Below are 117,478 nucleotides of genomic sequence, written 5' to 3' on the forward strand. Positions count from 1 at the left end.
CCTGCTACCTCTCACTCCTTTTTTCCCTAACTTATTTTTGTCCTCAGGGACTCAGTTCAGATGCCACCTCCATCAGGGAGATATCTCTCACTTTCCAAGTCTGGGCTCAATGTCTCTTCTTACATTTTCCCATGGCAACTTAGTCTTCTCATAGAACTCTAATCCACTGTTACCATACTTATAGGTCCCACCAGATGAAGTGTTGGCAAGCTTTTTCTTTAAAGGGCCAGGTAGTATATATTTTAGGTTTTTTGAGTTTTGTGGGAAATGTCACAACTACTCAACTCTGCTGCTGTAGTGCAAAAGCAACCACAGAGAGTATAATAATGAAAAGCATGGCTGTGTTCCAATAAAACCTTATTTATGGACATTGAAATTTGAATTTCATATAATTTTTATGTGTCACGAAATATTATTCTTCTTCTGATTTTTTTCAACTATCTAAAAATATAAAAACCATTTTCAGCTTGCAGGCTGTACAAAAATAAGCAGGTGGGCCAGATTTTGTAGTTTGCCAATCCCTGTACTCTTCCATGAACTTTTAATAGCTATAGCAGTGTCTATCCAACTTCATATCCACAGTGCTTAGTACAGCATCCAGCTTATAGTGAGTGCTTAATAAATGTTAAATAAGTAAAACTCATATAGCTAGTAGTGAGTGATAGTTTCAGGATTCAAACCTGAGTCAACTTGACCTGGCAGTGTGATGTCACACTGCCCAATCTATGCCTGATGACGTAAGTAATGCAGTACACTCAGAGCAAGATATTCAAGATATTAGCAAAGTAATTCTAGCTAGGAGTGAAACTGCTGGGCCATATGGTAACTCTATATTTTAACTCTAAAAAAATATTTCTTCTAGAATCAGCTTTGGTAAGTTACATTTTCACAAGAGATTTCAATTTTAATTATTTTGTTATTGTCTTTTTGTATGGGGGGTGATATTGCCTGTTTTATTTTAAAAATAAAATCTCATACAGAGTGGCAACATTGCCTAATTGCTAAGTGCACAGCCTTTGAGCCAGACTGCTCCAAAAACTACGTTGAAACTACGCTGTTTATTTGAAGTTCCCAAGAATATTAAAAATGTATATCTAAACAAAAATTTGTACATGAATGTTCATGACATTATTCATAATAGCCAAAAGGGGGAAGCAACCTAACTGCCCATCAACTGATGAATGGATAGTGAAATGTGTTATATCCATACAATGGAATATTATTTGGCAATAAGGAAATAAGTACTAATACATACTACTTCATGGATTAACCTTGAAAACATTATGCTAGGGGCACCTGGGTGGCTCAGTCCGTTAAGTGTCTACCTCTTGGTTTCAGCTCATGTTATGATCTCACAGTTTCATGGATTTGAGCCATGCATTGGTCTCTGTGCTGGCAGCATGGAGCCTGCTTTGGATTCTCTCTCTCTCCCCTATCTCTGCCCTTCCCCACGTGTGCTGTCTCTGTCTCTCTTTAAATAAATAAACTTAAAAAAAAAAAGGAAACATTATGCTAAGTGAAAGGATAGTCACAAAGGGCTACGTATTATATGATTCCATTTATATGAAGTGTCTAGGATAGGAAATCTTTACAGATAAAAAGTAGACCAGTGGTTGCCTAGGGCTGTAGAATGGGAGGGTAGTGGGGAAAAGGCAGTGACTACTAATGGGCAGGGTTTATTGGGGAGGGATGAAAATATTCTAAAATTGTGGTGATGGCTATACAACTCTGTAAACATACTAAAACCCATAGGACTATATACCTTAAATGGGTGAATTGTTAATTATATCTCAATAAAACTTGTATTAAAAAAACAGAGAAAGAAGTAATTTCCAGAAGTACCTTTGCGTCTGGCCCTTGATGATCATTTAAACTGTATTTTTACTGTTATTGGTTGCTGCTCAAGTTAGCCTACCATGTACCCTTCTCGCCACCACCATTTAATTTGGCCTTATTTATTGTGTTTTCAGATGTTTAATACAGTCCAAGTCTTGGCTATTTCATTTTTAAAAAATATAAATCCTCTTCAAACTGTAGCTTTTCAACCAGAGACTCCAAATTTCTTAAGTTACATAAATGCTTAGAGCACCATAGTTTTTTTCCAAAGGATATATATAACAGAAAGAACCCTGAGTATTGTCAGGTAATTCATTCTCTTTCTATACAATCTTTTGCACCGTCGATTATCTTCTTTATTTTCCTTTTACAGTTAGAACAGAGGGATTCCTGGCTCTGGCTCAGTCGGTGGAGCATGTGACTCTTGATCTCCGGGTTATGAGTTCCAGCTCCACGTTGGGTGAAGAGATTACTAAAAAGTAAATAAATAAGAATAAATTTAGAACAGAAAGACCCTAAAGAACACAGAACTCCAGCACATGGACACTCCCTGTGACCTCACCTTTCAATTAGGATTTGGTTACCAGGGTGACCACATTAATTATACATGGAACATCAGAGGCTGACATCAGGTGACAGTGAGGTAGTTTGGACCAAGGAAGGCTGGGAATCCAGGCTGATCCTCCTGTCTGGTAAAGGCCAATAATCCTACAAAAAGCGTAATGTCAGAAGTTAGTCACTAAAGGGGTGGTATATAAGGTCACGAGAAGGGAAACTGGCCTGAAACCAGAAGTCTATTCATAAGAAAAAGAAATTTGTGATTGGTAACTCCAGTAACTGGTAGAACTGTATGGTCTATTATGGTCTTAGTTATTTGAAAGCTTAACTATAAGGCAGTTACAGGAGAGAAAGGCAAACCCATTTAATAGAGAAGAGCAAATCAGAGTAATATTAAGAGAAAGAAAAATGAGGTAAAAATTACTTTGAAATACAATTAGAAGGCATGACTTCCAACTAAAAGACCAGGAGGTTATTTTCATTTTCTGAAATTTGGTTTATTAATCTATAAGTGATTAAGTTGAATTCACTTCTCACTGAATACTGACTTATCCATATATCTAATCCCTTCCAGCTTTAAATATTTAGGAATTCAACACTTAGTGCTGAAATCACAAGTTGTTTGTCTGGTATCCCTGAACAAAGAGTTAGAAAGAATTTACAAATTCAAATTTAGTGGTTTTATAGAGGCAACAAGCCAACCAGCTGATAGGAATCAGCTCTCCTATCTCTGAGAGACTACTGTTTCTTACATTGTGACATAACTGTGATATGACAACTTTTTTTTATTGCTCTTACAAGTTGTGTTGCTTCAACACAGATCAAAGCTTCCTAAACTTCATCAAACATTTTCATTATACTGAGAATACAGGAAACAAATTAAAAAAAAATTTTTTATTGTAGATTTTCAAATCTAACCAATGGGCAGGGCATCACACTTTAAAGCTGTAGAAAAAGGAGAAGTGGGAAAGAGACCATTAGACTTCACCATGCTGGAATAACTTAAAATGCCTGCAAAAACTCATGTAGCATTTCAGCAGTAGCATTATACCCATGCAAGTGTTTGCCCAAGGATTTCATCAGTAAAGGGATTTGTCAAGCAGTCTTTATCTTCTTGCAGTCCAGAGAAAAGCATATTTTGAAAACAAAACACTGATTTGGTTTGCTTTGTGTAAGTTTGGTAGCTATACCAAACCTAGGGTTGGCTGAAGGCCTTTCTATCTAGCAGTGGGGCGTTGTGAGAAACCAGCGAGATGGTCCTAGTTTTTAAGGCTGGATAGAGAAGTCAAGTCCCAGGTCTCACATAGGTTGTCTTTCTCAGCTGTTTCTTAACAACACAGTGAGCTAAACACTGGGTCCTTATGTATGAATTGATTCCTGTTTGGGGTGGGTTCAATCATTCTCCCTCACAATGAATCTGTAGGCATTCCTTGAAGGAATACACAGAAGTCTAGCAATTTCAGCTTCAATGAAGGCACCTCTTACCACACTTTTCAGTTAGGACATCTTTTTCTACCTATTTTACACGTTGCCAAGCTGCTTCGGACGTTCCTTCTTCTGTAGTGCATTGCACAAATGCGTCATCAAATTGTCCGTATACACGTGCCAGATTCGCCTTTAAACTCTCATCTCTTCGGAGTCTTGAATCGTGTACCTTCCATATTAGCAAGCAATACCTGTAATATCAGTTACTCAAGTAATACGTAATGAATAGCTGAAGCTGCAACCTGTTGAATGAAAGAATGAATGAACACTCATTACGCACTCCCGCCTTCCTACATGGCTCCGCTGTGAAAACACTGATTTATCAAAAGCGTTAACATTTTGACCTGTTATAGGGGAACAAACAAACAAAGAAACAAACAAAACACACAGAAAGAGGCGAATAGAAAAAAAAAAAGGAAGGACGGGCTGCCCAAACTCCGACAGTTCTCTCGGCCAGGCCCCGCCTCCGGCCCCGCCCCGCCCCGTCGCGTCTGTGCGCGTGCGCCGGCGGGTGCGCGGCAGCCGGTCTGAGCCCCGGCGCTGGGGGCGCGCAGCCGGGAGAGTGTTTGACGTGGCAGTTCCCAGCCCAGCTGCAACTCTGTGCGCGAGACCAGCCTGTGGGGACACAGGGCCGGGGGAAAGGCGCCGCGGGAGCAGCGGCCGCAGCGGGAGCGGGGTCACCGGGGGCAGCTGGCGCTAGGAGCAGAGCGCAGGCTCTCGGAAGTCCAGACGCGTGCGGGAGCAGAACAGGTAATGCCTCGCCCTGCCTAGCTACGCTCTGGCGGGACAGCCCCTCCCCAGGCACAGCTGGAGCGGGGTGCGGTGCGGGGCCTGGGATGGGGGTTGGCGGGAGGCTGGATGCTAAGCTGTGGCAGGGCAGCGGAGGAGACCTCATACTTAGCTCCTACAGCCCTTTCGTGCAGTTTAATAATAATAGGGGTGGGGTGGGTGGGCGTGGGCATTTTCTTACCCGCCCCCGCCCCCATCTTTTTGTCTTGGGATGCTGGGACTGCGTGCTTAGGGTCCTAACCAGCCCCAAGATTCCAGGGACACTGCCAGTGGTTTTCTTGTCTCCGTATCAACTTAATTTCCTTTTTGGAGGAAGGCAATATTGGAAATATTGATAGTAAAAATGGCAACTGTATCTTCAAGCTTCGGGACATCCTGAGAGTGCAGCCAATTTGTCCAAATCCGAACCTGGTCCAGGGTGAGAGGCACACCTCGGCGATAATTGACCAGTGACAATGGCCTGGGGCTCCCCAGATTTTGATCCTAGGCCTGCTGTTGCCAAGTGGCTTTCTGCCATGTCGCCGCTTGAAGCTGAGTCAGGTTTCTGTAACTTGGTGCTGTGTGAGGAAGTTTGACGTGGCAAACCGGGCTGCGTGAGGAAGCAAATTCCTGTCAGGACCAGTAGAGAGGGACCCGACTGCTTGCTTCCTGCTGTTCGGAGTGAACATCCCGGCCTTGCCTCTCCGTCACTCAGCAACAGGCTGCTACGTAGGTGTGTGCTCCTGCTGACTTCCGAAATGTGCTTGGTTGGATGAGCTTGACCAAAGCTCAGGCTGCCACGTCTCTCTCTGCTGAAGTGGGAGGAGGGAAAAAAGTGTTGTCAGTAACAAAGTGGACCAGCAGGCTTCTTCCTGTCTCTCCTCTCTGCAGTTCTTGCCTTCCAAGAAGAGGAAAGTGATCTTACGATATTTTCGCTTGGTCCTTTTAATTTTGGAAACGCATAGTTTAATAGGAAAATGAAACCGAATGAAGAATGACATTTCCTGAATGTAGGTCTATTTCAAGGCTTAGCAGGTATCACCGAAATTTACCTTAAAAGGTAGTATCGTAAAATAACAACAGGAAGGGTATTTCTATGCCAGGTAAAAGAAACCGGAGAGAAATCGTAGTATCAGTGTTTTATATCTGCCAAATCTTTAGAAACTTTATTTTGTAAGAGGGAGCTGAGGCCCAGAGAGGTTCTTCACCTTATCCCATGTCACACAGCTAAGTATTAGTATATTTATAGTGAAAGCCTACTTCCTTTGCTAGGATTCACAGCCTTTTTTGTTACAAAAGATTTTTTGACAATAGTTCTGTGAAATGTCTCTTGTCTTGTGAAACCTGGAAAAAATGGAAAATTTAAAACAAATTGATGTTTAGCTTCTGAGTAGAATCAAGGTGGGTATGTTACATTTGTGTGTGTGTGTGTGTTGCCTGAACATATATGAAATTGCTTTTTTTCTTTGTTCCTTAAATATATGTGCATATGTTTTCAGAGGTGTGATATTTAAATTAGAAAGAGAGTCTGTCATCTCTGAATGAGAAACCACTGACAACTCCCAAATTGTTGTAGGCTGCAACCTGCCTTAGTCATTTCATGACTCACAGAGTGAGTCCATTATCCGCTCCTTTATCTTCTGCTGTATTTGTTGGACTATTGATCTCTCTTCGTCCTAACTGCCTAACGAAAATTACTAATTAGGATAGCACTGAAATGACACAAGCTAAAAAACATTTGGTTGCAGACCACTGGCAGTTGTGCTGGTCAGTGAATTGAATGACTGTGATTATTGCCAGTGGCATGCTTTGCGCTGAAACAGGGCCATGGAAACCAAAGGCACAAACATAGGAGAGACTATCTGTGAAATAGTTCATTCTTCCAAAGAAAAAGTGATTGGCAAGTTGTTATTCATATTTTGTGCCTGAGAATTTGCCTATAGAAGCGAGTTACTGAGTTCCATAGAGCTATGAATAGAGCCTGTTTAGGGGATAATGGTATATGTTGTGTGATATGCAGACGTCTCGTGCACCTGATATTTTCCTCAAACCATTGTAAATATTTACTAACGGCATTCTTATTTTTAATAGCATTAAGTAACTCAAAAATCTCTTGTTGACTTTTTTTTTTTTCCCTTCTGTTGCAGGCTTCTTTTGTAGAGCTACCCCTTGGAATGATATTTTCATAATGAGTCAACAAGGATATGTGGCTACACCCCCCTATTCTCAGTCCCAGCCTGGAATAGGTCTTTCTCCACCACATTATGGACACTATGTGGACCCCTCTCATGCAGGTTCTCCACCAGGTAAAGTGCATTATTTTGGCTTGTATGTGATTATTGATTCTCAGTACTCGGAGACTTAAGATATTCTGAAAGAGCAGCTTTGGGAGTGTTGAATGGTCATTATATAATGCAGTGGTTTGAGAGTATAGGCTTATTTGGAAAAGTATATTATAGAAGAAGCCTGCATCATCAGTTTGGTTATTGCTTGGAATACAACGAGTTTGGTTTTAAAATATAGATTAAAACAACTGACGAATGGATAAAGAAATTGTGGTTTATATACACAATGGAGTACTACGTGGCAATGAGAAAGAATTAAATATGGCCTTTTGTAGCAACGTGGATGGAACTGGAGAGTGTTATGCTAAGTGAAATAAGTCATACAGAGAAAGACAGATACCATATGTTTTCACTCTTAAGCGGATCCTGAGAAACTTAACAGAAGACCATGGGGGAGGGGAAGAAAAAAAAAAAGATTAGAGAGGGAGGGAGCCAAACCATAAGAGGCTCTTAAAAACTGAGAATAAACTGAGGGTTGATGGGTGGGGGGAGGAAGGGGAAAGGGGGTGATGGGCATTGAGGAGGGCACCTGTTGGGATGAGCACTGAGTGTTGTATGGAAACCAATTTGACAATAAATTTCATATTTAAAAAAAATGAAAAAAATAATTAAAAAAATAAATATGACCTTTGATTATTAAAAAAAAAAAATAGATTAAAACAAAGAAGCTCCTGAATGTTTTGTTTTTACTGTTAGACTTGTTCTTGCTATTAATCAGTTGTGTGGGGTTATTTAAACATTTAATAAAAAACTAAATTAAATATGTACATATATATCATACATACTATATATATTATATATATATATATATATACATACACTAAAGTGCTTTTGGCAATCATAAAAAATCAGGCTTGATATTGGAAAAATATGATTAGATTCGTATGTCAAAGGTTACAAAGTGATAATAACAAAAACATGGCCTTACCTTGAAATAATTAGTGATTGAAATCATTAATGGAGTGGGATTACCATTGCTCTGATGGAAGTTGGCACCATGAAGCCACCTCCCTTTATCAAGAGGCTGCTCTGAGGGACCCAAGTTTCAGGGTCAGGGGTGAGGCTAATAAGAGCTTGTTTCAGGTCTAATGGTCCCAAATTTCCTAAAAATATTTGTTTAAGACAGTTATTAGGAATTCCGAGAGAATGCTGAGGAATTCATCTCAAATTGTTGTGTAAATCAGTGAGTGTCTCTTGGGGATCACTAGGACTGACTCAGATATGTAGAATCTGGGCTCTGCTGGATGGCATGTATGGAGTGCAAATCACTGAGGGCTGGGGAATGCCCTGTAGGGAGGTTTGACTGCAGCCGCCACACAAAGTTTGTTTCAGAAGATGCTCTAAAGACTGTGAATTTCCTGTGGACAGTGACTCTTGTGATTTAGTCTGCCCTCATTTTTAAAAACCTTCAGATGAGGCATCCCCCTCTTGTCCAGAACCAATCTTCCCCATAATATTTATAGATCTGGATCCTGTAGGAACTTTTTCTTGTTTCTCTCTATCAGGTGGTTCATTGCCCCTCTGCATTTGTATATGATGAAGATTATAAACTGCTCTTTTCGAGTGCTTACCATGTATCAAAAACTGGTCCTAAAAGCTTTACGTGCATTATTTTATTTAATCCTCACACAATGCTATGCAATAGATTGTTAGCCCTGTTTTGCAGCTAAGGAAACTGAATGGCTGGTATACTATGATTTATCCAAGGTCACAGAGCTGGTGGGGTAGCCAGGATGCATACCCAAGTATCTCAAGAAAACAAACAACAAACTCTAATACACACCTAAGTAGAACATTCAGTATCATTCACTCTTCCTTCCTCTCTTCAAGACAGCCATGTTTTTAAGAAATTACTTGCTTTCCTCAGTGACTCTCCATCCTTGCCTTTCGATCCCTCCATGGCTCAATGTAGTCTGCTCCATAGCTTGGGCCCCATCCACTCTTCCCCTTCTCCCACCAAGGTCATCAGTGGCCCTACCACCAGATGCAGTAGACAGTATCCTGTCATCTTTTGAATTTGACACTGCTTATGGCTCTTCTTTGTACAAAACTCTTCTCCTTTGGTTCCAGTGACACCATATTTTAATATTTTTCTTGGTGGCTTTTTGGACATCTTTTTCTAAGGAGTCCCCTACCCCTTCTATATGACCATAAGTATTGCTGTTTCTCCTTCTTTGTTCTTCTTAATTTTTTTTTAATTTTAAGCAATCTCCATGCCCAACTTGGGGCTTGAACTCATGACCCTGAGGTCAAGAGTCGCATGCTCTACCAACTGAGCCAGCGAGGTACCCCTCTCCTTCTTTGTTCTGTCATCACCCCTTTTCTCTCACTCTATAGGTATTTCCCTAGGCTGTAACCTTCCATATCAAGTACTAATCTCTCAGATCTATTTCTCCAGCCCATATGTCTCTCTTAAGCTACAGACTCTTATTTTCAATTGCCCACCTGTGTACGTGGGCACATTGAACTCATCATATCCAAAATAATTCAGAATGTTTTTCATAAAACCTACTTTTCCCTGGCATTCCATATCTCACCCAGCATCATCATCATTCACTCAGTTATCCAAATTAGAAACTTTCACTATTAAAAACATTCTCTCCCTTTTACCTTCTTCAATCCAACTGTCCTCCCAATTTCTTTTTTAAAAACAATTTTTTTAATGTTTATTTATTTTTGAGAGAGAGAGAGAAAGAAAGAGGGAGAGAGAGAGAGTGCTGTCAGCACAGAGCCTGATGCAGGGCTCGAATCCACGAGCTGTGAGATCATGAACCAAAGTTGGATGCTTAACTGACTGAGCCACCCAGGCGCCCCCCTCCCTATTTCTTTTGGGGAAATTGTAAACCTCTTTCCTACCTGCTTCCTCCTCTCTATCTTGTCACTCGTCTTGTTCAAGCCATCCATTTCTCATCTGGATTACTAAAATAGTCTCTTAACCATTCTCTATCTTCTGTACTGCCTCCAGTCCTGTGCTAGAGGGATATTTATTTACTTATTTTTTTAAGCTTATTTATTTGTTTTGAGAGAGAGAGAGAACATGCAAATGTGAGCAGGGGAGGGGCAGAGAAAGAGAGAGCGAATCCCAAGCAGGCTCCGCACTGCCAGCACAGAGCCCAAAGTGGGGCTGTGAGGCCGTGTCCTGAGCCAAAATCAAGAGTTGGAAACTCAACCCACTGAGCCACCCAGGTGCCCCTGGAGGGATTTTGCCTTTCTTTTTCTTAAAACCTTTTATAGCTTCCCATTGGCTCTGATTGAATTTTAGGCTCCATAGACCTTCATTAATTTACCCATTTTCTTTTTTTCATCTGCCAAATTATCATACCTGTTATTGCAGTGGTACTAAGCCATTAGTCATTTAGAGTCTGGTTTGTACTGGTGCTCTCATTTGCACTCCACACTACCAGAAGGTGGATCCATGCCTTCATGTTGTCCTCCACACTCCTGCTTTAGACTCACTTCAAGTGCTGTGCCTACAGATGTTTCTGACCACTGTTCTTTCTCAGGCTTGTCTATAAGTCCTTTTTTCCTTTTGTGTTCTTCTAACATTTGTGCAGGCCTCTATACCATTTGCCACACTGTAGTTTAATAGATGTGCCTGGAGCAGGGAAGGTACCCATTAAATGAGTGTGTGAATGACAAGCCGCTCCATTCATCAGCAACTCTCTGGTGTTTACCAGTATTAAAACAATAATAACAAGGAAACTTCCTCTGTTGGATTAAAACCTTCACACTTTAATTTAAGCCTTTTTCTGCTTATTCAATTCTCAGATGGATACCGGGCTATCAGACTCTATAAATATACCTTTTTGTAAAATATGGTGTTTTTGTTGAATTACTTAAGGCTGTTACTACATTACCCTAGCCTTTATTTCTCTGGGCTGAATGACCCTAGATCTCCTAATCTTCAGTCATCAGGTGCCTTCTTTTCTAGTCTTTTGGTGACCCTTTTATTGGTTTTCTGGCAGATACAGGCAATCTAGTTGTGGTTCTTTGAAGTATCTGTTCTACCATAGATATGAGCAGTGCTAACTCTTGTTTTGTGTTTCTCACAGATCATACCTCCATTTGTGCCTATTGTGTGATGCTAGGGCTATGTAGTAAAATTTAACACATTTATTGAGTGAGAAAAATACTTGCGGCAATATAACAATGAATAAAATAAACCTAATCTCAGCCTTTAGAGTACTTACTTACCTAGTGGGACATGTGTCAAGTACCTTGATAGTGGCAATACAGGGGGTGTAGTAGTATGATAAAGGAGGTGGAAGGTGGTATGGAAGCACATGTCAGGGGCACATAACCAAGACTTACGGATAAAGGGAATCCTCCTGGAAGAAATGACCTGGAAGATGAGTAAGAGTTGGCCAGGTAGTGAGGCAGCTTAGTGGGGTCAGGAGGTGGCACTTTTGAGCCATTTGCAAGAGGTTCAGCATGGCTGGGATGTAGAGTGCCAGCAGTGAGGGGTATGCCTGGAGTGGAAAGCAGGGCCATCTTAAGACTTTATTTAGGCTTTATTTTAAGGTCAGTAGGATGCCACTGAGGCATTTTAAGCTAGGAAGGGTCATAATCCCATGTATATTTTAAAAAGAGTTATATTCTACATTAGAAAGGATGGAGAAGGCATCAGACCTGGACACACTGCTTTCTGGAATAGGGTTTCTCATCCTCAGCACTGTTGACACTTGGGGCCAATTAATTCTTTGTCGTGGGAGGTTGTGCTGTGCAGTGTAGGATATTTAATAGCATTCTTGGCCTCTACTCAGTAGATACCAGTACTCCCCCTCCTATCCCCACCTGACCCATCCCCATCCCCACGCCTTGGCAACCAAAAATCTTAGACATTGCCCAAATGTGTCTTCAGATGAAAAATCATCCCTAATTGAGGACCACTGGTCTGGAAGCTGAGAGGCAAGAACTAATATTGATGTCCTGGAACTAAGGGCGATGGAAGTGGTGAGGCTTATAATAAATAGCAAACTTATATACATACACTACCGGGCACAGTGCCTCAGGAAAAGTAGTCATTACATGTCCATGCAATAGGGAATTTATCTTTGTTTTATTTATTTAAAATTATATATGTGTGTGTATGTATGTACATATATATATACACATACACCCACACATATATATATTTAAGCATGATAAGTGCATTCCTTAATCACCATCATCTATTTCACCTGTCCTCCCACACTCATCTCTCTAGTAACCATCAGTTTGTTCTCTATAGTTAAGAGTCTATTTCTTGGTTGGTCTCTCCATCACTCTCTTTTTCCCCATTTGCTCATTTGTTTTGTTTCTTCAATTCCACATATGAGTGATATCATATGGCATTTTTCTTTCTCTAATTTTGCTAGAGCTAATACCTATTCTTCTCAAACCATTCCAAAAAATAAAAGAGGAAGGAGAACTTCCAAATTCATTTTATGAGGCTAGTATCACTTTGATACTAAAACCAGATAAAGGCACCACAAAAAAAAAAAAAAAAAAAGAGAGAGAGCTACAGGCCAATATCTCTCATGAATGTAGATGCAAAAATCCTCAACAAAATATTAGCAAACCAAATCCATCAATACGTGAAAAAAATCATACACTAACGGGAACCCTCTTGCTCTGTTGGTGGGAATACAAACTGGTCCAGCCTCTCTGGAAAACAGTGTGGAGGTTCCTCAAAAAATTAAAAATAGAACTACCCTATGACCCAACAATAGCACTGCTAAGAATTTACCCAAGGGATATAAGAGTGCATAGCAGCGCTTTCAACAATAGCCAAATTATGGAAACAGCCTAAATGTCCATCAGCTGATGAATGGATAAGAAGATGTGGTTTATATATACAATGGAATATTACTTGGCAATGAGAAAGAATAAAATCATGCCATTTGCAGCAATGTGGATGGAACTAGAGGGTATTATGCTAAGTGAAATGTCTGTCAGAGAAAGACAGATATCATGTTTTCACTCATATGTGTATCCTGAGAAACGTAACAGAAGACCATGGGAGAAGGGAAGTAGAAAAAAATAGTTACAGAGAGGGAGGGAGGTAAACCATAAGAAACTCTTAAACATAGAGAACAAACTGAAGGTTGATGGAGGATGGAAGAGAGGAGAAAGTGGGTGATGGGCATTGAGGAGGGCACTTATTGGGATGAATGCTGGGTGTTGTATGTAAGCCAATTTAACAATAAATTATATTAAAAAAATAAAAAAATAAAGTGCAAAAAAAATCATATATCACAATTGAGATTTACTCCCAAGATGCAAGTGTGGTTCACTTTTTGCAAAACAATCGACATGATACATCACGTCAACAAGAGAAAGGATAAAAACCATATGATCATTTCAATAGATGCAGAACAAGCATTTGACAAAGTACAACATCCATTCATGATAAAAACTCTTTGCAAAGTGGGTCTAGAGGGAACATACCTTAATGTAATAAAGGCCTCATAAGAAAAATGCACAGGTTATATCATACTCAACGATGAAGAACTGAGAGCTTTTCCCCTAAGGTCAGGAACAACACAGGAATGTCTATTCTTAACCACTTTTATTCAATACAGTACTAGAAGTCCTAGCCACAGCAATTAGACAACAGAAAACAATAAAAGGGGTAAACTTTTTTTTTCACAAGTGGTTTTTAATTTTGGTTTTAGTTTATCAGATCCAGGGCCAAGTCCAAAATATACTTTTCTGTGATGTTGTTTTGGTCAGGAGTTTTTTTGTTGGTAGCAGAGACTATTATAGTGGAAAGTGATTTGTTAAAGGTATCAGGAAGCTAAGAGAATCTAGAGAAAGCCAGAACCAGCTTGGGAGTCCATGGTCCATAGAAATACACACTCCACACAGGACTATTCCATTAGCAGCCACTGCCTTTCTACCCCAGAACCACCATTTCTGCTTCCTGGCCAGGGTCTCCCAGTGATGTGTTGCTTTGCTGAATTTAGAATACATGGCAATTACATTTGTAAGAGGTTTATGCAATGGATGTTCCGTCTTTCTAGCTCAGGACCATACAGAAGGGCAAGCCAGAAAGGAAAATGGAATTGGTATTGAGTAAGCCAGTCTATATCTGCCATGATATTAAAGACCAGTTTGTGATTTTAGATATTTTTCTTTTGGCATAAGCATAGTTATTAGTTCTTCTGGTAGGTTTTTCTTATTAAAATTCTCGTACTGCTCTATAAAGAATTCAATTTCTTTTTATCTCTGACCACTTTTGAAAATACCTGTAACGTGATCAGGAGAAGACTGTGACTTTGCAGATAAAAGTTATACTGGTTTCCCTTTGCCCTGAGGATAGAGTCCAAATGGCACACAGGACTTTGCAGCCTGACCCGACCAACCTGGACAACCTCTGTTCCAGCCACTTTCCTTCATAATCTCTCTGCACTGAACCTTCTGCCTGTCCCTGATCATGCCATGCTCTCTCATATCTTTGCTGAAGTTTTCCCTTCTGCCTGAAACCCTCTCTCCTGTCTCTACACTAAGAAAACTCTTGCTTGTCTTGCAAGATTCAGCTCAACCAGTCCTTTCTCTTTGAACTTTTCCTTGATTTCTTTAGGAAGAGTTAGCTTGTCTTTCTGCATGTTATAACACTCATCACATGACACTGTCATTATTTGTTTACATGGTTGTGAATTCCATAAGAGCGCTCCGTGTCTCAAAGGCACATTGAATGTATATTGAACAAGAATGAGTTTGAAACGTTGCCATAGAGTTGATTTTCAAAAACAAAAAGGAAAGAACATTTTAGTGAAATTGGTATATAACAATACTGCTTGAATATATTAAGCTGTTTTTTTTTAAATTTTGTTTTTGTAACCAGAAATTTATTAACGCGTGTGTCTCATGGATACATATGGGAATACTCAGCCATAAGTAATGCTGAAAACTGTTTTTTTATTTTCTGGAACTACATATGAGGATTGTTGATGAAATTGGTATTTAGCTATTACTTAAGGAATTCGAATATTTCTGGTTTCTTGTAGTACATATAATTATTATTTTGGCACTAGTGTTGTGGATTTTCTACTTTTGTCCAAAATAATGTTTCAAAAATGAAAATGCAAGTGTACATATAATTATGGTGTATATGTTCTGTTAGAATATAAATCCTTGAAAAAAGGAGGACAGGGGCATATGGTCAGAGGAGAGGAAACCAACATTTGATGATCAATTACCTTATTTATCAGGCATTTCTGGGTGCTATTATACCTATTGTCTTATTCAGTTCTCAGAACAGTCCTTGGAGACAGGGAACATTACTGCCACGACACAGTGTTAAAAGTTGAGGTTTCAAAAGACAGGTATCTTATCAGGGTCACAGCTGTTAACTGATGGGGGAAGGAATTCAAACCCAAGTCTGTGTAACTGCAAATCTCATGTTTTTCTAACTTTGCTGGTTTTGGAGTTTAGAACTTTGTATAAAAATGTGGTGTTATAAGACTATTGGGGTGCCTGAGTGGCTTAGTCAGTTAAGTGTCTGACTCTTGATTTCTGCTTAGGTTCTGATCTTACGGTTCGTGAATTTGAGCTCTGAGTCAGGCTCTGCTCTGTCAGCTGAGGATTCTCTCTTTCCCTCTCTCTCTGACCGTCCCCATGCTTGCACTAGCTCATTCTCTCTCAAAGTAAATAAATAAGCATTAAAAAAATATTTGTTGTTTTTCTTCTTAGTATATAAAAAATTGCTAAGTAAGACTGTGACTGTAAAATTAAAACATTTTTCTTAAGTTTGAGGAATCCTGTTTTAAGAAAATAAAACCTTTTTGAAAGTTTTGATAATAATCATGAATACAGCCATTTCACTGGTTATATTACATTCTGTATTACCCAAGCATCTGAAAGCTTGCTGTCAAAAGTACTATGATGATAATATAAGAAACTTTAATTGGGCAACTACATGGTCATCCAGTTAATTCTCTTGCTATCTGAGAGAATAAGCTCTCTAGAGGAAGATAAAAGAAGAAAGGAGATGTTGGATATGAAATATCATCATGAAATCAAGTGGAGGAGTGCATAGAAGCCATCTAGGAGGTCACTGATAATGGTGCCAGAGAGAAGGGTAGAGTCAAAAGTAAGTTGAACAAGAGGTGCCTGGGTGGCTCAGTCGATTAAGCATTCAACTCTTGGTTTTGGCTCAGGTCATGGTCTTGAGGTTCATGGGTTCCTGCCCTACACTGCGCTGTCAGTGCTGAAGCCTGCTTGAGATTTCTCTCTCCCTCTCTCTTTGCCTCTCTCTCTCTCAAAGTAAATAAATAAACTTAAAAAGAAAAAGTAATTTGAATGAGCTGGTACAAACCAAGCAGGTTGGAAGTGGAGAGAACAAATAAAGACATATGTTGTCACAAATGATCTAATCGAAGCCTTTCATTTTGCAGTGAGGGAAACTGAGGTCCTTAAAGATAAAATTCTTACCCACACCATGCATGTGTTAGTAAATGGCCAGGTGGGGCCTTGAACTCCTCTGACCCACACTCAGTGATTTTTCTTCTGTACCACAATTACTCTAGAAGAGAAAAATGTCTGCAAAAAGTTCTAAAGAGAGACCTTTAAAGATCTATTTGACAAGAGCTGCTTGTAAATGAAAACAGTTACTGCCAGGAGCATTTCGTCATCACAAGGGATCCCACCTTGTGTATGACTGAGTGTGATAACTTCAGCAGTTCACCACCCAGCTATTTGGAATCCTGGAAGAATTATGAACTCTGAAGGCTTGCTTTGCCTTTGTTAGAAAAACAGATGCTACTTCCCTTTTGTTTTCCTCATGCTGTAATTCAAAGACATTTTCTAACTTTTGATTTTGGCTCAGGTCATGATCCCAGGGTCATGGGATTGAGCCCTGTGTCCGGCTCTGCGGAATGTGGAGTCTACTTAAGATTCTCTCTCTCTCTCTCTCTCTCTCTCTCTCTCCCCCCCCCCCCTCTGTACACCTCCTGTGTACGTGCACACACTCTCTCTCTCAAAAATAAAAAAAAAATAATAAAACACAAAGGCATTTTCAGAGAATTTTTTTCCCATAGTTAGAGTTAGGCTTTTTATGATACCTCATATTGTTTTGTTGTTGTTGTTGTTGTTGGAGTTATTTTCTGAAATCCAGAATGGCATTTTTCATTGCATATTCTAGCATTCTTTGTGTGATTGTGTGTTCTATCAAGGTTTTTCTACCAAACGCAAGTTTATTTCTTCTGTTTTAGTTTCTGTTTATTTCATTTTATTTATTTTTTAATGTTTATTTATTTTTGAGACAGAGAGAGACAGAGCATGAGCAGGGGAGGGGCAGAGAGAGAGGGAGGCACAGAAGCTGAAGCAGGCTCTAGGCTCTGAGCTGTCAGCACAGAGCCCGATGCGGGGCTCGAACTCACGAACTGTGAAATCATGACCTGAGCTGAAGTCGGACGCTTAACCGACGGAGCCACCCAGGCGTCCCTTAATTTCTGTTTAGTATTGAGATAATTTTCTTCTTTCTGCTCTCCTATCATTATGATGGTCAAATAACTATGGGAGAACCTGGTGTTGATAGGTCTGTGATGGTTAATGCAAATTTAAAGGAGAACTTGTCTTAACCCATTTTTTCCCCTCCTTCCCCTCCTAGTTTTCATTTTTAACCTAATGGCATGGCATCCTCTCTCTTTGCACATTCATACTCTTCTAAATTCATGCCCTTCTGTTGCAGGTATGATGAAGCCAGCAGGGCCTTTGGGGGCTGCTGTCCCTGGGGGGATGTTGCCTCAGGGCCCTTCACCTCCTGGACCCCATCAGTTTGGCCAGAATGGAGCTCATGCCCAAGGGCATCCTCCCCAAAGGTGAGCTAGGTAGATTTCAACCCTCATTTGTATATTCTACTAAAATGGTCTTACAAGTCCCTTCTAAACTTGCATGTTTATTGATTGAAAGTTTGACCTCTTGATTCTGCCCACACCCTTGAAAGGACTTGCTAGAAGACTGCCCTGGGAGACAAAGCATTTAGAAAAGGTAGGAGGGGGAAGAAAAAAACAATGCTAGTACATACTAAAAAATATATAAAAAATTACTTGTATCAATACCACACATTTTAATTTTGGATTATATTCCTCTTGTTTTAGAGTTCTGTATTAATCTCTAATTCCTTCAGATGTCTATGGCCTATATTCCCCAATAAATTTTAAATTCTCTATCCTCTTGAATCCTTCATAGAACAGATCTCAGTGCCAGTAGGTGCTTCATAAATATTTTAAAAATTAAATCAGATTGTGGCCAATGGTAAAAACTGGATTTGATGTGGAAGGTACACAGATGCCGATGAAGGATTTTTGCAGGACAATAGTAAAAACAACAGAGGAAATAAATCTTCTGTTTGTGTTTTTATAATGAATTCAGGAAGGAAAAGGTGAAAGTTGGAGGCAGGCCTGAAGAAGCCACGATAGGAGATGTAGGAGATATGTAGAGATGTGCACCCCACTGGGGACTGTCACCTGGGAGGGGAGCCAACATCACACCTTCCCTGCTGGAAGTCCCATTATTGTTTGTCCTGTGAGCTGCCACTGTTGAGACTCCTAGTGCCAAGCTGTATGTAGTGTTTACTTTGGAATTTCTCCAAGGGTTACCTGGAGGCTTCATTTCCCAGGTTCCTTTCCCAGGCTGTTAGGCTGTAGGGTTGGGTGGGAGGAGTAACCCCTCAGTGTGAATCTGGACCCTGCTGCTGCTGAAGCCATTTAGTTATCCTTTCAGGGAGCCTGAGAGTAGTCCCTGTTAGTGGGAAAACTCTCTGGAATTTTAAAAATCGGCAAGTTAATTCTCTTAGAGGCCATTGGTGAGGTTCATACTTTCTGGCTCGTTTGTCATGATAACTTCTACCATTGGAACGGTTGCTGTGAGATACAGAGTGAAGGTTAATGCAGGAAACAGGATGAGTGAGTCTAAGTAATTTGGTTTATATGTGGTTTAACAAGGAGCACAAAGTCAATGGACCTGACTCAGGACCTGAGTAGTCTCACTAGCAATGGTGGTGGGGCACAAGGATCAGAGTAGAAAGGCTAAGAACCAAGATGCTTTTTCCGGCTCAAAAAAAACCCAAAAAACAAAAAACAAAAACAAACTAGTTGCGTGATGCTGGTGAAGTTCCTGGGCCTCTAGGCCTCCTCATTTTCTTCACTTGTAAAATGTAGAAATAGAACTCCTAGTCCAGATTACAGAGGAGAAGATCTGGAAAAGTTTATTGTGAACTGCCAGCATTTCAGATTTTTTTTTTTTTTAAGAAGAAATGCAGAAATTAAACATCTGGTTTGAAGCTAAGAAAGCTTTTGGTCACTGATATTAGCCTTGATTGTATTGATCTTTTTGGTTCTTTCCATTTGTTTCACTTGAATTAGGTTCCTTAGAAATAAGTAAACTGTGGATTTTGCCATCAAGACAGACCTTCGCTGTGTGGTTCTGAGCTCAGCACAGAGTCTGGCACAGTGAAGAGTGTAGACTGTGTAGAGTCAGGACATGTTTGCTACTCTTGGCTGAGGCAGCTGTTCCTGAGTTCCCTCATCACAATTTTAACAATAATAATGTAGTTGTAAGGATTTTGATGATTAGTGCTTGCAGAGAATCTTGCATAGTGTGCAATGCCCAGGAAAGACTCAATATGTGTTAGCAGTTATCAGTACCATTTTCAGTGGATATAGAAAGTCTACTGTCTGTAGCTTGTCCTTCCTACTCATTCATTCTAGCTACTCATGACAACTTAGGAATTTGGTTTTATTGTGATTCCCAGGGAAACCTTGACAGATTTTTCCCCCCCTCTCTCTACTATTTGCTTACTTCAACTTGAACTTGAATTAAAGATTGGAAATGGGTTTAAAAATGAAAAAGTCATGGAAAAGTCAAGTGTTCAGACTCAGCGTCCATGTTTTCCATGTTAATTTGCCCTCATGGGACATATTTATGTGTATATAGTTAAATGAAAGGGCAAAGGACACAATGATTATGCAGGTGAATCACACAGGGATGGTCAGAGAGTATAGATGGCTCACGACATCTTCGTGTGACATCACAATTTCTTTGATGATTATAGCACTTCATAGGTGTTGTTTGTACTTAGAGAACCCATCAAAAAAATCTCTTAATTTTTACCATATCTAAACTGTCTACTAAAAACAAGATATAAATCAGTTATTATGTTGATTAAAATTTAAAAATTTATAATTTTTAGTTTTAAATATTGCTCCTTCATAGGCAATGGCTCATAAAATTTAAAAATCATACTTAGTCATTTGTCTTATTGATGTGGCTGAGGCAGAATAAATGTCTTAAACATGTAAATGGTACCAAAGTTATCTTCAAACTGTTACTGCTGGGTGGGATTAACCTAATGAATAAAATCTATAACTAAAAATCCATTTTTTAATTAGAAGAGGAAAAGTCAATTTTAAGTTATCTATTTTGATCAAAAATGATGGATTGGGGTGGAGAGGGTATGAAGAGGAGACTCATCTTCCCCCATTAAAGCTGATAGGGTGAAATCTGCTAAGAACTTGGTTGCAGTGAAAAGGAGGTATCAGGAAAAATAAGAGAAATAGTTGTTTTCTCTTTATTTCTTTTTTGTTTTCTTTTCTTTCTTCTTTGTGTGTGTGTGTGTGTGTGTGTGTGTGTGTGTGTGTGTGTGTGTAAAGCAGTGATGTTTGGTACAGGTTTTGTTTACTCTGTGGGCTGAGTATTTAAAACCCAGGCCATTTTACTTCAGGCCAATCTTGAAAAAATTGTTATCTCCACATTCTAACAAACTTCAGCACAAAACTCACTACTTGAACAATTCATTGCAAACTTAAAAATAAGAAGTATTTGAAGTTGAACAGGCCACAGACAATGCAGTCAACTCTCCAGAGGGTTAGGACTAAACTGAGCCTAAATATTCATGTTTTATTAACCCTCTGATAGTAACTCTTTATTGACTGCTGTTTTTGGGGGCACCTGAGTGGCTCAGTCGGTTGTGTCCAACTTCAGCTCAGGGTATGATCTCACGGTTTGTGGGTTCGAGCCCCATGTCAGGCTCTGTGCTGACAGCTCAGAGCCTGGAGCCTGCTTCAGATTCTGCCTCCCTCTTTCTGCCCTCCCCCACTCACTGTGTTTCTCTCTGTCTCTCAAAAATGAATAAACGTTTAAAAAAATTTTTTTTGACTTTTGTTTTTTATGGTGAATCTGCCCTTTTCTGACATTCATTGAAACAATAAATTAAAATATAGAATTGAATGTTTTCTTAGACCAGAAACCTATTAAATGAAGGAATCAACATGAGAAATATTTAAATCATAGGATTCTTAATTTTAACCACATTATATTTATAGCACAGAAGGGGATCTTTGAATTCTATCTGCTCATTTTTTCAGTTTGAAAGCTGAGAGCTATGGAGATTAAGTGGCTTGCCTGTAGTCACACATCAGGGTCTCCAGGCTGGGAGCCTTAAGACCTGGATTCACACTTAAAACTCTGATACCTCCCTGCTGTGTGACCTTGGATTAACTAAGTTAGTAAAGAAATGAAATTGAAAAATATTAAACCATGTTTAATATTTGTATGTTTAGAGGCTCCTGGGTGGCTCAGTCGGCTGAGCGTCCTACTTCGGCTCAGGTTATGATCTCACAGCTCATGAGTTCGAGCCCCACGTCAGGATCTGGGCTGACAGCTCAGAGCCTGGAGCCTGCTTCAGATTCTGTGTCTCCCTCTCTCTCTGCCCCTCCCCCACTCGTGCCATGTCTCTGTCTCTCAAAAATAAATAAACGTTAAAAAATATATATTTGTATGTTTAAAATGTTCTGTTAATTTCTTTTCCCTTATTTATTTAGCCCTTTAATACTACTTTACTCTTAAGTAGTATTAAAATTGCTTTTAAAATTCAAATATGTTTAAGATTTATAACATTTAAGTTGGTTAGAAAAAAAATTTGTTTCTAAAGCCCCATTCCCAAGACATATATTAAGCAATGAAGGATAAGTGGCATTTATGGGTTAAAAGCATGGCCTAATGGTTGTGTATTCTCTCATTCTTTGTTTTAAATCATCAGCCTTTTGTTAAGTTAAAAAATACTGAAGGTTGCTTGTGTCATAACTTCCATTTGAAACATACTTCATCCTGTTTGTACTATCTATATAATAAATTATTCATATAATTTTATATTTTAAAAATATGATTAACATTTGTGAAATATTTGTGAATATATTTTAGATAATTTTTTTCTTAAGCAATTGAATAATGTCCCGCTGCACCCAATTTAACTGCTAGTTGTCAGTTCCTGCTTATTAGATCCAACTCCTATAACAATATCTCATTCTACATCTACTAATATATTCTTATATAGAATGTACATTCTGCCTGTGTGCAAGTATTTCATGTATGTATCTCTCATAACTTTTTTAAAAAGACAATACCATTTCTTCAAAAAAAGATTTTTAATCAGTGAATTTATAAAACATATTATTAAGACAATTCTTGAAATCATTTCTAAGTGACCAACAATATTTTAAATGTGCCAACACTAGAGTTATGTTTTGCCCTGCCTTTTTTACTCCTAGTGTCATTAATAAATTAGAGAGATAAAGGAAACTTTTATGTGAGAAGTTAACTTTTATATTTTCTATCTTTATTCAGTTTTGTTACACAAATCATTTAAATCAAAAGATGCTTAATGTAACTGCATTGGTCTGGTTTCAGTTTTTGACAGGAGAGGAAATTGACAGCTTTGCTAAGCAATATTGTTTGGGCTAAAGTGTTAATCATTGTAACTTTATAACCCTTTATAACTAAGTATTTGCTATACGATAGCTTGTACTTTTACATAGAAATAGCATTTTGGTCATCATCCATTTAACTCAAAGTATGGGATATCATCATTCTGTAATATACTTAACACCATACAGCATAATGGTCTGAAGGTTAATTGTAAGTTTTGTTATAGTAATTATTCAGTTTAAGATATATGGAAGAAAATGACAGAAGAGAATTAGTGTGATGTTTTGGAAAGTGTGCTTGCTTAAGACCTAGGGAGAGGTTAGTCCTGGTTTCGTCACACACAAATTGTGGGACTTCAGGCAAGCCACTGGCCTCCCTCAGTGGCAGTGAAGGATGGAAGGCAAGAGCGTGGGCCACTAGGGATATAGTTTCCAGTTTATGGAGAAATTGAAATCAGAGTATACTATCTGGGAAATTTTCATTTAACATTTTTATTTAACACTAAAAATTAAAAGGAAGTTATAATGTAATTTGAAGGGAAACCGTTAACTTTATTCAGCAGATGAACTACAATAGGAGCACTGTTCAGATGGAATAAATATACAGTAAGCCCAAACTAAATTAAAGGTTAAAGCATGGTGAAATTTTTAGATGAAAAAGAATGAATGACTTCAAAACTTTTTACTGAGTTGTTCACTTTCAGGTCCTGTTTTGCAGGGAATGTCCTGATTGCTGAAATTAGTGTGCAGTTGACATTTTATTTTAAAAAGCTGGGTAGGGTATAAGGATAATGATCATAAAGATACAACTACAAAGCATTTTATTTTTCTAGTTTCCGTTCTGTTGATCATTAACTCTGGTATAGATAAGGCTGTGGTGGACTCAGCTTCCAACTGCATTTCTAAAGCTGGTCCTCTGTTTACATTAGGAATTTTTTGCTAAGTATCTTGACATGTTGAGCCTGTGAGCATAGATATGAGATGATGTTACATGATTCATTTTAAGTTTACACTCAGATTAATTACAGACTTAGCCTAAAATATCAGTCATTGCCCTAGTGCCCACAAGATGGGCTTATTTAATTTTACAAGTTTTTGACATTTGTTGTTTATCATTTCATATGAAACTATGATACTGTTTAACATTCTTTTTTCTCTCATAGATTTCCAGGTCCTCCACCTGTCAACAGTGCAGCATCCTCCTATGCACCATACTCACCCTCTACACAATCATCTTATCCAAGTCCTGCATCCACTTCATCCATCACCCAGCTGGGCAGTCAGCTCAATGCTATGCACATCAACAGCTATGGTAACAGTTTCATTATTAGTGTTCACTGACTGTCTATTTCATTAGCATTTTTAATGAGGAAGGTTTTCTCCATCTTTAAAACCTACATGACTCTGGCACACCATACTGAAGTAATTTTTTTGACATTTTTATATAAATCATCTATTACATATGGCTATAATTAATTTTTTTCCTGATGATGCTGCCATTTATTTCAAAATAGTTTGAAGACCCTCAGAAAACCTTACGTGCAATATTAGAGTAATAAAAAAAACAAAAAAAAATTCTGACTTTACAAATAAACATAGAACAGTGAAGTTATTTTAAGAAATGTGAGGTTAGGTTTAACCTTGTGTTGTTTATAATGGGGCCCTAAAATGAAAAATATAATACTCCTTGTTTCACAGTGTGTTTTGATTCTGTATTTAAATCATGAAAAGAATGGAAGCTCAGATGTTGTGAGGCAGAAAGGAGAATAATAGGAGAGAAAACAGTTACAGTACTGAGATTTGTATCAATAGAAATGCTGTATATTCCAAGTGTCATAGGAATCTTCACTGTAATAGGAGCATAGTCAGCCATTGATCTTGATGAAGAATGATTCCATTACTTAAAGTTAGTTTTCTGGAAGTATCTGTTAAAAAAACCCCTCTATTTCCTATCTTTTATTGATTTCAAGATGGATAAGTCTCCAGTGAAGCAACTAAATTTCACATAATCAGAAATAGAAAAAATAATCTGGTGTCACATCTATTTCCAATATGATTAGAAAACATGTTAGTGGCCCATCCCTTCTCCCTTGTTATTTCTACCTGATTCTGAAATCTATTTGACCAAGTCAAGCACAGGCCACAAATAATTTATTGAATGTATGAGTTACCTGGATCATGCTTGTTACATGATAAAATTTTCTTCTATATGATTTTCTAGGTTTTGTACCAAAATACAATTCCTTAATTAGTGACATGTATCATGTAAAGTTAATGCAACATAGTTAAAATTCATCCCATTAATTTTCTCACCAAATGCTTTTACTCTTTAAAAATTCTCCAATTGTGTAAAATGCCCCAAATAGCATTTGTATAGCTTTCTGAATGAAAATTCATCTTGTGGCAAAAAAAAAAAAAAAAAAAAAAAGAAATTGGTGTATAAGTGTGCCTTCTTGTTTTATGTCAGAAAAAGAGGTGTCCCTGTTACGTACTTTGTAGAAGTTGGAGAGTTGAGAAATTCAGTGTTCAGTGGTCTGGTCTTCTTTTCTCACACAGGTTCAGGCATGGCTCCCCCTGGTCAGGGGCCCCCCGGCCCTCCACCAGCGCCTTCCTTCCAGGGTCCTCCACGACCTCCGCAACCATCTGTTATGCAGCCTGGATCTCAAGTTCTCCCACCACCACCCACCACACTGAATGGCCCTGGGGCCTCACCCTTGCCTCCGTCAACGCACAGGCAGGACGGGTTCCCCGGGCCTGCTCCTCTGAATACCCAGTACCAGCCCCCGCCTCTTCCAGGACAGAGCCTGGGCACTGGATATCCACCGCAGCAGGGTAAGCAGCTTTGCTCTGTGTTACTAGGCATCCATCACTTACTTTTAAGGAAAGCTAGTTTTCGATTAGTGTGGCAAATGTAGAGAAAAGGGGAACCATAGACATTCACACTTAACTCTCTTCCCCTATAGACATTCACACTTAACTGTCTGCCTTTATATAATAAGATGAAAAAATGCAGCATGCTTGACTGAATAGTGTAATATGGTCAGTGAACACTGCATCTGGGACTTTGGGTTCTTCTAGTCATTTCTTTTTTAAATTTTTTCCAAGCAGCCAACTATGGTCCCCAGATGGCAGGTGGGCAGCTCTCCTACCCAGGAGGCTTCCCTGGAGGTCCTGCACAGATGGCTGGTCCACCACAACTCCAGAAGAAGCTGGATCCTGACTCCATCCCCAGCCCAGTAAGTGCTCTCTCTCACTCCCACCATCTCCCTCACAAAGGACCATTCTTTATTCACTGTCTCGGAAACTCTTCAGTTTGTTAGCATTTATCCTGTCCTTTATTGTTGAAGCACAATACCCGTCACATAGAGGCTTCCTTCTTTATGTATGGGGGTGGGGAAACTGGGTTCTGGCATATCAGGGATCTCCATCACAGAAAGCCTGTGTAGATTTTTGTTGTTGTTGTTATCACATAAACTTAACAATACTATTGATGTTTATATTGGCATATATTAGCAGTGTTTATTGATTATTTAATGAATAATTAGTAGAGTATATGAACATGCTAGTTTAAATAAATAAAGGACCCTTTTCAATAAGGGTAAGATACCCATAGGAAGGGAAAGCACAAGGTATTTTACATTTTGCCTATTGAAAATTGTTCTATATAAAATTAGAGTTATAACTTCATTCTTCTCCATCCAAGTGATTTTCTTTGGAAGATTACTCTTTCGTAATTGTATCAGTCAGCTTTTATTAGGTTATTCTCCATAACACACAATCCCCAGTTTTACTTCCAAACATGAAGATTTATTGATTGCTTAGGTGACTTGTAGGCTGTAGCAGCTGCAGTTTGGCTTTAGGTGCTGCTCTGTGTGTCCTTATCATTCCAGAAACCAGCATGAAGGGGCATCCTGTGTTTGGGACATGTTATTATCACGAGAAAGGGAGAAAAGAAAGAGAACTGGCCAAAAGGTGCAAGAGTTCTTAAAATTTTTGCTTAGATGTGGTACATGTCACAACCACTCACGTGCCTTTGGCCAAAGCAAGTCATAACAAAGCCCTGGGTCAATGGGGCAGGGATGTATACTCCTGCTTCAGGAGAAACTGCAAGTCTGTATCAATGAGCCCACATGTATAGTCCTTTTGGAAGAATAATGAAATTGATACAGTTAACTTGGGTCTTTGAAGTGGTTCTATAAACATGAGTAGAAAAAGTTAGAGATAGCCCAAAGAGTACAAAGAGCTACCGTATTAGCCAACTTTTGCTATGTAATAAACCATCACCAATCTTAGTACCCTACAGCCACTATTTATTAATACTCATGAGTCATGGGTCCTCTGGGCAGTTCTGCTAGTCTGGGCCAAGTTCGATGGATTTGGTCTGAGCTTGCTTGTGCACCTGGGGTCAGCTGGAGGGTTGGCTGGAACCTGAATGGCCCAGGATAGTATATTAACTCTCTGTGGCTGCTGTGCCAAATTACACAAACTGGATGACTTAAAACAATAGAAGTTTATTCTTTTGTGGTTCTGGCGGCCAGAAGTCTGAAATCAATGTGTTGGCAGCGCTGTGCTCCCTTGAAAGGCTCTATAGGAAAACCCATTCCTTGTCTCATCTAGCTTCTGGTGGCTGCAGGCATTTCTTGGCTTATGGCCACATTACTTTTATTTCTGCCTCTGTCATCTTGTCGCCTCCTCCTCTTCTTTGTGTCTTCTCTTGCCATCTCAAAACTCTTTCTTCCTCTCCATGAGGAAGTTATGCATGATTCCTTTCATGGCCCACCCAGATAATTCAGGAGAAGTGCTTGTTTTGAAGACTCTTAATTTAATCAGTTCTTTTACCATGTCACAGGTAATAGTCAAAGGTTTCAAGGATTAGAACATGGACATATCTTTTGGGAGGGCCACCACTGATGGTGTTATTCATGTGCCTGGTACTTGGACCCATTTGTTAGTTGGGAATGCTTGGACTGTGTTACCAAGCAGGCTAGCCTGGGTTTGTTCATGTGACTGTGGGAGAGATCTGAGAGGGAAAGTAGGAATATGCAAGGCCTCTTGAGGCCTTCCTTGGCTTGGAACTAGAACATTGCACTTCTGTGGCATTCTCTTAGCCAGAGCAAGTCATAGGATCACCCCAGAGTCAAGGAGTAGAAAGATAAGACTGCCTTTTGATGGGAGGACCTGAAAAGTCCTTGAAAAAGGCACACAGAGGTAGAGGATTTTGGTTATTTTTGTGGTCTACCCACTTATTCTATGTTTATTTGAATATAAACTTGAAGATTTGTGATAAAGTGTCTGATCCTATAACATGTTAGAAATTAAGGTTTAATGACTCTTAGTGCCTTTATAGATAATTATGTTACCAGCCATTACTTTTATGGCTTAATATTATTTCATTATTCTAGTTAAAGGAATATCCTATATTTACATTGAATTCATCATTTTATCTTAACTTCTTGTTTCTCTGCTTCTATATAACATCTATAGACCCTCTGGCTCATTCCACTTTGTTCTCTGAAGTTTTTAGCTCCAGGTTCACTGTTAATCTCTCCAGTACTATTTTTTGTCACAATTATTGGCAATTTTACTATCCATCTTTAGAAACTTTCATTTCTTGATCTTCTTTGCTCCCAGTGTTCTTTTCATCCATCCACCTCAGTTATCCATAGTCTTACCGTTAATCTTATCATAACCAATTACAGGAAACTTCAACATCTCAGTTGAAACCATCTTATTTTCCAACCACTGCCTCATATATTTTTGGCTCATCCCCTTTAGGACTACTCAAACCTGAATAATGATTCACGCATCAGGACATAACTCACCACCTTTTCTCTTATACCGCCTTCATCTTCTCACTTATCTTATGCAACTTAGATTATTTGATCCATGATTATAGGTCTGTCCCTTATATCCTCTACTCTCAACTCCTTTGCCCCTCTTTCTCCACTGAATTCATCTAGAAAAATCCCATTTGTTAGTAAACCAACTCTCCACCTACTCCATGCCTGCACCCCAGATGCTGCCTGGTACTTGAGAAAAATCACACCGTACTTTTAATTTCTGACCACTGAACTAGCGTGAACCTATAGTTGTGTGATTCTAAAACCTGGCTGCACAAAAGAATTGATGGTGGAGCCATAAAAATATTGATGCCTTGGGGCACCTAAGTGGCTCAAGTTGGTTAAGTGTCTGACTCTTGATTTTGGCTCAGGTTATGATCTCACAGTTTGTGGGGTCGAGCCCCACATTGGGCTTAGCAATGACAGTGCAGAACCTGCTTGGGATTCTTTCTCTGTCTCTCTTTTTCTCTGCCCCTCCCCTGCTGTATCTCTCAAAAATAAATAAGTAAACATTAAACAAAAAGTTCTGGTGCCTTGCTGCCCCCTGCTAACTTGATTTAATTAGACTGGGATATGGACTGGACATGGAGATTTTTTTTTTTTTTTTGAAGCTCTCTTGCTGATTCTAATGTGTAGCAAGTTTGAAGACCATCACTCATTTTCCTGGTGACTATCATTTCTTCTCTCTTCAAACTCCTAACACTTCCTTCCCCTTTCTGACTCTTTACTGATAATCTTGTTTGTTATTTCAGTGAGAGAATAGTAGCAATCCAAAAAGAACCTCTGCATGCTCCGCTGCCACGTCTCCCTGCATCTGTGCCCATTTATCCCCCTCTCCCATTACTGTGAATGAGCTTCTCCTCCCAACCAAGGCTATCACCTCCTAGATTCCTTATGGCCTCTCAAGGATAACTCTTCAGCAAGTATCTCCTATATTAGAGTTCTGCAAAAAACCAGAACCAACAGGATATATTTGTATGTATCTCTATCTACCTACCTACCTACCAACAGGATGTATGTGTGTGTATCTATCTATCTATCTATCTATCTATCTACCTATCTATCTATCTATCTATGTATCATCAACAGGATGTATGTGTCTGTCTATTTTTCTAGCTATCAATCAATCAATCAATCAGTCAATCAACAGGATGTATGTGTCTGTTTATCTATCTACCAACAGGATGTGTATGTATATCTTTATCTATCCATCCATCCGTCTATCCATCTATCCATGTATCTTTCTATTGAGAGAGTTATCTTAAGGAAGTTACCCACTCAGCTGTGGGAACTAGCAAATCTGAAATCTGAAGGGCAGGCCAGCAGACTGGAGACACAGAAAAGAGTTGGTTTTGCAGCTCGAGTCCAAAGACATCTAGAGACAGAATTTCCTCTTTCTTGGGATTCCTCAGTCTTTTTCTCTTAAGGACTTCAAATGATTGGAAGTCCTCACATTATGGAGAGTAATTTGCTTTACTCAGAGTCCACTGATTAAATGTTAAATATATTAAAACATTTTTTTTCTAAGGCACTAAGAGTCATTAAACCTAAATTTCTAACATGTTATAGGATCAGATACTTGATCACAAAACTTCAAGTTTATATTCAAATAAATATAGAATAAGTGGGTAGATCACAAAAATAACCAAAATCTAAATTGGTGTTTGACCAAAACCTGTGCCTAGCCAAGCTGACATATACAATTAACCATCACATTCCTCTTTCCTGCATCATTTATACTTGTTTCACGGTAAGCTTTAATTTTTCACTGTCTAGATCATTTTCAGCAGAATATAAACATCCTGTAATACCTTCATCATTAATAAAAGAAGCCTCCCTTGGCTTTTCTCAAATTCTCTATCTAGTTTCTACTCATTTATTGGTTCTTTTATAGCAAGAAATCTCCAGAAGAATTGATTCTGCTGTATTCAGTTCATCTCCTCCCTTCTTCTCCTGAACCTACACCAGTGTAGATCTCTTTACCACAGCCCCACCAACACTTGGTGCTTGTCGAGGTCACCAGTGACTTCCATTACCAAATCTAATGGTCCATTCTCAGATTGCATCTTTCTCAACATATCAGCGGAAATTTGACACATCTGCTCATTCCATCCTCCTTGAAACACTTTTTTTCATTTGGTTTCTGGGATACCACCACTCATTTACATCTCTGCTTATCTCCCTGGTGGCTCTTTCTTATTTCCTTTGTTGGTCTCACCCTGTCTCTCTGACCTCTTACTATTAGAAGTGTCCCAAGGCTTCGTCATTGGACCTGTCCCTTTCTCTGTCGACATTTACTCTATAGATTGACACTCAAAAGCGTGCTGCTCCCAGGATGGCACCATCAGCATCAGCTGGGAGCTCACTAGAAATTCCTATTCCTAGGCTCTATCCCAGACCTACTGAGTCAGAATCTTTAGGGGTGGGGCCTTGGAATCTGTGTTTAAATAAGCTCTCCAGATGATTCTTAGTTATACTAAGAAGCACTGATGTAGGTGATCTCATCTATTTACATGGCTTTAAATGAGGATTCAGATATTCCTAGTCAAGGTATTTTCTTGAAATCCAGATTCCAATCCCATTCTTCCAGTTCCTCAGGCCCCAGATCCAGGAGTCATCCTTTGTACTTTCTTTCTTGCACATTGTCCTTTACCTAATTCTGTTGGTCCTGGTCCTGGCCCTGCCTTATGTGCCTATCCTCGTTCAAGCCACTATCATCTTTCCATATCAATTATTATAACTCATCTCCCTGATCTTCCAGCCTGCACACAGCATCCAGGTTTATCCATTCAGATTTTGAATCAGATCATGCTGTGACTCAGAACAAAACTCTCCAGTACTCCTCCAGTTAAAAACCAAAGTTCTTACAATGACCCGAGAGACCCTACATTATTTGCCACCTCTGACTCCCTCATGCCTCTCATCACACACACACACACACACACACACACACCCCACCCCTCTGACTTGGTCTCTTACCCCTCTTCTCCATCACTTTGCTTCAACCACACCAGCCTCCTTATTATTCCTTAAGCATACCAAGTGTACTCCTGCCTCAAGATCTTTGCACTTGATATTTCCTCTGCCTAGATATATACAGGACATGGCTCATTTCCTCATTTCCTTCCTGTCCTCATTACTCATCACCAGTGTCCCTTATACTGTTGTACATATCACTCCATATCCACAGTACTTATTATTACTTGACATAGATCCATCTTATTTATATATTTATTTATTGTCTGTCTTCCATACAGTGTTAGTTCCCTGAGGTCAAGAATTTGGTTTTGTTCTCTACTGTGTCTCCAACAGCTAGAACACAGGCTGGTACATAGTATATACATTCATACAGTTGTTGAATGAATGAATGAATGAGTGTTAACAACAAAAGCAATAATAACCAGTAGTGCTGTGATTCATCTGAGACCCTTAAAATATATACATACAGGTCAGTCCAGTGTAATTTTTATCATTAAGGTAATGAAATAACAATATCAGATAGAGCCTGTTTATTTTCCTATTCCCAAAGTTACCTGCTTCAACTGACTAAATAATCTCTTCCTCCTGGAAAGAAAATGTAAAATCATGTTTACTAAATTCCTGTTACATGCTAGTCCTGAGCTAAGTGCTCACTCTAATCCTTTTGGGTAGTGCTATTATCCACCTTTTGAGAGTGAGATCACTGGTATCACCATTGAAACTCTTCCTCACTCCCTTTCTGTATCTGCAGGAGGATCACTGAGAAGTGGGGCTCTTCCTATTCCCCTCTTTCTCACCACCCTGAAGCTTACATAATTCTGCTTTGAGCAACCTGCCTTAAGTGTGCACACATCTCCTACCTGGCTTCTCCCTTATTGTTCATTTATCTCAAGAGAACCACTCTTTTTTTCTTTCCCAATTCTGTGATCCCAGAATACTCTATTCATAGAAGATAAGTATAAAAGTAACTCTAGTGGCAGATCTTCTGAAGGAAAAGAAATCTATACATTTTGAGTTATCTTTGACATTATCAAAAGTCACTGTCATCAAATCAAAATCCTTTAAGTACCAAGTCATAGTAAAATATCTCTATTGAAATTTCCAGGCCTGTTTTTCGAGAACGTGCATTTGAGGTAAAATTAAAAACCTATAGTATATTTTTAAAAATTACTAGAAGTGGTTTTTAAAAAAATTTTTTTTTAATGTTTATTTTTGAAGGAGAGAGAGAGAGAGACAGCATGAGCAGGAGAAGGTCAGAGAGAGATGAAGACACAGAATCCAAAGCAGGCTTCAGGCTCTGAGCTGTCAGCACAAAGTCTGACACAGGGCTCAAACTCACAAACTGTGAGATCATGACCTGAGCCAAAGTCAGATGCCTAACCAACTTAGCCACCTAGACACCCTCAAAATTACTAGAAGTGTTTTAATATTTCTTACTCCCTTTATAATATTCTAGCCAAGATGTGAATTAGTTTAGAAATATAATTACCACATATGACATTGTTTCTTTGGAGCCTGTGCTTTATAAGTTGCAGACAACTAATTTAAAAACAAATTTTTTTTGGAAATATAGTCTATTTTAAGGTTGGAAACTGTTCAATATGTAGATTATTATGCCTTTTAATTTGCTTTCATATTTGACACTTCATTGGTTGAAGTGATTACCATAAATTTTGATTATATAAAAAGTACTCCAATTTTGAAGGAACCGGGTTAACCTTAGGGTGGAAATATAGGATGTAATAGTGTTTTGATTTTTCTGTTGCTTCTTGTCTCTGTCCATGGTAGCTTTTGGTCTCTTCTTATGGTAGTTCTGTTTGGAGCATATTCTTTCTATATCATTAATAAGAACTCAAATCCTGTGAAATTAGAAAAACAGAAATGTGTGGATTTAAGGCAGTTTAAATTTATTTTTGATATGCCATAAAACCAATGATATCAGTGCCAGCTAGGGCCTGGATTGGATGAGATGGGAGGGGAAAATGGAGAAGGTAACATTTCAGAGTTTGGGGAAGACAATTTTCATATTAATAGTTTCTTTAGGAATATTAAAAACTATATATCCTCCAAAGCTGTGTAGTACAGTCTGGGCACTTGTCACATTTTTCTGTTTTTTCCCTCTTTACTTTTTAACCCCTTGTCTCTTGTCAGAAAAGAAGTGAGGGCAGGGAGAAGATAAAGAGGTAGAGGAAGGTAATTATTAGGATGCCTTCTTGTTTTCTTCTTAACTCCAATTACTAGATTTTGCTTATTATTTTCATCCCTAGACAACTACAACAGAAAGACAAATTTTTATCTCTACATTATTCATCAATATTTATTTTAGAGACATGTGTCCAAATTAGATGACAAAACCTAAGGACTTTCGTGTCTTCTCGTATCTGTACAATAGGCAACTTCCATGTGGAAACACTATGTTGTTCGTTTTTTACAGTCTCAAGGTGGGGGTGGAAGAACTTGAATGGTAAATTGAGGATCAAGAGGAACTTAAAGTAAAAAGGTGTTTTAGGTTATATTGTAAATCATTTATTCTGCATTTAATGATTTTAGCCTTGTATATTTTCCTTTAACTACAAAAGTTATTTTCTTTATAAACTATTTTCAATTTCTTTTTGTACCAGAATATATATATTTATATATATTAATGCTTATCTAAGGTCCCAGTGACCAAATTGAGTAAAAGTTCTCTGAAAAGTCAGAGCTCAGAGTATCACAGAACAGAATTTAGCAGCTACTGCTCTAAAATTATGAAAGTAAACAAAGGTGGATCTGAAGGCCTGGTAGGCTCTCAGTGAGAATTTGATCTGAACTGAACTGAAAGGATTTAGAAAATACTTATTTGTATGTGTGTGACTAATGGAAAGGAGGGAGAGAGAGGAAATGTTTGGAAGAGTCTTAACTAACTTGCTCTTGATATCATATCAGATTCAAGTGATCGAGAATGACAGAGCCACCAGAGGAGGACAAGTTTATGCCACCAATACCAGAGGCCAAGTCCCTCCCCTGGTCACTACAGATTGTGTGATACAAGACCAAGGTATTTATTTTCAAAAATGTTTTTCATTGAGGTTTAAAAATTTTTCACCGTTAAAAAAAAAGTTTTTAGCGTTTATTTATTTTTTGAGAGACAGAAACAGAGCATGAGCTGGGGAGGGGCAGAGAGAGGAGGAGACCCAGAATCTGAAGCAGGCTTCAGGCTCTGAGCTGTCAGCACAGAGCCCCATGCGGGGCTCAAGCTCACTGACCATGAGATCTTGACCTGAGCCAAAGTTGGATGCTCAACCAACTGAGCCAGCCAGGCACCCCAAAAGTTTTCACCATTTTAAAAAAGTGGATGTGGGGCTCGAACTCACTGACCATGAGACTGTGACCTGAGCCGAAGCCAGACGTTCAACCGATTGAGCCAGCCAGGCGCCCCAAAATTTTTCACCATTTTAAAAAAGCAGATACACTGACACCCTGCAGTAATCCTATCATTGACAGGGAACCTCTTTATAGCTGATAATGGGGACCAATTTTGCCATCAATTGCTCAAGTTCTGAGAATGTATTATCAACTTAATTCTATTTTCTGCTTATAGAAGTCTAAAGAGTGTCTGGTGAGATACAGTTCAATGTACTAATTTAAGAATATTATTTTAAGTTATGAGCTCAAAGTAGTACATACTGTACTTTGGCTTAATTTGTTTACTACCTTAGAAACATGGCAAAGATAGCATGAGTAGAGCAGTAGGGGATTGAACATGAGAAATCAGCATACCTGATTCTAGCCCCAGTGATATTTTTTTTTTTCATTAGGTTCTTTAACATGGGTGCTCTGTTTTTCCAATTTTGAATTGGAATGAGTAAAGGCTGAGCTCTATCCCTACCTAGATGTCCTCTGTGTGTGCCGCCAGTTTAATGTATCTGCCCTTGTACAGGTTTGTTCTTTCCAGGAATATATTATTTTTCTACCGCTTGTGGCAAGTTAAAACACAGCCTGATGACATCATTATTTATGTATTTCCAGAACGTGTTTTTATCATCCTACACTCAAACTCTATACCCGTTAAACAATAACTCCCCGTTCCTACATTCCCTGCAGCCCCTGGTCTCCTTTATTTTATTTACTGTCTCTATGAGTTTGCCTCTTCTAGGTACCTCGTGTAAGTGGAATCATACAATGCTTATCCTTTTGTGTCTGGCTAATTTCACTTGGCATAATATTTTCAAGGTTCATCCATGGTATAGAATGTATCAGAATTACATTCTTTTTTAAGGCTGAATAATATTCACTTTTATGTAAATACATTATGTTTATCCATCCATCTGTTGTTGGACATTTTGCTATTGTGAATAGCCATAGCAGCCATATGTCTGCTGTGAACATTGGTGTACATGTATGTGTTTGAGTCCCTGTTTTCAATTATTTGGGGTGTATCTCGAGACATGGAATTGAGATCATACAGACATAAGGAAGATGTAAGGAAGAGTACGAGGAAGGCTAGGAAGAGAAGGAAGGACTGGTGAGGTGGCAAGGTGCAGGTCTTCATCATGTCTCTTGTAGCCCTGCCCACGGTGGGGAGACACAGCTGCCTGCCTTGGAGCCCTGAAGTTGGTCCCAGCCACACCCCTTTGCTGTGACGACCCTTTGTCCAGCCTGGTTTATTAGCCGATACTTACTAGTGCATTTTTCAGGATAGAGCCCAAATCTCAGACATGTGCAGAAAGTCACAGACACACGTAGGATATAGAGGCAGAAGGAACCTTGGCCTCCATTTGCTCAGCTCTTCCACTTTACAGGTGTGAGGGCACTAAGGGCCAAGGAGCTTAAGCGACTTGCCAAAACTCCACAACTATTTAGGAGTGGCACCTATAAAGAAAAGCATCTACTTAAAAAACACTGTTTTCTTTGCCTACAAAAAATGTAGATAATGTTTCTTTGGCTATGGTATCGAATGTAAGACCCAACTTGTCCCTTGATTCTGTGCTTCTGCCTATCCTATGAGACCCTGTTCAGGTACCACATACTTTGTATAGTCACCTCTGATCCACATGGCGGCTCGTTGCCTCCCTGGGCCACTTCTTAATGAATTTGCTCTTCTATGATACTTACTATGCTGTATTACAGTTACCTGTTTTTGTTATCACTCTCTCCTACCAGACTTTGAATTAGCAATAATCGCATCACTGATAAACCTCTTTGGCTACAATACTGCCACTGCACAAAGCTGTCTCCTACCAGACTTTGAAACCAAAGGCTTCATTAGCTCTGTCCCTAAGCCTCTAGCAGGGGGCTTAGCTTCATAAATATTTATTGAATGATTAATCTGTTGAATGTTTTCCAGTCAGATTATCCCATAATGCTCTTTATTAAGCATCTCAAAGAGTTTTGAATCTTAATTACTGAACTTGCAAAATTATCTACTGTAGCCATATCTTTCATGCACCACTTTTGCATACCAATTTATGAAAACAAATGCTCAGTGGCTTTTTTAAAAATTATCTTTGTGCACATTATCTTCCTGAAACAAAAATTTGTTTAGTCCCTGTTAGGAGCTCGTTTGTGTGTATATTGCACTGTGAAGAACTAACCTTTTCAAAGAACAAATACTCAATTTCAATATGTTAGTGGTAATTTTGGCTAGTAAAAATTGAGTACAATGAAAAATTAAAATACACTTTCAAAAATCTTAATTTCACAGTCTGTAAAATCGTGTGATGAGGAAGATCTTCTCTAAGTTGGGTTTTTTTTTTTTTTTTTTTTTTTTTGGTTTGAGTTATGTGAAATGTGTAAAATAATAGGGTTTGGGCTCGATCATATTTACATTTATTGCTAATATTTCTTTTTCTTTTATTACTGCTGCCAAAACTCTTGTTTTACTCCATGTTGGTATTTATCTGGACTCTTAACAGTAATGACCAGCCCACCTGTCTCCAATGTTTTCCTGCCTCCAGAAGCTGCCTGGCTAGTTTAGTTTTTTTTTCAAGTATTACCTTACCTGCACTAAAAAAAAAAAAAAAAAGAAAAGGTCCCATCTTTGCCTGTGGGCAGAAGGATTGATCTTAATTCTTCATCCAGAATTCAAGGCCTTCGTAACCTGGAAGCAACCTACTTGGGATATAGTAAAGAGTTGTGATAGGTTCTAATACCACTTTTGTCATTTACTGACTCCTTAATCTTTGGCAAGTTACTTAACCTCCTCATGCCTTAGTTTTCTCCTCTGTAAAATGGGTATCAATCTCATAGGGCAGTTGTGAGACTAAAATGGTTCACATGTAACCATCCTAGAATGATGCTTAATATACTGGCAATTACTGTCATAATTATGAGTCCCGTTTTGGGCTCTGCTACAGAGGATCTGAGAGACAACAGAAACATGGTACCAACAACAGCTGGATTCAGCCTGCACTCATGTTAATTTGTCATGCACAGTATTTTGTCTTATTTCTATTTGAAGTCATTGCCATTATGTAAAATCAGAATATTTTATGTAAAATCCAGATTTCTAGCTAGTCCTAAAAAGTAAAATTTGGCAATAATAGTTTAAAGCTAAATAGAAGAAACTCAGCTTTCTTATGTCCAACCTTTCACTCATTCCAGGCCCACCTGTGCCACAAAACCTGGCCAGGGAAAGGCTCCCAGCCCTGCCACAGTACCCAGTCAACCATGCAAACTCAGGACCATGTACTTCCCGGCACACTGTACTTGCCAAGTCCTTTCACTTTTCCACTCTCCTGTTTCACACTCCTTCCTGAAACCTGCAACTCCTCCTCTCCCAACCTTTCTTTTACCTGCTCATACGACCTCCTTTGTGAGAGAACTGCACAATCATGAGTACCCTTCCATGAATTTTCACCATCATATCAGCCCCTGCTGAAATGTGCACCTGTGCTCTGCCTTTCTGGTTTTGGCTGAAAAGGAATGATCTGTGCTCCAGTCAGAAGCCAGCCTCTCTTGCTGTGCAGTACTCAAGTATATTGCTGCAATAAGTCTCCCTTCTTTCTTTTATGCCATCAGTATCTCTCTTTTTACACGATTATCCCATTGTGTTACACTCTCCCCTCTTAAATAATAAAAATGTTTTCATGACCTGTTTCCCTTATAGCTACCCTTCTTTTCTTTCCTACCCTACACAACAAAACTTGGAAGGATTATTGCCAATTCCTCTCCTTAAAAGTTAGGAGTCTCTCAAGCTCACTATAGTCAGGTTTCCCACCCTACCCTCATTCTGCCAAAACTCTCTTCTGGATCTCTAGCAACTTCCATGTTGTTAAATCCAGTGGTCTTTTTTTTTTTTTTTTAAGTTTATATTTAAATTCCAGTTAGTTAACATACAGTGTTATATTAGTTTCAGGTGTACAATATAGTGATTCAACAATTCTATGGGTTACTTAGTGCTCACCACAACGAGTGCCCTCCTTGAATGCCCATCACCTATTTCACCCATCCCCACAACTACCTCCCCTCTGGTAACCATCAGCTTGTTCTCTGTAGTTAAGAGTCTGTTTCTTGGTTTTCCTCTTTCTCTTTTTTTTTCCCCTTTGCTCATTTGTTTTGTTTCTTAAATTCCACATTTGGGGGGGCTCCTGGGTGGCTCAGTTGGTTGAGCATCTGACTTCGGCTCAAGTCATGATCTTGCATTCATGGGTCTGAGCCCCACGTCGGGCTCTGTGCTGACAGCTCAGAGCCTGGAGCCTGCTTCAGATTATGTGTCTCCCTCTCTCCCTGCCCCTCCCCTGTTTGCACCCTATCTCTCTCTGCCTCAAAAGTAAATAAACATTAAAAAAAATTCCACATTTGGGTGAAATCATATGGTATTTGTCTTTCTCTTTCTGACTTATTTCGCTTGGCATAATACTCTGTAGCTCCATCCACGTCATTTCAAATGACAAGTAAATCCAGTGGTTTTATTGATCCAGCAGCACCACCATGAACAGATAATCATGCTTTTCCTTGATGTACTTTCTTCACCTCTGGGACACCAGATAGTCCTTGTTTTTATCCTTCTCAATCCTTTAACTGGTTTCTCCTTTTTCTCTGGCTTCTTTATGTTAGAGGACCCAGGGCTTAGTTCTTGGCCATCCTCTCTTCTCTGGCCACACTTATTCCCTTCGTGGTTTAACCTAGTTTCATGGCTTCAAATACCATCTATATGCTGAAAACTCCCAAGTGTATATCTTCATCCCAGTGCCCAGACTCACATATCTAGTTGTTTACTCAGCTTCACTGTGGGATTGCTTAATAGAGTTTCCAAAGTGGACATGTCCAAAGCCAGATCCCTGATCTCCGCCTACATACCCATTAGCACACTCCTTCCCTTCCTGCTTTTCTTCTGTCAGTTGGTGCAACTTCATGCTTCTGGTTCCTCAACCCAAAAACTTTGGACTCATTCCTGATCTCTTTCTATCTCACCTCCCATCTTCACACACACCTTAGACATCACTCCTATCAACAATCAGTGGACTTTTAAAATGTGTGCAGATTCTGGCCATTTGTTAGTACCTCTACTGCTATCAGGCTGGTCCCTACCACCACCATTCCACCACCAGTCCTGTACAAATTTTGTTACTTCTCTGAACTCCTTAACAGCTGCTGTGCCCAACACATGCTCCATGCCGGCCACACAGGCCTCCCTGATACTCGTCTTCCATCAGGCCAGACAAGCCCTGCCCCCAGGCACCTCCTTGGGTAAATCCCTTGCTTCCTTGGAGTCTTTACTCAAATGTTACCTTTTAAATAAGGCCTACTCTATAACTACTTAAAGTTGCAATCTGCCTCCCGCCAAAGTTCACCTTAACCAGATATGCTTTTTTCATAGCATTTATCATTTTCTAATGACCTATGTAATTTACTCATTTACTAGGTTTTATAGTTATTGTCTGTATCTTCTGTAAGAACATAAGCTCTACAAGGAAGCAATTAGACAATGTCTAAAACTTAGTAGACATTCAATAAATATAAATATGAGCATAGGTTGTAGAATTGCATAATACTACTTATTTTTAGAAATCATGAAGAAAGTTATATAAATAAGGCAATGTGTTATCTAGAATTACCTTGATAATATTTAAACATTATAGGGCAGATTTTTTTTCTCTGCAAATTTTAAGTGTGTTCCTTTGACCTTTTCAGGCAATGCTAGTCCTCGATACATTCGTTGCACAACTTACTGTTTCCCATGCACGTCAGATATGGCCAAGCAAGCTCAGATTCCATTAGCTGCTGTCATCAAACCTTTTGCCACAGTTCCTTCAAATGAGGTAAGAATGATGAAAATAGTAATTCGAGGAACGCCTGGCTGGCTCAGTTGGTGGAACATGCGACTCTTGATCCTGGGATTGTGAGTTCAAGCCCCATGTTGGGTGTAGAGATTCCTTAAAATAAAATCTTAAAAAAAAAAAAGCAATTCAACAATTTACCAATTCAAAATCCTTCTTTCATCATTGTTTTTTTATTCTGTATTATAAACAGAAAATTGGAGAATATTTATATAGTGCAAAAATATCTAAATAGATGAATATTCAATAGAATAACTATTCAATTCACTAAGGAAGACAAAAATCTGATAAGCTATCTTTTTTGGCAACCTGTGTACCAAATACTAATGGACTGGATCACTTGTGGCTCTGTTGTAACAATGTGAATACTCAGAAAATATGGAATGTCATATACTCAGACCTCTCATGTGGCCCTTATACCCTAGTTCGAAGCCCCGGCATCTAGGTGTTCTGGTGAAGGAAGTTAACAGAGCCCAAGGTTCATGGTCTTATTAAGCTGCTTTAATAGTCATGGGGCCAAGCTGTTCATAAACTCCTGCTTAAAAAGTCGGTATGGTTAGAAAGCGTATGTCTTGAGTTGGAAAGATGTACCCAATATATAATTCATTTGGGTGTTTATTTTAAATTTCTGATGTTAGGATGGAGTTAATGGATGTTGTGATTAAAACATCCCCCCACACTGCTGTGATTCCTTCTTTTCATGTCCTGAATGGTGGATACCCACATATACACAGAGACATAAGGTACTATAGTAGAGCTAGTAAAATAGGTTAGGAAAAGCTTTAATTCTGGCTGGAGCTTTGGCCATAACCCTATTGCACTAGTCCAGTCAGCTACATTGAACCCTGGATTCCTTTTGCTGCACCCAGATTCTCTTCCCAACTGAACCCTCAGCTTCCCTTTAATGGTTCTTTGAGCTTGGCTGATCTAGTGAACACCTAACAGCATCTGAGCAAAAGGCAGACCATCTGCACAGGAGAACAGATTTGTCCCCTTTCGTGGTCTGGCCGTGCCAGCTGCTATGGGCAGCATGGTGGCATGGGGAAGGGGAAGAGGGGTCTGCTTTACATCACCTCAGGGATGGAGGAAACGGGAGAGAGAATGCGTCCGTGTGGACACTGGCTTTCATGCCCTTTGAGATGTCCACTCATTCTCCTTGTAGTATGGCAGAATGCTGCCCTCTCTTTGGGAGTGGAGTGAACTGGCTTAGAGCGGAGCATAGAAGGGGCTATTCCTGGAAGCCAATATTACATGCATTATGGTCTCATATTTGTAAATCAAGAAGTACATTCAGTATTTACTATACTTATTTTAAGTGTGGTCTCTTATATGATGGACCCAGAAATTTAATATAATGTCTATAAAGTCCTCTTTGAATCCCTATGCTTAATAAGGATAAGGTAGACCAATATGTAATGGCAAAGAGATCCATGTGTAAATATGATATGTGTTTCAAATAATAGCTAGAAATAATTTTTTAGCTATTTTCACATTTCATTATGAAAATTTTCAAGCGTACAGAAAATTTGAAAGAATTTTATGGTGAACACCTATATATATCTGCCACCTAGATTCCACCATTAATATTTAACTATTCTTGGCTTTGTCACGTTTTGAGTCATCTGTCCATCAATCCGCCTTTTTTAAATGCATTTCAGAGTAAATTGCAGACATTAATTAGTACACTTCCCCCTAAATACTCCAGCATTCATGGCATTAATGAGAGTTCAATATTTTCTTACAGATTGTTTTTCCTTTTGAGGTAAAATTGATTTACAGTAAAATGCACATATCTTAAATACGATTCACTGAATTTTGACAAATGGATATATCTGTGCAACTCAAACCCCTCTGAAGATGAAAAACATTACTGTCATTCTTAGAAGTGTCTCCTGCCCCTTCCACCAGCCTCCCCTAACAACCTTTCTTCCTTGGCAACCATCGTTCTGATTTTTTTTCCACCATAGATTTGTTTTGCCTCTTCTAGGTGCTCATGTAAACAGACTTCTAGGGTATGCACTCTTCTGTGTTAGGCTTCTGCCAGCAGCTTAATGTTTAGAGCACCATAAACATGCTATTGCCTGTATTAGTAATGTGTTCTTTTTTTTAGTGCTGAATAGTATTTTACTGTATGGGCATACCAGTTTGTTTAGCTAGTCTTTTATGATGAACATCTGGGCTGTTTCCAGTGTCTGGCTGTTGTGAGTGAAAATTCCATGAATATTCTCGTACAAGTCTTTCTGTGGACATATAGTCATTTCTCTTGGATTAATACCTATAAGTAGTTTGCTGGCTCATGAGGTACATGTTTATTTAATTTTATAAGAAACTGCCAGGGGCACCTGGGTGGCTCAGTCAGTTGAGCATCTGACTCTTGGTTTCAGCTCAGGTCATGATCTCACAGTTTGTGAGTTCAGTCCCCAAGTCAGGCTCCACACTGACGGCACGGAGCCTGCTTGGGATTCTCTCTCCCTCTCTCTTTGCTCCTCCCTTGTGCATTCTCTCTGTCTCTCTCTCTCAAAATAAATAAATAAACTTAAAAAAAAGAAAAGAAAAATAAACCGCCACATCATTTTCTAAAATGGGTGTACCGCTTTACAGTCTTTCTAACATTGTATCAGAGAGCCTCTCTGTTTGCTGTTGTCGTCTTTTTAATTTTAGGAAGTTCTGATGGCTCTGTAGTAGTAACTGTGAGATGTATTTTTAATTTCACGTTTTATACTTTGAACAAATTTAAATTAAAAGAGGACTAGTGAATAATATCACACTCACATACCTACTACCCATCATTAACAAATATTAATATTTTGTGATATTTTCTTAAAATAATTTTGTGGGAATTAAAGCTTCCTAGCTATATAGGGTATTTCCTTTATCAGGCCATTCCTCTCCTCCCTCCCCTTTAGGGGCAGATGCTATAATGAATTTGTATCTATCCTTCCTATATGTGACTTTATATATAGACTTCATGCTCGTGGGTCCATGGTAATACATAGCATTATTTTGCTTTTTAATGAATCAATTAATTTTAAATAAGTAAAATATAAACTTATATGAAGGGGTATACAGTTAAAAAAGGTCTCTTCCTACCATTCTATCCTCCCCCTTACAGATGACCTTTACCTATTCTTTATGATTCCTTCTAGAAATGAAAAATGCATATACCAGCATGTAAGTACACATCCTTTAAAAAAATAAATATATAAATGGTCGTATAGCATAGAGACTCTTTTTCACATTTCTTTTTTCAATTAAAGTGTCTGGGGGGCACCTGGTTGGCTTAGTCTGTTAAATGTTCGACTCTTGGTTTCAGCTCAAGTCATGATCTCACGGTTTGTGGATTTGAGCCCCGCATCCAGTTTTGCACTTACAATGTAGAGACTGCTTGGGATTTTCTCTCTCTCCCTCCCTCTCTGCCCTTCTCTCTCTCTCTCAAAATAAATAAAATAAACATTAAAAAAAACATCTGGCACTCCTACCATGTTGCTACCTACAGAGCTGCTGCCTTATTCTTTCCAACAGCTGTGTGGCATGATATATTAGCAAGATAACCACTGTTGTCAACTGTGTGTATCAATTTTAAAATGTGTAAGGTCCCAGGGATTTACAATTTTTAAATGTGAATCCTAAAATTGAGGGAAATATAGTAACATGAGTGTGCTTTAAAGAATGTCAGATCAAACCCTTGACACATCTCCTGGCAGGGGGTGGCCGGGGGGCAGGGGAGGAAGGATTGCTCTGGATGTACACTCTCTACCTCACTTATTCCTATGCCACCTGAATCATTTTGCAGTAATCTGTTCTTTTCATAATAAGAAGGTAACACTTGGACCTTGAAAGAGGCTTGTGCAGCAGTTTTGTAATGTATCAGTGTGTGTGCTACGTGGGATTTCTGCCCCTGGGCAGTATTAGCTTCTGTGCACTTTGTCCACAGCAATGAATTTGCACAGTTTTCAGCTACACACTAGTGAAAACCTCTCCTCCTTGCTCCTCCCCATGACCCAGGTGTCCCAGGCCAAGCTCCCATGAAACAGAACAAAACTCAACAGCTATTCATACCCAAAACCAGAATCTGTAACCACCTTCTTGTTATCACCATTTAGTATTAACAATGAAATTATTCAGTAATAGGTTCCTGAAAATGAAATGTAGTATTTAGTTGAGAAAAGCTTTCAAATCTTAGTTCAAGCCCTACCCCCAATACGTATTCACATTTCTTTTTTTAAAAGTTTTTATTTTATTTTGGAAGAGAGAAAGCAAAAGCAGGGGAGGGGCAGAGAGAGAGGGAGACGGGGGACCCAAAGAAGACTCTGCGTTGGCAACAGAGAGCCTGATGTGGGGCTTAAACTCATGAACCGTGAGATTGTGACCTGAGCTGAAGTCAGATACTTAACTGATTGAGCCACCCAGGCGTCCCATCATATACACATTTCTCACACAGACCAAATGTGTGTGCTTTCTATTTTCCAAAATTGTTTGATCTGACCAAATACTATTTCCTCACCAGCATGAGGTTTTCCTTCCTTTGGTGAAAATTTATGCTGCATTTTAGTCTTGTGCTTCCCACAGTAATAAATGGATGAGTTTAGCGCGGTGGCTTATTTTTGGAATCTGACTTAGGGAGAAGCTCTGCTTGAGAAAATAACAGACTCTATTCTTTTCATGTTGCTAGAGACTCTGCACACTAAGTAAATGTATTTGGACAGTACTGTTTTTTCTATTGCAGTTCTCTCCACAGAAGCTCTTCCTTTTCTTTAGACCTTTAAAAACAGGATTATTCTGAATACACTGTGTGTATGTGTGTATACATATATATGTATACTGACATATATATATGTATTGACAAATAAAGTTGTAAGATATTTAATGAATATCCTATGTTTAGAAAGGATTACTGTCTCTTACATAGCAGTGTCTCCTGGGTTAAGTGAAGACATTCTCTATTTAAAGAACTACATTTACTTTTATATGTTGAAATAGGCTTAGAGTTAAAAAAATAAGAAATATTAAAGGGATATTAAAACACCAGGAAGAAGTTCCTAAAGGTTGTGTTCTCAAAAAAATTGTCTTCCTCTTTGGGGATTAACTTCACCTGAATGAGGCGAGCCACTAGCATTAAGGAACCATCCCTGCTCCACTACATTGATGAGCTGGGTGAAGTAGGATTTAGGGCTCCTTGACAGACTCTCACTTTGTGGTTTCCATGACACCTTACTGGTGTATTTTTTTCTACCTCACAGGCAGGAAATATTTTAGTTCCCTGTGTTTTTTTTTTTCCTGATGTAATATTGCGGTTCACCAAGGCATGGACTTGGGATCTTCTCTTCTCTCTTTAGGATTCTTTTCCTTCCAAAGACCAAATATCATCTGTAACAGCTGCTGCTATATTACTTAAGGGAATAATAGTAGTCAGTCTTACAGAGTACTAATGAGTAAAATTATAGGGGTTTTTAAAAATTTTATATTAATTTTTTAATTTTTTAACATTCATTCATTTTTGACAGAGACAAAATGTGAGCAGAGAAAAGGCAGAGAGAGGGGGATACACAGAATCTGAAGCAGGCTGCAGGCTCTGAGCTGTCAGCACAGAGCCTGATGTGGGGCTTGAACACACGAATTGTGAGATCCTGACCTGAGCCAAAGTCAGAGGCTTAAGTGACTGAGCCACCCAGGTGCCCCTATAAGGTTTTTTTTTTTTAAACTTTTTAATGTTTATTTATTTTTGAGAGAGAGAGAGAGAGAGAGAGACAGAGTGTGAGCAGGGGAGGGGCAGAGAAATAAGGAGACACAGAATCTGAAGCAGGCTCCAGGCTCCAGGCTGTCCGCATGAAGCCTGATGCAGGGCTTAAACTCATGAACCCTGAGATCATGACCTGAGGCAAAATCTGACACTCAACTGACTGAGCCATCCAGGCACTCCTCTAAGGGTTTTTTGTTTTTTTTTTTAATGTATGTTCATTTATTTGTTCTTCACATCAACCTATTTATTATCCCACTTTAGAGACAAGGAAAATGAGGCACAGTCAGGTAACTCATTAAGGCCAATGGCTACTAAGTCACAGAGGTAGGATTCCAACCCAGGCAGTCAGACACCCACGTCCTTAACTCCAATCACTGTGCTGTTACTGTCTCACTCAGTCATTCCTACTTATTCACATACCCAAATACTTTTCTGAAATCTCTCCTTAGGTACCTCATAGAAACCTCAAGCTTAATATGTTCAATGGTGGATTTCTGATCTCTAACCCTAAACCAGTTCATTGTTCCATGTATCTATAAGTGATACTATTATATAGTTAACTGCTTGAGCCAGAAACCAAAAACTAAATAAGCAATTATAGTTAATAATAGAAAATGAGGAACATGCTGAAATTTGATATTTATAATCTGTAATCAAGTAAATAAAATTTAAAGTATCTTTCTTAAAGGTAAGTGGGTTATATGAATACTTTTATTCTCCATATGAACAATATTTTATTTACTATATTTAGGTATAGTAAACTTTAAGGTTTTACTCCTTATCTGAGTAATAATTGCCATCATTGCTGCAATTTAAAAAAAGGATATCTCTAAAGATATCTTGATTTGGCATCTATCAAAAGGATATAATACAGTTTTTTTTTTTAGTTGCTTCTATTTGACAGAACCTTTTAAAGCATGCCACTGTGTTAGCAACGGCCGATAAAAATAAACCTAATCCAAGCAGTTATGATCAGAGAATGTTCCCTGTGAGCATTTGCTTTGGAGATGTATGCTATTTCCAAGAGCATATATATCATCGTTGTTTAAGATTTCATGTTCCTTACCATAAATTTTAATTTTTTCTATGTTTTTCAAGTGAAACCCATTGCCACATTCAGTGTAATTAACTATGGAAGTAATTGGTTACCTTTTGTTTAGTAACTTGTGATTTTATTTTTGATGCTGTATTTTAAAAATGGAGGTAGACACAGGTTTCAGTGCAAAAGGATTGAAGATTATACTTAATTTTGCATTTTCTTCAAAATAGGAAATCTTTACATTTTAGACAAGTGTGTAGATTTAATTATACATGGCATTTAGTAATTTCACCTATAAACCAGATGACAGAAGCTTTTACTACATCTGTGACTAGAAATCTGAAATATGTGTATATTTTTAAAGTTGTAAATGGATATAATAGTCAAAGTAATTTCTTGCTGAATTAATATAGTGCAGATAAGCTTTTATCCAAGTCTTTAAATTTCACTTGATATATAATCCCCTAATACTCTGTGCTAGGAACTGAGGTGAACTTTAGGGTTATGAGGGAAGACAAGACAATTACTTTTGTCTAGGACTTACAGAAAATTTCCAAGTACCCAGCTAATTTTGGTGCAGTGTGGAAAAAACTCTGATGGGTACAACTTTGTTCTGTGGAGTTTAGGTTTCAGGAAGTTTTACCTTAGTTATGACTTAATGAAGAAGCTTGTTCTGTTATTAAATACTATTTAAATTCTTTTTTCTTTTTTTTTTTAAATTTTAGAAACAGTGCAAGTGGAGGAGAAGGGCAGGAGGAGAGAGAGAGAGAGAGAGGTAGAGAGAGAGGGAAAGGGAGAGGGAGAGAGAGAATGAATCTTAAGCATGCTGAGCATGGAGCCTGATGTGGGGCTTGATCCCATGAACCTGAGATCATGACCTGAGCTGAAATCAAGAGTCGGATGCTCAACCACCTGAGCCACCAAGGTGCCCCTAAATTCTTTTTCTTTAACGATTATTCATATTCTGATAGATTCAGTAGATATGAAGAAGTGATTGCAAAGAAAAAGGAATGAATGTCAAAGAACTGACAAATGGGGTTAACAAAAAAGGAAAAGACTGTCAGAGATTAGACCCAACACTAACACATTACATCAGGGCTGGACTTCCTATGCATCATTTGCGGGAGGGATTGCTTGGTTATGCATTTGACTTTTCAGTCTTGCCGGCATGAATTAACATTTTGGCAGAGTTTACACTGCAATTTAAGCATCAGAGGAAAAACAATTCTGTCTCACTATAGTATTATGTCTGTGTGTTACCCTTCTTTCAGGAAGATAGCAACTTGTGAAATAGGTGTTATTCAAGTTTATAGATGTAGAAGCTGTACAGGTTCTGAGGCTATTAAAGTCAGAGCTAATGAGCAATGCTGCTGGAATTTGAGATTTCAGATTCCAAGTTCTTTTACTACATCTGGCTATAAATGAGCTTGTTGAGGTTTTATTTAATTAAACATATAAAATAGCATTCCTTTTTCTTGCTGGCAGTCAGTTTAGCAGTGGATTTCTTGCTCCTCCTGTAAACTTGTGAGTTATCGTGAAATGTCTGTCTTAACCTCTTTTCTTGCAGCCTTGTGACTTTAAGCTACTGCTTCATACTCCTTGAAGGCAAAGGCTATCCAAAATCCATAGGCTGGGCATTCAGTAAAGGTACTAGTTGAATAAACACACTCTCAGGGTTGGATAGATATTTAAAAGACAAAGATAAACCAAACTATAGGGTGGTGGTTGGTATCTAGATATTTTAAGCCTCTAAATTAATAATATTTTTTGTACAGTAAGTCTTAATTATTAAGTTCCTTGGTAGCACTTTGAGTCTGTTGATAAACATGTCACTTAATGAAGTAAGGGTTTTATCTTACTTTGGCTATCTGATTTTATTTTGTACTTTTGAATGACTATAGTCTGATCAGACTTTGTGGGTAAAGAAAAAGAAATCATTTGATAGATTATAGATGTATTTTAGCACATACTAATGAATACACATATCAGTATATTCCATCACATATTAATGAGGGGTTATATTTCATTATAAAGAGCAGAACAGTGAAACAAGTAGGAAGAAATCTTGATCATAATAAAGATATGTCCAGAACCAATAAAAGTTGACTATCTTCTCCAAAGTACAATAGATGGTAACCAAATGGTGGGACACAGGGTTAGGATCCAGGAAATGACTTAGGTCTCTGCTGTGCCTTATATTATGATCTTGGGTGTTGATTCCCAAGAGGGAGAAGTCTGGCTCTGATGTCCTATAGATCTAGAAGACTGCTAGTGTCTACTTTTCCACTCTATGGTGCATTCAGTGTGGATTATCATGAACTTATCATACATCCTATATATTGTTAGAAATTCTTGTGAACAACTAACACAATCTAACCCAAAGTGGTTTTATTTATATTATACTTTTAATAAAAGAAATCTGAAGTGTATTATTCACTTAAAAAACACATGAAGGTTGTGAGACTATGCATTTTTACATATAGCCCAAATTTAGCTAGCTTTACTGAAAAACATGCTCTGAAATGAAATTGATTACAACATAATATTGTGTCCTTTAAAAAACTTAAAGAATGCTTGTAACTTAAATTAGAAGTTATTTCACTTCATTCTGACATGAAAGCTTCAAGAGTCTGAATCTGTTTTTAATATGAACATTATAATCTGAAGTTGTCTGCTTTAATGCAGTATTTAAAAAGGTATTAACATAAAAACTTGGAAAAATAAAATGCATATACTCAAATAGAAGTAGAATTATGAATATAACATTTAAAATACTTTAATGTATAAAGTTACTTAAGAAACTGAATTTTTTATCCCCTGATGATTGTGGTCACTGTTGATATAGTGCTATGAAAAAGTTTGGCAGCTGAAGAACAGAATCTTGTCCCTTTTTAGAATGGTGTTATAGCAGACATACAGAAAGAGTCACATTTGTCAGGGCAAAGGTTGTTAGAATTCTATTTTAAGTTATAGTTTAGAAGCTAACTGCACCAAGCTTATTTTCTTAGTCACTAAATTATTCACATGAATCTTTTTTACTAAATGGAGAATACCTTCAGGAGAAATAAGAATAAAAAAGAGAATATCATGCCTTGATTTAATTTTCAGTGGCTGTGGGTTTTATGACTTTCCATGCCTGGTGATTTAGTGTGCAACATCCATAACGTAGGAGCCAAGACCAGTCTCATTAGACATAGAGCGCTGGGCACTCATGAAGCGCTGCACAGGAGAGGAAATATTTTAGTGCCTCTTGCTACCGTTTTCATCAATTCTTTTTTTTTTTAATTTTTTTTCAACGTTTATTTATTTTTGAGAGACAGAAACAGTGTGAGTGGGGGAAGGGCAGAGAGAGAGGGAGACACAGAATCCGAAGCAGGCTCCAGGCTCTGAACTGTCAGCACAGAGCCTGATGCAGGGCTTGAACCCACAGTGTGAGATCATGACCCGAGCTGAAGTCAGATGCTTAACCGACTGAGCCACCCAAGAGCCCCTTCATCAATTCTAAGGTCCACATTTCCTCACATTTTAACATTTCTAAAACAGGAATATCTCCTATTAACAATGACTTCTTAGCATTGTGTCCTGTTCAATTGGAAGCTTCTCTGTCTCTTATAACTGATGAGATTTTAGAATTAGTGAAATGCACTAATTATGCCTTGCTTTACTAACTTTGCTCAAATTTTGTTGACTTGATAATACAAGGGCTTAAAATGTATACAGTTGATGTCCTTGTAGTGCTCAAGTACGAGAAAAGCAAATATTTCAAAGTTTCATCTTTGAAAATTTACTAGGCACCCCACTGATTAAAACCAAAAAACTTAAATTAAATCCTATTTTGAGAAGGAAGGAAAGAGGGCAGAAGAGTAGTTAGGAAAGGAGAGAAGAAATAAAACCTTACGCAAACCTTTCATATCTGAAAATGACTCCCAAGTTTGTCTGAACCACAAGTGAGTTTTGAAGCAGTTCTTTGTCAGGAGTTTAGCATAACTACAAGTAAGGTAATAAGGGCAGGAGTGTAGGAATCACACGAAGCTGGGTCTGCAAATTCACTCTACCACTTCTAGTAGTGTGACCTTGAAAAATTTACTTAACTTTTTGGGTCTCATTTCTCTCATAAATGAAATTATGATAACCTCCTTACATGATAGTTACTTTAAAACAAGCTGTTATAAGGAATGATAGCTATTCTTATTATCATCTTTACATTATTGTTGTGGTTATTTTTTATATGATATTAAATTCCTCCATGGAAAATTTTAACTCAGTAATCACTGATTTTGGGAGTTTACTATATACAAGGAAGAGAAACAAAAACTACAGTGATTTAGGTTTACTGGAAATGGACATTTAAGAGAGATGTTATCACACCCCTTCAGTGATTCCAGTTATACATCTTACATAAGAAGGAGGAAACTGTTATATATGCCACATTTATATTCATTTATAACTGGAAAGAGTTGGCTGCTCATTTATATTTTTAAAAAGAAGTGTTGCATAGGACCTGTCATTGGATAGTATATCATAATTTTCTTTTTATTCAAATGATAAACACTCACCATTACATAAACATTTATGTAACTTTTGATTTTCCATAAGATGCTTCATGGACATTTGCTGGAATAATTTCCCCTCAATCTCTCACACCCTGTCTTGTATTTTTAGCCTAATTAGTTTTTATTCAACTTTCAGATTTTGGTTCAAAGTCACATTCTCAGGAGAGCTTTCCAGGATACCCCGCATTTATACTCCTTGTAGCTCCCCTTATAGCACATCACAGTTTGTGATTTTATGCTTGTGTATTTGACTGAAGGAAGGGACCACATGTGACTTTTCCTCACTATTGCTTTCCCAAGGCCTGAAATAGTTCCTGCAACATTTTTGCACTAAATAAATATTTAATACATTTTCATTACACAATATCATTTATATTTGGGAGTAAAATTAGAATTTTGAAGCCAAGTAACTTGATGAGATTTTCAGAATAGAGATCTTTGCGTAAACATTTATTGAACATCCACTTCATGTGTAAATGCTATATTTCTAACCAAATGAGTTAAAAGTAAATAAAATTGAACTATCTAGGAACCAAGCTAAGGCTAGGACTTGCATTTTGGAGTCATCTCTATCCAGGCATCTGACATTTACTTGCATCTCTGTGTTCTATATCAAAGAAAATGTTTTATTTCCCACACATATGTTCTTAAGAAAAATCACCATTTGGAGACTCACTGCAAATTATCCTTGCTTTTAGTATTGCTGGCAGACAAAACCACCTGTGCTGACTGGGTAACAGTTGCTTAAAGAATTTCCTGGACAGTTAAATTCTTCCTAAGTTTAGCTTAGGTTTCAATTTTATCCCTCCGATGGTTGTTTCTTTCAGTATTATTTCACTATAAATGTGAAAATATATACTGTGTATATGTGTGTATATTTATGAAGAGTGAGAAAAAAGGTGGTATATATGAGACATGTAAAAAAAAAAGAAGAGTAGAATCTTTAAAATATTATTCATTGTTTGGGAAAATAAGAGCATCCTGGGACAATATTTCTGCAAAAGCAGGTAAAGTAGAAGAGCCATAATTATAAAATCTAGTGTAGGTAGATATCATAGAACTCCTCCACCAGAAATCACTTTTATTAGACCTAAACTGAACTACGGAGATAAACTGAAGTAGCGTATCATAGTCTTGAACATGGGATGAGATCTAAACTTCTTTTGGCTTACTTTGTTCCATACTCTCTTGCTGCTACAGTTTTACAAGTTTTGAACCAATCTTTTATTTAAATACTTCAAATATATAATTTTGACTATATTTCTCCTTTTTTCCCCACATTTCTCCTTAAAGGAAAATGATATAAAATGTATATTAGATCATATTTATCAATTTTATTTATTTGATAAATTATGCAGCCATCTTCCCTCTCCTTTCAGCTCATTAATGGTATATAATAAATATATAGATGAACTTACTCCTCCAGATGCTTTTGAATTGGTCACATGCGTTTTTTAAGTGAAAACTTTTTTCTCAACTTTTTTTAACCCTGTTTTTAAGTCTTTCCTCCAAATGGCTTGTGGTTATTTGCCCAAATGAAATTAGCTCATAAAGGATGATATCCTGTGTCACTGGGAAGCGGTCTAGCCAGTAGATGTGGCTGCCCACCAGGGACGGTAACTGAGCAGTATTTACATTGACAGCAGATTGGATTGCATGAAGAACTAGTAGTTTACTTAGTCTGCCTTATTGAATGAAGATTTAATTCAACAAACATTTATTGTTCACCCAATATGTGCCACTTCCTGTTCTTGTTACTCGAGACATGTCAGTGAACAAAACGGATAAAGATCTCTGTCTACCCTCATGGAGCTTACATTTTAACTGAGAGAAGACAAGACTATGAACCTGAAAATGAGAAAATGATGTAACATATGGAGAAAGGAAAAAACAGAGCAGGGTTAGGGAGATGAGGGCTGCCTGGGGAAAGGGCAGTTGGCAGGTTTCAGATTAAGTTGGGTGGTTGGATAGGCCTGATTGAGAAGCTGCCATTTAAATAGAGACTTGACTCATGCACAGAGGACAGTGATTTGAAGGTGTTTTCATGGCCATATGAAGAAGTGATATAAATGAGGGAAGACTTTGGTTAACTTACAATTCTGCTGAGAGACAAAGGGAGTGTGCTCCTAGGCTTATTATTTTTAACACTTTCACCTTTAAAGTGTATTTTATAACTTTCCTTTGAGGAACAGAAAACTGCCACTTATTTTTTTATGGAAGAAACAAACTTGATTCATAGAGTTTTTAAGTCTAAAATATATTTTCTTCATCCACACATTCTTATAGCAAATATATCTTCTGCAATTGGTCTATAATTAGACAACAAAATAGAATTCTTCCTTAGGGATAAAAGATAAACTATAATAGGTCAAGGTTTAAATGCATTGTGGGAAAATATCTCTCAACTGTAGAATTCCTAAATATCATAGCTCCTTAAGAAGGAGTGTCTTACTCAGAAGTTTCTAACATCTGTTCCAGCAAGAAAAGTGGTGCTGATCTTTGCAAACATACCTGTACCTTGAAAACCTGGGCCAGCAAAACCAATCTAAACTGACCATTTTTTTTGCTTTAGGATCATTATCTACCATTTATAATCTAGTCATGACGTAGGACTGCCAGTCAGGAAAACTGATATAATGCTCTCTTCACTGTATTTATTTTCTCTTTTGAAACAATGCGTACCTTCTTAGAAAAGCACCCCTTCTTAAACTTTAGCATATGGTCCAATTTGGCCTTTCCACTAAAGAGCCTTCCTGGCATTAGAGGCCCCAGGTAGAAAGATTATAGCTATATTGCTTTGAGATGCTTTTGGCCATTGTAGGAAAAGAGTCTCCTATTTGTGCATATTTTAGGGTGAACTTAGCATATTAGGATTTATTTCATCCAAGCCTAATCTTCTGTGATTATCCTCAGGTTTACACATGACTTCTGTATTTTCCTTCTTCCTTCATTTTTTAGTTATCTTATTGTTCAGACTTCTTTTATTTTTTACTTATTTATTTAAAAACCTTTTTTTAAGTTTATTTATTTTGAGAGAGAGAAACTGCAAGTGGGGGAGGGGCAGAAAGAGAAGCGAGACTAAGAATCCCAAGCAGGCTCCGCGCTGCAGCCTGACATGGGGCTTGATCTTATGAACCATGAGATCATGACCTGAGCCAAAGTTGGATGCTTAACTGACTGAGCCACCCAGGCACCCCTGTTCAGACTTCTTTTAAACCTGTTTTTCTCCTCTTCTATCTTTCCCTCCTTATCAGTCATTCAGCAAGTATTTTTTGAGAATTTACTCTGTAATTAAGGCCCTAGGAATCAGTGGTGAACTTGAAACTTACATATAGTATTAAGGAGTGAATTCTTTAAGTTAGAAAATTACTTTAAAAATTCTTACTTTACTTAAAAAATACTTACTTTAAAAATGCTCATTCAGTTAAGCATCGGACTCTTGATTTTGGTTCAGGTCATGATCTCACGGTTCATGGGTTCAAGCCCCATGCATGGCTCTGTACTAGAGGCTCAGAGCCTGCTTGGGATCCTCTCTCTCCCTCTCTCTCCCTCTCTCTCCCTCTCTCTCCCTCTCTCTCTGCCCCTTCCCTGTTTGTGCTCTCTCTCTCAAAATGAATAAGTAAACTTTAAAGAAATAAAAATAAAAATTGGAACTAATATTCAAATATCTTTTGAGTTTATTTTTTAAAGAGTTTTATGAATTGAATAAAATATAGGAGATGATGAAACAAATTTTACAAGTCTCTCGTGTTGATTGTAAAACATGATAGAATTCACTAATTTATAAGAAGGTTTTAAGACCTATACCGAATGAACCAATTTTCTAAAGGCATCATTTACTGAATGGTGAAATCTCAGTTATCTTCTGAATCATTACCATATAGTCTGTTTTGTGGTCCGTGTTGTAAGCACAGCCATTTGGGACATACCTGGTTTTGAAAGCTCTCCTCAAAATCAGTCCAGCTTTCCTATTTATCGCCCTCCATCTCAGCTGAATTAGGCTACTTGCTTACTAACTACCAACATACCCAAGCTTTTCCTCCTGTGTCACACTATTCTTCCTGATTGAAATTGTCTTTTTCTGTCAATCACTGAAAATATAACTCCTCATAACTGCTTATCTCTTTTTGAAAGACGCTTTTGTTGACCCTCAGCACAAGTGGTTTCTTCTCTTATTTTCACCTTTTGCTTACGCGCCTATCATGAGCTGCCCTGGGTTTACAACAGTGTGTTTGTGAGTACCTGATAGATGTTTTGTTTGTTCATTCAAAAACTGTTGACTGCCCACTCTCGCAGGTATTGTGCTCTTGGAAATACAATGATAAACAAATGAGACTTGCAAGTCAAGGACCTGAGAATTTAGTAGTGATACTGAAAAGTAAAGCAGTGTGATGAGTGCTGTCAGGCACAAGATAATATGGGAATGTACAGCTCAAATGTCTAAGCCGGTCCTCAGGGGCCAGGTTGAGACAAGGTCTCTGTGAAGTCAGGAGGAGGACACCCCTTCCCTTGTAACAAGAGGGAGAGAAAGGAAAATATTAGGTAGAAGCTGGCAAATTGGTGGAGGAAAGTCAAGGAAGTTCCTGTCTGAGGTCTTCTATTTTCTTTTTGAACAAGGAAGCAAAATTATCTGCTAAGGGATGTGGAAAGAGAGCTTATTTGGAGTTTGGAAAGGTATAAAGTAGCTGCTGTAGAGGAAGAGAAAAATGACAAGAGAAATTTAATGGTTACCAGGGATCACTGAGTGCTTGATTCAAATCAGAGATCATGAATAATGGAGCCTTTCTCTGAAACTATAGGCTTTTCTATAGAAACAGTCTGCAAAGCAGTTTCTGTATATGTATCACAGAGAAGGCAAATAGATGGAATAAATGAGTGAGAATTCAAGCTGCAGTCCTGCAATTTATTGGACAAGTCACTTTTCATCATGGACCCTCCATTCCCTTCTGAACCCATGGATGGCAATTCCAACTCCCAGGGTGGAGTATCTCAATATCAAATTGATATTTTCATATATTTGAAAGCATTTTAAACTATAGATAATACATAATAGTTATGATCTTACATGTATTGTAGGTTTTAATCGGTAAAATTTCTCAGAATTTTTCAATGCTGGATAGACAAGACGAAACACATCCCCTCAATGCAAAGGATCCATTTCCAAATTAAAAAGATGTTCAAATCCAACACAAGCTCTAGATATAGCTATAGGAATAAATAGGCTTACAGTGATGTTGAAGAGAAAAAAGCTGAAAACAATCTTTGAAGTGCATTTAACAAGAGGATACTTTTCTGGAAATATGAAAACACAAAGCTTTAGGTTAACAAAGGCCAACTACAAACATCCTTAGAAAGTGTGACAGTAAATTTCATATTAAAAAAATAAATAAAAATGCTGATACAGGAAATCTGTGAAAGTAAATATGGAACAACGTCATGGCATTTTTAACATCTCATTGTGTGGTGTAATAGAGTTTGGCTACATTTGTGTATAGGCAATAACTTTTGGGCAAAAAAGTGGATAAAGATTTTCACAAAATGAGAAGAAGTTTTATGACTCCCAAGAGATGTTAAGATTGCTTCATTCCAAAATACAGTTTGACAACCCTGGACTGAAATCAGAGACAATTATAATCTGCGTGCTTTCTTATGGTGCATTGTGTGTATGATAAGTAAAACATACTTCTCTAAAAAAAAAAAAAAAAAAAGAAAGTGTATGTTTAGAATTAGTACAGTGCACTGAATGTTTTTATTATCAAGCTCTGTTTCTTTTCAGAAGATGCATAACATTTTTAAAAGGCATTCAGAAAATATTCTTTCATGCTATATTTGTTATTTTAAAAAAATCAAACAAAACAGTACTGCTGTTTAGGAAATATGTGTACAGTAAGTACCTATTGCTCTGTGCCCTTTCTTTCCATGTAAGCTGACTGAATATCCTATATGGCAAGGCTAGAAATAGAAAACATGTACAAGCTGCTTCCTATTTCTCTGTCCTATGGAAATGTCTTTACTAAGTGCACTTGATACGGGTTCTCTTTTCATTTTAGCTTCTGGGCATAATCCTCTGGAATCTAACCCTGCTCGTCTTCCAGCATGTCTAATAGTCTGAATGTTTAACATTTTTCAAGGGTAGTTGTTCATCACAGGTTCTGGATTATCTTTTCACATACCATTTCCATGCTTCTCCTTACATCCCCCTGATTAATCTAAGTTATCAGCTGACCTCTTCTTGATATAGATCCAAAAAATAAGCAGTGCTCCAATCCCAAGAAGTAGCTACATGCCAAAATACATTTGACAGTATGAAACTATTGCTGCTAGAGGTATCTATTTATAGTGGTTTACTGGGGAATATAATTGATGTTAAATATGACCCTTTATCAAGCTGGAGGACTGTGTTACATTTCAGCAGGTTATCTTACTTTAAAACTTTTGATCTGAGGGGCGCCTGGATGGCTCAGTGGTTAAGTGGTTAAGTGTCTGACTCTTGGTTTCAGCTTGGGTCTGGATCTCATGGCTCATGAATGTGAGCCCTGCATTAGACTCTGCACTGACAGTGCAGAGCCTGTTTAGGATTCTCTCTCTCTCAATCTCTCTGTCTCTCTGTCTGTCTCTCTCTCTCTTTCTCTCTGCCCCTCCCTTGCTCACAATCTCTCTCTCTCTCAAAATAAATACACTTAAAAAAAAATAAAACTTTTGATCTGATTTAGGGCCCACTATAAGCAAAAAAATTTCTCTCCCATTACCAGATTTTATAATTTTGCTTATAAATGGGCTTTAATCTTTTAGCTTCTAGTATATTTCTGCCTGCTCTTTCTGTTCTCTTCTGTTCTCTGTTAAGGTATTTCTTTCAGGCACTAAGTAAAGTAGACTATTGGTCATGTGAAGACAATGTTATAGTCCAGGAAGGAGACTGATTACTTTTTTTGATACTTTAAAAAAATTTTTTAAGCTTATTATTTGTTTTGAGAGAGGGAGGGAGGGAGGGAGGGAGGGAGAGGGAGAGAGAGAGAGAGAGAGAGAGAGAGAGAGAGAGAGGATAGGACAAGTGGGAGAGGGGCAGAGAAGTGAGACAGAATCCCAAGCAGGCTCTGCACCATCAGCACAGAGCCTGATGAAGGGCTCAAACTCACGAATTGTAAGATCATGACCTGAGCTGAGATCAAGAGTCAGATGCTTAATCGATAGCTCTACCCAGGCGCCCCTCTTTTGATACTTCTACTGAAGGAAATAAAGGGAGAAAAAAGGGAAGAGAAGTGTATGTTGAAAATGGAAAATATGTATTTTTTCACAATTAGTAAACAAGTATTAAAAGACAGAGGGAGGGTAGGTTGTTACAGAATTTGTGTGTGCGTGAGTAGAACTTCTAGGACTCTTACTTAGAACTCTGTTGCTGAAAAATAAGGAGGCAGGTAGTGGGGCAATGTGAGACAGTTTTTGCCCGGCCATATCCTGGATATGGGCAAGTGTAACCTTCCTACAGCAGGGTGTTCCTGAAATCTCCAATTTGGCCTCTCTGCCCTACCCCTCCCTTCACGCACACCACTGCCTATGGTTTGATGTTCCAGCAGGAAGATAGATGTTTGCTTTAGAAAATAATTTCTTCATCACAGTGTGCTCCTGAGCACCGTGATGCAAGCTTCTCTGACTTTGCTTTGTTATTTTGTGCTTGGAATGCTAATGTGGCAAGCAGGAGGTAGACGCTCGCAGCAGGAGCATCAGCTTCCTTATGCCCTTCTCTTCCCGGGCTGGGCTGTCTTCAGGTTGCTCGCTGTGCTTTGGGGCTGCCTGTTTCCCCACATGGAGTCAAGGAAAAGTTGGCAGGGGATTAGAAACGTAACGTAAATTTTTCTGGACTATTATCTTCAGTAATTTAGGCAGATTCTATAATTTCTATATAATTTATATTTAAAGTAACCTGTATTTCATGTTGTTTAATTTTGTTTCCCTCAATATTTTTAACCATTAATTTTTCTTTCAAGAGAAGTATAAGTTTCTTAATTTTGTGACAGTAATAGCTGACAGAAGTTTAATGTTTTTAGAGCTACATTAAATGAATATAGCATAATTATCTGAGTATTTTATTACCTACCGGGTAAATTATGTAGTTTTGTTTTAATTTTTTAGTCGCACAGTGCCATCTACTGGATCTGTGCTATAAAAACACCTTCATATTTTCCTTAGCTTTCCAGGTTTGGTTATAAGCTTTTAATATTTAGGTGCTTTCTGGTATTCATTACTTGCCTAAAAGAGAGACTACACAGCAGGACTTGTATATTCAGACTTTTCTTAGTTATAGAGATACCAAAACAAAGGACATAGGCTACAAATTATAAGAATTCTTCATGTGGGATCTTTCTACATTGTACTTCATTTTTCTTGAGTATTTTTCTTTGGGGATGCGATTCAAATAGTTTAACATTGCTTTTTAAGCTAAAGACAATTCTTATTAATGACTGTTTCTCAACTATTCTAATCCTACTTTGCTCTTTTAATTGCATATTTACATGCTTGTTTGTTTCGTGTATTTTCTATCCTGATCGACTGACTACCCCACGAAGGCACATCATATACCCAGCCCCTACTGTACAAATGTTACAGTTACCTGAGAGAATGACAGGAATATTGGGAAAACATAATATATTAATATGAGAAAACATTTTAAATTGTAGTAGTAGTACCAAGGAGTTATTGATTGATACATCTTATTATCTATTCCTTTTACTTGGAAAAATAACCCCAAGGTGTTTTGTTTGCTTTGCTTTTAAGTCACATCATTTTAACACTCAACCTTATTTCTCAGTGAGTTATATACTTTCTTGTGGCCCAGAATTGAGCATGGTATTATACATGAACAAAAAAAAGAGAGACATTTTATTCAATTAAAGCATCCTAATTAAAATTAGTATCAGTAAAGTATTTGGCATAGCCCTGGTAATCCAAAACTACAAGCAAAAGATTCAAATGTTATTCTTCCTCTTCCTAACTCAGCTTCCCCATCACTTTCATGTTGTATAAGTTCATGCCACACAGGATCAGAACCAACAATACTTTTTCTATTTAAGAGGAGAACAGAAAAGAAAGAGCAGGCAGAAATATACTAGAAGCCAAAAGATTAAAGCCCATTTATAAACAAAATTATAAAATCTGGAAATGAGTTTAAAGTAAATATGATATAATGTTCTTGATAAGGAAAAAAAAAAACTTAGAGATTTTTTGGGAAACTAATTAGATTTTTTTTTTAAAGCCATATACACTAAAGTTGAACTGAGAAGAAAAGTGAGATTAGCTATTTATGAGCTCACACAGACTACTGTACAACAGATAAGCGGACATCTGGAGAGAGCAAAGAAAATCTCTGATAGTTTTCAACATGGCCTGAGAGAGATGAAACAAGGCAGTGTAACTTAGAAACTTTGTTCTGTTGCCCCCAAAGAAAATGTAAACAGTTAAAAAGCTTTTAACATTCTTTACTGTCACCTCAATTGTCTGAAGACCTCACTTACCTATCCATCATCCAGTTTCCAAAGAGTGAAAACAGAAAAAAAAATGTAAATGTATTTAACAGCCTAGATACAGTCACCACTCGACTCCAGTTTATTACTAGACATTACTTTTTGGTTCTGCAAGTTTGAATCTGCCAGGACTGGAATGCTAAGGTGTTAGCTGCCGAGAGTTTCACAGTAATTTTAGGCTGGGCCTGTCTTTGGGTAAATCATATCAGTAAAAATATGGTTAATTTTCCTCCTGTTACCTCTGCTTTGTCTGGCAAATAATGGCATCATATTTCTAAAGTCTCTCAGGGAATTGATTATAGTCTTTGAACTCTCAAAATAAAAGGATGAGAGAAGTAAAGTTGGCTGGAGTGCAGGCAAATTGGAGACTTTCTCCCTGGTTTAATTCTTGAAAACATCTTCTGATCTCAGAGGTTGCAGCTGTAGAGAAGAACAGCAACAAAATCATGCTTGATAGTTTTGATCCAGAAATAGCTATGTTGTTATTGCATTTTTGTTATCTTTCACTTCTTATTCTAATCCTCCATTCATTGTCCTGACAATTTCTGGTTGGGTCCTGTATCTTTCTGCTTGCTTTCCTTTTGTTCCCTCAGATTAGTTATTATTGCCAGCTAAAGAGGACAAACATTTGTCAGTTTTTGCCTCTCAAACACAGTGTATATTAAAAAGTATTGTATGTGTCAATATTTGAATATGTATGCATTTAAGTCAAATTCCTGGGGAGGGTTTTTAAAATCTTCCATGGCTCTCAACTTTAGCCATTAGCCTGTATCAGAATATCCTGGAAGGTAGGTTCCCTCTCTTCTAGATCATTTTAACAGTGGCAGTTTACAGTAACAAGTTAGCTAATTAACATGTTTATATAAACAAATGCCTTTAGAAACTCAAACCTATCTTAAACTTATCAAACTATAATTCTCTCATTAAACACAGTCTCTTCTGAGCTGAGTGATTTTGAGAGAGGAAAGGTTGTTCTGTATAGATACGACAACACCAGTTACCTTTTGTCCAACAATTTTGTGCTAGGCACAATGCTCTGTACTGCACATGTATCCATCATTTAATCCTTGTCACAATCCTACCAGTGGGGCACGAGAGCTATGCCCATGGTGTGGATCAGAAGAGACCCCATATAAGAAAATCCAATCCATTTTCTGGCTTCCTTGAGGCAAGAGGAGGGGCAGAGGCCAATGCAGAGGTAATGGGAAGTGATTCTGAATTTTTTTTTTTATCCTTTCCCTGATTCTTTTATGTATTATACTAAACCTGTGGTTGTTGTTATTGTTTTCTGCTATGTGTTGTGTTATTGTTTTCTGCTATGAAACCTCACAACTCATTTCTCAAACCTCAGCAGTAGATTAGTTTTCACACTGAACATCTGGACAGGGACACACAATAAATCTCAGTTTTGTAAGTTGAGTAGAAAATGGCCTTATGACCCAGCCTCATCCGCCACCTTCTTCTTCCTCCTCGGGTCTCCATTAAAAGGCAGTCTGCTACATCTTTTTCTTTAAAGGAAAACATAGTTAACATGCCAAACCCTGTAATTTTCAAGCTTTTCTAGAAATGTTATCTTTAAAGGAGATTTATAAAAACAAGAAGAATCTTTGTGGTTTTATTCTGAAAGCCAGAAGGGCTGAAAAACAAGGCAGACTCTAATGCTGAGTTTTTCCACGTTCAAGCTGTGTAATGGTTTTTATGCATGTTTATAGGAAGAGCAGTGGAAATATTTATTTTTTCAGTTCTGGCAACGCATGACCAATAACACTGAAAGTATATTTTGTCATGGGATAAAGAAGCAGAAAAGGCAGAATCAGCGTCCTTGCCTAAATAAGTGAATATTATTGCATATTTATTCAGATAGTTGCAGTTTTGAAGAAACATTTTGTATTCTTTGATGGAACTATCTAGACAAACTAGGCATGTATACGAACGAATCCTTTTAAAATCAGACCCAATTCGCTGCCTTATTTATAATCAATAAACAAACCTTGCAAAATATGTGATACAAGGTGTCCAGGACATTTTTAACATATGCTTTATTAAATATTATTGCCATCATTGTATTTTTTCTCTGTCTTCACACACTTACAGATAAATATATATACACACATATACATAAATACACAAACACACATGTGTCCTTATTAGTGAGATAAAAATACAAATTAATATTTGTTTGGGTTTGGCCTTGAATTCAGAAGGTATCAAGAGGCATCTTTACCTTCCTGGCAAACACTAAGAGTTAAGAGTCCTTAATGAATCCCTTGGAAGACTTTTCAAATTACAGTTATTACATAGCATTCTGAAGTACCTTGAAGTCCTATACCCACCTGTCTCTTCATTTCACTTCTTCTAGACTCCCCTTTACTTGGTAAATCATGGAGAGAATGGACCAGTCAGATGCAACAGGTGCAAAGCCTACATGTGCCCCTTTATGCAGTTCATTGAAGGAGGAAGGAGGTATCAGTGTGGATTTTGCAACTGTGTGAATGATGGTAAGTGATGCCAATAAATGCTCTTAGTAAAAGCTCTTCATTAATTGAAATATATTATACTTCTTAGTTTAGGGGAAAATATATATATTAAAGCTTTTAATTACACCTGAGCTTTTCCTAACTACTGGTGAGCTCACATTCAAGAATAACTCAGAGGCATTGTGAAAGAAAAAGTCTCTCAGTTTTATCATCTATAAGCATGAGAGGTAAAATTTTATTTTGCCTCTAACTGAGCCTTTGTGGAAGGGGATTAGGAAATAAAAGGACTTACCCACTTCTGAAATGTTTCTTATGAAAATGAGAAACACAGAAACTTTATGTGGGAAACTGCAGGTGAAAATGAATGCACTTATATGAGGCTGGGAGGGGCATAGGGCACGTTCTGATTGGTTTCCTTCTATGGAAATTATAAAGAACTTTTATTTTATCTGTGTTTATGGATGATAAGTTGGAGGGATTTTTTTTCTCTTTATTCCTCTGAATTATTCCTGAATGTGAACTCATCAGTATTTAGGAAAACTCTGGTATAACTAAGGGCTTTAATATGTGTATAGATTTTTTTTTCCCCTTCAGTATGAATGTTGCATTGTTTAACAAGGAAAAAAAAAACATTATTATGAAGGGCTTTTCCAGATTCTTTGTATTTTCAGTTTCATTCCGGTATGAACTAACTGATGTTGGAAAAAAAAAAAAACCCCACAAACTTGGTAGAAGCAACTTAGCATTTATTATATTCATAATGTGTCTATTTTTTTTTTTTAGTTTTTTTGTGTTAAGTAAAGCACATACTCAGCCTGAAACATTCCCACATTCATTTACGTTTCTAGAGTTTTTCTAGAACCATGTAATGATTATGAGAGCATGAACTTTCTATATGTTTTCCTTTGTTCCTTGTCTTTGTAGACATGCTTCCCTGTAGATCATTAAATCTGAAGAATGTATAGTACCCTATCTTCCCAGGAGCCATGTGTCCTGTGGCTGCTGGCTACTCCCTACTGATGAGTGAGCTAAGGCACAACTTTCTGCCTATGTCATTGCATTCATGGCACCTCAGCTCCGTGAGTGTTTTCTGGTGGGAGAGCTCCTTGTTTCCCTGCCCCCTTATTACAGCCCATGGTTTTGTCCTACTTACAGGGCTAGAAAGTGGCATTGTGAGTCTCACAAAACCTTTGGTCAGTTCTTAAAAATGCCTTGCTATGGAGTGGAAGCATTGGTTTCTAGCCTCATCTCAAAAACTGCCATCCTCTTGGGATGGCTCTCCTCTCTCCTTGCTATAACTGTGGCATCCACTCATTGCAAGTTGGGTCTCCCTGTGAGGCCAGATTCTTTTGGTTCTCCACCCTTACTTCTCTTTCTAGGGAAGAATTTATTCCTTGTTTCATCTTGGATGAAATCTGCAACCAAGTCATTGTCTACTACTTAATGTTGGGACCTGGATTTCAGGAGCCCTGTGACAATTCATTTCCCTATACTTTAGTTTTTTGGGGAAGAGTGATGAGAAGGCAGAGACCTCTCCTGCAGCATTTGTATAAATGCCTCCACCAAAATCACCCACACCTCTGTGTCTTTATCCAAGCCCTCAACTTTCTTAGAAAGGTGATCAGAAATCTATGTGGCTTCTAGATCCAAGATCCTCAGTTTGGTGTAACACCCTGGCCTCACACCCAAAGTGTCAGCTCAGAGCACAGCCACTTCCTGGTAGAAAAACCACTCAGAATTCTTGTATCTCCCCGTAATGAATTCTCTTTCCTTGGGTATTCGCTCCTAGGAGGCTGCTATGTTCATTTTCCTGTAGGGTTATTCATACTAGGCTCAAACATTTGTCCCTAAGAGGAGCCAGACTCCCATAGATTTACACTGACACCTGCATTCTTCATTTAGGTCTAAAGAAGACAGAGGTTTATGGAAGTTAGAAAGAACCCGGCAAGCTTGATCACATGGTTTCACTCTATTTCCCTTCAAAGTGTCCAGAGATTACACGGTGGGAAGCATGTGGGGTCAAAAGGCATGCAGGAGACAACTGTAGTGCATAATTTACAGTGTGACTTGAATTTTGTCTTATAAACACAACAGATAATATTAAATGCTAATGAATGTGAAATTCATTTTAAAAGGAAAAATTTCATGCGTTACATGTAGATGTGTGAATGAAACTTAACTATAGGTTACACTATGTAGAATTTATCACACCATAATCCTAAATAGCCAACATCATCTACCTCAACTAAAAGTAACAAAATAGCAGGATTAGGCCCTCATAGTTTACTTATCTCAGCTGAGACTGTTAGTTTCCCACTTCCCTAATCTTTTCAAAACATTGAATTTTCCAAATTCAGAGATCCATATGTACATAAGAATGTTATAAAACTTGCTTAAAAGAAATGGCCATGATATAGTAAGAAAATAGGAAAATCTTGGTGATTATTTTTAAGTCCAAACTGCGAAGATAGTCTTGTAAGTGTTAGTTCACAACTAAAAATAAAGTAGACTGAGTTGTTCATTTTAACAGAAAACATATTACTTCTGTGGTTTTGCAAATGAAAATGTTGTTCTTTATGAAACGCTTAAAGCCAGAGTATTGCTGGTTATTCTAAATACTTCTATTGTCAGTGGTTTAATAGCCAGCCCTATTAATCTCAAGGCAACAGGAGTTTGTTTTCACAGAGATACCAGGCCATATTTGTCCAAGTGTTCAGTGTGTGACTCATAAGTGTTCCTGTGCTGTTGGGTGACTTCCAGGTCTTTGCCAGAACTAACCTTCTTAGACATTTGAATCAAATTAAGAGTTCCTCAGCTGAGGTCTTAGTGGTATAGTCTTTCCCTAATACAGTAATCCTCTCTACTCTGAAGCCCAAACATTAAAAGATTACCATGCAAACTTTCCATGGCTGAAGACGTCTATTAATTAAAGGATAATAAATATTGTAGTTAATAGTACAGTCCAAATAACCAATGTATATTTCTGTTAGGAGTATTGAAAATTTAAATAGAAAAGCCAGAATTCCTTTTAAAAGAGGTAATTAAATAGGGGTAGTTAAAATTTCTTTGTGACAACTAAAAAACACCAGTACTTTTATCCCCTGTTTCTTCACAGTGGTCCAGATCATAAATGTTATGTGTCATCAGTAACTTGCAAGAGGATTTTTTAGAAAACCTTTGTACTTTCCAACACATGCTTTTTAAATAGTGGATACTTAGAATATACTACATTCTAGCTTTAAAATACTTTTTTTTCCTCAACTAATTCTTTTCCTCCCATAATAAATTTTCAGAACTTATTGTCTGTGTTATGAAAACAAAAGATTTCCTCTCTTATTTTGTTTTTATTAGTTCCACCATTCTATTTCCAACATCTGGACCACATCGGGAGAAGACTGGACCACTATGAGAAGCCGGAACTATCTCTAGGATCTTATGAATATGTTGCTACTTTGGATTACTGCAGAGTAAGTGTTCCCAGGACTTCAAGTGTTTATATGTTGATGTCAAATTCAAGTGAATAACTTTCATATGTAAAGAACTGACTCTTGATTCACAACCAAAGCATTTTGGTGGTGTCATGGGGATGTAGAAATGCCTCAGACGCAGATCAAGGCTTCTAGGCTGTTGACATGATTAAATTGCCAAACTGCTCAGTGCAGTGATTATTTTTAAAAACTAAAAAGTGGTGTCAGAAATAGAAAACAGTAATTTAATTGTTATATCCCTATCAGATAATGTAATCTGGGTTCTTAAAGCAACAGTTCCATATAGTGCCTCTGCTTTTTTTGTTTTGTCAATACTCTCAGAAAATTCTCCCTTTCAGGGCAGAAGCTCAATCAATATGGCCAATAGGACAATGACAGGTTTCTTTACTGCCTTTCTGCACGCTAGTTGTCACCACAATGATTTAAGGCTCTTAGCATCTTCCTTGGACTATCTGAGAGCCTGGGATTCTGGCTTCTGGTTTCTTTCCTTTATGATGTATGCATGAGACTCCTCCTCACGTCCTTAATCTAAAAATTAAATTCAAAAATTTAGCTTTCCTTATAAGAAAACATTAACTGTTGGACTCCATACGCCCACCTCAGCTATCTCTTCAGTTGTATAAAACACTCACCACGTACTCTGAACTCATCACTCCTTTTTACATCCCCATGCTTTTAGACAAGATTGTTTTGACCAGACTATCTTTGCATCCTCCTATTACATCTATATATACTCCATGTAGCAAACTCCTACTCTTTGTGTAATACCCAGCTGAAATTTTATTTTATGTGAGTGTGTGTGCATGTGTGCACATGCACAACTTTATTTGATTTCACTATGGTAGTTATTTACTAAGTCTTCTATTTTTTTTCTTCCCCATAGAATTTGGTTCATATGTTTGTTTTTGCAGTTATCTCCATGAAATTTAAATCTTCTTAAATGTTTTCCCTCTTCATAGATTTCAATATCCTTGGTGACAAGAATCTTGTCTTTATGGCATCTACCACAGTGTCTAGTGCAGGAAAGACAGTTGATCAGATTATGTGGAATGAATGAATGAACGAATGAATGAATTTGCAGGTCTGTTACTATTCCTAGGACTGGCTATTTCCCTTTTCCAATGTCACAGTGAAAGTGACATCATTATGGGTAACTTGCAGGCCTTTAAAATTCTTCAGTGATTTGGAAATATTTTCTTGGGTATCAGTCAGTTCAGATTTCGGCTTATATCTGAAGTACCATATGTAGGTAGACCTGAAGAAAGAGTCATCATGACTTTTTTTCTTACTTCCCCTTCCAAATATCAATGCCTACTGATGCCCAGTTCTCAGAAAACAGCCTCCGACCCACAGGATTCTATCAGGTGTTTACTACAGGCCTAGTCCACATATTGAGTATAAGTTGCAAAGAACATTTTTCCTAAATAGAAGTGTTTTGAACTGATTGGATTTACATTTTTTTCAGTTAATATAACTTTGCATGTATTTTAGTGTTTTGTATGATTTTTTCACTACATTACCTATAATGAGTTATTAAAGAAGAGTTAATACTTTATTAATTCAAAATGTAACCTTTGAACATATTTTGAGAAACACAAGAACATTATTGGTATATATGCTTTATAACAGACCAAAAAAATCCTAAAGTACCAACTACTGTTGTTCTTTACTGCTATTGACTGAAGGTGAATGATTAAGTAGACCATAAATACTTGCATTCTAATTAAATGTAATAAAACCATTATAACTAGTGATATGGAAAATTTATTGATTGATCTTTGCAACCATGGTACAAAAATAACTATGCTCTCAGTTACTAGTTCTCTGCCAAAAAGGCTATATTATCTTGATTTTATGCTTTTTTAGTAGAAACTCAGGCAGAGAGTCAAATCTATTTCTGGGAACAAAAGTCTCAGTATCTTCAAACTCTGTTATCTGGAAACGTTCCAGATGTCTAATTGATGGGAAATTTCACCCAGCAGGCAAGGAACCAAATAAAAAATATCTATATACATTTTGAAGAATTTTTTTGTAAGCTTAATTTACCTTTTATTATTCCAAATAAGGTTTAAAATAAAAGATGGTGTAAGTATCTTCAAATTTAATTATAATTAAAAATGTAAATAATGTATAATAATTAGTTGCTTTAGGGATTTGGACAATGAAAAAGGTTTTATTTAATTTTGCCATCTAATTTTTAACTGCAAACTTAAAGGAGAATTACAAAATTACATTTTTCTGTATTAATTTTATTTTATCTTGATACCAATTTTATATAATAAAATTAGCATTGATTGAATATTTACTATTTGTGATGCTTTGTGCTAAGTGCTTTTTATGTGTTGTTTCGTTTAGTTCTCAAGTGACCCCATGTGGCAAGTACCACCATTACATGGGGAACCTGAGGCCTAGAGCTCTTACATGCCATACTCAAATCACACACATAGAAAGTGCTGGAGCCAGACTGAAAACTGTGTTGGCATGTCCTTATTCTTTATCAGTATAGGGTGGATCTGTAAGCAATTATTTAGAAAATCACCATGGTGCTCCCCTGGAAGAAAAGATCCCAGCTCTGTTGCTTAAGTTTTTCATGTAAAATTTTACAGAATATATCTACATACAAAGTGTACCTGAAATATAAAACCCCATTCCAAGCCAGCCTTTTTCTTTTCTAAATAAAGATATCATCTTTCCACCTAATTTTATTATTTTATTTTATTTTTAAAAGTTTATTTATTTTGAGAGAGAATGAGAAAGGGGGAGGGGAGGGAAGGAGGGAAGGGGTAGAGAAAGAGGGAGAGAGAGAATCCCAAGCAGGCTGATAGCATGCTATCAGCATGGAGCCCAAACTCATGAACTGCAAGATCATGACCTGAGCCTAAATCATCAAGAGTTGGATGCTTAATGGACTGAGCCGTCCAGGTACCCCTCCACTTAATTTTAATTCACTGTGATGTTTAACGAATACCTAATGTGTCCAAAACACTTGGTTATGTGCTATGAGGGATACCAAGGCTAGCAAGATAGTGAACCTGATTTCAAGATATTTCCCATATATAGACCTGGTAAGTGTATAATTATGATATAAATCCAAATATGATAAATGCTGTAAGAGTCAAATAATTACAGTGCCATAACAAAACAGACAAGCGATAACGTATGATTTGGAGGATCAGGGATAAGTGATATTGGAGCTGGTTATACCAGGAGCAGAGTCTGGACATGTGGAAATGAAAGAGAAAACTAAATAGTCAGTAGAAGCAGAGGACTTGCCATTTACTCCACTTTCTTCAGGGCAAGGCCGGTATTGTAAATGAGTGATGTGGAGTTAGTATGGGGACTAGGATAATTGGAGAGTATGTTCCCTTTCCCCCAAAACACATTCATATTCAAATATTTTTTAAAACACTATGCCAAACAAAATACTTTTCTGGCCAAATTCTTGGCCCAGACCCATTAGACTGTGACTTCTGGATAGGAAATGTTTTGAAAATGGCAAACACTTAAATTAGTTGAAGGAATGTGTATTGAGAAATAATGGGAAGTAAAGCTGGGAAGTTGTTTTGAGATACAGACTAACTTTTTATATTCCACTGGGTTTGGCATCATAGCTGTGATCTCCTGGTTTTTATACATGTTGGTTAAATGGATATTATAGGGAGTCTTAAATGCCAGGCCATAGAGAAATTTATGTTAATTCAGTAAGTCATGAGGATCCTTAAAGGTAAAGAGGAAGTTGTTTCCTTAATCCTTTCATCCATACATTTATTCATTCATTTGGCAGTATTGAGCACTCTTCTGTGCCATGCTCTGTGCTTGACTCTGAGGACTCAGTAAACATCCTGTCCTCAGAGGCAGTGGTACTGTGATCTGTATTGTCTTTTGGACCATTTATTCTAACAGCAGTTTGTATAATGAGAGGAAAGAGATTGGAGACAGAAGGATATTGGAAAATTAATGCAGTGGTCCATGCAGGAGAAAATAAAAGGAGTATAGCAGTTCCTCAAAAAGTTAAAAATAGAATATACCCAAAATAATTGAAAACAGAGTCTCAAAGAGATATTTCCACACCCATGTTCATAGTGGCATTATTCATAATAGCCAAAAGGAGTAGGAGTCCATGAGTCTATACACGGATAAATGGATAAACAAAATGTGGTATATACATATGTTGAATATTATTCAGCCTTAAAAGGAAAGAAATGTAGACACATGCTAAACATGGATGAACTTCTAAGGACATTATGCTAAATGAAATAAGCCAGTCACATGAAAGACAAATACTATGATTTTACTTGTTACTTATATGAAGCACCTAGAGTAGTCAGATTCATAGAGACAAGAATGTAGAAGTGTAGAATGGTGGTTGCCAGGGTCTGGAGAGACCAGGGAATGTAAGTCATTGTTTAATGATCATAGAGTTTCAGTCTTACAACATAAAAAAGTTCTGGGGATGGATGGTGGTGAAGGTTGCACAGCAGTGTGAATGTACTTAATACCACTGAACTGTACACTTAAAAATAGTAAAGGTGGCAAATTTTATGTATATTTTACCACAATAAGAATCAAATTGGGGGGCACCAGGGCGGCTCAGTCAGTTGAGCATCTGACTCTTGATTTTGTCTCAGGTCAGGATCCCATGGTGGTGAGATTGAGTCCTAAGTCAGGCTCCATGCTAGAGGTGGAGCCTGCTCAAGATCTCTCTCTCTCTCTCTCTCTCTCTCTCTCTCTCTCTCTCTCTCTCTCTCTCCCCCCTCTGCTCCTTCCCCACTCGCTTGAGCTCACATGCGTGTGCTCACTCTTATCTCTCTCAAAGATACATACATACGTACGTACATACATACATACATACATACATAAGATCTTTTAAAAATCTTACTATAAAAAAGAGAAGTAATTTTAAAAACAGTAAATGAGGGTCTAAATTTGGGTACTGGAACCAGAAAAGCTTCACAATTAACTGGTTACGGACGGTAAGGAAGGTGGACAATTCCACAGAGAAAATGAGATTTGAAACACAGATTACTTTTGAGGATCATGCTTTCTGTAAAGAATATAATGGGATAAATGTTGTCTTACTTACAAAATTCTGAATGAAGATGCTGACAGGATCTTTATGTGGAGGTGTGCTATAGTTAAATGGAGTGCTGGTCTGGAGCTCAGAAAGGAGACCATGATAAGAAAGAATTTGAGGAGTTGCCTATATAGAGGTGCTAGTTAAAAGAGGTGCACAGAGATTTCTGTGATAAAGCAGGTGGTAACAAAAGAGAAGATATCATTTGGGGAAGATAAGAAAATGAAAAAGCAGTCAGAAAAGTGGGAGAGGAAATGACACCACAGTGCTGTGATAGCTAAAAAAGTGAAAATGGTCCGTGATGCCTAAAATTGGATAGATAAAAGAGAGTTAGGGATGAGAGCTGGATTTTACTTAAAGTCATTCGTTTGCAGTCAAGAGGTCTGTGACCCTTAACAGAGCGGTTTTGGTAAAGTATCATGGAAAACCAGGGTTTTATAAAGTTCATACCTGTTAGGCTTGACTGTACAAAGCGAGCTGGATTAAAAGGAGTACTTGATTAAAAAGACAACCAATAATGAAGTCATTAGAGTTTTCTAGGCATGAGATGACAAGCTTCTGGATGGTTAAGAGTAGGGACTGGGTAAAACATGTAAAAGAAGCATTTTGAAAGAATAATCAATGGGACTCAGTGGTTGAAAGAAAAGGAATAGTTTAATTTTATGTTCTTAAGCCTTTGAATTGATGTGTAGTGATGTTATTGATAGAGATTTTGGAAGAGAATATCATTTAGAGGAATGATGAATTAGTTTCACATACGTAGAAAACAAGTTACAGTGAAGGACTCCATAGATTTATGGAAACTGTTCAGTGGGGAACTAGTAATGCTGAACTTAAGAGATCACAGAATGGTAACACACATTTGGGTTGGTCACAAAGAGGCTTTGGTTTAATTAATGGAAATGAGAATGATTTTTATTTGATTTAAATTAATGTAAGTCTATGTTATAAGTTAGATTAGGTGGGAATCAGGAATGATTTGCAAAAAAGTTGCTCAGATAGACAGCAGTAGAGTTCTTTCATTTCTTTGTTGGCCTGATTTTGAATGTGGCAAAACAATGAAGCTTCTATGTTGATGATTTTTAAGTCCTGCACTTCTTTTCTTATTTCAAATGGTAGACTTTTATTAGAAGGCTGTTACCTCTAAGCTTGTAGTGGCTAGAGAATGAACCAGTAGATGAATTGGAGACATCATCATCTAATTTTATAATTATAATAGTTAAAAGACAATTTTACTTTGGAACATTTTTTTGTCATTTATCATAAAGTTAAAAATTGAATTAACCTTAACTCTTTTTTTTTTTAGTCACTAAATTTGCCTGAGGCTGTTTTCTAAATATTTTGTAAGACCTAACTGAATAATCGCTTCCTAAGAGCTCTTTGAACACCAGCCAGTAAAAGGACCAACAGCTATCAAACATTTATATAGCAGCTGCTTTATGTTGTAGTGATTGTTTGAAACAGATAGAGAAAAGGCCCAATATTCTATTTTTAACATAAATATGTAAAGAATAGGTAAATATTTGGTAATATAGTACAATTTTAAAATATACAATTATATTTTAGTATACAATTTCATATCCTTAAAACTGAGAGAGCTTACAAAGGAAGAGATTTGAAAATGGCATGATCCAGTTAATGAAATTCTACTAGTTTCAAGACAAATACCAATTATTGTATGTATTCTTTGGGGGCACAATTTGTCAAGTTTCCAGACACACCTCTTCTTAGAAGGAGAGGGTTGTAAGCAAGGCTGGTCACTAGACTGTACTCACCCTTGGGTAATTGTAGTGAGGAAGTCTTCAGGGTGCTACCAAAATGAAGCTTCACTGTTAGATATCATAATCCTGGCAAATTCAATAGAGTGTTGCAGGTCATACCCTGGAAAACAAACAGCTTTTATCTTTTTTATAGCATCAGAGACTGTGTTCTAAAAAATGATTTAATTCCCCAGATGTTATATCCTAAAATATTAAATGAAAAGTTTGATGATATCTTCAAGGGTTTGAGTGTTTTAATTTGATTATGCAATGTATATACTTTTTAATTACATTTATGTGATTTGTTTGCTTTCCTATAGAAAAACAAGCCTCCCAACCCACCAGCCTTTATCTTCATGATTGATGTTTCATACAGTAACATCAAGAATGGACTTGTGAAGCTCATATGTGAAGAACTGAAGACTGTGCTGGAAAAACTTCCAAAGTAAGGGAACTGCCATTATTTTTCTAATTTGCACAATATTACTGAATTAATTTATTGGCCAGAAAGCAAGTGCTGAATGCCCCGTGGATATCTTTTGCTAATGAGGACATTGGGTAAGTATTTCTAAATTAAACAGCCACCAGCTCGTTGAGTCCTTAAAAAGTCAGAGTTATCTTTTGTGCAAAGCAAAAGAAACAAACTGATAAAAATTAATGCTATGGTAAACAACATTCAGAGTACATTTTAATTATAAGGAGAATCCCAACAGTGTGCTGGGAAAGACTTTGGAAGTCTGTTATCCACTTTCAAAGGGGCTGGTTTTTCAGTGGAAACTGCTAGTTGTGACATGTGGTAGGTAGAGTTCTAAGGGGTGCCAGGAAACTGTACCGTTGTCGTATGGCAGACGTGGTAGCTTTTTAGGCAAATTTCCTTTTTTCCTGTATTATACACTGTCAAACCCCTTTGTCACTTTACTGCTTCTAGGTCCTATGACTTAAAGCATAAGGTAGATCACTTTCCTTGCCACAACAGGGAGCAGTGCACAAAAGGAAAGGTGGAAAGGTATTTCAGCAAACATGGCTATTTTTCATAATATACAAACTAGTTATTTAAGATGGGAGCTGCCATCCTGTAAGGAGACCTGGGAGTGGAGAAAGTCTTCCTTTATGAGAGGAGACATGCTTAAGAAAATAAAAGAGTCTAAGAAATATCATCTGAAACCTAGTGTCTGTACCAGTCTCAGCATCTTCCACCCCTCTGTATCTCCTGAATGATCTCTGTTCTGAAAAGGGATGCTTTGAGGGATGGGCTATCCGTAGCCCTTAGGGCTCCCTGAGTCCTTGGGTGTCCATTCCTCTATATTCATTCCACATGTGGCTGCTGCACTGGTGCATGTGAGGCTCAGATGAATGAACTCTGGACCTCCCAGGAGTAGTTTTGTTTGTATCTGTGAAGCTAAAGTCATAATATTCTCAAGGATGGTTTGGAAAAGCAGTTGGGGATGTTTAAAAAACATTGAGGTGATTTCAAACTGAATTCTAAAATGAAGAATGAGCTGGGAGCAAGTTGAAGATGGGGCATAAGAAAGGCATGTGATGCCTGCTGACACTTTGTGACTCTAGTTTCTGTTACTTCATTCTCCCGGATACTTGGGACTTTCTGCTGAATAGGACTTACTTTATAATAGACTTCTCTCACAGGGCTGTTTTAATTCTAAATCTGAAGTTGGAGCTTGAGTCATATGAAAGAAAACTATCATTTCTGGAAATGGTGTGTGTCTCTTTCTTTCCCTTCTCTCAAACTGGTTAAATTAGACTATGCTATTCTCATGGTTACCTTGCCAACCCTTAGCTCCTTTTCAACACAGTGCTGATATGAAGTGTATAACCTATTGATATGAGTTATGAAATCGCACTCCTTCCTGAGATGTCATTATGACTTATATCTCATTGGAGAGCAGATTGTGGCTTCAGCAAAAAAGATAGGAGAAAACAATAAAACGATTTTAAAACAAATCTGGTTGCTTTTTTTCTTCCCCAAAGTTTATTTTGGGATCTGTAGATATATAATTTTATACTTTTTATTGTAAGATAGCCATCAGTTTGATTTACTTCTTTGAACCAGGTAATATGCCAAATAGTGTTTTTAAAGCACAGTATAAGTCTTGATTAATGTCTAAGGTATGTTCATCTCTTAGCTGATCTTTTGAAAAGTAAAGGCCCCATTCTTTACTATTTAACTTTGAATTTACATCTTTGATTTTGCCAGATGTCATTTCTGTCTGACTTCTCTGAAACAGGAAAGAAAAGATTTGAAATATCTTATCTTTTGTTCAGATCAAGCAGTCGGGTTTTTTTCTTGTTTTTAATGCTCCTGCAGCAAAAATGTTCAAAATGCTTGACTTTGGAATATTCCAGTTCATCCAGTTACTAACATCTTCAGTTTTGCTCTGTCGGATTCATTCCATTAAAATAATAAGGACAAGTGTCGAGGGAAGTGGTAATTGAAAAACAGAAGAAGAAACACATGTTGTTTTCTGTGATATCCCTTATATACCTTTATAAAATTTGCATTGAATTAATATGAAGGAGAGGCTGAGATTTCATTTTCTTCTGATCATGATTTAACAAGGCAGTTATACTGTTGAAAAGAAAATTTTAAGATAGTTCTTTGTTTCTCAAACAAATTGAAACAAATATGTTCCCATGAAAACATGTTATAATATTTTGCAATAATGTGAAATGTTCTGATTAGATGTTTTTAAAAATGTTAATTTAGATTTTAAGTGAACCCTGTGAATCCCAGGATACTCCTTTCCCATCACTTGAAAATGTTCAAATCCAATGGGAAATAGCAATCCAGACTCTTCTCTGTAATTTTTCTTTTGTGTCTTTTGCCTTAATTGACTCTAAATTAACTATTAAAAGAGAATAAATGCCCTTGGGATTTGCTGGACATTTATCACTTTATGTAATAAAAGGTTTACTTGGAAATGGGAGCTTAACCAGTGGTGCGCTGGTAAACTGGATCTCAAATAAATAAAGCCTTTACTATAATGTTTGCTCATTCCTGTGGTGTAAAATATGTCCAGCCGTGCTGATTTTAAACTAGCAAGGCGGCATCACTAAACAGGAGTTGGGAAAAGATGCATACAATCAGTTTATCAATCTGGGCTCTAACTTGCCATCCTAAATAAATACAGCATTTCACCTTCATGATAATCATCCTGAGCAAACCTCTAATTCTTTGCGTTATACTAGACCCTTCAGGAGCAGGGAGCATAAACTTTGAGACTTTATTGATTTATAGTCAAGGATTCATGCTATGTAACTAACAGGCACTATATACTAAGAACCCAGTGAGAATGATTTGTAGAAATTTAGAAGAGGAAATAACTTCTGGTTGGTAGCATCAGGGGAGGTTTGAGAGAGGAAGAGTATCTGTGCTTGGTCTTAAAGAGTAAAATTCTAATGAATAGGTGGGCAGGGAGAACATGAGTACAGTATCATATAATGGTTAGTTGCATGAAATCATCCAGTTTAGGATATTCAAGGGTGTGTGTGTGTGTGTGTGTGTGTGTGTGTGTGTGTATGTATAAGTCTGTGTATGTGCAGTTACAAAGGATTAGGTACTATTTCTGAAAATGTTCTAAGAGTCCATAATATAAACATTTACCAAGTACTTTTGGAACGGATTATGAGGATCTACTTAAACTGCCCACCCATTCATGAAGGCCACAATGAAGAACAAATACCTTCAATTAGCAAAGGAAGTAGAGAAGATATAAAGAGTTTAAAGTCAATAGTTTGTCATCATGTACTCTGCTGAAATTGGGAAGTCTGCAGTGGGATCAACAATTTGAACTTCAGATACTTTCATCTATGTACTTTATTTTCCTTTCTCTCATACTCGAGTAACTATGCTATGTACAAAGTTTAGGAGCTAAGCATACTAGGTTCTTTTAAAAAAAAGTTGTCCCTAAGCAAAATAAGTTTTACTGATATCTAAGGATCAAAGAAAACGGCATGTAACTTTTGTGGCCGTCATGTCATTGAGCACTGCTGTATACACCAATGAAAATCAGGAAGTGTTGTTGGAAGGGGGAGGGGAAGGGAGACAAAGAGAAACCTGGGTAAACATTAAAAAGAGTTTAGACCACTCAATTCAAGTGTAGACTTAAATAAACATTCATGCCTTGCCTTATACTCTTTTCAGGAAGATTAAGGCCTTATCTTGGATTTCTTTAAAAAATTTAGTTTTTAGGGTGCCTGGGTGACTCAGTCTGTTAAGCGACTGACTATTGATTTCAGCTCAGGTCATGACATCACAGTTCCTGAGATGGAGCAGCATTGGGCTCTGCGGTGACAGCACTGAACCTGCTTGGGATTTGCTTTCCCCACGCCCCCCCACCCCCGTGCTTGCACGTGCACTGTCTCCGTCTCTCAAAATGAATACAGTTTTAGAGTTTTTATTACTTTTATTGTCTTGCCAAGACATCACAAATGTTTACTTAATTAGTATTATATCATCAATTCATATATGTGACTTTTTAAATATATTTACATTATATGTTTATATGGCATATAGCTCTCAAAATCTACTCCAATTTCTATTGCGATTCTCTAGAATCTGTAAGAAAAGAATCACACAGAAGGAGCAAGTCCTTTCTTGATAAAAATAGCTATCCTGTTTGTAATCTGAATGTGCCTTTCTCTTGCTTCAGATGTTCCATTTGTTCTTCTGACCTTGTTGTGACTTCTGAGACAACTTTGTTTATAAAGAATGTAATAAGCCTACCTTGTTTATTAAAAAAAAAAAAAGCACATCTTGTAATTGCTATGGATTGAGCATACATATATTAAAGAAATAAATATTTTAAAGAAATGTATTTTCATATCTGTTTGATTTTTTTTTTTTTTTGCCTAGAATTTTGAGAATTTTTTCCTTTATCAGCTTACTTATTTTTGTAATATCCCCCACCCCCTACCGTGACTCAGTATTGTTTATATACGGTAAACATTCATTAAGAGCAAAACTTTAAACATGTCTTCCATTTATTTTATAGAAGGTATACTTACTGAATTTCGGATAGAAACATGTCTCATAAATATATGAAAGAACTTCAAACACTGTGTTTTTCTCATAGGGAAGAGCAAGAAGAAACTTCTGCAATCCGAGTTGGTTTTATCACATATAACAAAGTGCTGCATTTCTTTAATGTAAAGAGTAATTTGGCCCAGCCTCAGATGATGGTGGTGACTGATGTTGGAGAGGTCTTTGTTCCTCTGTTGGATGGTTTCCTTGTCAACTATCAAGAATCCCAATCTGTGATTCACAAGTAAATATCAAGTATTTTATAATTTAGATAAAAATCAGGGATCTGTTCTGAATTATTTTGATTCAATCACATGTTGTTTTGGCATTAGCAAGGGAGTTTTAATGTATGGATTGTAAAACTCTGTCATTTATGTTAGTTCTATTTTAAATGTACACCAGTATCTAGAAGGAAGAGTTTTTTTTTTTTTTGATACACTCAACCAGTCCCTTCTCTTTGCTAAAAAAGTTATGCAAAGGAAATATTTTCTGCATATTGATGAGTCTATTCAATGATGATGGTAATAGCTAAAGATATAGCTACTGTTCCAAGAATTAATGGTCTAAGAGGTCAAATATGTAAATAGTGAAAAAATATTTACAAAGAGTGTGCTTTTGTAAATGTTACAAATAAGTCATAAATTTTGGTTCCAGAACGTATCAAGATATCATTCCCTTAGGGATGACCTGTGAAGGTCACCCATAGGTGTTCAGCATAAAATAAAACCGTATGTGTTCAGGCTTGAAATGTTAATGACTTATTTCTTGAAGTTTATTACAAATATGCTTAACACTTAAAACCTTTTACTCATTCACTTATTACAGTTTATTGGACCAGATTCCAGAGATGTTTGCAGACTCTAATGAGAATGAGACTGTCTTTGCTCCTGTCATCCAGGCTGGCATGGAAGCGCTAAAGGTGAGAAGTCTTTTTTAATTGCTAATAAATAAATTTTTAAAACCAGACACACACACACACACACACACACACACACACACACACACACACAGGAAGTTTCATCTATGAAAGAAATTACAGCCTTCATTAGAGCATGTAGTTTGCTAGAGGCACGTTCCAAACTTCCCTACAAATCTCAGGAGGAAAATGGCCAAAATCATGGATTGCTCCCAGCGTTTACATTCCAGAACTGTTATCATCTGAGTAACTGATTTTGTCAGTATTTCCAGTTTAGCTCCTCCCTTTGGCTTTTATATGAACTTTATATGATCTATTTTATTTTTATTTTTTAATTTCTTTTTAGCGTTTATTTTTGAGAGAAAGAGCGCAAGCAGGGGAGGGGCAGAGAGAGAGAGAGACAGAATTGGAAGCAGGCTCCAGGCTCTGAGCTGTCAGCACAGAGCCCTACGCAGGGCTTGAACTCATGAGCTGTGAGATCATGACCTGAGCTGAAGTTGGATGCTTAACTGACTGAGCCACCCAGGTGCCCTATATGATCTATTTTAAAAATACTTCAGCAGTATCAGAACTACCAGATATGAAGGGAAAAATACCCCTATTATCCTCTCCTTCCTTGGGGTTTTCAAACATGCAAGGGCAAGCAAGGCCTCTGACAGTGACAGATGTGAATGCCACACAGGGCATTGCTGAATGCCAAAAGCAGATGCGAGGTTGGCCATGTCTTCACTTGGGGAGCCGGGCCCTAATGACTCTGGCCATTTTCATAGTAATAAAGACAACAATCTGAAGAAGTCAAAATGATTGACAGGCACTGACTGTTCATCATTATTACCTTAGCACAAGAGTCAGATCACTTTAGCCTGCATAGCGAGTTCCTAAAAACTTATTTTTTAATTTTATTATTAAAGTTAAATTGAAATTAACTTCTAAAATATAATGGCTATTGGTAATAACAATAGCAATAATAACAGCAATAGTAATGCTATAAAACTGAATTTATGAAACCCTTCCACATAAATTTTGTGTCTAAACATTGTGGTTTGGTTTTAGTACACTGATTCTTACCTGGATTTTCTGATCTTCAGAGTATTTACTCTTGCAGATGTCCCTCAAAAAGCCTCAGAATACATGTCAATTTAACATAAAATTAAAAATAAATTTTACATCATAAAGTGATTTGGACATGTTAGGTCCATGTAGTCGAAACCAACAGTGATCTTGGTTGAACTACAGAAAGACTTGAGAATTCCTATTTTATTCCACGTTACAAAATGCAAATATTTTCTATTTCAGTTTGAAAGTGTTTTGTTGTTGTTTTCTCTTCCGGTGAGGTGTCTAGAACTGCCATGTAAATTTCCTGATTTATGATCATTGTACATGGCCAAACAAGTCTTTCTACTCTCAGATATTAGTACAGGGAATTGTATTCATGTGCTAGTGCCTGAGAGGAAAGATGAATGGATATCCATAAGCCAGTGTATCAGTTAAGGCAGTAGAGTGGAAAGGAGAATATGGGCATGTCTTCTAGAGCACCGAAGTTCAGAATCCCAGCTCGACCCCCTTTTTTTCTGAAAGGGAACAATACTGTCTTGTAACAATGGGTTCACACTGGCAGTACACAAGAGGTCTAGAGGCAGCTTTGAAAGAAAAATATAGGTAAAGCAAATTTGCCTACATGCATTCCATGTGTCCAAAATGTGATGTTCCTTATGATGCATTACTGCAAACCCACTGTGTTGGTAATAACTGTAATGTTCTTTGAGACTGCTTGTTCACCACAGCTGGAGCAGTCAGTAGTCTCAGTGCTCATGCAGCAGAGCCCAGTTCCTTTCATCTGGTGGATTTTTGTATCTTTTGCATGTTATTTTTTGTTGTATTTGCAATTCTTTTGTTAGAGTAACGTATACTTTTACACTGAAGTTTAAAAATGAGAAGAATTCATATCTAAATGTAGCAACTCAGAATAACTTCACAAATATCAAAGTTAATAAGTAGATTGTTCTTACAAAGTAGAAGAACTATCTTTATAAAAGGTAAAGAATTGTCTTATTAAAAAGATAGGGAACTGCCTATAAAGTGACACTGTTGGACATCATGTTGGTGGCAGTTGCTGTCATGTGCCTGCTGGCAGAGCAGACCTTGTTCCACCAGCACATGTCTTCATGCAGAGCAGAATGGTGCTCAGCTCTGTGCAAGGGTAAGGGACACAGTAACTCCTCAACTAAGGAGTCACAGAGTCATGTGTTAAAGGGTGGCTGCATTTTTAAAATGCAGCTTTCTGGCCCCACTCCTAGAGATTCTAATTCATTAACTCCTCAATTTGTTCTACTGATCATCCATATTTGAGGACTACCAGCACAAGGAATTATTCCTTCTGCAGTCTCTGAGAACATCCTCGCATTATGTTAACTCACCAGCAAATTGCCTGACCCATACCTGCCCCGTACAACTTTGTATGTTACTTTTGTACTAGGAATGCTTTCACTTAACCATGATTTAACATCTTGCCCTAAGCTTTTCATTAATGGTTAAATTAAGAGCAAACACTAAGAAGACAGTTTCTTCCTTGTGTAGAACATTAAATGAAGATATTATTGCATATTAATCAATTTCTTACATGTAGAAAGATTCACTGGCTGGTTTCCTAGAGTCAGATTTTATAAGCATTCTAACTCTTAATGTTTCTTCTAGCCTCAACTACCAAAAAAGATACCAATGATACTTAGGGTAAATTTTCTAAATTTAATTCTTTTCTTTCCATGACTACCTTCCTGATTTCTAGTTCTTTACATTTGCTTTGGTGATTCCATTGTATATGTATCTTTAATCTGTTTCTTCAAAACTTTTTTTGAGAAAGAGAGAGAGCATGGGAGTGGCAGAGAAAGAGAGGGAGAATGAATCTTAGGCAGGTCCATGCAACGTGGAGCCTGATGTGGGGCTCAATCCCATGACTGTGAGATTATGACCTGCGCCAAAATCAAGAGTCCTTCACTTAACTGACTGAGCCACCTAGGTGCCCCTGTTTACTCAAAACTTTTCTATAAATAATAGATAGTTGGTAAAAAAAAAAAAGATTAATGAAAAAGTTTCCCCTGCATCTGCCAGAAAGATTCTGGGTCATTATAATTCATTGTACAAGAGCAGAAACTGCTGTAATATAATTGGAGCGTGTCTGCAGTTTGTGTTTTCTGCCTTGTAGCAGCTTTATAGATTTGGATGAAGACAAATTTTTCCAAATAAGATCAAAATGTGTATGCATGTGTGTGCGCACACGTGTACCTGGTGTATGTATGATTATCTACCTCTGACAGTGAAACTATCTCATCATCTTTTTAGGTCCTCTATGGCAACAAGCAGTCAGACTTAAATTTGGGTACCTTGTATACAAGGGCACTAAAGTGCTTGCCTGAAGTCAGTATTAGGCAAAGAGCTAACATTTTTGAGAATTTGCAGGGTATTATCTAAATATTAAGGAGACCTCATCATTTATTTACTTGTTCTTTCAATCAAGAAAGATTTATTAAATGTTTTGTGAGGCATGTCAGGACTACTGTTTCTACTTCTAAGTTGCTTACAGTGTGCTAGAAGAGATGTAACTCTGTAACACAAGACATGATATTTATTGCTTGTATTCCTCAAAAGGTGGGGGGAGGAGAGCAGAGAATAATTTTGGAAAGCCCAGGGCTGTGGGTGTTCAGCTGAATTGCTCAGGGTATTATGCACAAGAGGTCAGAGGTGAGAGTCTCACCCTCTGTGGACAGGGAGTAGAAACTGAAAGAACATCCAAATGTAGGCGTTTTTATGTGTCCAAGTGAAGACATTTTAGAACTGGACTCCCCCATTTGAATTAGAGCTTTATTTTCTACTAGATAGATGCCAAGTAAAATCCATATATAATTAGCTGTAATAAACTTCTTGAAGCACAGAAAGTAGACAAAAATTAACAAAAAACATGTGCTGATTTGTCACAAAGATAAAGAGGGAAGATTTGGAAAATTCTTATACATACTTTCTCAAAAGTCCCTGAACTATTCAACTGCAGGGTTTGATACACTTTTTAAAGTTGCACATGCTTCTATGATCACAGCATCTTGTTCTCTAGTGTCTTTTTTCCACAGTGTTTCAAAATCTGCATCTCTTCTCAAAATTTGACACTCATAACTCAATTATGTGTGAATTTCTGGCATTGTCTTTTAACTTGGTCAAACAATAGTTTTCTGAGTTACTTATTACTTCTACCAGAAAACTAAATAAGTAGTATTAGGCAAAAAATGGGAAGGAAGTGGCCTTTAATGGTTATGCTTCAAATATATCACTAATTGGGAAATTTATCTTTAACGTATCTTCATGTATATCTAAATTTGATTTCCAGTTGATGCATCACAGCATTTCTTCCATTCCTTCTAAAATTTATGGAGCACCTATAGAGTGAAAGTTCTAGACCCTGTAGGGCTTGGAGAAACTCGCTGTAGAAAAATCAAGGTCCTTTCTTTCTCATGAGCCTGTGACTTATAGAAGATAGTCAGACACATAAATTGTGATATGGTGTTATTAAGTCTTATCTGCAAAGTAGAGGGAGGACATGGAGGTAGAGACAGCCAACTCTGTTGAGGGTGATATTAACACATCTGTCAGAGGAATGGACATTGGAGTTAAATTTTGAACAATGGGTTCTCCAGGCCAGCCTTTCTCAAACTGTTTTCCATTGTAATAAAAATGTCATATGTCATTGTCATTTATCAATTCTATATGATACACTTGTGTGGGCACAATAAGATTTTGGTAAAAACATAACATTTTATAGGGATGTAAGGCATTAATGCCCTAGGAACTTTTCCTTTTATTGCTACTTACAGAAGATTTTGTAAGTATGCGATTAATGAAATTATAAATCTAAAATTAAGCCATTATAATTGGCTAATGAATTAGAAATAAATACGGTTACTTTATTTTTCTCAGTATTTGACTTTGTTTTCTTAATGAGCCTGATTTTTCTCGATGAGTAATCTTAGCAAGGCAATTATATATAGTTAGTTATGATTAACGCCATGTACTGGGTCATTGAATTCTCTCAACAATATTTTATATAGTTACTATTTTTTCTATGTTGCATATTAGATAACTGAGGTTTAGAGAAGTTAAGTAATTTTCCCAGTATCACTCGGCTAATAAAATGGTTGGGACTCTTATCCATGCAGATAGGAACCAGGACTCATGCTCTTAAGTACTGTGGTATACAATTACAACACTTGTATGAGCAGAGACTAGATGGATAGAAGTGAGGGAATATCTAGATGGATTGACAGTGAACTCCTTAGAGGAACTGGGTGGGCCAGCCAAGAAAAGCTGGGGAGAAGATGGACTTTTAAAAAATGTTCTAGGGGCACCTGGGTGGCTTAGTCGATTGAGCACCTGACTCTGGCTCAGGTCATGATCTCACGGTTCCTGAGTTCGAGCCCCACATCAGGCTTTCTGCTATCAGCACAGAGCTTTTTTTGGATCCTTCTCCTCTCTTCTGCTCGTTCTCTCTCTCTCTTAAAATAAATAAATGAACTTAAACATTTTATACCTTTTCTGCTACTTCAATTAAAATAACTTTCATAACAATGAAATACATAACAATACTTTCATAACAATGAAAGTGATATAAATGAAAAAATTAGTCATAGAATTTAAAAACTTTAGCATGTTTTTTTCATTATCGCCATAAATTTTACCCAGGTCATAGGAACTAATGTGTCTTAATTGGCCACAGTGTTGTTAGCATCTTTTTCCTATGTATGCATGTAGGGTCACTATCTTTGCTTCTTCACTCATCCATGCCTTTGTTCTCATTTACCTGTGTCGATAATTTGTAGAAGTAGAAGACTATTGCAGCGATAAAATCACTGCTCACTGCTGGGCATGACGAACCCAAGACGGGGCATGGGTTATGCACCCTTCCCCATGTGTCAGCTGTGACCCCCACCTCTGTGACCCACTCACCACACATGTTGAATGTCACTTAGTGAGACACATTAGGACAGGGCTAACCTTGAATTTTATCCATTTGTATTTTAGGGAAGTAGGCACAAACTCACATGTCTTATTAGTAATAGCAAATAATTTACAACACATCTTACCGCTGACCCAGACATACCACTGTGTGCTGCTAAACCCGTCTTTTGCACACAACAGCTCCAGGCCAAGAAGAGGGAGAGATGGATTGTTCCAGGCTAATGGAACAAAATGTGCAAAGATGTGGAGGTGTATAAAGCACGTGGTATATTCCAGGAAAGCAAGAAGCTTGTGTGACGGAAACTTCCCCTGAAAGGGGTGGCAGGGGTGAGGAAATGTAGAGATTAGACTTGAAAGGTATATTCAGGCTAAACTCCAGAGGGCCTGGAAGGGCAAGAGGGTCACTGGCTGTGTGACCTGGGGCATAGTGGATGAGCCTCAGTTTTTTTTAGCCTTAGAATGCAGAAAACAGTTTCTTCTCCACAAGGTTGTATTAAATAAGAAATGTGTGTGAAGGGCCTGGCACAGAGCTAGCTGCACACAGCAATTGCTTGCAGCAACCCATCTCACTTTTTTTTACCCTTCCTGTTCCCACACAGATAAAGGAATGTGGACTTTATCACATAGTAGAAAGTCTCCACGATTTTTAGGGAGAACTGCCCCATACATGATCAAAACAGTTAGCTTTATTTCAGAGAGTGCCCAGGCAGCAATATGCCAGGATAGTTTGGAGAAAGGCAAGATTGGAGGGGTCAATATAATGAATCATTTAATCTCAGTAAATTTTGCTTAGTAGATTACTTCTTAGGTCCTTAAGATTTTAAATATTCTTAATATGGAATTGACTTTTGTGGAACCTAAGTTCATCTTTTTATTGCTTCCCAGGGACTACAGATACATAATCTTGATCACATATTTTCCCTTTTGTCATTTTGTCTGATAGCTGGTTCCTTATATCTACTGTTGCTACGTTCATGTGCATTCTTCCTTGAAATACCACTTTAGGTTTAATCTATGTTTACTAAAGGTTTCAAAGAGGAGCTTCTGTTGCATCATCATCCTAGGAATTCTTTTACTTTTGCATCATGGGATTCACTTGACCCTGAAAGTCTAGGCTAAACAAGAAAGTATTTTCCCTGTAGTACATCCTTTTTAGTTTATCAAAGCATCATGTGTATGGACCTACAATCAAATATTGGCTGTTTCATTTACAACTTATGTGACTTTAGGCAAGTCCCTATCTAAGCCTCAGTTTCCTAATCTATAAAATGGAGAGAATAGTACCTGCCTAAGGACACAACAGTTACTGAGAGGATTAAATGAGATATGTATAGTGCTTGGCTCATAGAAAATACCTGTATTTTAATTTATTTTCTGAGTCCCTTAAAGTAGAACTTTCCCACCCAAAACATTTTCTGTAATTTTTTTTTCTTTTAGGCAGCAGATTGTCCTGGGAAGCTGTTCATCTTCCATTCCTCCTTACCCACTGCAGAGGCACCAGGGAAGCTCAAAAACAGAGATGACAAAAAACTGATTAATACGGACAAAGAGAAGGTATTTGTAAACAATGGCTCTTTGAAGTATCCATATGTCAGTTTGTAAAGGGGAGTAAAGAAAGAGGGAATGTGTCCTTTGAGTAAGAAAGGGAGAGAAGCTAAATGTAATGTATAAATCTGGGACATTGCATATTAACGAGAATATTTTGAATTGCAAATAATTTAAGAAATTTTATATTCCTAGAGAAACCAATGTCTGAAATAAACTTAAAATAAGGCCTCAAACTTTTCATGTATAAACTGTGTATGAGACTGGGATAATACAAATGGGAGAAATGGGGGGAAATGCAGGAAGAAGATAAAGGTAGAAGGAGAATGTAGCTGGGACCATATAATAGCACTCCTGAGACAGGAAATAGAGGTGCCTGATGCTCACAGTGTGCTTTGCTCAAACCCTCTGACAGAATCACCATGGGGTGGGGGGTAGACAAATCAATGGGAAGGATAAGACCAGGATATAGGCATCCAGCTACTGGCCACATAACACCAGACAGGTTGTTTCATCTAGGTCTGTAAAGGTAAGACAGCAATGTCCGTTTCATTAGCGTTGTCGGAGGATCAAATAAAATTGCGTGCATGTGCGCGCGCGCGCACACACACACACACATTTCACACAACATGAGCCTGGCACACACTGGGTGCTCAATAAATGGCTGCTGCACTGATGATTACCGTAATTCATTCCTTCAGCCCAGTTCACTTGACTGGAAAAAAATTTTCTTTAATTTTAAAAGAATTCAACAGAAATAAAAAATTGAAACCAAAAACATTTTGTGGTTTTCTTTTTCCCTTTGTGCATCTTTTTCTTCAGATACTTTTCCAGCCCCAAACAAATGTCTACGACGCACTGGCCAAGGACTGTGTGGCTCACGGCTGCTGTGTGACCCTCTTCCTCTTTCCCAGTCAGTATGTGGATGTAGCCTCTTTGGGTCTCGTGCCTCACCTCACTGGAGGAACCCTTTACAAATACAACAATTTCCAGGTAAAAGCCAGCAACACGTTCACCTCAGGTTTTTGTACTGCCATTTAACTTTTGGTGCTTAAATCATAAGAATGCTGTGCCCCCTTGTGGGTAACTGACAAATGTAAATCTAGAGCTAGTGGAGACAATGTATATGTGATTAGGCAATTGCTTTCTTACTCCCTAAGTGTTTGGGAACAGATTGAGCTCATTTAGTCTCAGAGGTGAATTTCAGTGTAAGCTTCCATGATGAGGAAACATATATTCTATATAAAAAGTTTAGTGTTTTAAATATATTTAAGATAATTGTTTTTAATTTTTTTTTAACATTCATTTTTGAAAGGCAGAGAGAGAGCGTGAATGGGGGAGGGGCAGAGAGAGAGGGAGACACAGAAACAGAAACAGGCTCCAGGCTCCGAGCTGTCAGCACAAATCCCGATGTGGGGCTTGAGCTCACGGACTGTGAGATCATGACCTGAGCTGAAGTTGGCTACTCAACTGACTGAGCCACCCAGGTGCCCCTGAGATAATTGTTTTTAAAAGTGACTGTGTATTTGTTTTAAATTGTTACAGTTTTGGGGTCAGTTCATTATACCTCTCTCTTCCAACCCTGGATTGAGAGAGTCATGAGATAGGAAAAATGTCAGCACTGTACAGACATATGTCTGAGGGCAAGTGGGCTTGCTAATGCTTTACCTTTCAATGTGACAAACCTGTATACCCAGGCACAAGGTGGGCATATTACAAGCTTCTCCTGTGGACAACTGTACCTTCAAAACTTAGCAAATTGAAAGGTAATAAATGTGTGCCTCCTGCAGGCAGGCTGCCTCCTCAGAAAGAAGATACAGAGTAGACTGAGCTATGTCCACCCAGTTCCTTTACTCAAACTTACTAATCAGATAAATCACCTGCCCTCACCTGAGAGGAAGGGGTCAGGGGAATGCCTCTAACTTACGTACCTATACATGGAAACATGGAGTGAGAATAAGTGTTCCCCCAACATAAATGATAAATGTTAATCATCTGTTTTTATTTATCATCATTAAAATTATTTTTAATCACCTAGTTACAGATTTATACGGTAAACTAATTAAGGGATTTGTTAAGGCCAAAGATTGCAAATGAAATAAAATTGAAAAAGTTTTAAGAACCCTTTTTAAGACTTCTGGATAAGAGTTTTAATCAAGATTTAAAAAAATAAGGATTGTTATTTTAAATGTTTTGCTGCCATCTGGTGGGGATTGATGCTACTTTATTTTTTAGATGCATATGGATAGCCAACAATTTTTGAACGACCTCAGAAATGATATTGAAAAGAAAATAGGATTCGATGCTATTATGAGGGTTCGTACCAGCACAGGTAATTTTCAATTATACTGTTTTTCAGGTCTCCATTGGTAATTGTTTCCTATTCAAATTAATAACAGGCCAACAGAGAAAATAACAATAAATTAAATAGAAGAAAAATTCCCTTTTTCCTCATCATTAGGTTTCAGAGCCACTGATTTCTTTGGTGGAATTTTTATGAACAACACCACTGATGTAGAAATGGCAGCCATTGATTGTGATAAGGCAGTGACTGTGGAGTTCAAGCATGATGACAAACTTGGTGAAGACAGTGGAGCCTTAATCCAGGTGATTTAAAGCTTATTCCCATCTTTTGTGTTTTAGTTTGTTACAGCGATCACTGGGCAGACTAAAATACCATCAACTATGTCAGTCTTTCTGTAAAGAAGTTGGACTCTATTTCTCCAAAGACAAAAGTCATTAGATTATAGCACTCCATTGTGTATTCTCCAGAGCCTGATTTATATGTGCTGCTTGCGTGAAGTAATAATTGTTAAGTCCTCACATGAGAGCCCAGCAAACTGTGGTCAGTATTGTAAGCATTAGCAAACTGACTGCCAGCAGAGTTCAATTCTTTAAGGCTTTAGAACCCATTCATCCATTTGTTGCATTCCTACCAAATGTTAGACGCCATGTTAAGTACATTATTATGTTATATGCAGCTATAAATAGAATTTGGTTTTGTAGTAAATAAAATTAAGTCGAAGCCATGGAGATTTTGAATTAAGAACAATTATATCGAATGGTTATAGTTTTCAGATACTGTCATCACCCTTAAATAATAAAGAGGGTTTGTCATTAAGTTGAGGAAGAACTCTAATATTTATTTTTGATCACAGACATTTGAAGAAGTGGATACTTGTTTGCATTCTTGAAATATATATGTCATCAGCATAAGACTTAAGTACATCATCAAAGTTAGATGTTTGTTTTTGAACATGAAAAGTATTATTTTTGGACCTGAACCCCTGGTAATAAAATCTGAGATATGTGAAAGTACACTAATATGCGTGAAAGCCCAGAGTTACATATGCGTGAAAGCCCAGTTAAAATTTAAGTTTAAACCAGTGAAATGCTACATAGACGCTCAATGTATGAATTGTCATTATTCCTCCCTTATTTGTTGTTATTCAGTCATTAGCAACAATATACAAAAAAAAAGTCTGTGGAGGGGTTTAGAGCTCTTTGACCCATATATAGTGCTCTGTAAATGTAAGATCAGACTAGCGTGGGTGGACATGGCTGAGCATAAAAGCATGTGTCCTTGATGTCGCCTCTGCAGTGTGCTGTGCTTTACACAACCGTCGGAGGTCAGAGAAGACTGCGGATTCACAATCTTGGCTTGAACTGCAGCTCCCAGTTGGCTGATCTCTATAAGAGCTGTGAGACAGATGCCCTTATCAACTTCTTCGCCAAGTCAGGTAACACTCCACTAATCCTGTGCTGCTGTGTATCTTGCCTAAGAATTCAGTGAGACTTGTTGGTTAATTGAATTAGTAACTGACAACTATTGTGGAAGCACAGCCTTTTGGTGGGCAAATCCAGAATTTATAAAAACAGAGTGTCAAGGAGAATACTCAGCATCTCCAATTCCAGATTAATAATGAGAGATCTCCGTCAGGCCCACACTATACAGTTCTATTCAAAGTTTCCTTCTTGGGGGCATGGGGGTATTCTGAGTTGAAATTTAGGAAGGTGATACTTAGACTCTTATTATGGTATATGAGTATGCCCTCTGGCACCTGGGGCTAATGGAAGGAGACTGTCCCTAATGTTAGGCTGAACTTGCTTATCCACACCATGATAATTATGAAATTCCCCGGGTCTGAGTTGGCCCCTCTTTGGTTCCTTCTCCCCTTCATAACCCCCGTTTGAGATTCTACACCAAGGTTTAGAAGAAACAACAGTCCAGTCAGTAGGAATTCAGGACATCAGAAGATGGCACGGTGGTCTTTCTTTTCTCTGTGTGTAGAGTTCTGTTTATAATATTCTGTGGAAAAAGTCTGGACTAATGACCTACCTTTTGTTAGAGGTTGGCCGTTGTTCTCCATTGGGTATGTTGTCATACTTAGTAAAATGGAGAACATTAGCAGATGACTTTAACCTTTTAAACACTATTATTCCTTGTTGGATGGTCTGAAGATAAGAGCATTTTTTTATTGTTATTATTATTACCATTTGAAGGGACTGATTTCTGAGCCAGAGCTTTCATGCTCTTTTCATTGTTTTATGCAACTAGCATTCAAAGCAGTTCTATACCAGCCCTTGAAGGTCATCCGGGAAATTCTGGTTAATCAGACTGCCCACATGTTGGCATGTTACCGGAAGAATTGTGCAAGTCCATCTGCAGCAAGCCAGGTAAGCCACCTGTTGTACTTAGATTCTAAAGCGTTACAAGTGATTACATGTTCTTTCAGCATTTAGCTCCCGAAGGCTTATGCTGTTCCAGGCACTTGGATGCTATACGTAGTAAACTGTACAACTAAGAAGACTGAGTCTGCTATTTGGAGAGGCTATGGTCTTTTCATAGCCAACATTAAAAAACTCAGTGGCTTTACAAGATGCATGAACCAAAAAATATGTGTGCATTTTGGGTTGACAGTCACTACATTACATATAAATAACAGAATGTTATATGTAAGAAATCTCATAATATAAATGGGATTCTCTTTTGCTTATAAAGAGGGATATTTAGTTGAGAAATGTGTATGCATAAATATATTTTGGCATATTAACAATCATAGTTGACATGAGCAAATGGCAGGAAGGACCTCTTTATATTTTATAAACATGAATATAAGTTATAAATATTAGAATTTTTTATATTTAAAGGTTAATAATAGGTATGAAGAGTTTTAAAGGAAATGTCTCTGGGTACCATCTACTAATATGAAAATTTTAGAAGATTCTTTACATAAATCTCATTTAGACTCTTTCCTGTAAAAGAAAAATGAACATCATGTTCCAATTTATTCCAATCATGTTCCCATTTATTTTTGCATCTGTTCTCTTATTCACATTTTTCCCTATGTCAGTCAAAGCTAGATGCCACTTTTCATAATTTTATGTTGAATATCCGAATATAGAATTTGGATTGAAAGAGAAGACAGGGAGCAACAGATGGGGAAACTTTCTGGTTAGCTCATTGTCAAAAGTGGGTGTTGAGAGGACATCTGAAACCCCACTCAAAAGTAAGCCCTTAGCAACAGAGATCATGTAGATAAAATTGGGGGCCAACTTTCTTGGTAAAGAAGGAAAATAAAACACAGTTATTATCTTGGACCTTTCACAAAAATTCCTTTCTGTGCTGTTCTGAGTGATTACATTAGCCATCTCTTCTTCTGTCTCCTGGTGTTGACAGTCGCATAAGCAACTCTTGAATCTATATGTGAGTGTCGATCTTGTTTATTATCCAGGAGATTTGGAACTTTAGTAACTAAACTCCAATACCAGTACTATTTCACAGTGTACTTGTTCAATTTATACAGAGCCCACCAGATGTACCTGGATACAGTCCAATCATGAGCACTTTACACCCCCGGTTTTACTATTTGTTTTATGGCTCTGGAAACATTAGTTTGTCTCTGGAGTGTCTCACACTTCAGAAGGATTAGTTGAAGGAGAACAGGTACAGTTAGTGTCCTCAGAAAGTTTATTTGCTAACGTTAAAGCAATTGGATTCAAAGACCTTAAGTTAAAAACAAATCTGTTGCCTATTTAAGAAAAGAAATGAAATCTGTCCATTCCTTCTGATTTAAAAGTTAAAAGCTTTGTCTCTACTACTAGATCGTCTGTTCATGCAGTTTAGTTATTTCTGCACGAAAAATATTATGATGCCAAATTGTCTCTGAGAAAGTTGATAGAGATTATTTTTCTTATGATGAGATTTTACTTTCTCCATGAGCACATGTAAAAGGTACATTTCAACCAATGATGTGCTTTAAGAAATGACATAATTTAGATATGATTATCCAGCTTGGAGTGCGGAAAATGTAAGGCTTATAAAACTTAGTAACAATAGTATATTAAAATATAGCATTATTTTAAATACATGAAATGGCTGGACTTGGGGTTCTCTTCAGAGAATGTAACTTCAAATGTGCTGCCCTTCCAGAGTTCATTTGTAAGAAATAATATCTGGGGAGAAATTCCTAAGGAATTCCAGTCCTTTACTGTAGAGTCCAAAGTTTCTTTGATCCAAGCAGGACTATTAGGGATCTGGATACTTGGATTATATGACACTGGATCTCGGAAGATCTGCTTTTACTGAATCTCCAGGGCCAGGACTAGCTTGAGGCAAGAGAGGCACTTAGTGTGCAAAGTTTAAGGATGCCCCTACTCTGGAGGTCATATTATAGATGCTGGTCTAACACCTATAACTACAAACAACATTAAAGCAATTTGTTAAGCTTACATAAGCAAGGTAGATTCTTAAATCTAATAACTCACTGTTCTGAACTTAAGTATGTTACATCATATGGGAGTACAGTGACTTCAAAAGGAAAGTCAAATGGACTTAACTGCAATGTAATAATTTTTTTTAATTCACTACTACTTCTGTCATTTCAAAACTACAGAAGAATTCTCCAAATTCAAGCAAACTGGACTTACGTGAATTTTTTTTTAAGTTTATTTGTTTATTTTGAGAGAGAGAGTGTGGGGGTGGGGCAGAGAGAGAATGAGGGAGAGAGAATGAATCCCAAGCAGGCTCTGACCTCTCAGCTCAGAGCCCCATGTGGGGCTCGAATTCACAAACTGTGAGATCATGACTTGAGCCAAAATCAAGAGTCAGACGTTCAACCAACTGATCCACCCAGGCACTCCTTGTTTTCACTCCTTCCTCATCTGTACTTTTTTTCCCCAAGAATAGTGTCCATCTGTTGCCACATTTTCTTCCCCACTATCTCCTTGTTTTCTTTCACCCTAATTCCATTCTTCTATATCAATTTTCCTCCTTATTTACCTCCTCAGTTTTCTTCTTTCTACCCCTTCTCATCCAGGCTCCTCTGATCAGACTTTTAGTCCTGTAGGGTCATCATGGGCCAGGCTCATCCCTTGGTGGCATTTAGGTCAACAGATTTCTAAACTGTCTTAACATGGCCTGATTAATGAGAAGCAACCAGTGAAATTACAAGATAATATTTGAAAAACCATGTGTTTTTCTAAGAATATTCTTAATCCATAATATGTAAGGCCGGATGGCTCTGGGATATGATTATGATCTGGTTCCTACATATTTGATCATATTTTTCCTTGGTTGAAAAAGTGGTAGCAAGTGTTGTCAAATAAAAATCTTTTATGCTAGAGAAAAAAAAATTAGAAGAAGAGTATGAGGAAACGTGCATTTAACTGTCTTTGATTCTCTGAAGAGATTAGAAGAGGAGGAACAAACTGCAAAGTAGAATTGTCCTGAAATGTTTTACTAAACCAGTTGGAAAACTGTCTTACACATTCCTTACTTAGTAGATCATGAGAAGAAACTTAGGATGTAAAGGTTTAAGTTGAGGAGTAAATCCTAACAGAGCCCCAAAGGAAATTTTCTGTTCAGGGTGGATTCTGATAAGTGTATATTCTTTTTCATCATTAAGATAGAACACTAAAAAATAAATTGTGAATTTATAGACCAGATATTTCTATTTGTGAATTGTCATTATCTCCCTATGTATTCCTTTTCTTTTGATAATATCCTTTCCATTGACCAACTGTTAAATAGAAGGAAGTGACACTCAGATCAATCTTGATTCTTACCTATTTTTATAAAATTGAGTTGAGAGAAGGTTAAACAACACAGACAGATTATTTGTAATTTTTTTACCCATCAAGTTATGTTTCTACAAGTGCTGCATTATGTTGTTATTTGCAGCATCACATTACAATATGTATTTTGAAGTAGAATGAGGTCACATAAGCTAAAGTGGGGATGGAGAGGAGGGTACAGGTGGATTATAAAGACAAAATTAAAATAATTCATTTACTAATTGAAGGTAAAGAAAAAATGAAATTAGGGTTCATCTGGTAGTTAAGTATCTCAAATAGGAAACGTAAGAGGAAGAACATGTTTGTGGAATTGTGGGAGTTTGATTTTGCTTGTTACCATTCAGTAGTGACATACCTAAATCCAGGAAGCATTTCCTATTTTAGTTTGTATCTGTAGTATTGCAATCTTCTTGTTAGGTTTTATCTATTTATATGTCTGTCATCTTTATTGGACTTCAGGCATCTTGTCACGTAGACTATCCCTCGTTCCTCTGAATATTGTTGACACTTTGCTCTATAGAACGCGTGACACAGTGGCATTCAATAAGTGTTTGATGAGTTTATGACTGTGTGAGTTTAAGATGCATGAAGAGCATAAAGGAAGAGATATCTCACAGGCAGTCGAAAAAAACACTGTTTTTGAACTGAAGAGGTAGAAAGTGGTAAAATTGATTAGGAATCATTTATTTAACTTTATCTAATAAACGTGTGTGATACTTACTATATGCTAAGTACCATTACATGTGATCATGCTGTTGATCATGGCTATTCCATTTTTAGATGAGAAAACCTGGGAAAAGAGAATGATTTGCCCAGGGTCACACATCTGGTAAAAGGCAGAATCGAGATTGCATTCTAGGCAGAGTGTGCTGACAGCCACCATGCCAAGCTGCCAAAGTGCTAGATAAAACTAAGTGCCATTCTGTGAGTACCTACTGTGTGCCAGTTTATATGGTCCAGGTGCTTTGTATGGTCTATCATTTAATCCTCAAAATCACCTCAAAAACAATTGATGTTTCTGTCTTAAGGATAAAAGCTCAGGGGTTCTTTCTCATAAAGGTCAAGCACATGAAACAAATGACTTTCTTTTTCAGCTTATTTTACCAGATTCCATGAAAGTATTACCAGTGTACATGAACTGTTTGTTAAAAAACTGTGTGCTGCTTAGCAGACCAGAGATCTCAACAGATGAGCGGGCGTACCAGAGGCAGCTGGTCATGACCATGGGTGTGGCCGACTCTCAGCTTTTCTTCTACCCACAGCTTTTGCCAATCGTAAGTACACTGTGGTGGTGCATTTCCTAGAGGAGTCTGGAAGGGAATCGTATTTTGTTCTTTCCGTATGTTATGTCTGGAATATTTTCTTAAGAAGAAGTTTAAAGTCACAAATGCCTTCAGAATGTGTATGTGGGCTCTTTGAGCAAGTTGTGTACATGCGTCAACATGTGCTCAGTATGGTGATGGTGATGGTGATGGGGGATTTGAGGTGTTCCTACTTCAGTGAATTGCTCAGATGATTGCTTTTCTTTTCCTCATTCCCACATTGGCAGATTGAAAAGTCAGTAACAAGTTGGAGCAAGCCAAGCTTCAATTGTTCAAGAAATCTACCTTACAGCATTAAAGGCAACTGATTTGTATCTGTGTATGGGATCTCATGTGCACACATGTATTTGTTTCTATACAATGTATGAATGTCTAAGAGTCACAACATTTCATTAGAATGGCTATGATTAGCCTTGACCAAATACAATTAAGGATTTACAAATCAGCATATATTTGAGGGCACCTGCATTGTATAAGGGACCAACTTCACTTGCCCTCAGAGAATTTACTTTGCAATATATTCTACTTATTTGAAGTCAGTCATTAATGTCTTGAATGCCCCTGTAATCGAGACTAAGCCCTTTCCCCTTGAGACCTAACAAGTTCAATTTATAATTGAGAGATAAAAGAGAGGAAGACTGATGGCTTATTTCAAATTCTTATGTTGAAACACGTATTCAGGCTCTCAGTAACAATGCAGTCAGTAATAGAAAGACTTAAATTAGGTTGGAAATTGAGAGCTATAATTCTTTCAATCAATGTGAATGTTAGGTATAAATTATTACAAAATGATTGATTTTCAGATAAAGTTGGATTGGCAACAATCTGTATGCCAGAGAAACTAGAACTCTGAGGGATAAGAACATCACATCTCCAATAAAATCCTCTTACCAAGGTCACCAGTGGCTGACATGTTGCTAAATCCAAAGGGCGGTTCTCAGTCCTTCTCTCTTCTTATTGTCAGCAACATCTGACACAGTTTATTTCTCCCTCCAGAAACACTTTCTTCACCTAGCTTCTCTGCTTACCCGGCCACTTTTCCTTTCTGCCTTTGCTAGCTTGTCCTCTTCTTTCTGTCAGGCTACCCTGGGGTTCAGTCCTTGGGAAGCTTCTCTTGTCTATCTACGCTCAATCCCGTGTAGGCCTCATCTGACCTTTCAATGCTGTTTATATACTAATGATACCCATGTTTATATGTCCATCCATACCATATGGGTCCTGAACTCTAGATGTGTCTATCCTGTAGCCTATTGAGCATCTCTCTGTGGGTGTGCAATGGGCACCTTAAACCAAGCCCTGATTGCGTCTCCAGGCCTGCTCTCCGGCAGTCTTCTCCATCCCCATTTACCACTACTCTCTCATGCCAATTCTTTAGGCCAAAACTTGCGGTCACTCTTGACTGCTTTCATTCCCTCATCCATCACATCTCATTTACCAGCAAACATGTCAGTTCTCCTTTCTAAGAATATTCAGATTCTGACCACTTTCTCTCCACCTCATCTGTCATACCCAGGTTCAAGCACAATCATCTCTCCCATGGACTGCTGCAGTACTCTCCTAACAAGCCTTCATGTGTGCACCTTTGCTTCTTCAGTCTGTGTTTGGTGTAAAAGTTAGAGTGATTCTCTTAAAATAACTGGCCATCCCTCCACTACTCAGAACACTCTGGATTTCCCATTTCAGTAAACACCAAATCTCCTACTGCCTCTGCCAAGTGTCATCTATACTATCTTCCCCTCCTTTCTATCTGACCTCATCTTTTGATCCTGAAACATCGGAGACAGACTCTTGCTTTGGACCTTTGCACCACCTGTCCCCTCCATCTGGAATGCTCTTCCTCAGTTATCCCTATGGCTCCTTCTCTCACCTCTTTAGGTCTACTCAAAAAAGTTACCTTCCCAACAAGCCTTCTTGGATTACCCTATTTAAAATTGTAACCACCAGCACCAGCACTGACATGCCCTATCCCACTTTCCTGCTTCTTTTTTTCACAGCACTTAAAACCACTTAAAATTCGATGTATTTTACTTCTCTTATTTGTTGCTTCTTATTTCTTCCAAAAAAAAATTATTAACTGTTCAAGGCAGCTTAAACAGTGACTGTCTAATAGCTAGAATAATGCCTGGCACATGGTGGGCATTTCTTAAATATGCCCTGGATGGAAAGAAGGGAGGAGGGAGGTGAAAGGAAAAGGGGGAGAGGGGAAGAAAGGAAGGGAAGGAGAACACACTTACTAACTCTCTTGCCTTTGCCTGCACAGCACACGTTAGATATCAAGAGTACTACACTACCTGCTGCTATTCGTTGCTCTGAGGCCCGTCTTTCAGAAGAAGGGATATTCTTATTGGCTAATGGTCTAAACATGTTCTTATGGTTAGGAGTTAGTAGCCCACCAGAACTGATCCAAGGAATATTTAACGTGCCATCGTTTGCACATGTGAACACAGATATGGTAAGTATTTTTTTTTCATTATTTTTGTGGTAACACACAAACTCTTGAATGTTTTGTGCTCATGTGCAACCATATAATACAAAGTAGAAGAAACGATAATGGCATGCAGTTCTTTATAAGAAAGAGAATTTCATGTTTTAATGAATAACAATGAGCTGGTATAAAGTTATTTGTATAAAGTATTATCAAATAACCAAAATATATGACTTTAAATAGGGATTGCCAGAACTTCCAGATCATTTGCTATGTGTTAGTCACTGTGCTCTAAATACCTTAAATACACCATTGCATTTAATTCTGTCACAAATCAGTGAGACAGACATCATCATCAACATTTTGTACATGAATTGATTGAGCTTTGGAGACAAGTTCTTTCAGGTAGCAAGTGGCAGAGGTAGAGAGCGAATTCAGTTCTTACACTCGGTACTCTTCTCTGGTGTTGAACTCAATATTCAAAAGAAAGCAGAAATCTTGCATCCATATTTAGCTACAGAATAAAACTGTGTCAGATTAATGAGTTGCAAAATAACAATCTCACAAAAACAGGTTTTATTCCCCTTTGTTTTAAATAAGTTATATACTCCACTCATTACAAAAGAGATTGTGGATTTGTTGTAAAATGAATACAAATGACTTTATTTTTAAAGTATCCTAGGAAAAACCAGCAGTTGTAATTTGTTTGAGAGTATTTATTGCAAATCTTATTTGTAGACCATTGTTGCATGAGCACCATTGCTATGAAGGTTATTGTCTTATTGTACTTCATGGTGCATTTCTTACGAATTCACATGTAGAACTCAGCAGATAGTTTGTTCCCTGAGGCCTCACTTGTATGATGGCAAGATGAATTAAGTCTAGTTAATTCCCCAATTTCTGTTATGAAGGTAAATACATAATATCCTGGAGGAACGAGCAGGATCAAAATTCCACCTCTGTAGGTGGTCAGCTTAGGATGCTGCATATCTGTTATGAATGTCAAAAATATATTTTGGGGACGCCTGGGTGGCTTAGTTGGTTAAGCATCTGACTCGTGACTTCAGGGCACGTCATGATCTCACTGTTGTGATCTTGAGTCTCGAGTTGGGTTCCGTACCGGATGTGGAGCCTGCTTAAGATTCTCTCTTTACTTCTCCCTCTGCCCTTCTCCCCCCACACACACTCTCCCTCTCTCCCTCTCAAAAAAAAAAAAAAATATATATATATGTATATGTGTGTGTGTGTGTGTGTACATGTATATATATATGTGTGTGTGTGTACATATATATATATTTATATTTTAAAAGAATTAAAGGTGTCCATATCCCATTAAGAGACTATTTCTAAAGACTTAGAAATAGTAAGATCTTTGCATGTGGTTAAAATTAAGGAATGATTAGAAATGCAATTTTTAAAAAATAAAAAAGTTCAAGTTCAATAGACAAAGGACTGTGAATCTGAAGAATGTTTATATAAAATTTAAGGAAGCCTCCTCATCTGTCACAATGTATTGTTAGAGTAAGTGTTAAATATGTATTTGCTGAATTTGCTGAATGTACATATGAAATCACCAGTCTCTCTACCACAGAGCAGCAGATTAGTAGGTTTGTGCTTATACCAGTGTGCCTCCTTCGACCTTCTTCAAAAAAATAAAACAAAAGAAAAAGCAAATGTCACTTTGATTTTAGAGACAGTTGGCACTTCAAAATATGTATGTGATGTATACTTATGTTGTTTGTTACATAAAAAGATCTACCTTAATGTAAAAAAATACGCATAGGGGATGGAATGTAAATATAAATAATGAATTTTCTGCCTTTTTCTTTCTTTCTTTTTTTTACAATTCCTGTGAAAAATACCGTCCATGATCTTTTCCTGAGGCTTGAGACTTTGTGGTAAAATGTTCTACATTTTTTTTAAGTTTTCCCATTTATTTTATTAAAACAATTTTTTTTAATGTTTATTTATTTTTGAGAGTGAGAGAACATGAGCGAGGGAGGGTCAGAGAAAGAGGGAGACAGAATCTGAAGCAGGCTTCAGGCTCTGAGCTGTCAGCACAGAGCCCGACACGGAGCTCAAACTCACGAGTTGCAAGATCATGATCTGAGCTGAAGTCACTTAACCGACTGAGCCACCCAGGTGCCCTGAATTTTACTGTCTTACTGGAAGAAATGAAATTCAGATTCTTCATGTCCCCTGAAGGCCATGTGCAGTAGTTATCTTTTATAAACTATTAGCCAGATTTCAGAAACATCTCAGGGGGCACATTCCCCTTGAGAAATCAGCATTTGGTGGTTTGTTTTAATCTTGGAACAGTGGTATTTGGATGGTGTTTTCTAAACATGGTCATGATTCACGGTCCTGCAACTGATCCACTGAAGGAATAAAGTACATCCTTTTCTCCTGTGACAAAGCCTTGGAAGAGACATCTTACAGAGGGATTAAACATCATGGTGTATGATCCAAAGATATCCTTTGCATAAAACATATACCCGTTGTGTCATTTAAGTGATGTACATGTGTCAAATTTCAGACAATATTTATTTTCAAATGATGGAGAGTAAATTGGTGGAAATGTATGCCAATAAGAATGAATAATTTTCAGTGCATTTTTTCACAATTTTTGGTTTTTAGGTAAACAGACGAAGCCAAAAATCAAATATATGGTGTAGAAGGATTTTTTTTTTAACTTTAACATTCTAGTAATCTCATTACCAACTACACTGAAGCTTAAACTTTGATTTTCTCAAATTTAGACATTACTGCCTGAGATTGGAAACCCGTACTCTCAAACACTCAGAATGATAATGAGTATTATCCAACAAAAGAGGCCATATTCAATGAAGGTAAGAATAAGATTTTATTTTTTCCTTTATTCAAATTTTTAAAAAGATTTTACTATTATTTTTTAATTAATTTATTTATATTCAAGTTAGTTAACATACAGTGTAATACTGATTTCAGGAATAGAACCCAGTAATTCATTGCTTACATATAACACCCAATGCTCATCCTAACAAGTGCCCTCCTTGATGCCCATCACCCATTTAGCCCATCCCCCACCTCCCCTCCAACAACACAACACTTTGTTCTCTATATTTAAGAGTCTCTTATGGTTTGCCTCCTCTCTGTTTTTATCTTCTTTTTCCTTCCCTTCCCCTGCGTTCATCTGTTTTGTTTCTTAAATGCCACATCTGAGTGAAATCATATTATATTTTTCTTTTTCTGACTACCTTATTTCGCTTAGCATAATACACTCTAGTTCCATCCATGTTGTTGCAAATGGCAAGATTTCATTCTTTTTGATCACCAAGTAATATTCCGTCATGTATATATACCACATCTTCTTTATCCATTCATCAGTCAATGGACATTTGGGCTGTTTCCATAATTGGCATTTCAAGTTTTTGTTTTTTTAATTTCATTACAGACTTTTAAAATGCATGTCCTATATTTTTATAACATGATCTTTGATAGAAAACTCACACTGACCTTAAAAATCTACCCACTTAACAGATACAAACATAAAAAGAAATAGATATCACCACAGGTTAACCATGGATTATTTTAGTAAGTACTAATTTAGTAATCATGCAGATCTTCATGGCTTAATAGCAACTGATTTCATTAACAGACTGTGGAATGACTGCTTCAGTGCTTAAAACTACTTAATTACAGAAGTATCATTCAGAACATGTTTTAAAATTTTTTTATAACTTCAGAATTGTGATCTCTGAGTTTTGTTATCCTAGCCCTTCTAAGCCCTTCAAGGCCTCAAGTTTGGGTAAAAGAATATAAAATATCTATAATTCAGGAAAATTATGCCTTATTACCAAGTCCCAGCTACTCACCCATCTTCCTTCTCAAGTTAATATTGAGAAGATTCAATATTAAAGTCTCCTAGAATTTGAAATGTACAGATGATGGTGGTTTATTACGGTGCTATTCCCTGCAGAAGTGTAAGACATTCACCTAGACGCAGGCCTTTACAACATTCAGGATATTATGGGCCATTTTCCCCTGAAACATAAATATTATAGTAATCTAAGTCAGTATCCTTGACTGTGAAAGATATTCATGCATGCAAACATCAACTTTAGGCAGAGCTTAGGTAAATTGAACTAATGAAGAGCTTTATAACTTCTAGGGTGCCTCGGTGAGCACAGAACCTTTCCAGAACTATTTTCACACCACACACAGTTTTAAATTTTTTTAATGTTTATTTTTGAGGGAGAGAGGAGGGGGTGGGGAGGAGAGAATGTTTGCAGGAGGGGCAGAGAAAGAGAGAGAGGGAGACACAGAGGATCCCAAGTAGGCTCTGCACTAACAACAGAGAGCCTGATGTGGGGCTCGAAACCATGAACCGTGAGGTCATGACCTGAGTGAAGTCGGATGCTTAACCAACTGAGCCACCCAGGTACCCCTGCTTGGGTTCAGTTTTAGGGAAAAACCTAGAGATGGCAGAGAAGGCTCAAACTAAACACATTCTTCACATGACACTGAACACTCTCGAGGCATGAAATGAAACCTAAGGTCTCATGAAACAAACATTGAAAAGCACTGGTATTGAATACATAGCAGTGATGATCCGTATACCTTTATCCTAGCTGCAGCAGCTACATCCCCACAACCTGCCTCATTTGCAGAGAAGAGCCTAGACTAAACATAGAGATCATGTGCCCAAGAGCCTCTCCGTCTAGGAAAGATAAAACTTGTCTCTCTGCTTTCTCCCACCTGCTCCAATAGTGGGAGGTCATGTTAGCTTTAATTATAAAAATACCTGGGGGGCATCTGGATTACTCAGTGGGTTAAGCTTCCTACTCCTGATCTCAGCTCAGGTGTTTATCTCTGGGTCATGATTTCAAGCCCTGCATTGGGCTCTGTACTGGGCATGAAGCCTACTTAATCAATCAATCAATCAATCAATCTGGGATAAGCTCTGAATATATGTGAATAAGATAAAAGCAGTTGCATGTTAAATAATTTTGGCTTGAATACTTAAATCAGATTTTTTATGTGCCACTTGCAAATGTATCTGTTGTTTATAAGATTTCTTTGGCTTCTTCAAGAGGTATATTATCTGTGTAACAAATTTGATCTACAGATGTTAAAGTTGAAAGGAAGCTAGAAGATACCTCATTCATCTGCTGCCTTTCCGCTCCCTCTAACACCATCTAACAGATAGTAAAGTGAGACTCAGAGGAGCTCACTCACTTGGTTACTGTCTCAGAGCTAGATCAGGGCAGATGCAGGCCTAACTCCAATGCACTCAGCATTGATACCTTTGTCTCTGACATTTGAAAGTAGACTACATAAAGGAAATAAAAACACATTTATAGAATCTTTAAATCTCTTCTAAAGAGTCAAGGTTGAATAGGAGAACAAAAACTGGACTGGAAGGGTCAAGAACACAAAATCAAATCCAGAAGCCACTGCTACCTTCTAGGCTACGCTAATTAGCTTTTCAGACCATCGACTCTTTTAGACCTCATCATTGTCTGCATAAGTCTTACTTTGTGGAGGAGCAAAAAAAGATTTCTCTCACAGTATATCTGGGAATATTACCTCAAACGTCTCACTGATAAATTCTGGTCCTGCCCTGCTCAAAGTTCTCTGTGCTCCAAGTGTTTGCCATTCTCTTCTTTGTGTGTTTTCTACATAACTCCCCTCCCACTGGCTTCTTTCTAGTTTATAAGCTGTTCAAATCTACTTTCATTGAATCTTCTTTCTCCAAGATTCTGTTTCCCTTTCCTTTTATTTCATTCTACAAATTTGTATCAAATGCTAGCAATGTACCAGGCATTGCATGTTTCTTGAAAAAGTCATCTGTTAACTGCTTCTATTTCCTTATTCCCATGTCTCCAGTTATCTGAAAATGGCCAAACCGCCAAGAAATTGATTCTCAGTCCCTTTACAGCATTTACAAAATCAAATGCTACCTGTTTTCTCAAATGTTCTCTTCTGTCAGCTTTTAGAGCATCATATTCTTATGATGCTCCTTTCTCACTGAACTTTTTCTTTGGCTTCCTTTCATTTATCTGCCCCTTAAGAAGAGCTGGTGTTCCCCTTAGTTGTGTTTGTGGCTCTCTTCCCATTCAGTTCATTCTTTGGGGGCCACCCTAATCACTCTCCTCATTTATCTATTTCTTATGAGGCAGGCAATGAGAAATGAGAATGGCTTTGAAGGACAATGATTCCTTTTTTAAAAATTTTTTAATTAAAAAAAAATTGTTTTAATGTTTATTTTTGAGACAGAGAGAGACAGAGCATAAATGGGGGAGGGTCAGAGAGAGAGGGAGACACAGAATCTGAAGCAGGCTGCAGGCTCTGAGCTGTCAGCACAGAGTCCGACACGGGGCTCGAACTCACGGACTGTGAGATCATGACCTGAGCCGAAGTCAGACGCTTAACCAACTGAGCCACCCAGGTGCCCCTGAAGGACAATGATTCCTTAAGGCCACTGGTACTGTGACCTGGAAAATATAAACTGGGACCACTTGAAATAGTACTTCCATGAAGAGGGTACCTAAGAGGTTGGGAGGGACACCAGCAATGATCATTTTAATATTCTCTTCCTATTCTACAAAGCTATGTCCCTCCCTATGGAAATGTAAAGGGAGAAGGATTATAAAATATGGATTCCCCAATCAACCCCAGTATTTTTTTCCTCATCCTTGTGTGATCTAAGACCACCAACATGTCAAGACAGCTAAGACAGTTTGCCATACTTTCATGAATCTGCTTCCTGAGACCATCCACTATAGTTTCTGTGCCATCCTGGAATGACTGGTGGCCGGCTCAACTTTGTAGAGACTCAAATGGTACAGCAGGATATTTGTTACTTAAAGCTCAGTTTCTCCCAAGGCTGAAATTCATTTCCTATTCTATTTCCCACCTCAGATCATAGCCAAACACACTTCATCAAAGGAGGTTTTACAGTGAGCATCATGGGAAAATGGCAGCAACAGAGAATACCCCTCAGATGTGTAGTATGAACTTCTTCCCATTAATTTCCATAGAGAAATGAAATTCTAAAGAAATTGGATCCTCAAATTCTTCCCTTTATAATGTCTCATTCTGCCCAGCCTCAGCCTGGGCTGTTTCACTGAGGCCAAACGCATTGCCGTTGCCCATCACGGCCAATAGTAGAATCCTAGTGGCATGTGGGAAAAAGTGGATACCACCAGTAAAAAAGAAAATGGCCTTGGCTTCAGGCTCACCAGGATGCAAGTCTTAAACTCCTTTGGAGAAGTTTCCCTCGAAGGTTAGTTTTGCTCCCCCATGTTGGAGCGGAGCACACCTGTCCAACATAGCTGTTCCCGTGCTGCCTCCCCGTGCCAGGCACTGACACCTGAAAGCCAAGACATCACACGTGTCCATATCCACATAGAATTAGCTGAGTTGTGTGGTAGCAGCAGCAGCAGCAGCAGCAGCAGCAGCAGCAGTTTTGTATTTTAATCAGGTCAGGGGTGGTTTAAAGCTTATCAGCCTAGGGCCCAGGCCAAAATAACATAAAGGAAAAAAGCAAACTGTGTTGACAAAATTATCCTGCTTGATAACTAAAGCAAAAGTGGGGAGGGTCAGGCCCTCCTAGTCAAAATGGCAGATACCTTCCTTGCTGCAGCTGGTAACTGCAGACCTTTCTGGTGGTTTCACCTGGTGAGAGGAAGTGAGGGGATACCATGGCTCCTCCAAATTATACAGGAAGCAGGCAGGGGGACATTGTTTTGCATGTGTGGCTCCATTAACTCCACTCATAGCTCAATCAGATCATCAGACCATCATCTCTGACTTCCTGAAACAGGAGTGAGTAGGGACCAGCTAGATAGAAGGGCTCCAAGTGTTCATGACAAAGCTACCCGCTTCTGGGCTTCTTTCCCCTGCGCTTCTTCCCCTAGAGCAGCACTGTCCAAATAATGCAAGCTGCAGATGTAATTCTAAATTTTCTAGAAGCCATGTTAAAAATGTAAAAAAAAAAAAAGTCATTTTAATAATATATTATTAATCCAGTATATCCAAAATATCATTTCCACGTGTATAAGCAGTTACTGAGTTTTGCATTTTCTTTTTCCTACTATGTCTTAGAAATCCATCGTGTATTTTACATTTATAGTACAACCCAGTTCAGACTAGCCATGTTTCAAGTGTTCAATAATCACACATAGCTGGTGGCTACAGTACTGGACAGCACGGCCCTAGATAATTTCTATAAGCAGGGAACAAGAGTCCCCTGGGCGATCCACCTCTGAGAGGTGGTGCCTCTCAGATCTCCTCCCTTTCCACCATCACTGCTCTGTAATTCAGGTCCTGACCATCTCCCACCTAGACACCTCCCAACTGCTTCCTACCTAGCTTCCCTCATCTCCTAATGCATTCTGTATGCTACCAGTTCACTGTCTCATTTTGTTCTGCAGCACTTTCACTGGATCACAACCCCTACGAAAGCTTAGACTCATTAAGGTAGTTTGTCCCTAACCTTCCACTGACTTTAAGACTGTTAACTCACATCTAGCCATGTCTGTCTTTGGCACATGGTACATGGCACCCCGTTATGGAATGCTCTCTAAACCCTACCCCACCCCCATCCTTAAGGAAATCCTACCTTATCCTTTAAGGCTCAAGCGATAGTTAACTACCACTGTGAAGCCTTTCACATAATGGTTTTTCATGTTTCATTGTTGGAACTTACAGTTGTATGTCTTGGGTTTTTATGGTTTTGGGGTCAGTGCCTCCCTCCACTCTAGATAATAAGCACTGTCCCATCATTTTACAAGGCCTCACACACAGTGGACATTATGTAATCTGGGTGAAATTGAAGCATGTATAATTGAGCCACGTTCGGAGAATGTTTATAAATCACCTACCTTGTTATTTTTCCTAGCTGACAATAGTAAAGCAGCGAGAGCAGCCAGAAATGGTTTTCCGACAGTACCTGGTAGAAGACAAAGGACTTTATGGAGGATCATCTTATGTGGATTTCCTTTGTTGTGTTCACAAAGAGATCTGCCAGCTGCTTAATTAATTGAATCTTCTCTGTTGTTGATGTTGCATTTTTAAGGAGATCATCTCCTTCTTGGTGCCTAATTCTCCAGATGATAACAGGCTAGTTTTGATTTCTTGCTCATTTTCAAAATAGCTTTCCAAGAGGACATTTAGGACTTCAGCTTTGGTGCTCAGGTATAAAGTCAATGAAGGTACAGTGGTACCTTTTAAAGGGAACAGTCTATTTCTGATTGCACAATTTTTAACTGTTAAAATCGATACAGTTTGCATTTCATGAAAGGCATAGTTTACAGAACTGTAAACATTCTTAATTTTCTTTCTTTGTGCTAGACATATAAATTATTTTTCAAAATGTATAGATTTGGGGTAAAAAGTTGTCTTGGCTCTCCCATTTGCAGTGAGGGAAAAAAACAATTTTTACATTATACCTAATTTTTTAAAACCATGTAACACCCCTTGAACATGTTTTTCAACTTAAGGTTTGCATAGCAGACTTTTAATAACCTTGGAATCTATTTGGTAGAACAATTTGTGTTCTACATTTTTTTTTCATAATTATATGTTGTGTATGTTAAAACTATTTTCCAGTTGTTGTTTTGTCTATAAAACTGTCTTTATATTCTTAATGGTTCTCTGTACAATTTTGAGGGTTTCTACCTGTATATAATGGATCTTAACCAGTACCAATAAATCACTTCATATGCTCTTACTCAACAGGTAGAGATCATTTTTTAGGTATTTTGAGATTTTAAAATAAGGGTCATACTTGTCTTGGATAAAAGTTGTTTACAAGGCTCACTAAGAAAAAATGGGGAAAACTATTTTTTTTTTTTTTTTGAGGGTTGGGAAGTGTTAAGTGAATATATCAGTCTAGGAAATATCAGAGACCATGTACCTGAGAATTGCATTTTTAAAAATTCTCCAGTATGTCCTTATGGGCAAATAATAGAAATGGGTTATATGAGATCATTATTAATAAATAAATATAAACCTAGGAGAGTGGTTTTGAGTGGTATGACACAGGCATCTGTCCTGTATCCGCCCTAATTCAACTCTGATACTAGTGATATGAATAAATAATAAGAGTTAAGCATACTGAGTACATATAATGTTGTAAGAAGTGCACTATATGTTTTGAGAACATTTATTCCTCACAGCAACCCTAATCTTATTACCAGCCCCATTCACAGATGAAGAGATAGGCTTGAAGTGAATAAATCAGGACCTTGTCTACGATTGCATGGCTAGTAAGGTTTATTTATAAATCAGTAGATGTCATGAAATTGAGTAGAATAACAAATACACTGACAGAATTAAAATCTCTTCCCATGTTAACTGGCATGATGTTTCAGACTGACTCGGATGAGTTTAACAAGAAGAAATGTATGATCCTGAACTTGTGTCCAGAAAAATGAACATGCAGATGCTCCTTGGAAACAACGGTATTTAAAACAGAACCGAGGGAGTTTGTCAGCATGAATCTGTAGTGAGATGAAAGCAAATGTGATCTCAAGTTACTCTATTACCAGAATAACCTCTCAGATGAGTAGAGCTACTCTGAGGTGAAACCACATTGAGATGCGTGTTCAGTTCTAGGCACCATGCTCCATGTGAACTAGAAGCCCAGAGCACATTCCTTGATTCACTCGATGATAAGTCTCTGATTGCTCTGTATGTTCCCTAGGGTAGAAGACCAGAAACAATATGTAGAAGTGACAAGGTGCCACTCAGTTGAAAGAAGAACCTACTAAGTAATTAGATGCTCAAAGAGTGTGCCATTCTGGGAGGTAGTGTGTTCTACATATTTATTTATTGCACATCTTCTATGTGCCAGACGCTATGCCCTCTACTGGAGAGACAGACAACAGTGAGCAGCACAAACAAAATCCTCTCCATCTCTATAATTGTAGTAGTTTTCATAAATGCTGTGACATGCCGTAGTATTTTATTTCATATATAAATTTTATATTATACGTTTTATGTGTATATATGTATAAATTTATAATATATATTTACATATGTAACATAGAAATAAAATCAGGTATATGTGATATGACCTAGTTTAGCTAGCGGGCATGTATAGTCAGTAAAGATTTCCCATTAGTTATATTAAAGCTGGGACCTGAAAGAATTAGTAGACATTAGCCAGGTAAATGAGAGTATTGGTAAATATGTATGAAGGCTCAGAGCGGGAGAGAGCACCTATCACCCTTTCAAGAAACTTGCAGAACTTAAACTTAGCTGGAACTTACTAGGGAGAGACAAAGTGGCAAAAGATAAAGCCTAAGGGATAGTAAGAGTGAGTCCTAGTCAAGGGGGAGTTTAGATTTAATCCTAAAGGCAAAATGAAGACATTCAAACTGATTTCAGTAAGTGACAGGACTGTCTTTAGGAAGATCACTCTGGGGTTGTAAAGTGGTAGAACTAGAAGCAGAAACACCACTTAGGAGGTTGAGTAGTCTACTGGAGTATATGGCGGCCTGCACTAAAATAACAGAGGGTTTTGACAGAGGGAGATAAGGAGATGAAGTTAGTGAAGGAGAAGTGTTTCCCTCAGAAAGGAAACACCAGAGTAGATGCAGACTGTGCGTATGTGTGTCTCTGTTTGCCCAAGAGGCAGTAGTTTACAGCTGTCCGTGCTGAGGTAGCTTGAAACCTATGCAGGTGGGATAAACTATACCTAAAAGTAAAGGCCTGAAGCTCAAGCAAAAACTCTGGGCTGGAAATTTGCAAATCATCTACGTACAGAGAAAAAGAAATGGCACAAGATGAAAAACCCTCTGACAAGACTGGGAGAAGGGCCAGAGAGGTAAAAAGGAAAACTTGGCAAGAGGATGTTACAAAGCTAAGGTAAGAGGGGTGAATGCAGAGAGTGGGGCAGCCAAATTAACAGCCTTCCTAGAGGGAACTTAAAGACTAAAAGGGTTGTTGGAATTAGTTAAAAAAGAAAAAAGTCATGGCTGAGTTTGGTGAGAGCAGTTTTACAGGGTCAGTGAACTTGAACGCTACATTGGAATATGTTCAACAATGGGAGTCAGAGTGGAGGCAACTCAAGAAAGAGATGAGAGAGTCACAGAGGAAAGACGGGATTTTTTTATTTTAAGACAGGGATTTGACATTTAAATGCTGGTGGAAAGAAGCCATATTATGTTGGAAAAATAAATAGTGGCAGTACTGTTTCATCAACAGTTCGAAAAATATTGAAGACTAAAGACAAAAAAAGGTTTAAAAGAACAAGATTCTTAGAAGGCAGAAGATAATATAATGCAGAGTACAAATAGATTAGCTTTCAATGGGAAGAGAAACCCAATACATAATGGAGGTGCTCCAATAAATCCTGAAGGACAACTTGCCAAAAATGTTGAGTGCTGTTCTAAGGTGTTCTGCAATAGAGCATCATGGTTTCTGGAACCAATGACATAGGTTTCCATACCAGAAAATTGAACGTCACCTGAAATTGAACGTCAGGGCATGTTAGAAACCTTTCTGCCTTGGTTTCCTACTCATTTGTTAATAAGTGTTAAAGGTTTAGAATAGTCCCTGATACACAATGCTATTTAAGTGTTCATTGCTGTTATTATATTAGTATTTTTTATTTTTGTTAAACCTGCTAAGGATCACGAAAACTAGGACTACTCTGATTCCTAATTGTATTTGCTCTTGATGCCATGAGTATATTAACTGGTATCCTCGAAATCAAGCTATCTTTAAATGCTGTAGAAATGTCCAATTAAATGACGGTTTCAGAAATTAAAATAGATTTATCAATGAGAAAACTACTTAAGCTGCTTTAAGTGTTAAAAACCCAAACTTGTAAAATATAAACCAAAGACAAGAATTTGTATTTTGTGTTTTGAGGAACTATTATGAAAAATAAGAATTTACTCCCTCAAGAAAGCATATCTTTGAGGAAGTTACTAAATGGCATTACCTTCACTTCCTAGAAGTAACCGGATAACAGGAGACTGAGCATCATTAGGAATGATATATTAATATATTTTTTTAATGTTCAGTCACATGGGGACATGTTTCCTATTAATAAACCAATAAAGAGTAAGGATCAAATTTTAGATCATGTTCTGGAATAGGGCAAGATATTCTGAAATTGTGTATTAGCTCCACTAGGAGGCGTTATATACTAAAGTGTCTGAAACCTTCCAGAAAGGTTAGTCAATAATCTTCCAGAAAAGGTAATTCTTTGCAGAGAATTGACTTTGTAAATTTTAATTGCTGAAAACACAAGATGTAATGCTGACCACACTAGATAAAAAGAAAGAAAATCTCCGAGGAAAGAGGCAACAGAAATCCCTTAGTCATCATCTTTAATGGGTATTTCCTGGCCTCTTCTTAAGACACTGATAAGAAGCTTACTACTGCTTACTCCCAAACAGCCATTTATGAACAACTCTGCAAGAAAATTATATTTAGCACATTGTTTTCCTTAAATTTTTCTTTTTGGTGCTAGCTGTGTTTTGAGGCCACAGGTGAAGTCTTCCTTCACTTGATAATAGTTCTGAGTTTAAAGCTAACATATATTACTATTGTGTCCCTTCCAGGCCAAACCCTCCCAATTCCCAAAGCATTTCCTTGTAAACATGATTTCCAGAGCCATTGTCATCCCAACTTAATACATGAAAATCCAGTTTTAACTCACATAAAGAACAAAGTCAATTTGGGAAAGCAAAATGACCAGTGTCTAGTTAAGGAAACTATCATTCAATAATATTGACTGCAGATGGTCTCAAGTGCATGGTTATGCGAAAACTTTCAGGGTGTGCTTTTTATTTTGAGAGCATTATAAAGTTTTTACCAATTACACATACAAAACTCTTTTGCAATAAGAATTTCCCATTTTAAGATATTTTATATAAGACTTCAGTTTCTTAAGTCCGTATTTTTCAAACAGGTTATTTCGTGAGTCCACAAAACACTTTCTTTAAATACATATTACTCATGTTTTTAAACTCATTTTAATACTCATATTACTATACAGTTTTAGGATATCCCATGGGGTTTAATGTTACCCAATCAATGTTTTAGGGCCCAATATGCCTATTTGGAAAAAGAGGTTACTACATTATGAATTACGGGAAAGCAGATATAGCAGATATGAATTTACAACAGTAAACTCTAGTGTGCAAAAAGGTGTCACGTTTTAAAAATGAATCTTTTATCTGAATCTCTTTTTCACAGGACTGGCAGGGAAGGTTTACTATCTTTGGCTCACACTGATGACTTGTTTCAAAGCCTCCCCACAGCTCCTGAATTTCAGGACTTCTCTGCTTCCATAGTGTGCTTCTGGGAAATGTATGTGTAGTCTAGGGACCATCACTTTCCTAAGTATACCATTCAGCTATTTCCCAGTGAGGCCCTCCCTCTCTGAGGCAGTGTTACTGCCAGCAGCAGTTTCCCAAGACTTCTGAGTGTCACCCTAAGCCAGTCCTCAACTATCCTGTCCTCCCACTCTTGGGCAACCTATTCTTAGTTCCACTATTATTTATGGGAGGAACGTAGTGTAACTTTTTACTTAAGCTATAATCAACAAGGTGATACAGATGGAGTTAAACCATTTCCTTTACTCTTTACTTTGTAGGTTGCATTTGGTAGAGAAAAAATTTATTATCTGAGGAAAGAATCAGGTGTCTTTAAAGTCAGATGAGGGGAAATTCATTCTATAAATCTGCTAAGTGGTAAGTCAATGGAAATTACTGTTTCTTCAGTCTCAAAAATAATGTTGAGAGAAAAAAAATCCTTATTAGAAAAACACAGTCCTCTTACGCGGCCAAGAAAGCACCAGTAGAAGGAAAAGGAAGTGGCAAGAGAAGAATATTAAAAATCCTCTGGGCCTTACTTCCAATTATTAAGCAAGCAAAGGAGTATGGGACTATTTATTAGGCACTTACTATGAGCCATATATTAAAAGCTGAGAAAGCACACTGTTGCCTTTTTATGAATGACAAAGACTCATTTCTGAGAGCACAGGCAGCAGAGTTGTAAGGTCTAAATGAGTAGACAAAGGCAATCTTTGGAATGGTGGCCATCTTTCACCTGATCTGGGAGAAGTGAAAGCAATCAGAAGTGGGCATGATCCCCAAAGAGGTCCTGATGCCGTCTTGATTCAGTTCTCATTAGCATCATCTCACAGAGATGGGATTCAAGATTCAGGAAGTTTGTGGCTGGTGAGCTTACATTTGTGCTTATATTTGCTGAAAATTTCCTTTGGAATTGTTTTTATAAATATGGTATTCTTTTTTTTTTTTCTGTTCATTTTTGAGAGAGTACAAGTGGGAGAGAAGCAGAGAGAGAGGGGGACGTAGGATCTGAAGTGGGCTCTGTGCTGACAGCAGAGAGCCCGATGCAGAGCTCAAACTCACAAACTGCGAGGTAATGACCTGAGCCGAAGTCAGACGCTTAACTGACTGAGCCACCCAGGTGCTCCTATACAGTATTCTTAATCATGATGCTGCTGTATCCCTCCCTTATCTGTGGTTTTGTTTTCCATGGTTTCAGTTACTTGAGGTCAGTCATGGTCCAGAAGCAGATGAATATGTCAGAGGTCAGCAAAAGCCTAACACTACATCACAATGCCTGGATCACTCACTCCACTTCATCACATAGGCATTTTAACATCTCACATCATTACAAGAAGGGGTGAGTATAGTACAAGAAGATATTTTGAGGGAGACCACATTCATGTAACTTTTATTACAGTATATTATTATAATCGTTCTATTGTTCCTCTTACTATACGTAATTTATAAATCGAACTTTATCTAGGTATGTATGCATAGGAAAAAACTTAGTATATATAGGGTTTGGGACTATTCCTGGTTTCAGGTATCCACTGGGGTCTTGGAACATATCCCCCATGGATAAGGCGGGGGGGGGACTGCTATATGCTTACATATTGTTGTTCAATAAGACAGAGCAGTAGAAAAGTAGGCTTGAGCTCCTATTCACCATGCCTTACAAGCCTAGCTTTTTGGACAAGGCCAAATAATCCATCCACCTGTATAGTTCATATGAATTATAGCCAATATTATTACCTCTCCTTTACTAAATATTAAAGTATGTACTTACCCGGAAGTTGTCTTGAGAAGCATAAACCTATGAAATGAAATGACAGCAAATTCCCTAAGATATTTAGGCAATTACCTTAGTAATTCAACTAGCATAAACTACTAAACTGTATTTCTGAACAAAACTGATTTTTTGTCCTCTGCTTTACGACAAAACAAAATAATAATGTAGTTACTCTTTTATGATATTCACAACTGTAATCGTAAACTAAAATCTTGAATAGGTATGAGATTCTATAAAAGGTCTGTTTTTGTGACAACAGGGGCTTAGAGCTCTGTATTTTCTCCCACTGGACAAATGGCTTGCAGTCACATCACTGTGTGCAACTTGAAAGTAATTAGTCCACGTCTGCAGTCTTTTATGTACGCTCCAAAGTACATTGACTGTATCACATGCTTCCAAATGCTGTCCCAATTGAGTAACTTTTTTACCTCTTCTTTTAAGAAATTTGGTCACTGGTGTTTAGAGGCCAAAATTTAAAATATGCACACAAGATTTAGCTAGCCAAGCTAATTTTAACAAAATTTTAGTTCCATGAAAAGTAGCAAAGGACACAAATTTAATTGCCATCACGGTCTAAAAATTAGGTTGATTTCACACAAATCTCTCAAACTTCCTGTCTTCCCTGTGTGCTGACACCTATGGAGAGCTGAGTAGTGATATCCACCTTACTCAGGGTGGGAGCTCTCCTGTCCCTACCTTTCTCTCTAGTCTCCATGGGCCTGAGATCAAGTCAGTGGCTATTTATTAAAGTACTCTGTGCTGCTCTGCTTTTCTTAGAGAGGAGTTGAAAAAAAACATCAAATTGGGAAAACAGCACAGACGAGATAAATGTGAGAAAGTAAATGAAAGTAAATATTTCCATTTTTAATATGCAAACAAAATAGGTCTAAAAAGATAATTATTCCACTATAAACAAACTCATGGCTTGCTTCACCAGTCTGTATATGCTTGCTTCCTATATACATTTTACATTGTTGACCTCTAGATTCTCCATGATCTAGAAAAAAACCTACCTTACCGAATTTCACTATTAGCACCTCAAATTTCAGAGACAAGAAGTGTAACACATATACAAACTGATTATTTTAACATTTTATCTAATACTGGAAAGAGGGTTTGCTGGAAAAGAATCATCTAGATTAAATGAGGTAGTTTTCTCTGTGTTCACTATAGCTAGCAGTGTTTATATCTGAGTAAATGATGAAGGCCTTTTGAACAGAAGCAAGGTGGCTTTTCCAGAAATGGAGTCTTCCATGGCTGTGAAGTCCTAGATTTATAGCTTCAGAACTGACTACATATACTTGAGACCCAAGCTAAAGTTCAGTCCTTATGACCAAATATCAAAGACAGGATAATGCTATAAGTCCTATGTGAACCCCAAGATTATTGGATTGTTTTAAGGAAGGCCCTTCTTATAAGTAAGGGTTTATGTTTTTAATAGCTCACAAAAATAAAAGACACTTTTAGATCAAAAACTATTTAGAATGAGTCCCACTGGGCCATCAGTCAAGTTAGTAAAGATTAAACAATCAGTAAAATCTGGAACTATACTGCAAAGACCAAATCTTGGTAGTTAAATTCAGGATGAAAGCAGTACAGCTTTTAAAATAAGTGGCTGAAACTAATCAGAAAGTTGTAATTTAGGAACTAAAATGAGT

At 37.6% G+C, this 117,478-nt stretch overlaps 2 protein-coding genes and 1 long non-coding RNA gene across 6 annotated transcripts; 1 reads left to right on the forward strand and 2 right to left on the reverse strand.

Annotated features, from left to right (window-relative positions):
* Positions 1 to 805: 805 nt before the first annotated feature.
* LOC128314479 (splicing factor 3A subunit 2-like) lies at positions 806 to 4,882 on the reverse strand. The gene is made up of 2 exons (XM_053217006.1): positions 3,880 to 4,882; positions 806 to 2,544 (listed from the first exon to the last, which is right to left on the reverse strand). The coding sequence occupies exon 1, from the start codon at positions 4,772 to 4,774 to the stop codon at positions 4,211 to 4,213; it is 564 nt and encodes a 187-aa protein (XP_053072981.1). The 5' UTR covers positions 4,775 to 4,882; the 3' UTR covers positions 806 to 2,544; positions 3,880 to 4,210.
* Positions 4,496 to 109,451, forward strand: SEC24D (SEC24 homolog D, COPII coat complex component). 4 transcript variants are annotated; one of them, XM_027063521.2, is made up of 23 exons: positions 4,496 to 4,629; positions 6,795 to 6,953; positions 17,668 to 17,797; positions 23,845 to 23,993; positions 25,238 to 25,513; positions 25,787 to 25,917; positions 34,426 to 34,537; positions 40,615 to 40,742; positions 63,970 to 64,108; positions 67,439 to 67,554; positions 74,730 to 74,854; positions 79,500 to 79,691; positions 80,273 to 80,366; positions 87,801 to 87,917; positions 88,731 to 88,901; positions 90,144 to 90,240; positions 90,370 to 90,515; positions 91,510 to 91,648; positions 92,467 to 92,585; positions 97,079 to 97,258; positions 99,567 to 99,758; positions 102,491 to 102,580; positions 108,616 to 109,451. In XM_027063521.2, exons 2-23 carry the CDS (start codon positions 6,836 to 6,838, stop codon positions 108,754 to 108,756), a joined length of 3,102 nt encoding a protein of 1,033 aa, XP_026919322.1. In that variant the 5' UTR covers positions 4,496 to 4,629; positions 6,795 to 6,835; the 3' UTR covers positions 108,757 to 109,451. The 4 variants fall into 4 exon arrangements, with proteins under 4 accessions (XP_026919322.1, XP_026919316.1, XP_026919323.1 ...); XM_027063515.2 differs by having other exon boundaries at positions 25,790 to 25,917; XM_027063522.2 differs by lacking the exon at positions 4,496 to 4,629 and adding an exon at positions 5,243 to 5,380.
* Positions 99,986 to 108,701, reverse strand: LOC113600419 (uncharacterized). Its single transcript, XR_008296177.1, has 3 exons — positions 108,599 to 108,701; positions 107,345 to 107,529; positions 99,986 to 103,754 (listed from the first exon to the last, which is right to left on the reverse strand). It is a non-coding gene; the product is annotated as an uncharacterized LOC113600419 (long non-coding RNA).
* Positions 109,452 to 117,478: the final 8,027 nt, after the last annotated feature.

The sequence above is a fragment of the Acinonyx jubatus genome, chromosome B1 (genome assembly GCF_027475565.1).
Source record: "Acinonyx jubatus isolate Ajub_Pintada_27869175 chromosome B1, VMU_Ajub_asm_v1.0, whole genome shotgun sequence".
In the NCBI taxonomy this organism is placed as follows: domain Eukaryota; kingdom Metazoa; phylum Chordata; class Mammalia; order Carnivora; family Felidae; genus Acinonyx; species Acinonyx jubatus.

What these genes read in the sequence shown, in the direction of transcription:
- LOC128314479 (XM_053217006.1), bottom strand. Translation starts at nt 4,774, where the DNA reads ATGAGGTCTCCTCCGCTGCCCTGCCACAGCTTAGCATCCAGCCTCCCG.
- SEC24D (XM_027063521.2), top strand. Translation starts at nt 6,836, where the DNA reads ATGAGTCAACAAGGATATGTGGCTACACCCCCCTATTCTCAGTCCCAG. An exon ending in TATGCACATCAACAGCTATG is followed by an intron (nt 23,994 to 25,237) that starts GTAACAGTTTCA and finishes TTTCTCACACAG; the next exon opens with GTTCAGGCATGGCTCCCCCT. An exon ending in CCACAGTTCCTTCAAATGAG is followed by an intron (nt 40,743 to 63,969) that starts GTAAGAATGATG and finishes CACTTCTTCTAG; the next exon opens with ACTCCCCTTTACTTGGTAAA.